Source organism: Lepisosteus platostomus, chromosome 9, assembly GCF_059453375.1.
Source record: "Lepisosteus platostomus isolate fLepPlt1 chromosome 9, fLepPlt1.hap1, whole genome shotgun sequence".
In the NCBI taxonomy this organism is placed as follows: domain Eukaryota; kingdom Metazoa; phylum Chordata; class Actinopteri; order Semionotiformes; family Lepisosteidae; genus Lepisosteus; species Lepisosteus platostomus.
In genome coordinates, this window is record NC_142619.1 from 47,438,175 (window position 1) to 47,582,353 (window position 144,179).

The 144,179-nt window shown below is 36.0% G+C and overlaps 1 long non-coding RNA gene across 2 annotated transcripts; it reads right to left on the bottom strand.

The window, feature by feature from the left end:
• Positions 1-5,198: 5,198 nt before the first annotated feature.
• On the bottom strand, positions 5,199-111,375 carry LOC148655130 (uncharacterized). 2 transcript variants are annotated; one of them, XR_015941192.1, is made up of 4 exons: positions 111,219-111,375; positions 110,136-110,242; positions 105,126-105,188; positions 5,199-5,270 (listed from the first exon to the last, which is right to left on the bottom strand). It is a non-coding gene; the product is annotated as an uncharacterized LOC148655130 (long non-coding RNA). The 2 variants fall into 2 exon arrangements; XR_015941191.1 differs by lacking the exons at positions 5,199-5,270; positions 105,126-105,188 and adding an exon at positions 109,497-109,798.
• Positions 111,376-144,179: the final 32,804 nt, after the last annotated feature.

Consider the following 144,179-nt stretch of genomic DNA (forward strand, 5'->3'; position numbering starts at 1 on the left):
AGGGGGGCGCCAGTGCACCTGTCAGTTCAAGGAGGTAATTGCAGGTGTCTGCTGTGGTTGGCTGTTTAGCAGTCTTACTTCCTTGGGGAAAGAAGCTGTGACGAAACCTGGTGGTCTAGGTCCGTATACTTTGGTATTGTTTTCCGGATGGTAGTAGAGAGAGCAAGTTGTGGTTAGGGTCACTGGGGTCCCTGAGGATAGACCTGGCCTTCTTGAGGCATCCAACAGAGTAGATATCCTCAATGTTCGGTAGATCGCAGCTGGTAGTGTTTTGTGCTCGTTTCACCACCCTCTGGAGTACCTTCCGCTCACAGGCGGAGCAGTTACCATACCAGGTAGTGATGCAGCCGGTTACAATGCTTTCAGTGGTGCACCTGTAGAACTTGGAAAGGATGTGTGAAGGCATGGTGAACTTCTTTAGTCTGTGGAGAAAGAATAGGCGCTGCCGTGCTGTCTTGACTACTAGGTTGGTGTGGTGGGTCCAGGTTAGATCATCTGTGATGTTGACACCTAGGAATTTGAAACTGTTAACTCTCTCTACTGCGGACCTGCTGATGTGAATGGGTTTGTGGTCTGTTCCTTGATGCTTCCTGTAGTCCACAATCAACTCCTTAGTTTTGCTGGTGTTCAGAGAGAGGTTGTTGTCCCGACACCATGCTGTCAGTGTTTCTACCTCCTCCCTGTATGAGGACTCATCACTGTTCGTGATCAAGCTGATGATTGTTGTATCGTCTGCAAACTTGATGATTGAGTTTGTTTTGTTCCTGGCGACGCAGTCGTGGGGGAATAGGGAGTAGAGGAGAGGGCTGAGTACGCAGCCTTGGGGGGTGCCGATGTTCAGAGTTGGGGTGGAGGATGTACTTGTGCCTACTCTCACCACCTGTGGTTGGCCTGTCAGAAAGTCCAGGTTCCAATTGCAGAGAGGGGAGCTTAGTCCTAGGTCCCAGAGCTTGATGATAAGCCTTGAGGGTACGATGGTGTTGAATGCTGAGCTGCAATCACCAAACAGCATTCTCACATACAATAGGTTTCTTTCTTGTCTAGGTGTGAGAAATATATACAATATATACAAAACAAATTCTATGTTAAAACATCTATTTCCATGTTTCAGAGGCAAAATGCAAATATTAGAGCATAGTGGCAGGTAGTCATCTAATGAAAACGTAATTCATAATTCATAAACAGTAGAATATGTGTGAAGAAAATAATGTTTTGAATTATGTTATTTTTAGTACCGCTAATATTAGAATGTGCATTTTGACAACTGTCTTCCTTGCCTTTCATACAATATGTGAGATGTGGCAATCTGCTTTTTTGTTTTTTAAAGCTTCTTAATTGTGTTTTTTATAAATATTTGCCAACTGCATAAAGCAGACAATGAGAGTGCTTCTTTACAACTTCATTTTCTTTATAGGAACTGTCAATAAAGGAAACTGCTGTTTTTGCTACAATGTCAATCGAGCTACTGTCATTAAAGCATCTAATAATGAAAATGAATAAATCATAAGCTGGAACTCTGTGAAAAAAGTGTGGAAGCAATAACAGTGGAATGAGTACAGGCATCACATTTATATACAGACAGCCAGCATGCTTAACAGAAACCTTTCAATCAAGGCTTACCCTGTATGCGCTACTTTCATCTAAATCATTATTGGAGAATGATATTTGTTTTCAGATTGATTAATATATCTGATTTGTTTTGTTATGTGATTGGTGAAAAAGTCCATTAGACACTTTAGGCTCATAAACATTTTGTTGAATTAATTTCCTAGTTACATCTTTGCAAATCATATCTTTGTAATCCTTCTCAGATTCCAAAATCCATACTGATTTCAGTATGCACAGCCCAAACACTTACCCACAGGTATGTTGTGAATTTAAAAAAAAAACATATTGCACTGCACGTTGAGAAATATTGCTTTTTTATTTTTGTTATCATTTTCTGTTATTAATTAATGTGCTTTGCTTGCCAAAACCCCCAGGAGGTAATATTGTGTTCCTGCTGATCAACTATGGGCTTATTTTAATCTTGAGTTGTTCTTTGAGAAGATTTAACTGCACAAATGAGAATACAGAGAAGAACAACTTTGTTACTCCAAAAGATAATGACTAACTCATATATTTGATTCTTGTTAGCGTGGCTGAATTTCTTGATATACTGTACATTACAAAAAGGATTGTAATATTTCATTATGTGTAGCATGGATCCGGTAGCTGATGAAGTCATTGCAGCGTTGTCTTAAAAAAAGATCTTTAAATTTATTCTTTCATGACTGCCATAGGCAGTCCAGCACGTCAAATTAAATGTTATTTGCCTCTGCATCTTTGTCAAATATTTGAATATTTGCAATTCTTTTGCAAAACCTTATTTTTGGAAGTAATATGTTTCAAGGGAAAAAAAAGGTGACCACGAAAAACAGTACAGCAGGATCTAAAGCACAATGTGCATAGGAAAATACAACAAGATGATGAAGCAAACAGATTATAAGAAAGAAAGAAAGAAAGAAAGAAAGAAAGAAAGAAAGAAAGAAAGATTTAATAAATATCTTACTGGAACAATCAGACTTTTCTGTAATGGTCTCTTTTTAATTGCTTCAAATTGTTTACATGATTCTCTATTTTTCACATAAAGAGCTCTGTAAAGCAATAAGAAAATGACAGTTCTCATTCGGTGCGCTATATGTTCCCAAGTAAATCTTTATCTGGTAGATTGAAAGCACAGCACAGCATAGACATTAATAGACTTTGGAGTCACATCTAGTAGCCTTGTTGAATTGCATTTACCTTAAGAACTGCCCCAAAACACAGATTAACTTATTTGACATGACAAGACACTCATGGACTGCAACAAAAAATGTCACCATGCCACTGGCAGACTAGAGTGTAATGAAAGTGACAGCCTGCAGGACATGGTTATAACTTAGACATCAATAAATCAGTTCACCAACATATTCATACAGTAGTTGTAACTCTGTAAGAAGTCTGAGGCTTCAGCAGCCACAGTGGTAATTAAATATTTCAACAATTTTTTTTCTTTAGGTATTGTGAAATTATTGCTTTATTATGATTTAATATGTTTATGACCAAATTGTACTCTATTTCTGGACATGTGGATATACCTCAATGTGTTTAAATAATGAAATTAATGAAAATAATGAAATTAAAGTTGCAAAGTTTTCCATTGGACTACAAGATCTACTGCAACAACATACTGTAAGCGTTGACAGAAAACTAGAGTAATAGATACAGATAATCTCTGTTCACTTCTTGTTTTATTTAAATATTTTTTCAACATCAGTTCTTTAGTTATTATGTGGCTGTGGAAATTAATAATCAACAAGTACTGTTGGGGATGGGGATGTAAAATCCTATTATTTTATTTTTAAGAGTAAAGGCTGATGTTGTCAAGACTGAAAGATGTATTTGTCACGCCCAGTACACCTAGAGGGCGCTCTACTTCAGTCGTGTTCCTAATTCCCTGTGATAATTCATGTCTTTCTGGTGTGTCTTGTTGTGTAGCCTATTTACTTCCTGTTTCTGCTCTGCTCCTCGCTCAGCATTGAGGTTTGGATGTCCTAAGACCAACCTAGCACCAGGTTGCTCCTCCTGTCCGTGGCCTAAGGGCATCGGTTTCTATACGGCATTTCCTGAACACCTGAGTCCGGGCTAACCCCCGTCTTGCCACTACGCATAGGGTCTTTCTCGCTCTCCTGCCATTCCACGGTTCGTCCCTTCCGACATCCGTGACAGTATTTTTTCAATTTAGACATTTTGAACATTTCTTCACCCAATTTAGACGTAAACACTTTCTAGAGAAAGAACAAAGCTTTGATGACTGCAAAGTACAATTAAACTCTTTAAATGGTCAATCTTTGAGAATATTAATAAACTTCCACATCTGGATCAAATATGGAATAATGAAAAGTTGACGGCTGCGTTTGAACAAAATTACTGTATGGTCCAGCCCAATTCTAAACGATTGGATAAATTAATATTTTTGTTTGCAAATCAACATGTTTATGCCTTAACTTCAAGGAAAAAAGTTTTAAGATCCTGGGGACATTTCAATTCTTTTCATTTTTCAATTCATTTTGTGCAAATGCAAAAATGTGTTTCTTGAATGCTTACATTTTTTTGGCATTACAATAATGATTTCAATATAAAAGGGATGAATTGAAAAACTAAAACATGTTACTTTTGTCGAAGAAGATCTATGTTTTAAGAACAAAAAAACAGCCTAATCTTACAATGTTACCAGAATGTGTCTCCATAAAAAGGGCATCAGTAAGGTCTCTGAACATCTGCTGTTAAAACTAAATTATCTTCAAACCACAAATGCCTGTATTCTTTTCCTACTTCCTGATTGGTTCCACACAATGCTTTTTAACAAACAGATATTTAAACTTCGGAACCTTTTCCTAAGTACATCTGTCACTTCATTTTATAGTTAAATTTATTTTTATGGAAGTAAATAACATTGCTCCCACGTGGAATCTGAACCTTAGTTGTGTAATCTGCCGAGATGACCTACTGTACAGTCATACTGTAGTTTCACTGATTCACAGTGCAACTCAGAACATCAAAGTTCTCTAAACACATTTCTTGAACAATTCTCTTGCCACTATTATAACGTTATAAAATCTATTTTAAGGTCTACAAATCATCTTTTACTTTCAGATAATTATAAAAACCAAGTACTGTATAACATAATATTCTTTCTTTTTCAATTTTCACTTTAATTGTATATATTTTCTTTTAAAGATAAAACAGTGTAACACCTTGGAGTGGAGAACAAGACAATCAGTGATTATTTAGTACAGCACTTGATTGAATACCCTTTTACAACACATCAAACTTCAGCCTTCTTTGGCACTAAATTGAAAATACCTTCCCTCTCCCCTTACCCGTGCAAGGGCTTCCGTTAATTTCAACATATTGGTCCTGGACAGTTGGCTCTCAGCAAGCTAATGCTTCCAAACAGGCTTGATCAAGCTCATTCCTATTTTTTTTATACAGTATATCAGAGAAAGGACCTGAATGCTTTGACTTCTGAACTCTACAGAGAAGAGTACATGCCATGAACAGCTTTCAAGTGTTTTGCCAAGCATGTGCCTGAACAGACCTCTTAAAATCCCTCATTTCTTTTGGCCAGAAAGGAATCTCTGCATGCCGTACATCACCACTCGTGTGTACTTACTGTAGGTGCAGGGAGATGATGTTCAGCTGTTCTGAGGTTCACCTCAATTGCATGTGTACGTCAGCAAGACCATCTTGATGGTGAGAAGAGACAACGAGGAGTAAAGACATTTTGCTGTCTTATTGTGAAAATCCAGGCCTCTCCTGCTTGATTTCACAAATTAGAAACATTCTCTTTAGTGTGGTTTATGGTATTGCACTGAGAAGCACAAGAAAAACCAGCTCTGCTGTCACGCTGTTGTTGATTCTGACCACATTCTGCATGACAAATTGGGCACTTTAAATCTCTTTCTCCTTGTTAATACCATATTATATACATTATATGTACTGAACTTACATACTGCAGGGTTTTTGAAGTTAAATCAAATCTTTGGAAAAGGCTTAATTATGGCAATTTACAATATGTACTGTACTGTATATAATATCACCAGGTCGCTTGACATTTTAGAACATTTCAAAACTGTGGTTTTCAAATTCTAAAAATAAAGCTAAAATGCTACTTTTCTTGTCATCTGAAAACACACACACAATTTAAAAATAGAAAAAAACATGCTTTTTTCATCACTGCATCACTGTTCTAAAAAATCTAACATTTATATTTTAAATATGTGCCATTTAATGGCGTGAATGAAAGCTTTTTTATTCCAGCTATCAGGAACCTTTTTTCCCCAATTACTGTATTTTTAGGCACAACATCTCTAACATTCTGTTTCTCAGTTAGGGAGAAATTACTTTCCCATTCATCGGGAAAATTAACTGTCTCTAAGAAAGAATACACATGTATTTAAGACCTCTTATTTATCAGAAAAGAGCTCATGTTTCAGTAATGTCAAATTTCATGCAAGAATCGAGAAGCACTGCTGCATAGCCCTTCCAGTTGTATCACTCTTGAACCTGATGGAGTCCTTATGCTTCATGAGAGACAGGAAAGACAGATGAGGTAACCTATTTTTTTCCAATGATATCTGCTGACTGAGAATCACTGCCTGAGGGCATCTTTTATTTTCATATTTCCTTTTTGTAATTACAATCACATTTGCTCTCAGAAATTTAAAATACCTCTACTTCTTTCTTGTGTTTTGCCCGATTTTGAGGGTGGGAGTTATGGGTCTGTATGGTGTATCAAAAACAAAGTAAAACACAACACAACATATGCAGTACTGTAGTATGCTTTTCAAAAGTTCCCTTAATAATTGATCTATCACAAAACAAATGTGTGTGTTATGTAATGGACATAAATTCAAAATTCAAAGGCAACAGACAAAGATTTTGATGTACAGTAGTCTGGTGTTCATATAGCTTTTATTTCAATGTCATAGCACAACCATTACAGTATCTATGGTTCTCCAGGTCATCTATACTTGAAATACAACTATGTATAATGGACTCCCAGGATAAGCAATGCATTTGGAATAAGATTTGGCAAAAATACAAGATGATTGAAGATTCATTTACTAAATACTCATGAACAAATACATTTAGTGTGTCAGTTTCAATCTTTACAAAGTGTTCCAGAAAATTTGGATTCTACCCTCAACTTGTGAAAGGTCTTATAGTGCAAAATTCCATCATTCCTCACTTAAAGGGAAAGGTCTTTTTGTACCATTGAGTGCCAACTTTTCTTTTAGTTTAGATGGGATGCTTGTATAAGAGTTTGTGACAGCTCTCTGAATCTTGGGTCTGACCACATAGCTTCATTTACAACCCATAAATTAGCATGAAAGGCTTTAGATAGACAAGGGATTTCCACCACTTTACAATTTAGATTTTGCTTTCACACTCAATCACACTAATTTGTGGATTACTTTCAAATTACAGTTTGAGCCTAAAACAGCTCAGCTCTGTCTGAGATCAGAGAATCTAGCTCGTGGGGATCACAACAATACACACAAACTGTCAAAACAACAAATTTTGTTTTGTGATAATGCACCAGTAAACTCTCTTATGTTATCAAAGTTTCCTTATCCTCATTCAATTGTGTTAAATAGAACAGAATTATACTGATTGCCACACTCAAATTCTAATCTTCTTTTCTTGTGTTAAGTAATGGGAAAAAAAAGCTACTGTACACCTGGGGGAAAATGTAATGGCACATCCTGATGCAATCACTTTCCGTTCCATTCACTCAACGATAGAAAGTTCAAGATTCCTGTCCAGTGAATTCAGTCTTGTACAGATTAATAACAACAAACTCTACCAGAAGGAAACGAATTGCAGCTAAACTCGCAATTACTTGTAGGCAGATGAAATTAGATAAAACCCACCAAGCTTCATATAAGCCATTTATTCTTATTAACAGTTCATGAAAACTGTTATGCATCATTTCCATGCAAAGGACTTTGCATTGTTTTTTTGGGTGGTCACATTGAATGTTATTATACAGTCCAGGCTAAAATAAATACTGTATATGTTTAAATTCCTCAGTTATTATTAATACTATTATTATCTGTTTGGTGACAAAAGCTTGGTGGATACCAGTAATTAAATAGCAAAATAACAAATATTTTCCAAATTTACAAGAAAACCAAGTTCTCTCTTCAGTTCTGGTAATCCAACACATAGACATGGCATTTATATAAATGTGGTGTAGATAAAAATCATTTAGTAGTTAATCCTTTTCATAGATTAACAGGATTAAACCCCACATCATCTTTAAAATTTCTACAATGACAGCAGAACAGAACTAGTAAATTCTTACGACAAAAAATAAGCAGAACATAAAGGTTTCCAATGTGTGCATGGCCCAAGGATTATTTTAAAATTCCTTACCAACTGTGCTGGTCTTTCCACACAGTGCATCCACAAATTTTCTATTACCACAGAGCTAGACTGATATTGACCAGTGCAGAAACACCATTTTTCCCCCTGCTGTTTTCTTGTTATATTGGAAATGTTCTGTAACAAGCATAATAGTTGCTTTGTTTGCTGAGAAGAATGTGATATTGCTGGTACCACCACTTTCACTGAACATTTAAAGAGCACATTCAGATCCCACTGGGACTATGACAAAAAAAATATTCTTAGGAGGGCATTGTTTATTCCTGTGTTCTTCAAGTTCTGCTTCATGGAGTTTTATGAAAACCTGATGTAAAATTAAAACAGCATACATTCTAGGTGGTCCATTCTAGTTTTTTTGTGTCTCCGTTAGGAATGCCAGACTGCAAATGGTTCAAAACATTAAGGAAGGACTTTTACCAAATGTGATATATAAGAAACAACTTTCATTGTCTGTGATGTAAAAAGACTGCATAATGTATTGCATTCTGCTGATGCCACTAAATTTCTCAATAAAACATGAGGCCTCAAGCTTACAGATGAAATATTCACACATTATGTAGATAGCAATGATAACCACATTTTGGTACCGAGACAGAACAAACCTGAGGGAATACAGTCTTGCAGTATATCATATATTCACAGAGAGGGTACTTCATTAGATAATGAATGTATTTTCTTCTTTGTTATGTGTTTAATTATTCAGTAGAATTACTGAACCAATTTCAAAGCTAAAATCACCACTTCATCGTGATAACCAAGAATACTGTATAGCTAATCCCCAAATATACAGGAGTAAACCCTCAGAATTTCATGCAATAAAAGTATTTTTACTTTTCAAACAAGCAAAGTATCTATTACTGTATATATCACCTATTTGAAACAACAGCGGTTTTCAAAAAACTTGTCTTGTGTAAATTTAATCTTATTCTGTGCATAGATTTCCCATATAAAAATGCACCATAAGGTATAAACAGAGGGATGATTTACATTATCTAAATAGTAGCAGCAATGGGTATATAATATAATATATGGGTATGGTAAGAACATACAGTAATTTATAAATTATTTATCATCTATCACTACAAATACATGCTTTATTATGTTGCTGTATGTATTTGCATTGGTTATGTACAGTACTTCCTAGCTATATAATGTTGCATGGTTGTCTTAATGTAAGACCTAGTAATTGGCATTTGGTTGAGGCAATTTGGGGGTTATTAAATAATTGATAGTTCACGTTATGCAAGACAGTAAAAGTCATGGCTGATGTCACAGCTACAATTAGGGATGTTTAACATCTAAAAACCGAAAAAACAATAATTATCACCCTTTGTCTTCATGGCTTATTTATATCTCCTATAACGGGACCTTACCATGTGAAGAGGCCTACAGAGGAAAATAGTTCCCTCTAGTTGAATTGCCCTGGTGAGTTGACTTTGAGCGGACCAAGAACCCCCAGAGTATGTGTACTCACCCTCTACCATACTGGGAGGAGCACTGCTTACTGTATGTTAATGAAGTTTATTATACGAATTATATAATTAATTGGGAGAGAATAAAAAAGATAATGTGGTGCCATGTTAACATCCAGCATCGTGTATGCTTTGTATTACTGCATGTGCAAAAGTTTTAGATGTACAGTAGTATACATCTCTGAACATGTTTTAATATTGTCTACAATAGAACAGATGCATTTCAAAAACCTTGAGCTCTTCTACAGAATTTCAGAAACTGCAATCAACAAGACAGTAAAACAAAACAATGATATTGGTATTTGGTGGGGCAGAAGGCATATTTCCAAATGATGCAGGGTTTTTCTAGCAAAACAGATTAATGACAAATTGAAATTCTGTATTTCTTTTAATTTTTTATATGACAAAACACACGTGAACAGAACTAAACAGACAAATCGGAGTTCAGACATAAATCTACCTTTATAATAATTACAAAAAAATAACAATGAGAAGAACCTCTGAAAGGTGAGTGAAACAATGTCATCCAGTCCGCTTATCCCAAAACTCCTTAAAAATGTGATTGTAAAGAGAAATGCTTTTCTGAAAGTAAGTAAAGAGACTTTCTTGTAAAATTTAAGGAGCAAATAGTTTCAAAGTGCTACCCAACTCCACAGAGAAATGTTACTGGTAACCATGACAACTAAACCCTAGGTCACTAACTGCATCCACTGGTGCCTTAGAAAGTACAAGGAAATGCAAGAGGAATTAAATCAAATTTAAGGTCATATTATCATTATTTCCCCCCATTATTACAAGTTTTTTTACTAAAATAAAAGAAATTCACTGATCATGCTCAACGTCTTTTTGTACATTTGAATATACACTGTAAAAGTGAACATTCACGTGACACATACGTACAACATGCATATGGAAATGATAGCAAACTGTAATAACTGTATAATAACAAAATGTCGTTTTGCTAGAGCATTTGCCAAGCTTTTAAAATTTGGAAATAACCAATGCTGTGAAAATAATTAATACACTCATCCCTTGTTAAAGGACAACTTTACTTATGAGCACTTGCTAATATAAGTGGTACATATACAGGACATACCTACTGTATTTTTGTTAGATGAGTGAACTTTCCCCACTAATAGAAGCTCCAAGTGTGTAGCTCTCTTATTTTAATTTTTTGCTCCTCTCTATTGTTGTTGCTTAACTATCTTAAAAAAGTGCAAGGGTATTATACTAGCTATGGTGTAGAATAATATTTTGAATGCATAATTTGTAAAAAAAATGATAAATTATGAAATCATAACATTTCATACAATCATTTTATTTTGATTTACATCATTGCATATTATTTTCGTGCAATATTTATGCACAGTATAGATATCACCAGACAGCTTGATGCTCTATTGTATCTTGCTTTTACAGTTTTGAGTATTATTCTATCTTGGACTACAGAAGCTTTGTTAATTAATAATTTCTAACATATAATTAATATAAATTTTTGTTTATGTTATATTCATTGTTTGCATGTACTATAGAGGCCATGTAAATTTTATTTTTCCACATAACTTCTTCATAATATATTTGAACATACTGTAATAGACTGCATAAAAAATAAGTGTTGGTAAATTCTACTGGTAACACACTGTTACAGTAGTTGGCAATTTACTGTATAGTGCCAAAGTCTGAAAAGTACCTAAATTCAACCGTCCAGTTGTCCATTTGTAAAAATCACATTTTACATGTACAGTATTTCATTTAATGTTGGATTGTGGTCATTTAGTTTCGTTCTATCAGTTTTTGCTGACAAGCTGACATTTTGGAGATAACTGTGTTGTACAGTATATACAGTATGGAGGGATGAGTGTGAAGGGCAGTAACTATACTGTAGGTCCAGCCTAAGTGTTTAGGCCTTAAATGTAGGCAGTGGAGGTCAACTACAGTATCTAGGTTACATGCTGATAAATTAGCACTGATCTGCTAAGGAATCCACAATGGATTTGTCTGTACGACTTTTTCCTTGTGAATTCAAGCATGTGTTTGATTTTCTTTTTTGTACTTTTTTGCCACTACTTGTGGCAACTTGAAAGGAGATTTGCAATTGAAAGTGTATTGCCAGTCTAGAAAATGAATATAATTCATACAGCTAGAATGTGGTTATGGAAAGAGTCTTTAAGGATATTTTGGGATTGACCACTTTGTTTGATGAACAACCATCTGGCCATGTGGATGGTGAAGTGAGATCCCCACCATCTTACTAAACCAAGAGGTTGCTGCATTGATGGTAGAGTTGGACTTGGTGAGGAGTTAGTGTGATGAATGCTGGGAAAGTTGTCTGTATTAATACCCTAGAACTTGAATATCTGTTGTAAACTCAGTTCTATTATGAAGAGATCCTTTCCTCTAGAGTTTTCATATGTCAGTTTCTTTTTTTTTTGCCTTTTTACGTCCTAGTGTGGTCCATGTGGGTTTGTTCTGGTGCTACTGTATGTTCCGCACTTCCTAACTTTGGTTGTTCTCCCTCCCTGTTGGTTCATTTATTCATCCAACTTGCCCTATTACGTCATCAATTAACTCTCGACCAATCAGAACTCAGTATTTGACTTGGAGGTTTTCAGAACGAAGGAGCTTTTCGCTTGACTTCGGGTCTGCTCGGCTCAGCTTCGATTTCGCTTCGCTTTCAGTCGTTTAGCTTATTCACCTTAAAATAAATCCCTTTTACACCAAACTTGTTGTACATGTATTCATGTAGCAACACAAAGAAAAAAAAGTACTCCATCAAACCCAACAGCAGCTATTTCCATAGAACTCTTTATATAGCAGGCCTAAGTTAATTGACACCCTTGTGACAATGTGCCTCTCACCCTCCACCACTTATCTAATTAATTAACTAATTAACCTAATGTGAATCTACAAACATGTGATTGAGGCCTTATGTCTAGTTGCAGGTCAGCTGAACCCAATATAATAATGTGGCTGGCCTGCCACAAACAGTAATCTTTAAAATCATCTCCTGTAATGTGCTCTTTCGATAAACACACACATGCAAAACCCATTTCAGATGAGCTTGGCTGGCCCTGCTGGACTTTCCTGCATTTCTGGACCTACTCAGAAGTAGCTGTGCATCCCTTTATGGTCTGGCCTAGAGGTGAGTGGCAGCTTCTTTCTTTGCACATGTGAACAGACGTTATCTGCAAGCAATATATAAGCTAAAGCATCCTGGGAAAATAAATCGGCACATTACTTTTCACTGTGGTTGGTAGAATGAAAAGGCTTGCATATGTGGAAGTTAGTGGGAATGCATAATCTTCAGCATTGTTTGTGTCAGTGACTTTACATGTGTGAGGCCATTTAGGCATCCTGAGGAATCCATGTTGCAAAGATAAAATTCCATATCTCAAAATCATAGAAAAACAAGAGCTCCACCAAGAGAAAAGTAAAATGGTCACAAAGGATATGAAAATATTTTTCTTTAAGTACATATATGTGATATTACTTGTTTTTTTGCTCTACACTATATGTTAGAGCTTCAACTTATTAAGCCATTGTCTGGCAACAGAAGATGTGTTCCAGAAAGATGAGTCATTACTTCCCTAATTTTGACAAATGCTCCATAAGTGTTGAGTATTGCTGAATCCAGACTGGACAAGTCCAAATTGTGCAGAAATGTGTACTTCAACTATCTAAGATCTCCATAAATATATGAGGTATACAACACAATCTGGTGTTGTTTAAATTGACTATTATATGAGGAGTCAGTGTTTAATTGTTGGCTTTGTAATAATCTGTGTTAATTTTAGAATAATCGGTCAACTGCTTTGTGAGAGGACTTCTAGGAAAATCAGGAAGGAAATCAGACAGCTACAGTGGGCTCAGTAGAGCTGACCAATAGTTTAATCCCAAAGGCAAATCTGTCAGGAACATCTTAGTATCTGTTGAAGCTGACACTGAAATTTGTAATGTAAATTTAGAGTGACTACTTTGTATTTTTCCTAAGTATTATTGAATGATTAAATGAGTTCTGGATTTGCTACAAGGGATATTCAACTGGAAAATAGAAGAAGTTCAACAGATTTCCTGAAATAAAGCTTTGGACTTAAACATTATCTATGAAATAATTCTCAAATAACCTAAATCTTCCAACTTATAGTATTACTTTTTTACTGTGTTTTTTGGTGTGAATTTCATTGATCTGCACACAACATTGAGGAAGCAGAGACAACCTATTGAGGAACTGGGGCTGGCTCAAACATTTGTATACATTTAAGGGGAAGTTGAAATACCTCATTCATTATTTCTGGAAGTCGGACTTTTTAAAATTCCACACCTATAGATATTTCCAAATTTAGCAAGCCTTCCTGTTGTTCCTTATTTTTCTCCTGTAGTGTCAAATGTGTCTTTAGAATGGCTTGATTGTTAGAAATGTACTCATGTTAGGTCTCATTGTTGAGATTTTAAAGACTGAATTTTAAAAGGTTCTGTCTAATATATGAACATGATCATTATGTCCTATGAAATATATATTTGATATGTTTAAAGGCCTCTGTAAATTAGGTATACAGTATATTAGGTAGGTATATATTACTTATGTGAAGTAATTTATCCCTGTATATATAATTCTACTGTAGTCATGGTTTCAATGTACAGTATATCATGCTTTTACATTACAGAATGAACCAAGCTACAGAAGGCCGTTAACAATTTTGTCATGCAATCAGATCTTGCTTATAATGACTCAAATGAGGAAATTACCTGCTCAAGGGATGTGGTCAATTACAGTCCCAATTATGCACACAAACAAGCAATGAATTAAAATCAGAATTATCATCCATTGTAAGATAATCACATCGTAATCAAAATGAATTACTGGTGAATATGTTTAAATGCAAATGCAACTGCCACAATTGCAGTCTGATCTTCATATGCATGAACTTCATTCTTATATCTCTGGCTTCTCAACAGAGACATTATCATTTTGCCAAATTGCCTGAAACGGTGAACCTCAGTGTTCCAATCTTATTGTCTTTTTTATTGCATTGTCTGTTTTGAAAATGTTTCCTTTTTGTTTTACTTCAGGTCTATTTCCAAAGCTTTTAAAGCTGTACCTGAATAAATCCTTCCGAAATGAGACTGCTTTTCTAGAGAACTTTCAAATGCTGAAAATAATGCTAACTCCTCAGGAGTGTTTCATCTGTTACAGCAGCTGGTTACATTTCATGATCTGTTTAGCTTCGAAAGACATCAAACTGCAGCATTTTTGTTCATGCTCAGTCACATTTAAATGTTTTATGTTCTCAGTCTTGTTTCTCTGTGAACATTATGGGATGAATATAAAAATCAAGACAATTATTTCACTGTCCAAAATGTGCTTTTGGGGGATGGCCACTGATGTCTGTGCAGCTTACTTTTAATTCTTAATATATGCAGCATAAACTGTAGAGATGCTGGTCTAGATATACAGAGTAGTATACTAATTTTGCTTCATATTTCTATTTTATGTTGCAGATTTCTAAAGGTTATTTACCTTGCTTCAACCCCTTTTCTGGGGTTTGCTTTGCTGTCTTTTGGTTTTGATTTTCTGCACACAGGGGTCATGTCCCTGAGAACATAATCTGTACCGTGGTCCATATGAACATAATGAATATTAATATAAACGTCTGTAAGGCAAAATTGCCACTCAATTTTCCTTAAGCTCAAGATCTCTTTAATCAACCCTTGTTTCCAATTGATCAAACAGACATGAGGTGTGGCACATCAGATAGATCTCATTTCTGCCCTCTGACTTAACTCTGTCCTGGTAAATGTGCATCACACTTACCAATGAAACAGTTTAGCATGTAGAATAATATTAGACAGTGTATATCGGGTATAGTTCACTATCCCATATGTGTACAAAAGTAACTGCAACAGTGCTTATTATGCTGTTGATGTTAAAAAATATATTTTTAGAACATAAAGCACACTTTTAGAAAATGTGAAACTAGAGGAAATTAATCATATAAAGCTATAAGGCTACTTCTTGTAAAACAAACTACAACTATTATGGTACATTGATTTCAAATTTTACTTTAAAAATGTTCTTTTATCTACATATGTTTAAGAATTACAGATTGCTAATAGTAAACCTAACACTATGTACTGTACAGTTTATATAAAAGGTACAGTATATGATGAGCAGAATAACTACTGTCCAATATATTATCCCTTAATAATAAAGAACAATTATGGCCAATCAATATATAGTATCTGGTTTAAAACATAAATCTTTACCATCTGCAATACACTATTATTTAACATCAGAATAACACACAAATATCATCTCAAATAATAAAACAATTATAGCATGAATAATTGTATGAATAATATATTAAATCAACAACAAAGAAGAAATATACTGTATATTATCTCCCCACCAACCCCATGTTTTACATACAGCACTTATTTGCTAAAAAGTCTAATTCCATGTTTCAACTTATGTGAAGTTCTCTTACCAGGACCTAAAGCCTTTACTACGTAAAATTCTACAGTGGAATCTGTGCCTATAAAGTACCTGCTGTAGGTCCCCATGTGGCACCGAATTCATTAAATCTCTGCCTCACAGCCAATGACATTGCAACATGTTAACATGCTAGTGTTACCGTATGGAAGTTACTATGCATTTTCGTTGCATTCATTCATTCATGGTTCGAGAACCACGGTCCAAACAACCAGAAAAAGAAAACAAAAATATGCCACGTGTCTTGCATTTGCCTCACGCATTATTTGTTTACAAGAAAACAATGCTCCAAATAACAAAGAAGAAAAAGAAAAGATGGAACAAAAGAGAAAGATATGCTACTTATATCCAGCTTCTCGCAAACCTTTTTTAAAAGAAGGCACTGATGCACAAGCTCTTTTCCCCCCACATATCTCTGAAGTTTATAATAAGCAAACATCTGTCATCTGGCATACTTCTGCATCTGGCGATGACACCCCCTCTCATGCAACAAGATGCCAACTTACCAAAAGACCCCTGGGCCATTACTAATACCAACATCGCTTCTACATTGTCCCTGTGTGTTCGGTTTCATTTTTCAACGTTTTTCCTTCTCAGTCTATCTCTGTTTTTCCGAATCTTTCTTTCATTACGGTTTCTTCCGATTTCCTCATTTTCCTGTTCAAACAACTCTGTCCTCAGCATTTCAAGCCTCATGCCGTCTTCCTTCCTTCATGTTTTTTAAATTGAGCCTTGACTTTTTCTTCTGCACTGTCTTCCAACTCAGCTCCGAGTTATTCCCTCTTGACCCCTGCTGCTCCCGATGCCATTTGCTCAGCCTTGGGTCTGTCTGGCTAAGCCTACACTATGACTTAATCCCCAAACAACTGTATCAATTTCAGTTATTTTTGGTGAAAAAGTAAAAGAAGGGGTTACATTTTTGGGGGGTCTGGAACAGATTGTAATTTTTCACCCTGAGAAATAATGCAAATAGGGTTTTCTTTCTATAAGTTTTCACAACATGAAAGGGTTTCTGGGATCGAATTACGCTCATAAAAAGAAGTACTGGTGTGTGCCTGTGCCACTTTCTAGAATATTGCAACCTGTGTCCAGGGTCTGACAACTACATTTTGATAAAATTACATTGCTGACTGAATGTTTAAATACACTATTTCTGAGTCCTTTCCTGGTGATCAACTATCTCTACTTAGCCTTCGCTTGTCTGATGATTTTCACTACAGTAAAAACTAGGATGTTCCTCATCTTATATGCGTTTGTGAAATGCAATGATATTTGCCTAAGACCTTCATACAATATGAAGGGAACTTTTCCAAGATGACAAATAATGCAGAGTCCATTATTTCTATATATATTCTATTTATTAAGAATATGTGCTTGAATGCCCATTGGCAGCGAGAGTGAAATGTCGAGAAATTTCCCTTTTGGTGCAATTAATTTTTACATGTGCAAATAATTTGTCACCATATTTAAATTTTTTTGAATCTTTAAAATACTGTAGATTTTGTAATGCCACACAGGGCGGCAACCACTTAAGTGCATGATCCTGACAGGTCCACGACAACTGACACACACCCTATCACTTTTTGCATGTGCTTTGCTAACAGGAGTAGTAATTTCCCAACCCCTCTTTGGACTAACTATTACTCAAAGTGTGCTTTGCTCAGATGAGAAAACCTCTGTATCATTTTCTTCTGCTTGCTCTGTCTTGCCTCTAACCTCACCAAGGCACTCTGATCCCTTCACTTGTGGTGTCCCAGACTCCGAGATATGTACAGTACTTCAAATACACCACCCTCTGTGGCAGCACATAAGTCGTAATCCTCTCACGTTTCAGTCCTTCCCTCCTCCATTGTCAAGCTTGAGGTCTTACTAAACGGTGCTGAGCCCTTTGCTTCCTATAACCCAGGCTCATGAACTATACACTCCTCATTCTTCCCAAAGACACTTTTGGGTAGTAGCTTTGGAATATCTCCATGTTGACTGAGGCTGCTACACTTACTTCGTGCTTGGTCAGCCTGTCTTCACACTCAACTCTGAAATATTAGCTTAGCTCATGTCCCACCAGTCTGTGTTCCACACTCACAACTCAAAGGAGGTAACACTCTTTTCACATCCTCTATAGGGCAGGGCTACATCGCTTAGAATCAAGCCAGAGGACTGTAGCTAGACAGAACCCTTTCACCAGCCTGTACTTCATGTGTAGAGTGAGGGTCTCTCTGGCCACATTCCTGCACTCTAGACGTCTCTCACTAAGACATCATTCATTACATTTAACTCGTATGTAAACCATTTACTTACAGTACATAGACTTCCATTCACTTGGGGATGACAGACAGCTTAGTAAGCCCTGATCTGAATTGTTATTAAATGCTTATGGATGGATCCTCTCCAGGTTCCTAGATTTTACTTACTCTCCTTTTGGGAAAAGCTGCAGCCTGCTTTACTTGCTGGTTCCCGTTCAATACAGCCACATAGGGGCTAACCTTTTTGCTGAAAAAGTGGCTGTTACACAAACCAATCCCACTTACTCATAACATATAGCCATCTGCTCCTATATGCTGCAGACTGGCAAGCTTGCATTACTATACAGACAACTACAGCAACCGTCAACCTCCTGCTGAAAGTGCAGCTGCTGCACATAGTCCATAGAGAGACTCAAAAGCTGCTGCCACACTCAGACCAACACAGACTTACTCTTTTTCTGTCTTTCTGTCAGCTTTGGCCCAGCCAGCCTCACACTCACACTAGCACTAGCACTAGCACTACCCTATTTTTGGCTAGATCTTTTGTCTTGTCCTGCTTGTGGGAGACTACATAAAGCACTACTATATGACTTGGGAGACATGCTTTTGCATGGAGTCTGGATGGAGATGATTCCCTGTCACACTCTCTCTTACTGCAGGGAAATATAAGACCACCCACAGCTGCAGCTCATTATATCACATGCTTCCTACAGCTGTGGTCACTCAGACACACTTAGGGAGAAGCTCCACTCCTTAGGTTTTAATCTATGAGTGTTGAAATGTCTCAATGTAAACTGGTATTTTCTTCTGAACGTATAATTAAATGTTTGGTATGATAAAATCTGGAGGCATTATTAAGGTTGATTGTGAAAATATTTCCAAACAGTGATTCTTAGATTATGCATTTCAATTCAAAGAGCTGTGTGCTTGTTTCCAGGTGTATCTCTCCTTGGATGTTTAGGAGCCTAGCACGAAAATAATATTTGCCATCAACAAGAACTGGAGGGGACTTTTTGTTAATTAAACACATTAGTTGATATCATCACAAAAGAAAATGTAAGAAATATTTATCACTGAATCTAGCTCACTTCTGCTGCTGGCAAAGTATCGGTCTGATCTGTCAGTTACAGCTGAAAGATATTATGATTGATCTGAATATGTCAGATTTAAAAGTGTAATGTGAAGCAAGGAGGAAATACCTCCTTTCTTTAAGGAGGTATTTAAATATTCAACTTTCATTAATTCAAATATGGTAAAACCCCAACACTATAATATTCAATTTAAAATATATGGTATGTTGGTCAGGGAAACAACTTAAAGGAAATTATATGAAAGCAGCTGCTTTGCCATAACTATATCACATACACACTTCATATACATTATATAAGCATATATACACACATAGACAGACCATATTTTACAGCCAGGATGAGCATGCAAAGAATATCAAAGCCTTTATCAAAATATATTAGAGACAGCCTAGAAAGATGAAAGAACTTTAAAATCTGAATCAGAAGCACAGCATTCTCTTGCATATTGATACACATTTTAATAATCCATTCCAGATGGAACAAAACATCACATCACATACATTTTTAAAAGAAACATAAAAATGCAGTTGTTCCTTACAGATAAGATTTATTTTATACCTTTTCATTGTAGTACACACAAAAAAAGTCTTGAATATCTAGTTATAGAAAATACTGTATTTGTCCTGAGAAGCATGCTATAAAATAATTGGAGATGGGAAATTTCCTCTTTGGAATGGTTTTAAAAATGCAATTTTAAAATATATTAACCATTAACCTTTTGGTATTAAACTGGGCTTCATTCCATCCTTGGGAAATTATTTTTCAACACTTGAAAAATATTTTGGAGCTTCTGATTTGCTTTTCTACTCCCAAGACCTCTACTCTGTGTACACTATGTAAATGAGACATATTTACCTCAGTCATTAGTTTAATGGTTTCATTAGAAAATCGCTTCTAGGAATTTAAGAGATATAAAAGACTAATAAACATCTTACTTAAGTGCTTCCAGCCTGTGCCCAGGGAATATACTCGTACAGTCAGGGTCCCTATTCATGATTCAGCTGATGATAAACAATTTAAAAGATTCATTTCCAAGAATATGTTTATAAACGTTCAAACGGATCATTCATTATTACTTTTGTGGGATGCTGGGTTCCCGGATACAGATATGATAATGAAAGTGTATATTTATATTAATTATTTTGTTTAAATTGATTTGTGAAACTTAGCTGCATCTTCACAGTAGAATGACAAAATGTCTGTCTCTGGCAATTTTTTCCCAATATTTAATAAGATGAATTATTGAAAGCAGTGTATTTATAGAAATAATCAAGTTTGGTCCTTGAGAAAGAAAAAATGTTAGTACTGCACAGTGAAATGAAGCCTCTTTATCAAATGATGTTAAGAAAATATGTATATCTTAATAATAATATATTGCACAAGTTTGTGTTGTAAAAATTACTTGGAAAAATAATAACAATAATAATACTAATAATTCATTACACTTGTATAGAGCTTTTCCGGACACTCCATTCAACCATTACATTGCCGGTTCATATTTGTAATGCAAGAAATTGTATATGGTGAATAAAGTGATCTTATCTTATATTAGTTATAGTGCGCAAGTACGCTCACATCAGTTATCATTGGGGAGGAGAAAAGAATTATTATTTTTTGGTGAGGTATTTATCCAAAGTGATTCCAAGGTGTTACAACATCGACATACCTGGGACTTGAACCTACAATCAGTCAGGAATTAATAGCATTTACCACTATCTAAAAAAACAACCTGATATTGCCTTTCACTTACATGATGATTTCTGATCCTTTCACCCTGTATTGGTCTACAATTTTGTCTAGTAGTTTTTGTTTATCTGTATATCTGACAAACCTACTTGGGAACTCAGGATCACATAAAGAAAAAAAGTGCTCACACCTGGCTCCTTAATTCCTTACAAAAGGAAAAAGAAAATATGTAGACATTATCATGTTCTTTGACTTTATCTGTCCATAGCTCCATATAATTCTTCTACACATATGTCTTTTGTCTATTCTCTTTCAAAATGCTCCTGCAAAACTCATAGTTTCATTCTACCAGATCAGACATCTACCTAGTACAGTATTTTTATTGTCTAATGATGGTCTTGCTTGGTCTTTCTTTATGACTGCCTCAATGTAATTTTAGTATAATAATTCTAATAATAATGTCACATAATCTTGTTTGCACACTAACATACTGCTTTCTTTCTTTCAGTATTCGATATATTGTGCTGCTTCTGGGGAAAAGGACATCAGACGGACACCAATATAGGTGGGGCCTGACAAACAGACATACCAGTTTATCTGAGTGACTTAAAATCCCTGATCTAAATCCAAAAATCTGCCACTGTTATGTTCCTCTTTCACACTTTATCAAAGCAGAACAAAAAAAAAAAACTTTCTCCAATTTCACATTCTGTATGTCCTTGCCAGGTTTATATTGTATTCAGTGTCCTCCTCATGTCCTTCTCATGTCCTTGGTCTCAAAGTTTTATTTCTCACAGGTCTCTTCTTTCATCCAGGTCTTCCAGTTATATTATTTTCCAACCTTAGGTCTAGTCATGGTTATTTTCATTCTCTTTTAGCCTTAGATCTTTCCCCTGTACATTTACTTCTATCAGACACCATACTGTATATCTAAATACAGTAATCCACAAACTGAACAATGCCTAGGGTAAAGCACGCCCCTTAGGGATGATGCACCTAGTGGCATCACAATATATATTCTAGGCATACAGTATATCTTTCCATCTTCAGGTGTCTTCCCCTTTTAATGAATTGTATAGCTTGTTTCACTTCCGCCTGGAGAATGTCAGGTATTTCTTCCATGATCAGTTGTATTTGAAATTTCTTTGTTTACATCATCTTTGCTGGAACTATCTTATTGTATACTTTCCTATAAAAATCATCTCGGTAGATACTGGTTTCTGGCTGTGATCCTAGGCTTTTGCTTGATCGCCGAATAAGTTCTATCCTGATCATTAATCATTGTTTGGCTTTCATCATGGGCTGCTTGTCTTCATTTGTCTCTCTTCCTAAATAACATTTGAATGATCTGAGGTCCTCAGTGATACTCTTCTTTTTAGAATTCCATGTATTGGGTGTCTCATTTGGATTTTGCTTTTTTTCTGTTCTAAATGAGTGTTTTGGTACAGTATCTGTTGAGATTTTATTTGCATGAAGAGGGAAAATTCAAAGTATTGGAATTTGTTGTACTTGATGCTATGTGTTCCTGTGCCATGCATTGTGTTTATACCTGGTATTTCTTCTGTATTTGTACCCAATTGTTTCTAAAGTCTTGTTGCTTTGTAAAATGAAAAAAGTCAATATATTTAAACTTTTTTATGACCATGTTGTTCTGCATATCATTGTATTCACATGGAACCTGGCAGCTCTGTGGTCACTTCATGCGTTGAAGCTGTTGAGTACTGAGATACAGAATTATGTTTCTTGTTGGTGGATTTAGTTAATTTTGATCTTTGTCTTGGGCCCTCTCCAGGTATACTTCCTGTTTAAGTTTGTTCTTTAAAAAGGAATTCATGAAATGCATGTTTATGTTCTCTGCAAATTACACTACCTATCTCATTCCAGACACCTGGACCAAATTTACCAAATGGGATCTCAATCATGTGATATGATCTGATTTTGGGATTTTTATCCTATTATTGAATTTTCTACTCATTCCTTTGAGCAGCCTTTTGGTTTACTGTCTTTGAACAATCTGGAGGTCAAACGTCTTTGTGAGTTTAGTAATCAATTTGGCCATCATGTCTGAGGCTCTTCCTGTTTCTACCATATTACTCTTCAATGTCTTATGAATGGTGAAACAGACAACTCTTCAATTTAAGGAGCAGCACACTACAACAAATCCCTCAACTTCTCAATTAATTCTTCTAATTTTTTAAGTGTTCTGTGAAGTAGAACAAAGATGTAGAGTTGCATGTAACTAGGCCCCATGTCCTCTGGCAATCTAGTTCTTTTACCCTGGTATACTTAGTTTTGACTGTGAGAGGAAGAGAGGAGAGGACGGGTCACATTTGTTCTTCCATAATTGCTTCTTGAGGGAACTGTCCATGACTCACACCACTGGCCAGATGTGTGGTTGAGTGATCTCTTCCTTTGTAGTTGGATATCACAATGAAGGGAGGGATGACAACAACCAAGTTCAATCTGACTAGCAATCGCTCCTAAGGATAATTTCCTCTCCTAAACCACTATAAATACTGTATGTGATCCCTTTCTCTCCTTCGCATATGTCATTTTGCATCCGACTTCCACCCCTTCTCCAACTTTGCAGCTGCCCCTTGGTCACTCCTCTCTGTGCATGGGGGGTCCCAACCTGCTCTTCCTATGGACACTAAACATAATCCTTTCAGTACACTTAATTCTTTTGGGTTGGTATTCCCAGTGAAATGTTTCTGACAACACATTATAAGATGTTACTTGGGGTTTCATGTGTGCATGATGAAATGCCCTGGACATTTGACTTTTTTGCCTTTGGGTGTTGGCTGGCAGCTGAAAGGTCTTTGAGCAGATCCACCCATTAATGAGCATAAGATTTGTCTGCTGACATGCAGCTCCAGGTCACAGAAATATGAAATGAAATATATGCTATGGGAACAGTTCTGGCAATGTTCGAGATGCAATGTTTTTTTTTAAACAGCTGAACACACTCCACTGAAGTAGAGTAGAAAACACCATGCTTGTGAATTTTCAGTACTTAACTTGAATATCTAAGAGCATGACCTGCACCCTATAAGCAGTATCTGTATTTTGTATTTCTGTACATTCAGAAGAGATAGTTATTTAATTATAGTGGTGTTTTCAAATGGTGTTAAAAATATTAAAACTTACATAGTAGATACTGTAGTACTGTAGTATGAAGAGTTATTAAATGCACACGTGTTATCTCATAAATGGTTTTAGCATTAGTTCCATAAAAAAAAACATCAAAGGCAAAATGCCAGTATTAATTATATTCACATTTTATTTTATTTCATTTGGAAAACAAGTCTTAAATACAGCATGCCATGGGACCCCGATGTCAAGAAACAATTTGCAGCTGTAGTTAACTGTGGTTAACTTTTCTGCGACCTCTCTCTGCACATGTTGATATGTCATAGCAAGTATTACATCATCTTCAGTGTGTCGCAATCTTTTCTTCTGTAAGTTAACTCTCAGTAGTTCAAGCTTCAGTGTATCATACAAAAGCTGTTTTTTTTGTGTAGAATATACCATAATACCAACCAAAACAAAATATAATATTTACAGATTATTGTTGTTGAAATAATTAATATATTTAGGATATCCACATCCTTAATTTACTGTTATGACCACTTAGGGCACATCAGGGCATGATTATTGGTGATGTTTTGTGCCTTTTCTCAATCAGTGCTACTCTTTAAAAAAAAAAATCTTAAATGCTGAAATGTTTGCTGAAATGCTGAAAGATTGATTCAGGAGGTTGATAAGGCCTAAGTGAGAAGTTTACAATATAATATGATTTCTTACGTTTACATGCAACACACCAAAATGCCCATTTCTTATCAACTATAACTTATTAATCCACAGTCGAAAAAGTAATTGGTTCCATGCTTCAGGAAAAAATAAATACACTCACTACTAAGCTACGTTAATTCAGCATTATGTTCAAAGTACCTACAAAAAACCATACACTGATACCAATAAAGAATTTTTAATAGTCTAATGGATCATTGTTTATCCAAATTATTAAAAGTATTAGAAATGTTTCTTATATTATAGTGTATTTAATGCCTTGCATTTTCTTTGCTTTACAATGATTTCCCATTGCTTGTTTATATGCTTTACAATATACAACATCTGAGGTTTTTTGAGCTTTTGCCACCACTTATCTGTTCTTTACTGTATGTTACTGTATTTATGACCATACATTCACTAAGGTATTTTACAGTTACAGTACAAGAAGCATACTTCTTAAACTAGAAAAAGGCTTAACACTTTGAGGTTAAACATTGATTTGTTTGCATTTGAAATCTTATTAACAAAATTGTTTTGCCTATATTCCTTTTCTGACAAAATGCTAAATCCATTAAGGTATTAAGGTAAGGTATATACGAATTTGTCTGTTCCACTGGAAGATTAGGTGACACCAAACCTACTGTGATAAATTATTAACCAAAACAAAGAAAGCATTTTAATCAAACAAGAACACATACCTCAGATGGTGCTTGCTCTACAGTTACCATTGTTTGGGTGGTAAGCCATTTTCTCTTGATACTGAACAACTTTATACAAGAGCTCCAAAACAATGAAGAAACTGCCAAAGCAGGTGGTGAATGTAATTGCTTCTGGATTGTAATGAATGAGATGCTTGGTGAAACAGAATAAGTAATCACCTCTATCTTCCTCCAGAACTTTTATTCCATACTCATAAGGCCTTTCTGCAGGACTTCACATATAATGTATTTGAGAGCGAGAACTGTATTGAAAAATCTGTCTGGAAAGTTTCATCTAGGTTTGGTTTTTTTGTTTTATCTGTTCTCTCTGGGGTTGTATTCACTTGTATTTATTATTACCATTGTCTTTTAACCACCCTTTTCTGATCTAATTTGTAGTTATTTTATGTCCTAAGAATTGTGTCTTTTAAGAATTTAATGAGTTGACATAGTGCTAGAATTTCAGTTTCATTTTTGTGTAATGTCTTTTATAATGAGTGGATTTTTAGCCTTATGAATATTGTATTGTTCTGAAATTGTAATACTTTGAATACTTCTTCAATTGTTTTATCTTTCACATTTACAGTATATCAGTCTGTGCAAAGAACCTGATGTTTGCCATTGAAATAAAACAAAAATTAATTCATTGTTTTTTTTAATGATATAATTCATTATATCATTTACTTTCCTACATTTGCCAGTCTGTCAATAAAAAATTCTTACATGAAGAGAAGGATAACCATAGTAAGGATATCATAATAGCAGAAGATTTAATTGATATACAATATTTATCGTAAGCTAAATTTGATCAAATGCTATCTTAGATGTTACTTTCAAAGATAATAGTTAAAAACTTTCTATGATAAATCCATTCTGAATGCAGTATAACCTTACTTTGGAAAGACCAAGATCAATATTAGTCAATTACAAATTAAACAGAATATTCGTTGCTTTTTCATACATTCAAACACCCTTTATCATAAGTACTGTATGGTGCAGTTCAGCCTGTTCTTCATTCATTAATATTTGTATTAAGATATGAATGGTTGCAGACTGAAGACATATCACTAGATACAGCTTAAACAATAATTAGAAGGAAGCTTGCAAACAGCAACTGAAATTTTAAATGAATATCGATGCATTTTGTAGGGAATCCCGAAGAAATATTATCTGTGATATTGCCACTTTTAACTTTTTTAATTTCTAAGGAGCACACATTCCCATTATTTTATTTTCATGATTACAGTAAAAGCAGTGATCCAGAATGGAATTAATTGATGATTGGTTTTAAACACCAGATCGTTGCACATTATGATAGCATTCCATACTTAGTCTGTTGCTTCAGGCAAAGCAATGAAAAACTTACTGAAGACAGAATGAGGAGATAAAATCCATAGGGCAGAATTAACCAGCAATAAAGCTCCAGGCCATTGAGCACCACTGATATCTATCCGCTCTTCATGAATAATCTTTCACCACTAAAATACACAAAATACTGAATACTGTATGTTCAGATTGCTTTCTGATGAGGCTAAGCCTACACTGTATTATTTACAAAAGCAAGTACTGCAGGAAGTACTGTACTTGTTACCTGGTGAGGCAATAACTGACAGCTTTCAGCATTCTTGGAACTGTACTGCACAGCATGCACAACACAATTGGTATGTTATGCATAAGAAAATTATATTTTTAGTAGAAACCTTGATACTCCTTTTCTATTGGTGACCCTGAGCCATGCAGGGGCTGTACAAGGTCAGCCTTAAGCCACCCTGTAGAGATACACTTTATGCTACAGTACATTTCCACTGAAGAGTTACCTGTAGATTTGAACAACTGGTGACAAATGTATTGTAATGCTACACAAACACTAAATCAATTACATGAAGATACTATTTTCAGATCCATTTATGTATTATTACAGTAGTCTTTAAGTCTCTTACTTTACCATTTCCGTTACATATTTTCATAGGGGTTTCTTAGGGACCGTAGGTACAATTATCAATTCTCCAATATATCAGATTTGTGCAAATTCTGACATAGTTCTGAACCTATAATACAGTGCTTTGCAAAATTATCCACCCCTTCTAATGATGTCCTATTTTGCTGACATACAAATTACATATATGCAATCAACGTATTTTAGTTTTTGTTTTTCATTTGCATATTTGCTGACGTTTAACCTTTTCAAACATTAAAAGTGTTCACTTAAAGCAAGTTTTGATTTAAAATCTTCACTTTAACAATATGCATAGATCATTGGTATCTTAACAAAATAAACATAAATGAAGCGTGTGGATACTTTGCAACACACTGTAAATATATATACAGTATATCTGAATTTAAACTGACACATGGGTTTTATTCATTATAATAACTATGGCTTACTTTTAAAATGCTGTTAAACACCTATGTTCAAAGAAACACTCACATTTTGTAGAAGAAACTTTCATAAAATGAATACTGTGAGGTAGTTAAAACATTGTATTTCCTGCAGTGGTAGGACCAAACATGTTCTAGACCTACTGTATTCTGGAACAAAAGCTGTGGGGATCACCTTTTTTTAAGCCAACATTAGTGGGATATTTAGAAAGGACATTTAAAGGAATGTTTAACAGGAAGCTATAAATTATCAATGACAGATATGTAAATTTCCCCCTGACTGATAAAACGTGAATATTATTTGATTGAAATGACATTATAGAAACGGCAGTGTGACCGCTGACTTATAAATGCAAGAATTCTTTTGTTATCAAGTCCTCTTAATTATTTATATTGCAGTGACAGCAGCAGCCACTTTTATTGTCCAGCAATCTCCCCCCTGTCAAAGGAAAAAGGCATGAAATAAACAAGGCTTTAGAATTTTCTACAGCACTGGAGATAGTGCCACTTTGCCCATTGAAACAGAATGTGAAGTGATGTTTCCAAAGGCAAGATAGCCTTTCCATGAGGATAGGAGTAAATCCGCTTAACAACACCTCCTCAGCCTGCAAAAAAATGAGAGCAGGATTTTTTTTAATGTCCTCAAATTTTGTCTTTGAATTAAAAACTGAAGTAAATTCTAAAGCATACAGATTTGTGCGATCATTCTACTTCTGTTAAACTTGACTGATGCATTTGAATATTGTAGGGGTTGAAATCCTGCTGTTATATAAAATGTTTTGAATCTAAACTTAAATACCAAACATTATGCATTTTAGAATGCTACAATGTTCACAAATGAAAACTTCAGTCTACACCCAATTAAAAGAAATGTTTAATTACTTGAAGCTAATTATTTAGAGGTACTGTACCTTAATTTAGTAAATACAAAAGGAATAGATGCTTAGATAGATCTTCTACTATTATTTTGAAAATAAAAAAATCCTATAGAAAGCAAAATGCACATATTGTATTTATTTTTATATATTTATATAATATATGTATATATTATTTAGATTTTCTACAAAGATTTTAAGTCTGAACAGATTTTTCCCCAAGAGAGTTACTTTGTGGTAGATGCTTGTGATGTGACAAGAGCTCTGTTAAAAATGAATTACTCTGCCAGAGTTTAGGTACATACAGTGCTTTGCAAAAGTATCTATTTCCCTTTAACAATGTCTCATTTTGTTGAATTACAAATGATGTATGCGTACTTTTTAAAAGTGATTTTTTTTTCAGAACTTGAATGTTCAAACTGAATAGTTTTATGCGTGAAATTAAATATCAGAAAAAAGCAACAAAAAAAAGGCAAATAAAAATTGAAACTAAAATATATTGATTGTATAGTTATCCACTCCTTTTGCTGTGGCTAAACTAAACTAATCCAGTTCCACTAAATACTATCACAAATCTGTGTACAATAATACTGGATCAAATGATTTCAGAATAAATACTGTAACTGTCTCTGTAAGGTCCCTCAGTCAGGTAGTACAGTACATTTCAAGCAAAGATTTGACCACAAAGATCAAAGAGCTTTCAAAAACAACTTGGGGATAAATTTGAAGGAAGGCACAGGTCAGGAGAAGGGTGGGTTAAAAGATGCAGAATACCTGTATCTCTTTGAGCTCAGTAAAGCTGATCATTAAAAAGTGGAAGGTGTACTATACCACCCAAATGGTACTTGGAACAAGCTCTCCCTACAAACTGAGCAGCTGAGCAAGGAGAACACTAAGGTAGTTAAGGATACCACAGTAAGGCCATCAGTGACTTTGAAGGACCTACAGAGTTCAATTTTTGAAATAGGAAAAAATGTCTACTTGCCAACAATATCTCAATTACTGCATAGTTCTGGCCAAAACAGCAGAGTTGCAAGAAAGCACCACATGTAAAAAACAAAACAAAACAAACCATTTAAGTAATACTGTAAACATGAGTCAAAATGTTTTGTGGTGAGACAAGACAAACGTGGAACTTTCTGGTCTAAGTGCCAATAATTGTGCATGGTGCAAGCCCGACAGTGCAGTCAACACCATTGTTGACTTAATTGGCTTAAGAAGGACAATTAAAGTTCCAATTTGTAAGCTTTACAAAATCTGTGCAAGGTTTGAAAATCGATGTAAATCAATTTTTGTACATCGCCAACCAGTGTAATAGAACCTGAGCAAATATGAAAAGAAGAATGGATGTGAATTGTATCATCCTGATGTGCAATGTTGGTAGAGCCTTATGCATACGACTCTAAAATGACTTCTTAGGCTCAGGTGTTTGATTAAAGTTTAATGAAAAATAGCTTTTTAACCAAGTGAAATGGCGTGAGCAGCTAAAACAGTTTTAATATTGACTTTTGAAACCATCGATTCATCCATTTTCTAACTGCTTCATCCAATTCAGGGTCATAGGGATCTGGAGCCTATTCTGACAAGCAACAGGTGAAAGATAGTATGCATCTTGGACAGGACACCAGTTCACTGCAGGGCACACACAGACAAAAACAGACATGTACAGTACTGACTCATGCCATCTGTAAATTTTCCCATGAGCAAATGAACATACAGTAAAAGTAGGTTTCTGGACTGTTTGAAGAAACCAGAGGACCTGGAGGAAGCCCATGCAAACATGGGGAGAACATTCAAACTCCAAGCAGATAGTACCCAATTGAATTGGGTATTGGGAATTGAATCCACAGCCTCAGCACTATGAGGCAGCAATGCAAGTCACTGTGCCACCGTGCTACCACCACAAGCTGATTAACCAAAAAAGGTAAATACAAATAGATATATAATATCCAGGTGGATTAAGGCAAGGTGAAATGCCTTATTGTGTTTGCTTGTTTTTTTTTGTACTAGACATTGATTCTTTATATTGATTTTGATGCAGTATTTTATGTACATTGAAATATTTTTTTCCCCCAATGTCAAATGGCTTGTAGCTACAGCTCAGTTCAACCTTGTTTCATACTTCCCTTTAATAGCATTCTGAACAAAATATTCTGTACACTCATATAAGACTGAAATTCAGTTCAATGCTATGATGTACAAAAGGGTTATTAGTTTTACAATAGCTGTAAAATGGATGGTGGTGTGGTGACAACATACCTTTATTCCAAGATAGTGAAGAAAGGTTACAAAACATTAATGGAGAAAGAGAACCAGTATAAACTCTCATTTCCAGGAAATAGAGTTAAAAATCAAAGTCAAAGGCCTTGATCTTTCCAACGGGACCTCCTCTTTAGATTCAGTGGAGACATACAGATAATAAAAAGAAACCTTCAGAAAAAATATGAAATTACATAAGCTAGTAAACATTTTTCTACTCAATCGCCAGGAGTCCATTTTGATTTCTAATGAATGGTTTTAAATGATTGACTTAAAGGAATAGTCAGAGTGCCTAAGTATGCGTTCACAGATTAAAGATCCTGGAGGCATATCTTCAATATTTAAATGTCATTAGTTTTATCTATATTTCCTAGTTTGATTTCAGGTTCTGAGTTCCCGCTTACAATTCACATTTATTTATTATAATAATAAAGTGGTATCTTGAAGATTACCTGATGAGACAGATGCTGATACATAATTATAACTCTTTGGAAAGTGAGCCTTGGGATGCAGAAGTGTGTGCAAGAACACAATGTGAAATTAATCCTGTAAAATCAGGTGTAACAAATGATATCCCTGTTTTTTTAGGTAACTAACATGTTGAAGACTTGCATACAGTATTCTGTTTATGCAGCACCTTTTTAAAAATATGAAATTGAATTAAAATATTTTGAAGCAAAATCTGTTGGTCAAATGATCATTGTTCTTGAAATGTTTTTGTATTTTTCCTTTTTATCATCAATAAACACATGTGGCTTATAACTGAAGAACAGCTCATGAGTTTGGTGTACTGTATGCCATATGCCACAGTGTTAAGATGAGGTTTTGAAGGCAGCTTCATACAGTACATTTTTTGTAAAATATTAATTATGAAGTGTATCGTGGTAAACCACAAAAAACATAACACCACAGATTTATATACTGTAAAACAAAAATGCATTTATATCCAAGAATTATAAATTCATTATGGTGTGGAAATTTTATTTTGTGAGCCCACAAGATGTAACAGAGAAAGCTTATTGTATCCTAAAATACTGTACATCACTTCTTACAGACTTCTAGAAGTGATTATACATTGCAAAATACTGGCAGCCTCATCAACTCATGTTAATTGTAATTTAGACAAAATTATACAATTAATAATTAATACATAGTGAAAAGAAAAATCACATAGATATACAGTACAAACCAATTTTATGAATGTGAAACAGCAAGGCATATTATACTAAGAATTTAGGGTTATTACAGATGACTTCTTTTACCTTGACCAGACAACAACCCTATCAGATTATTACATTCCTATGTAAAGCACCAGAAATGCAGCTACAGTATAAGGGGTTAACAATAAGTGGAATATCCTGAGTCAATGTTTTTTTTCTATTTTAGATAATTGTCCAACATGGGTGTCTCATAGTCTATTAAACTAAGAGAGAGCATCTGGACTAAAACCCTGGATCTGAGGTTAAGCTAAAAAATCCGAAAGATGACCCACCAATGAGAAACCTGTAGGGCAGAGAAAGACACTACCTGATGACATCACAACCAAACACCAGCCTTAATTATTGGACTTTTAATGATATGTTAAACCTACAAACTTTGCTCATTTCTCTCAGGACAGTGTCTGTAATTAGGAAATTTGAACATTAGCTTAAATTGCCAGCCACAAAAAATGTACATAAAAAGAATTCTGTCCAAGATTCTCACCACACAGTGGAAATTCTGAGATTAGCTGGCCAAATTTCAAGTTAGTCTGGTCAACTGAATTATGCCAACAGCCTGAATATCAAAAGTATATTAGTAACAGCATTTCAACTTGGGACAAACTGAGTTCTCCTCACCCGTCTCACTCTGGCGAGTCTGTGCACAGGCTGTTTGAAAGCAAGGTTCAACACAATGCTAACCCTTCCTTGGAGATGATAGCATTGCTAAGAAATATCAGCCAAAGACTTTCCTCTCTCCATACACCACTGGATATCCTTGGCACAGAGTCCACTGCAGGAGATTGGATACAGCTGTAATTAACCCAGCCCAGCTCCAGCTCTCAGTTGGATCCATAAACTCTCCTTAAGACCAGCCTTGCCAGCATGTGGATTGAAAGTGTACAATGTCACTGTTCACTTTGTTGATCTTGAGACTTAATACACATTTAATAAAGTACAGTTCACAACAGTAAGTACATTTACTTGTCTTTGAAGGTATGCATGTTGATTAGCTGTGTGAGACTGATGTATGAAGTAGACAATAATGAATGTTACAGTCAATTCATTAAACCCTTATGTTTGTAATTTCTTTGTAATCCCTGAATGATCAGAAATGTATATCGTGGCAGTTTGATATATTATTTCTCTTGTGGCTATACATATTTTGATATTGTGTTAATAAATTGTATGTAGTAAACTTCATAAATGTTTTTTTTTTTCCAATTGATGCCTAATAAGCATATACAGCTCACAAATTTACTATTTCAGGTGGGTAGCTGCGTCAGCATGCGTAGGCTGCAAAGGAACAAGTTATAGGTTTATTCCATGCTGAAAAAAAGAAGAAAGAGAACACAACGTTTCGGCCGTGGAGCCTTCTTCAGGTGTCAAGTTCTTCTTCAGTAAACAAATTTACTATTACAGTTTCTAATTCTGCCAACTAATTCAACCATCACATCAATACAAATGAATACATTACAGTACATTAATATGATTGATAGTTGATTGAATGTTTCAAATACAGTGCAAAGATATTTCCTTGGCCTTGCAAAAATCTTAAAAATGGATTCTTTGCCAAAGGCCCCTCCTAGGGGTTAAATCATATAAAAGTGGAAGAAGTACAGAAATGACTGGACCACATCAGTAGTGGTTCTCCATTTTCTGTTCTATGGGCCCAATAATTTGTGTGCTAAAACAGTTCCTACAATTAATGTCAAGAAAGGCCAAGATCTAATGAAGCCAAAGAGCGTAATGTGAAGGTTTCCAACTTTTGTAAGTGCCCACATCTTTTTATCCACAGCAAGGACAGCCAACAAGATGCATAACATAGCATAACATAACATGACATCACTTTATAAGCCCTATACAATTTATTGCATTAGGAATTCGTCTTTTCGCATACCCCAGCTTGCTCTCCATGAGACACAGACACACGGACAGGGAGAGAGAAGCTTGGGGTCAGAATGCAGGGTCAGCCATTGTACAGCGCCCCTGGAGCAGTTGGGGTTAAGGGCCTTGCTCAGGGGCCCAACGGAGTAGGAATCCTCTGCTGGCTGCGAGATGCATTTCATCATTTAAGAAGAAATGCAGACGTAACTAAGGAATGTTCTTGTCTAAAACAGAGAACATAAAAGAACCATGGACAGAGTAGCACATTGAATAGAATAATGGACATACAGTAGAAGTCTCTGTCAAATTCAAAAAGGTACTGTACCTAAAAAAGTACATGTAAAGTACAGGCAAATACAGAGCCCCATGGAAAGAGCAAACACAATTAACTAGTGACAAACTTATAACATTTAATAGGGGTCACATGTATTCTGTAAAAGAAACATTTTTTTTTTGGGGGGGGGGGGTTCTGGAATTATATTGTCCTAGAAATATTCCCAGAAAACAGATCTTCATATATAATACACATTTTCCTATTCCACACAGTACCTACTGCTAATGGTTTGTTTGAAGACACTGGAAAACACATAAAGAGAGAAAGCTATTTCTCTTTGTTCTGCCTGTAAAACCTAGTAGATTATATACTTTGTATGTAGACAGTTTTTCCCCCAGGGGAAGCCATGGGCACACATTGCAGGAGAGATGAAAATAATAAAAGTGAAAGAAGAACCGCTGGTAAATTATATTCAGATTGAGACCTGCAATCAGTGAAGACCATCCTCACTAAAAACAACTGCTAGAATTTGTATCACATTGTACTGCATGTTTACAGACACAGCAAGTTTAATCACTTGTATCATTCTTTTTGAAAGAAGCACAATTGTTTTTGTGACATTTTAACCTTATGTACAGTATGTATATTTTACAACATTGGAAAAATATATATTCTTTAGCTATTATGCACATTTTATTTCTCATCAAATCATTTGCATTGTTAATCTTTAAGATATTTTAATTTCTGGAAATGTATCTCAACAATGACATCAATGTTTTTGTTATTTTATCATTTAATAATATGTAATGAACTTTTATTTAAAAAAATAAACCACATTTCTGTATTTAGTTTCCTTAAGCTTCCTAAGTCCTCTCTATTTAGTTTCCTTAGTTTCTAGAAATGATGTGTTTGCTCACTTTTCTAAAATGTAATTTTGCTCAAATCCAATATTTTTTCTTGTTATTTTTATTGGAAAGTGTATCTTTAATATTTTAATGAAATGGTTCCCAAACTTGGGCCTAAAAGACTGTGAATCTTCTGATTTATGTGCCAGCTAGATTCTTAATCACAGGTTTGATTTCAGTTTTCTATCTGAGGCCTACTGTATTTGCCGTTTGCTTTCCGTTCTTAAAACGATGGATGGTATTTGTAGTTGGTATCAACCTTGTGCCAGTTTCCGAATTTCAGAAAGGTGTGTTACTAGAAATCTAACCAGCTGGACCTGTGCTGAAAAAAATGCTGTACCTGGGAATATCTGATACATTTTAATTTTCACCTTTGTTGATTCATTCATTAGTTTATCACCTATTAATAGCTGTTTCGCGACAACAGTAAGTGGAGTGGTGTAGAAACTGTTAAAGTTGCATATGCTGGAGTTGTTGGAAACAATAGAAGATGTTTGTGAAATGTATGTGTAATTATTAGGTCTATTTTTGTATGGCAATTGTCAAGTGTACTGACATTTCAACTAGTTCCATTGGTTTTCTTTCTAAGACAGGTCTAGAATCTGCTAGAGCTATAGTCTTCTGCAATTAGTGTTTTGGCGACACTGTTTTGATTTACCCCATTTGAACATTGCTGCCTGGCACACTGAATTCATTAGGGTGGCCAAAACAAGATGATGTGAGGACACAGAGAGACAGGTACGGGAGTGAGATTTTTGTACAAGCTAATGTAGACCTGAGAGCAAGCGTTTCATTTTTTTAATCTTCGATCTTTCTCCCCTGGAAAAAGTTATGTTTGCTAAATAGACTTCATTTGAGTAGGGTTGGGAGATAAACAGAAAAAAGACATTCTTGATTACTAGTCTGGGCTACATGGGTTAATCCAGTTCCTGTGTTGTGTATCTGTTGGGATTGTTAATGTACCATAACTTACCATGGAACAAGTAAAGGTTTATTCCATGTTGAAAAGAAGGAAAAAAAAATAAACATAACGTTTAGGCTGTGGAACTGTTACGAAGTGTCTTTCAGGACCCTATGCAGACGACACAATCCGGGAGGAGACGAGGAACCGGGGGCGTGACGAAGGTCCAGAGCCGGGTGATAAATCCAAGACGAACAAAAGGGGTCAGGGGGAAGAAAGGGGGAACGGAACCAGGCGCTCCAGGTCCCGGGCTCTGCTGGTTCAGGACACCTAGGAGGGGAATGCCACCTGAGCCGCAGACGTAGGGCAACCCGGTGATAGGCTAGCCTCCGTTTTCTGTCAGTAGATTACTTAATTGATCAATGCAACAATCATTTACCATTCTGCAAAGCTCTTTATTATGATGCACAATAAGTAAGCCTGTCTTCCTTTCATATGCATGCTTTGTCTTTTTCTGTATCTGTAAGTTGATCAGTGTATAGTTATTGTCATAACTGGTTATATACAGATATAGTGAATTATTTATTTTAAGTTAAAGGGTATTGTAGCACATAGTTTTATTAATCAAGAGATTTTGGTTCTATGAATGTATATCATGCATGTGGCGTTTTTTTGGTTTGCAAAAAGCTTTGTAGGCACCTTCTACTATTAAAAATTAGTCTTGTGGGTTGGAATGCTTTGTTCCTCTTCTATATTCAACACTATGGTTACTCAAATTGAGAGTTGTGTTCCTGGGAACCCCAAACTACAATATTAGGAGATCCTTGTTCTCTAATACTAGGTGGCATAGTTGATATTTTAATTAAATATGTAGTTTGTCTATAATGAATCTGCCATATTTTAAAATAAATCCCCTGAATACCGATTAAGCATGTTCTGAAAAGTGTACTCACTTATTTCTAATATATAAAATATTGAGTGATTTTCACAATCAATTTTCTCTTGATTGAGTGATTCGCAATACCACATCCTATAACTGTTTTTCATGAAAAATGAAGTATTCACAGTTTATCTTATAAAATGTCATTACAGTATATGTTTACAGAATAAAGCTAATGTGAGAAGAAAATCTATAGGAATTAGAGGATTCAAAACTCCAAAACTCAAGTGTTTAAAAATTCCATCTGCTTTCAGATAGTTAATGCTCTTCTGGTAAATTGTGAAGAGATTTGTTGACTATAAACCTGCATGACTTTTCCAAAATATACTTAGCATCAAAAGAAACATATCACTTTATGCATGTAATGTTCTTAGTGACTCCACTAAATTAGCTCATTATGAGAGAGTTGATTGGGCACAGGTAATTAGGTAATTTAATCTGTTGAATGTCAAGCCTTATGAAACTTAAGAGAGAAAAACAGATCATTTTTTATCTATGATAGGCCACAATATAGGTGACAAAGGTCAAAATACCTCACTATGATTGACATACCAACTAACTCCATCTTCGTGATTGTTTTTGCATTACCAGTTCCATTACATCAGAATCATCTGCAGGTAATAGAATCCCAGCTGCATATTGCTACATTGGTCAAGTCCTCTGACATCTCTTGTTGCCCTTCCTGCAGGCTATTCTGGAAGTAATAATATTCAAGCAGGACAACCCATAACTTCATGCTTGTGTAACAACATTTTTCTTGTGAGAATGGAATGTGAGAGTTTTACCTCTCACAAGAAGCCTTAATTTACAAGCCTGAACCCCACTGAAAATTTGTGTAATTAGGTTGGACAACATGTTGCATCTAGGACTCAGACACCAGCAATCAGGAATGGGATGGAACCCCAGAAGACAGCAATCACAACCTAGTGCAAAGCATAAGATGGACATCTATCATTACTTTGGTGGCCACACCCTACTAGCCTTTGACTTTCACAGTTGGGACCCTGTTGATCAATCCTGTTAATAACAAATACGCTCATGAATATTAGAATGTTGGTGTTAAATATTTATTGCCAGTTTCTCTATTTAGGTATTTGGAAGTGAGTGATCCTGGCTGACTAAGTGGAGGTAGACTCTCGTAATCAGGTGTGGCAGCGAGAAACATGGTCACGGGAGGAGGCTCTAAAAGTCGACTCAGAGGAGTCAGTCCCTTGCTTGTATGGGTTGTGGCGAGTAATCAAAAGGTGAAAGATCTAAACCCTGGTAGGGGCGGAGAGCAGTAACTCTGGAGTGGATTGACAATTGATTGGCAATTGATGAATTGTTCTGAGTGTGTGAGAGAAAACGGGGATGTCTAAGCTGTGTAACTTGTGTGGGGGTGCCAAAGGGCGTAGCAGACGGTTTTTGTATTGGTATGCCGGTAAACAGGAAGACAGGAAAAGAGCGTGACCAGACAAAAGAATACAACCGTGATGATGTGCTTGTCACTGCAACTGACACGGAAAAGGAGGCAGACCTACAAGGTAAAGTGCTGTGTTCAACATTGTGGAAGTTGAATTGATCTGTAAACGTAAGTCTGCTCCAGTAAGTTAGTGTGTTTGTTATGAGAAATGGCTTAAATCCCTTCATAAACACAGTATTTATTGGAAAAACCAACCTCAAGAAAACATTTAAAGGAAAGGAGTGTGTCTGTATAATCCTTTACAACTGTGCTGTGCTCATGATTATGCAGTATGTAGTTTATTAAGATCTTCCCATGATTGCTTATTTCCGCTACACAGAATTTAATGTGGTGTACAGTACATGATTGTTTATTGATGCTTTGCCGAGTACAGTAAATCTCATTTCATCTCTCAGATTGCCTTTTTAAAGATGGAATAATATTCTGAGCAGACTTTCTTCAGTTATAGTGCAAATGCAAAGTGTGCCCGTTTATGAAGTCACTTCTGTCTTTAGGCAGAACCTTGCCCATTTTATATTTGCATGAGGTGTTGATCAGCTAAAAATATTCTCTCACGCAGCTGAAATTTTAGATGTTTGTTGGAAAACATATATAGTATTTCAACTCTGTTGATAGGACACTTTGCTGTAACCATAAAAAAATTATCTTTTTGTGGGGGCAATGTTACTATGACTTATAGATGTCTAACTTTGTCCCTTTGTAAATAAAACACATTCTTATTCCTAATCAAGTCATTTTTAGATCAAGAAATTGGCCTGTATGTATAGGCCACAAAACTCTTGGAGTGTGTACTGCTCTGAATCAATTAATTTAATCTATGAAAGTTTTTATGTTGACTTGGTGTGTCATTAAAAATAGACCTATGGTAAACTGCGTGATTAGGGAATCATTTCTCTAATTCAATTCAAAGGACTCTATTATGACTCAGTAACAGTAAGGATTGCTCCTTTGTGAAATCAGTCCATCACATTCTGTACTATCATATCCACTTGCTTAAACAGGGAAGCAATGGAGTAATTTACAAACTCCACTCTATCATCTTGATCCAAATTGGTTTCTTCAGAATTAATTAATTTGACAAGAAACATACTGGAATATGACTGTGCTAGTACAGTCCACCTCTTCTATACATGCATGTATTTGAGCTCCCTCCTTGCCTTCACACATGGAAATTCATAGCTTCATCATGTATTTTTTAGCATAGCAAAAATAGCACAGTATAAATATTTTTGTGTATACCCATGCTTTTTCTACAAAACTCATTCAACATTAATCTCATCAGTTCAGAAGTGTTAACACGACTCACTCAATTATTAACAATATTATTATGCAAAAATATTAAGTATAACACAAATGACACTAATAATATAAATGCTTAAAAGTGCTTATACTTACATCAAAATTATGATGAGACAATATATTGTAACAGTTTTCTGAAGCTTATTTTTATGCCTTTGTGCAATGGAAATTACACATGTACAGTATTTCAATTTTTTAAGCAAATCTGGGATGACAACATGCATTAGTTTGTAGTGTTTTGCCTGGGTCAGAGTGCTCATCTTCTCCATGTTAATCATTGTGTATTGGTGTTCTGGGAAGTGTTATGCAGTACACAAGACGTCAGCATTATCTTGACATACTTGAGAGGTGAATATTGTAGGGAACCTCAACATTAGTGAAGAGCCCTAAAAAGCATTTTCTGAGTTTCTCTGCACTGAGCAGTTTCTTGTCTGTTTTCTGCATGGGTAGTGCATTCTTCTCTGCCTTTGAAGCTGGTGTATATATGGCTCTTAGAAGGTATGGAGAGGATATATGAGCTCTCTGCCAACAACCAGCTAGCGTGTAAGTTTCCCCCTTCTCTGACTGTTTAAATGTCAGAGTTCACCCAAATATCTGTATTATATGTTGAGTCTGTCCACTTTGCCAAAACATTAGCAATGTGTAGCCTGTCCACTTATATGATTTTCATTTTTAATGAGCTGTATACTTTGAGATACACATACTGCAAAAGTATTTAGTATTTAGAAAACAAGCATCGGCACTTGTTTCCCTTATTTGAGTATGTGTGCTACTGATCAGGTGATCCCATAATGTTGAGAATAACACTTATTGTAAAATTCGTCTTTGGTTGTTGTAGTTTTTGGTCATTTGATCACATCCTGTGTTGTGAAACATGGTTTTTCCACATAGTACAGTAGGTATAGACTGCTCTATTACTTATTGCCAGTGTGTGACCCAACACGTTTTGAAATAAGAACCTCTGGCAAGGAAACTTGGCAATACCTTAGTAAATAGGGTCATGATGTTTCTTTGTGTGCCTATCCACAAACGAATTACATATTTCGAAGAGCTGATGCTCATTCTCCCTCTTCAAGTGGTTATTCCTGTAATCTGAAAGCATGTCAGAGATGTAACACATTGGTTGTGTCTTTTGTTTTTAGCAATTGCTGTATTGGTTAGCTACTGTATGAAAGGATGTTGTTTATAAGTTTTCACCTATTGCAAACGTGATGACACGTGATGACAATGAATCCACAGGACAATCGCTAGTCAGTCGTGCTGTGCAAATGCAATATGCTACCAGAACTACTCTAGCCCTTTGTTGAATTAAGAGGTAAAGTAAAAGACATGTATCACATCTTTTTTTATACATAACAGCATGTTTCTTCTCTTGTAATATCTTTGGGCCATTGCCCTCTGTCTCTACAATTGTCTCTTGCCTATGTCATAAATGCACGTGCTGCATTGTAGTAGACAGTTCCACTAGAGATTAGCAGAGAAAGAGGTACAGTACTTAAGTGCCACAAAAATCATATATATATAAAGGTTGATGAAATGTGGCAGATAACACAATCTGTTCACATGAGCAAGTTTACATGGAAATGCATCCCTTATATTAAGATCAGCTGTCAAAGTCATAATAGACTGTTGTTATATGCTATTGCTATATTGAAGTGAGCATGTTTTATTGCTGCTTTGATATTGATACCTGCGGGTAAACGGATTGATAGAATCCATAGTTTTGTAAAACAAAATTTGAATCTGTGCATGGCTATGCATTACAAAATAACACAAAATGATCATTTACTGGCCATCCCTAAGATCGGTATATGATTTGATTTCTGTCATTTTGTGGAGGTGTGGTCTTAACTATTTCTCGTTGGCAGTTATCCCAATACCCCTTTTTTAAAATTAAGTTGTTAACTCTTTTTTTATCATACCATTATATAACCTCTGCTTTATCCAAACAGTCATGCTTTTATACCCATAACATTATAAGGGGCTTGCATGGTTTTGACTGACAAGTGAACTAAAAGTGTGAAAACAGAAATCACTTTGTTCTTCTTCTTATTTTTCATCAACACTACAGTGTGTAAAAAGGAATCCCTGTCTCATCTGTAAAAAAACTGAAAGAATCTATAAATATTATTGACATATGGGACTTATAGACTATAAATATTACAGTCATATTATAGTAACATTGCACATAAAACATTACTGCCCTACATTAACACGGTGGTTTATAACTTCTCCTGGGTCATTTGATTAATTATAAAATATCGTACCACCTTGAAAACTTTGTCCACAGAATGGACAAAATGAGTGGCACAGTCCATGACTTTAAACTCCCACAGTTAATGTAAATATGTAACTAGGTTTATGCATGCCCTTGCCTTGTTTGCACTCAGCATATTGATACATTTTAGTGGTCCTCTGTTTCTCCCTGAAAGTTTGTTGGAGAGTGGAGAGGGAAGCAGCCAGTACAACAGGTTGCAAGGCCACAGGGGTTTATTGCCTTTAATCTTTAACAGGTGTGTGCTAATCACTATGAGGGAGAGATAGCATTGCATTGGCCAACACCCCATGAGGTGAAAATCAGTAAGACGTCTACCTTCCCCCCCTTACATGGAGTGGAGGGGAAACTGAGCCTGTGTGGGGGATAAGGGGGAAAGGTCAAGGGCAACACTGGAGAGGGAGGGGTCAGAATGTTCCAAAATTTCATATCCCTTAATTTACCCACGTAACACAAATATCTGGAAATGCAAATTCTTGGAATCAGTTATGACATTATTTTCCCAAGTCTGAGCAGTTGTGTTCATTCTCTTTTGGCATCACTCCTATCGCACAGGCCTGCACGATCTGTATTTGTTTTTCCTGTAATGCATTAGAAAATCTTATATATTGGCACTCCTGTGAATTTCAAAAAATATTTTACATTTAGAATGCTTAATCACTTTTGGAGATTTACTGTGTGCCACTTCCCTTTCAAACATGGAAAACCCTAATGCATTATGAGATCTTTTGGTGCATTCCAACATTTAAGCATGTGAATGTAGAAGTTCATTTTTAATTTAAATTAGTTACATACTTCTTATCTAGGATTTGTCTAAAATGTGGCATTTTGCATTGTTGAGTAAAAGATTAACTATGTGGTAGTGACTGGCAGCAGATTGTTTCTGCCTCCTGTTTGGTGGTAAGAAACTGTAGGTCCTACAGTATGTGAGTCTTTTTCAAGTCAAGTTAGTTGTTTAATATTTGTTGTGTCAGTTTAAGAATTAGTGAAAATTGAGCTACTTTTTACTACTTTTAGCGAATCTCTTAAATGATACACAGAGTCTACCTTAACTATATCCTCCACATTGTGTGGAATAAGATTAGTAATCCTCTGAGTAAGATTGAATACTCAAGGGAATTCCCGTTACAATTTTTTTGTGACATATTTCTGCAGAAAGCTATTGCAGTGAACAACATGACAATAAACGACTGTACTGTAGGTCTCCTGGTCTTTACTGAAAGTTGTCTCACAGACTCAGATTTGGACTTGGACCTGACCAAGGCTGGGCAAAGGTAGCACAGTAACAAGAAAACAATGGGAAGAGGTGTTTGTATGTTATATTATGTATGTTATATAATAATAATAATAATAATAATTGCTTACACTTATATAGCGCTTTTCTGGACACTCCACTCAAAGCGCTTTACAGGTAATGGGGACTCCCCTCCACCACCACCAATGTGTAGCATCCACCTGGATGATGCGACGGCAGCCATAGTGCGCCAGAACGCTCACCACACATCAGCTATCAGTGGGGAGGAGAGCAGAGTAATGTAGCTAATTCATAGAGGGGGAGTATTAGGAGGCCATGATTGGTAAGGGCCAATTGGAAATTTGGCCAGGACACCGGGGTTACACCCCTACTCTTTTCGAGAAGCGCCCTGGGATTTTTAATGACCACAGAGAGTCAGGACCTCGGTTTTACGTCTCATCCGAAGGACGGCACCTGTTTACAGTATAGTGTCCCCATCACTATACTGGGGCATTAGGACCCACATGGACCACAGGGTGAGCGCCCCCTGCTGGCCCCACTAACACCTCTTCCAGCAGCAACCTAGTTTTATATGTATATATAAAATATAAAACCTAGTTTTATATTTATAAATATATACATATGTTATATATTTATGTCATATTTTGCTTTGCAAAAGATGGTACAGCAATGTTGAGGTGCAAGAGAGAATTCCTACAGATATGTTATGTACAGTACATTCATCCAAAAGAAAAACAAATATGGTTAATAGCATTTGTAATGTCATTTACTCTCTGCAATCTCTATCCCCCAGTACACCAACTTTGTTCCCCAGGTGATTTTAACTAATGCAACCTAAGAAAGTCTATGAACAATTTTGGTCAATATATCAATAACTGCCCAACCTGTCACAATAAAATCCCTAATTTCATGCTACTTCTCAGAGAGGTGTAAATGCTCACTGTGAAACCTCTGCCTGGCTCATCCAAACATAATACTGTGCTCTTAATGCCAACCTATAGGAGGGAGAAAGACCAAATGAAACAAGTCATGGACAGCACACCTTCTCTGCAGGGCTGTTTTGATTGCACAGGTCTGTCTTTTTACAATCTTGTGGCAATTTAGATGAACTCACAGATGTGGTTTGTAGTTATAGGTCTTACTGCAAAGAAAAGGTGATTCCTACAAAAAACTTTTAACAAATTGCTGAAGAGTCTGCTGTGCAGCAAGTACATTGCTTCACAAAAGGGTAATTAGCCTGTTAAGAGGGAAATCATATCTGAAGGTAGAGCAGAAATTAGAAAACAAAAGTCAGGAAAAGTCTTGGACCTTATAACATCAGTGGGTAGGTACTGAGGTCATTTACTGAGCAGCTAAGTACTACTGTATTTCTTTATCTTTTCAAAATACTTCTGAATCAGAAGAAAGTACAAAAAGTAGGCAACAACATGCCTATTGCAAAACCCCCAAGACATTAAATGATTTTAGGCCAGTTGCATTGACCTCTTCAGTAATGAATTCATTTGAGAAAATTGTTAAAAGGCATGTGCTCCACGAGGAAGAACAGCTACTTGGTCTCATGCACTTTGCCTTCAAGGCTAAAAGCAAAAAAATGCTACCCTCACATTACTGAGACTTTTATATTTACATCCAGAAAGTCCCAAGATACATGCCAGACTTTTACTTATAGATTTCTCGCCAGCTTTTAACGACATTCAACCTCACTTGTTAGTGGAGAGATTACTGTACACTTACATTTTAATCAAGGCTTTAATATTGTAGGTTGGATCTTAGTCTTTTTGACCAACAGGTCACTAAGAGTGAGGGTAAATGGCTTATATCAGAGCAGCTTTGTTCTTCCACTGGTCTTCTCAGGGCTGTGTGCTATACTCCATCCTGTAAATTCTTATACAGACAGCTGTAGAAGCCCTTTTGAGGACAGACACATCTTTAGGTTTGCTGATAACTAATAGTCTCCTGTAAGATGTAGACATTAATCATGGACCTGTGGTGGATTATTTTGTTGAATGGTGTAACATCTTATTCTTTCAACTTAGATATAATCATTGGTTATAGAAACAACTATATGCAGCTCATTATAGAAATTGTACTAGATTGTTCAATAGAGATATGGTCATTGTGATATGGCACAGCAGGTTACTGCTGAGTGGGTATGATGCGTTAGATCCCAAGATCAAGTGACCAGAGAGTTGGCAGATCACTCTAGGAGACCTGGCTGACTGAACCCCAGCGGGAAAGGGGGCCACACAGGTCTGGGAAGCAGTCCTCCAAGTAGCCAGCATTGCAGGCCAGCAAACCCACAGGCTGATGCAAAGAACAGAAAAGAAGTCTTCTCAGGGTGCAGCTGCGCTTGCCCCCACTGGCTTTACTGAGGGGAGGGGTTTCGCTGAGCAGGCGAGGCAGGAAACCCTCACACAGTGGTCCGGTCAGAGGGCTTGGAAGCCGGTGATTCAAGGCGCACACCCTAATGGGGGATCTCCTCTGAGATCAGGCCAGGTGTGCGCTGATAGCACTGTCTCCTAGGTTCACTCTCTGATGGAGTCACTTGGGTACAAATGGATCAGATACCCAGGCGTCCTCTGGCCCTAGTTGGGGAGACATCTGCGATGGAGAGGAGGCAAGGACCCATCCTAAAGTCCCTCTCAGCTCTCAGTGCCCTGAGATAACACAGCTGCCGAGAGCGGTCCCAGTCAGAGCCCAGGAACAAGAATCCTCAGGGAGACCAGTGTCTCCAGACAGAGGGGAAACAGGATGCCTGGCTCCCCAGGACAGAACAGAAGGCTCTTCTGGGACACTCGGAGGGGACTGGGAAAACAAGGAGAAAAGGACAGAACAGATCCGCTCAAGAAACAGCAATGTGAGGAAAATAAAAGACCAATAAACCAAGATAGAAAACTGCCCCCTGAGAGAAGCCAGAAGGGTGGCAAGGAAGAGGACAGAGAACAGAAAAGATGAAAAAGGAAAGGGCAAAGAGGAACAGAACTGGGCTGTGGGCAAGGAGGTGATGGGACTGCACAGTAATCAGGAACAGGGTGTGAGCAGAGTGAAGTAATCAGGAACAGGGTGTGAGCAGAGTGTAGTTATCAGGAATAGGCTGCCTCAGCAGCGAGAGGTGGGTGGTCAGCATAATCTCTACCCTGGTGGAACAGCCAGTCAACAGATTTGGGCAGCCTCGGCTACGGAGCGGCATCCTGAGCTGAGCTCACAGGGCAGATCAGGAGATCCCACTTCAGAATGGTATCCTTGCATCGAAGACCAGAGATCAGGACTGCAGATGGGCTTCAGATGAGCACCAAGAGAGTCTGCTGAGGCATCTGCCCGGGGAACCGGAGAGCACAACAGAACAGGCCGGACGGGGAAAAAATTTAAGTGAAACAAAGAAAAAGGTGCAGACGGGAAACAGGTTGGGAATGAAAAGACAATGACAGATCCCCATTGAAGCGGGGCTCTGACTTTAAATAGATAATGGAATAATTACTGATTAAATGCAGATGACCTGAAGGGGATTTAAATTACACAGCAAGCCCTGGAAAACCATTAGCCCCTGTGAAAATAAGACGGTTTCCCAGGGCAACTGCTAGGCAAGAGATGCGTTCAGGATGCAATCGTAACACATTGATTATAGAAAGTAACCAACAGTTGCAGGGAGTGCAACTTGAGGAGTAAGAATTTAAAATTGTCAATTTACAAATATCTTGGCGCTATTGTTGAAAACAAGCTAACCTTTGTGGCATGGATACCAAGTAAGAAGAGCCGACAGTGACTGTTCTTCCTGAGAAAACTCTGACCTTTTAATGTGTGTAGCACAACAACTTTATTCTACAAATCTTTTATTGAATCTGCCCTAACATTCACTGTGGTAGCCTGGATTGGTAACCTTAATACATGCAATAAAAACAGACTGAGCAGGATAGTGATGAGAGCCAGTAAAATTATTGGTGCACAACAACTACAGCTGTCAGACACCTACGTTGAACAAATAGTGCGGAAGGCCAATATAATCTGTCATGACCATTGACTGTCATGGCCATCACTTGCACATTGAATCTGATCTCATTCCATCCGGGTGTGGATCTAGATTACCCAGATTTAAGAGCAATATAACTAATTTATCCTTTATTTCCATGGCTATTAATCTGCTTAATTTGGGCAACTCATTGTATATTTGACTTTATTTACAGTATATAATTTTTCTTTCTCATTATACATGTACTGTACAGTACATTTCTTATTTGTTAATGGATTCATGTTGTGTCAAACATGTTATATATTTTGTTATGTCCCATCTGGGACAATATAGTACGTTATCCAAAAATAGCATGGCAATAACATTTTGCAGTAGTTTACTTAAAAATGATTGCTCATTCTACCTCTGTTTAACCTTAAATGCAAAAAATGACCTCAATGTCCCCAATAAATCTCAGTTCTATCTAAATTAACAAATATAAATTCTACCTCGAATCTAACATAAAATTGCATAGCCTTAGATCTTCATTTTCTAATTTAAATATATAAAGGGCTAATTCTAATCTACAGTAGGTGGTTTCATAGGCTATGATTGTGCATTACCATTGCACTTGAAAATTTAACTTAGATGTAGCCCATCTCAGGATTTTTGTATGTCTTATATCATCTTAAATTGGATGCTCTTTACCATTTTTTCTTCCTTTTAAGTGCTTTTAGAGAGCAGCCCCTGGCACGTGTTGGTTTCATTTTTCATTCAGAATCTGATACAACATCTGTCTGCAGTTCTGTAGGTGTATAATAAATCATCTGGACAAAAAGTCTCCAAAGTCTCTCTGTCATCTGTACGTTCTAGGTTTTAGAATATATCTGTACACACTCACCCTGAATTGTCTGGGGATTTGTGTGCAGCTCTGTTAAGTTTTGCCAAATACTCTTGACCGACCCTTTTGAAGCTTGTAATAGCTTTTGATATGGATTAATAACTGTGGTACTGTACATCTATAAATATATTCTCATTTGTATCTCACCAAGTATATTTACATTACAATAGCTTTGAAAAAAACAACCAATTTTTCTTTGACTAACTACTTAAAAAAACTGGTCTATAGTACTACATGTTAATGTTTTTGCCTCTTATTATATTCATGCTGTATTAAATGGAGTTGAATAGGGCTCTGGACTCCTGAATGAGATTGAGTGGTGGCTTGCCTAGGTGGGGACTGTTGATGTACTGTTGAGCAAGGCAGTTTACACAGACTGCTCCAGCAAACCCTGGCATATAATAGGTATGTAAAGTATGGTTAATTGTAATAATTCTGCCGAGCATTCTAAGACGCCCAGCTAAACATTTTGCTATGAGATAATCACATTTTTCATCTGAACAATATGAACATTCAGGAATGATGTTTAAAAATAAAAATTTTAAGATCTTAAAGTGTTGGTAGATGGTACCTGCCATACTCAAAATTCACTAATATGATTGGATGCCCATCATTTGATATGTATTGTAACTACTTTTCACTTAACAGATGTTTCAGAAGCCTTGATAAGCACCTTTTTTTGCTAAGTGAGACCGGGACTATTACTAATCTGTAACACTAGTCATTGAAGCTTCCGACAAAGTGTTCTTATGAAGAAAGAAAACAACATGTAAAAAGGAACAAAAGAATGAGTCAGATCTTTATGATGTAAAGTGTTCCTTCCAAGGTGTGTGTTAGAAGTATAGTGTTATGTTTTTAAAACTGTATTTGCCAATCCCAAAATTTAATTTGGTAACATTTTTTATGCGAGATATACATCCAACAGCTACAGAACAATAGATACTCTTTATCTTATTTATGCAGCTGTGGGGAATATTTCATCCATATTTTTTAATTACAGATTTTCCCACAGCTGATTAAATACTTTTCAAAACAAAACAAAAAACTGTCACTGTCCTCTCAAAAAATTTTATTTACATGTGCTGTAGGAAGATTTCATTTAGGAAACATTTTATTCTGAATACATTAACATACTGTACTGTCATTTTACTGTAAATCTGTTTACTGGCTATACAGTATATTAGAGAACTAGTGTTTTTATTTCCTTTTCTTTCTTGATTAAATTCTACTATGATCATATGTGAAAAATAAATACTGTACAGTAGCCTTTAAAGTTACACTCCAATTTTACTTCTACTTTGAAAGTTCAGGTTGAGGTTTTTAAATGAAGGTCAGGAGTACAGTACATCTTTACCTAATTACTAATTTATATAAATTATGTGTTATGGTATCCTCGGGAGTGAAGTACTTTGTAAAGTTAATTTTATTTGCAAGGCTGAAGTACAAGAACTTTATTCAAGCTTCTACCAGCTCTTGACAACATCACACAAACCTTTAGGAGCAGATGTGCAAATTCATTGGGCTGTCTGGCATAGTAAAAAATCTGGAAGACCTCCTACATCTTGTCTCCTTTGGAGGATTAAAGTCTGACAGCTTAGTTACTGTCGGTGTTAGCCTTGATTGTTGCTTACCTTAGATAATTTAAAATTGCAAATCGTAATATTCTGCCAATATAGTATTGTGAGATGGTATGCAGCCCAGTGTACCATACATAAAGAATGAACACACATACAGACGATACATACAACAAACCTGTCAGAGCCAACGGTCATTTTAAAAACACTGCAAGCTCCACAGTAACTTAACCAGAGAATTAATTCTAATTTCTAAAATGTCTAAAACAGAAATGCAACTCCCAGTAACAACATTGAAAGCTCAGAGGGGGCCATCAAGACTAATATTTTGTGCAGCAAGTCGAGGATATTTTAACCAACTCTGACCCATCCAAACCTAGCAGTTCATATACTGGAAAAACGAAAACACTATTGGCAAGGCTCAAATTAAGAATATCTGGACTATAATGCTTCCTTCACTGTTAGGAAGTGCCGTAATTTATTGATTTTGTCACTTTTGAACGAGTGTGGTAAGTGAAAAGCATGTTATATGCTTATTCTGTTCCTATGGCTTAACAAATTTAGATACTGTAATGAATTAGGGTGCGTTTACAATTGATTCTGGGTTGTACATTTCATTGTAGATTTTAAGGGATTAAAATAGTATAAAACAATACATGGAGATGAGATCTATTTTTTCACAAATTTCCTAAAAAGCTAACACCCTATATACAGTATATATTGCATTCTAAAAGAATGTGATTTTTAGGATTCCTACTTAATCCTAGTAACCACTTGGAAGACAAGCATTAATGGGCAGAAAGAGATAGAGAAAATGTGTCTGTGTTACAGTGACAGGAGCTTTATTTTTGCAAGCAGTAATAACCTTTTTGTGAATCCAAGTGCAGCCTTTCAGATGTTTTCATTCTCTACTTGTCACCCATTCATACTATATTACTAATGATAGTATACAGTATTCTGCTGGGGCTCAAGGCCACTCTTTACAAACAATGCAATCAAAATGCTTGCTCTTGTTTTCAGATCCATAATGAATAGTGGTCTCCTCAGATATGGACATGCCTCCATTCCTAATCCCCACAACTAGTAGTGACTGTGTTTTAATATGGCTTCACAAAGAGGCATTTAACAGCCTGAATTATTCGTTCTGATTTCTAAGAACAAAATATTTAAAATTTACTAGTCTTTGTTTATCATTTGAATAATACAGAGTAAACCTGCTCTGCTAACATGGTGAAGAAAATGACAATGGCAAAATGACAAATGACAAAACAAAATGACATATACAAACAAACCATCATAGAAAATTACGTCTTCTCTAATACTGCAGATTTAAAAGAATCTTTTGGTTTTTAAGTTTGTGTGTGCAATGCTGACTTCAAAAGCACTATTTCTTAAAATGAACTATTAAACTATCCAACACCTAGACTTTTTGAAGAGTTCCAAGAAGAAGCTTGCATTTTATTTTTAAATATTTTAAAAGTAATATTTCTCTTGCAAACTGTAAGTTGATCTTTAGCTAGTTCAGAGAGTTGCATCTTGTCTCCTTGGCACCAGGATAAATAGAAGTGGTATCTCATGACACTCATGAACAATGGGTGAACTGGATATTAGAAAAATCTCATTTATCTTCTGCTTTATTTCTTGATAGAGGTCCTTGTCACTATGGCTGGTATGTGACCAGCATTGCAAAGGGCATCTCATTAGTTTTCCTTATCAAGATAGCAGGGTTCTCTTTAGAACAGCCTTACACTCACATTTTAAATTCAATTAAAGGAGTAAATTGCCAAGGATAATTCTTATTCTGTCATCTTCCCTTTGAGGTTAATATTGGACTAATCCACTTCCTGAATTCAACTTTAATATTGCATAGTTTGATGTCTCTGAAAAATTTTCTTCAACATCACACTAGCTTGGAATAATGCACATTGTTATATATTATTGTTATTATGTGATAGCCATGAAAATCACAAAAATACACACAAACACAAGCCATGCAGTGTAAAAAAAGCAGGATTTTTAAAGCATAGTGTCATGACATTGTATACAATAGTTCAAGATACTTTATTAAGGCATAATAAAAAGTGAGAAATAACTGGGTATGGATTTAAAAGAATATCATATAGTCATTTATTTAATATTTAACAGAAATTTAAACAATTTTATAATGTTTTCTTGAAAGCGATCTTTAGTACTGTTTAATGACAATTACACATAAAATATACTGATTTAAACAATTTTTAATTTTTTCTCAGCAAATAGATTTAAGGATGATAGATTCAACCAGATACAAATATAGAATGAAGCAAACCTTAAACAATACACCATTCAAACATTGCTTTATGATACCTCCCGTGTTTTGCACATTCTTTTATTAAGGATGAATAAAAAGGACCTCTGATATTTTCAAACAATGATTTGGATTGAAAACTGACTCTGCCTGGATTCACTGTGGAAGTACACATAGAATTTGATTTTTTTCCCCTCTACATTTTTTGACAAATACTTATGAAAATGCTTTAAAGGGAGTACTTTGGGTAAACACAAGATATTGCACTATGATTAATGGATGAGGATGAGATTTGTAGGAAGGTTGAGATAATTAGAATTCTCTCACAAGAGGAAAGGCTCTAGAAAGATATATTTTAAGGTCTTTAGAAAGAACCTATAGAATAATACCAATAATTGAAAGTGTTCCTATATAAAAATGGCTATATTATAATGTGCAGATTCAGGCAAAAATCCCCACAACTGTACTAACATTATCCCGGGAGATTTACAATGTAGAACCAAAATTATAATTTGGAAAGGAAACAGTCAATATGACAAGTTCCTAAATAGTGGATATTATCTGACATTTTAATAGCATGACACCTCTGTCTAGAGACTAACTTACTGCTGTACATAAGACCATACTATATGAACAAAAGACAGGTTTCAAAAAGATCTCATTCAGCCCGTCCTCTTAATTTTATTGTGAAAAGGTTATCAGGCTCAAGATCTCATCCAGACATTTTTGAGAAAATTAGGGAATAACTTTTCAAAACACAGCTGAATAGCTTTTTCCATACATTAGTGACTCTACAGTATGTCTACAGTATACTGTATGGCTTCAGGTGACCAAGGTGTGGATTATATCTTATTGTACTTGAGATTTTTTTTGGTGAAATAATTGTATATTTGATATTAATATGCAAGGCTTCTCATTCTCCTGGGATTTCTGATTTTTTTCCTGAAAGACATACATACAGTACCATGAAAATTGGGAAGGTCGTAATGTTTAAATTGACTCAGTTGGATTCTATTCCTGGTTACCCTGAATGTCTCCAAAAAACCTCTTGTGTAGACTATTGTTAAACAAGAGATAATACATGAATCATCAAGGTTGATGGAATTGGTTAATTAAACTCTCTCAAATGAACTGTACCTTTATTAAATGCTTTATGGAGAATTTTTGCTTGCACTTCTTTGAATTTTTTAATGAGGGGTTTGTTCTACTTTTCCCACTCCAAATGCTTTAACCCCACACTTGTATTTTAAAATCTACAAATAAAGCTTATTTTTTTCAAGACTGATTTTCAATAAATTGCATTAAAATTACAAAGAAGATATACACCAATCAATCTTACTTCTATTATGTTTAAGTAATTAGAGATAAACAGAGGAAGAGGAATTTCTGTATGGAAAAAAAGCTTATTGTTCCAGCAGAGTTCTTACTCACTAATTGATTTTTGTTTTCTATTTCAGTCGTGTTTTTAAGTTCTTCAAAAGTTAAACTGGATCTTAATTGTTATCAGCCTGATATTTGAAATAATAAATTTCTGAGTTTAAGAACATCCCTTTTTCAGGTCTGTGATTTGAAAAGTAACCTGGAAGTCTGCAGAAATGAAATGATTGTGGGAATGTTTTATACAATTTATACACATTCCTGTCTGTTCATCATTAACCAATCACCCTGCACAAGCTGTTGACATAGAAATACGGCATAGAAAGACATTGAGTGAGCTTTTAATAAAAATTTGAGGAGAGATTGCATAACTTTCTGTGCATTGAAGTTGTTGGAACAATACAGTTGAAGTCAGGTATTTTTGAAACCTAGGACTGAGTGCAGAAACAGGTTAGAAACAAAATATGAACAGCCAAGTAGATCAAGAAAACACATCAGATAGCTCCAGCGATTACCAGATCAGCTGGAAGTAAAACCAACAGACACAGAGGTTACTCAGCACCAGTGTTTGTAATCTAGAGCAGTGGTTTTCAGTCCTTGTTCTCAGAGACGCCTGTATCTGTTGTTTCTCTTTGAAAAGGAAAAAAGGAGCAAACCGGGGCATTCCCAGACTTATAGAAATGTCAGACTCTGACAGAATAAAATAATTAAATCTTTTTCTTTTACTTTCAAACAGAAAGATGAGGGGACCTATTCAGTATCTTTAATAGCAGAATCAACGGTTCAGCAAAATACTGAAGACACAGAAGCTAAGGGTAAGAAAATTTAAAACAGAACAGGAAGAACTTATTTTCCAAAGGGTAGTGAGAGTATTGAACAAGCTATTCAACCTTTTCTTCCAAAGTCAATAACATTAATTCCTTCATTCTGATATTAATACAATCAATGGCAGCCAAAACCAATGTGGCTGGATGGGATGCTTGGAACAATTAGGTAAGAAGAGAAAAAAGTCACATCTGCAAACTTCTTATGTTTACAATGTACACAACATTCAGCAAAAAGTGAAAATGAGCAACGTGGTGGTCATTTCAGGTCACTGGAGTAAGATTTAAAGAAATTAAAACTAAAATGTTATGCATTTCAGGTTACCCCCATTTAAATGAATAGTGTACTTAGGAACTGTATTTTAGTACCTACTGTACTGTATACATACTGTACCTGTAGCTTTAGTGAAGACAAAAAAACAAAGTGTGTTATCGGCACTTGAACGCGTTTATTAACATTTTCATGCAAAATCAGTTTAAGTAATCAGTAAATTTGTATTTTGTATGGGCTTCTGTGTATGGACTTCCCTGTGTCTCACTTGAAAATGTGAAATTCCAGTAAAAACACTGATTTGTTTTACCAGAGTTTTGAAGGACTCAATTTGTGCAGTTTTCCTACAGCACTGTTCTTTCATTGAAGGTAGTTAAGATGAAATCTTTTGCCTTTGGAGAATTGTTGAGGTGGCACCTGGGGGACATCTGGATATTTTGGTGGAGAGGGAAGTGTAGGTTTGTTGTTTTCCAATTATTGTTGCTCCTCTCTGACAAATAGTGGTGTGGTGTGTATGAGGATAGGTACAGTAGGTACTGTACAGCTGTGATAAATCTTAAAGCAGTGATCAATATACAGTAACATTGATCAAGATCTTTAATAATAATAATAATAATAATAATAATAATGTTTCTTTATTAGCCCTATACAATTTCTTGCATTAGGAATGCGTCTTTTCGCATACCCCAGCTTTTTCTCCAGGGAGACACAGACACAGAGACAGGGAGAGAAGTTTGGGGTCAGAGCGCAGGGTCTGCCATTGTACGGCGCCCCTGGAGCAGTTGAGTGCATATTTAGTTCCCGTAAAACAATGTAATTTACTGAAATGTCAAAAACAATATTCCTGAAGATGTACCTACAACTACATTATAGTTAAGTGAAGGTTCATATAAGTCAATGACATACCTGGCCAGTAGGGGAGCCTCAATGTAGTTTTGTCATGGATGAAAAGAAATGGTGATATTAACTTTCCTAGAATTCCCACAATTAGCTGTGGACAAAGATACGTGGGAAAAAAATCACCATACTCAAATTATCAGACTTTTTCTAATTGCATTTATATCCTGAAATAAACTGTCCATGCGAACTGTGTCATCGATTTGTACTTGCTATTAGCTGAAATTCCTTTTTTATCCAATTTTTTTACATTTTATGTAACTGCTACTACATATTAAGTATGAATTTCAGTATATATAAATCGTGTATCAATTTGTTAATATATTTTGCAAATGCATAACTAGAACACATACATACTATCATTACGTTTTGAGAAATAAGGCACACCAGTATCCATACAAATGAATCTTCATATTGCTTTCAGTTTTTCCCAAATAATCCAAGCCAGGCAGTATGGTACAGTACATTATATAAAAGCATAGCTAATATCTATATGTAAATTAGGTATTAATTAAGTAGATGTTGAACAGGTAAGAGAATTTTCTGGTTTAAAAAAGTCTTGTACATAATTGCTACATTTGAAGTTTTCAGTGCAAAGCAATTATATTGTTATTTTTAGTCCCATGATAAGCAATAGATCAAGACATGAGTAGAAAAACAATATCAATGAAAAAGAAGGAGTGCACATTAACGATGCACATAGTTACAATCTCTTTCTGTCAGAATCTTATTTCACATGATGAATTGTAACACATTTTCAGTGTTACTGAATTAAAATTGTACTTTAATTTGTGGTTTACTGGAGTCATTTTGTAATACAGATATCCCATGAAACCATGCTATAGTTTTTTTCAGGAATTTCTAATTACAGTACTTCATGTTTTGTATGGCATAGAATACATTTCATAACAATTTTAATGTAACTACAATGCACATTCATTAGGAATGGGATATCTGACAACAAAACTGCTTAGTTTTTGGATTAGATATTAATATTCCTCCTACCAATATTGTAAAAACATCATATAGATAAAATATTTGATTAAACTGAAATAGAATAGTAGTTACAGACCATTATCCTCTTAAGAAAAATATCACTTTACTCTGTTGTTGTCTCAAATTGATTGTATTTTTTTCCAATGGGAAGCTATGTTTTTCTGATGCCTTTTAATGTGCTTTTTTGTGTGGAAGGCTGATCCCAATAGAGATGGATAAGTGAATTTAGGGAATTCAGAAATTACTTTACACTTACAGTAGCTAGGCTATGAAGGCTATCTAAAATAGCCTGGATTTTTTAAAGAGCAGATGCAATCACAATCCATTTGAAGTAATATGCAAAGCTATGCAAATAATTCAATTTTCTGTAACCAAAGAAGAACAAATGCAAACCCTTAGTTTTAAATTCATTGTCAAACAGCAGCAGTTTTATACAGGATTCTGTATCCTATTGGGATACAAAATTCGGCACAATACTGTCCCTGGATATGACTGTGCACGTTATTGAAATGGAAGCATGCCAATGCAGAAATAGAGCAGTTGAAATGAACCCTAAAGAAGTAATGCCATGTGTGACTGCCTCAATTTAAAAAGACATGTATTAAGACAGTTGTTCTCGATCTTCATCCTAGGATATCCCTGTGTTCTCTGTTTTTTGCTCCAGCCAAGCTCTTAATACCAGGCTAATTGTGATCAATTGTCAATTTGAAACCTATTTTTAAAATTGCTTTCAGCCCGTAAAACATTGGATTTGTAATGTTTATGAACTGTGTACTAATTAGTAAGTTTTGAAACTACCTTCATTCATGTGTGCCCAAAATAAAACTCCTCAGTCAGGGTGGGAATGTCTGATACATTGTTATTCCCATCTGTGTTTATTTATGAATGTACAGTATATTAGAGCTTTTAGTAAAAAAATTAAAAAAGCTAATTTTTAATTAATCATCTGAGGAAAGACTGGAAAGAGAGATTCTGTGTTTTTTAGATACGTTTTGCCACCAAGGCCTGAATTGAGAAAATGCAAGCAGATCACTCGCAGGCACCATTGAGCACCAGTGATTAAAAGACAAGTTAGAAAAGAAGGCATGGGAACCACCTTTTCTAAAAAAACAATATTACTCACCGATCTTGCTCAGCTCCCAGAATGTGTTTTTAAATTATAAAACATATTTTCACTTTTCAGTTTGCAAATAAACATTTACTGTAAATTGAATTTATAACACTCTCAGCAATAAATATTACTATTATCTATTATCTATTATTAATCTAATCTGTCTAGAGTGGGAGTTAAGAGCAGCAGCTGAATATGATTGATGAGTATACATATTAATTAGCTCTTCATCCAGTCACTAGAACACAGAATATACAACTTCCTGTTCTGTCTTCATTGCACATATCTATTATTTTGTGCATAGATGTATGTTGGTGATGCCCTATGCCACAGCGAATTGCCATTAACACATCAAACTACGAACCTGACTCAGGGCTCTTGCATATTATTTTTAGTCACTTGGAAGAAATGTTAATATATGCAGCAGAAGGCAATTTAAATAAATATCTGTCATGTAGAGTTAAAACTGTGTCTCTCTAGTGTTAATTATGGAGCTATCAGTAAGGCAAAGGGAGGGAAAAAAATCTCACAGGCCCAGGGAGCCAAGTGACAGCTCTGTAACTTTTCCAAAAAAGCAGTTTGATATCACAAGCTCTCACTTCCTCTTTGCCTAGATTTGCATTGGAATTAACAAAGAAGGCTTTGGTTAGAAGGTTTTTATTGAAAATGAAATTCTATTTATCTATGTACACTTTCAAAGGTGTATTTTTAAACAGCAGGTGTTTGTAACTAAAATTAGTTTGCATATTGGCATGGTGTGCCTTTGGAAAGTAAGATTTTAAATTCTTTTTATATTATGTGGAACATACAGTATGAAAGAAATAAAACGGTTAACTTAGAACTGCTACATTTGTTCTCTTTTAGTTGATGTAATTTCCGAGAAATCTCACATAAACAGTATCTGAGTAATTCATTTTGTAGCAGTGAAGCTGGCAGTCACTCATAAATTAAACCCATATTAGTTTAGAGTTAATTAACAACACCATCATATTTCTTCTCTGTATTTCTCTGGCCTCATAATTGGAAGATCTGTGCATTTTATTTTGTATTCTCAAAGACTACATGGTAAAAATAACCTTTAATTAAAACAAATCCTGTCTGAGTCTGTGTACAAGTAAAAACAGTAGTACATACAGTATAGACCACTTTAGTCATTTGCAAAATCTATGATTAAACTGAAAAAAAAACCCCAAACATTGTATATACAAAGTATGCTTGTGTACTGCATTGCATGATAAAAGAATAAAAAAAATGTTTTGTGATGATTTGTCCAACGTGTCCTTTCATCTAAATTTCTAGCCAGAGGTGGTACAAGCAAAATAAACCATTTACCACTTAAAGAAAACACCTTATCAGAAAGAAGAGCTGCATGCTGTTGCCAAATTAGATTCAGCAGCACACCAGTTACATTAAATGGGGCTGAAGGAATGTTGGCAGAAGTTACAAGGAAGACTAAAAATGCAAAAACACATAGTTGTATATTCTCAGCCCCTCAAGATCAGAGATCTGCAATGTAGCACAGTTCTCGTGACCATTCAGAAGCCTGCTGGTAAGTGAAGCAACAACAGAGCTTGGAAGAGCGTTTGTTAAGCAGTGCACTGCTGAACACAAAATGAAAACCTTAAATTCAGAAATAAAGGAGTAATGCTGAAAGTAATTTCAGTTCTGTACAATACCTTTGCCATGTTTATTATATGTTAACTTATTAATATCATTAAAATTTCAGTACAACTGAAATAAATAAGTAAAAGCCTTAAAATTTACACATTCAAATGTTTTAGCAATTTTTGCGGAAGCTTAATGAAGCATAGAAACTAATAAAGTAATCACGCTTTTTGATTACTAAAGAAAACTTTGATTTTTGGAAGAGTATCATTCTAAATAACAATGATTGATTTGCTTTTAGAATATCAGTTATATTTGATCATTTCCTTAAAGCTCTCTATGTATCTTAATAGTAGTATTTGTTTTCAATACTATACAAACCTTATAAAAGTGCAACCTTGCAAAATTGATGGATGATGAATTGATAACAAAAACATTTTTATGTTCTCTCTCTAGATAAAAAACAACATTTTATTACAACAACAACATTACAAAGGCTTTGTAAAAGACAAAAAATAATTTCATATGATGCATAAAGAAATTCACTTCTTCTTGCAAGTCTTGTTTGGCCTATTATTTGGATGACACATTTCCATTAGACTCAAAGCTTTTATTTAACATTTAAATAACATTTTAGGTTTAATGTTTTAATATTTTACCAAGATACTAACTGAATGCTTTTTATGTGGTGTTTTCTATTTTGAGAAGACAACACATAGAAAGGTGGAGGACTGACAAAAAAAAAATAGAATACCAATTTGTTGCTACAGAGCACTTAAGTGCTTTTTATTTTTAAAGTTCAACATCTAGAGTTTGTAAAAAAATGGTGATATAATGAATTCAATGTTAAAGTTTTATTGATTTGGCCTTTTGTGAACTAATCACTTTTAAATTTCACTGATTTAAACACTGCAACACCAAATGAATAAAAACGAAAAGGTTGGGAAAGACAATCTTTTAAACATTTTTGGTTTTTTAAAGATCCAAGTAAACCAAAGTAAGACTAAACAATTGTGACAAAAATATAGTTGAATCAGATTTGTTTTTCATATTTCAGATTGCCGTTTTAATAAAGTCAGAGCTGTGAGGGTCTGAATTTTGGTTTTATTTTTGTATATCTCTGTTACCATGACTACCAGTAAAGTACAGGCTTAATCTTAAAAATAGGGCACTTCTGTACCAAATCACAATTGAATCTATTCTGGTCATGTCGAAACGCAAAGCCACTGGAAAACTGCATTCATTTAGGAATAGGAAACAATTCAGTTGGAGATAGCTAAACAAGTACGTGAACAAAGGGTCATGTCTGATGGTAGCTATGGAAACCTTACAACATTTCAAGATTTTAGCTTTTTTCTGAAGTAAAAATAAATAAAGAGAAAACATTATACAACACTTTTTTTCCATTGTAGTAATGACTTGAAAGACACCCCCAAAGCTTCCATATATGTCTTCTTTACTTATTTAAAAATAACATACATATTTTTAGGTATGAAAGATCTTCTTTCTTCTTTAAGTTATAAGGAATATTATTCACTACTGTAAATTGTTGTGTTTACAGAACAAACAGAACTAAATATTAACTCTAAGCCTGAAACTTGCATTTCATTTTCCCAATGAGTGATATCATATCATAAAAGGAAGGATCAATACATCTTTTTATGAGCTATATTGTATACACAAATACAATATGAATAGTTTCTTATCCATAGCTTTGCTAAGAAAAATGTTAGGAGGCTAGCATTTTTGGAAACAATGATAGAGATAACCAACACTAAAACTAAGTGAAGTATCATTATTTTATACAGTTAACATAAAGCATACTTGTGTGACAGATAAGTAGAAAGTAGATAAGGGGATGAAATGCTGACTGAAATGCATGAAGAAAGTTGTTTATGCACTGATCCAGGTATATCTCCAGAAGAATCAGTGGTGTGAGAAACACTTGAACACTTGAATAGCCATGGTAGGAAAATACAGCTGCTTATGTTATCTATTTTAGGAAAAACCTGTGTTCTAGTTGACTGTGACCTTGGGAATTACTTTGGCTAGATCTTCAGGGATTAATTAATGACCCATCGCACAACTACATATTGTATTGCAAAGGGTTAGAAATCAATAATAAAAAATCAATACTGTATAGAAATACTCAGATATTGATGTACAAAAAGAAATATATATAGTGTATAATATAAGATACTGTCAGGGAAAGCAAAGAGCCCTGTTTTCAGCTTGTGAGAAAAGCATCGAGACTACTGAGGGGCAATGAAAAACATACTGCCTCAACATGAGGAAAGAAACAGGCAAGTCGCAATTCAGCAATGGGTGCATAGCATCAGGTGTGACCCTGCTCCATTCAAGTCAACCTAAACCACTTTCAGGGAAGATCATTAATTAGGGGTAACCAAAATCTTGACTAGTCGGCCATTGTGCATAAAGATTAACAATGTTTACTGCAGAAAGTCTTACCTCCTGTTAACAACTAAGTGTTTTCATTCTTCTAAATGCTATGAAAGAGTAAGCAAATAGCCCATACTGTACATACAGGTTTATGTAGGGGTGACCATTGTAGGAGTTTTGTGAATTTACAGGGACAATTTATGAATTGTAATACTAAATTATGAGGTGGTTCTTTATGGCTTTATGGCTTTATCAGGGAATCAATTGTCAGAACAATCAGCAATACACACACAAGTTCAAATACACGAAACACATGTATTAATACATACAATTGTGAATATAAAAGCATACAACAGTCTGCCTGGATACAGATGGCAGATCTTATTGTGAGGGTTACAAAGATACAGCATATGTATATATAATCACGAAGAGATACAAAACAAGGAATATGCATGTAGTATTCCATTCGGCTACACTATCTCGTTAATCAGTCTCATTAATACAGATTCTAGATTAGATACTCAAAAGTAAATACATTACTTATATGAATTAAATTGATATAAAGCTGTTTAGATATAATTGAATTATCGATCAGCAATGTAGAACACTGGATTTACTGATCTAGTATGGAGCACCGAGTCGTGGGGGAGAAGGAGGACCTCTCTAGTTAGCTCCTGGGCTGAACTAGGGAATCTCTCTGTGCACAAAGGGGTGACTGCGTGGTCCAGGGCAAGTCACTCTTTTCGGGAAGGAAACTTGGTTTGCTCCCAGTGTAGCGGCTACTTCTGAATAAAGTATCCAGATGTCGACAAAGTTCCGACCGTATGCTCCGTTGATCAGGCGGGCGTCCACGGTTGCGGCTAGCGGTTCAAGAGGTCTGTGCTGCAGGCTTGACCCCGGGCAGAATTCTGTCTGTCCGCACGGGTTTCATCTGGCACAAAGTTGCAAATCCCACACTCAGACAGCAGAGCTGGCAGTCACGTGATTAAGACAGAGAGAGTGGACAGCGGAGCACAATTATGAGTTCTGTGCATCGCCTTTTAACTGCACAACAACGCAGTTGGTGATTGGTCAAAAGTTTGCCGGACACGTGGGGTTTCCATGCCTTGCAGGTTCCTGAATGGTTGGTCAACTTGAGGAATGACTGACCATGACCTCTGACTCTAGGACCATAACGCAAATGTGCTTTGAGTCTCACTAGACAACCTAGAACCTAGACTCACTAGATGGACAATGGCCGTCCATCATGACTAGTTGGGGCGCATCCGCATCCTTGGAACTGTTCCTTATCAGGAAGGCAAACATTCCTGAAACAGTACACAGCATTAATGGCTGAGAGAGAGAGATGGGGCCTCACTAGGAAAAGCACCTAACACTTAATTATGCCTTATTAATAAGCATTGCTGCTACACCATAATAACTTACTTCTTTATGTTTAATCAAGCCTTTAGAGGCCACATAAAAAAATTTGGAAACGAGATGGTTTATTTTTTGTGGACTCTTTCAAAAAGTTACAAATTTAACATTACCAGTATACATTTGAATTTAAAACTGCAAAGATTTATATGAAGATCTACTGTATTTACACATTTAGATTTACATAAACATGATACACATATGAGAAACTTACTTGATTTCACAGCTGCTCAAAAAGTGCATGAGGGCTACCAGTATTGTAGGCTCACTGACAATTGGCATTCAAGGTGTCACTGTGCTCAGATGTCTGGCCTGGATTTTATCTCAATCTCTATTATATGAAACTTAATGGATTTCTTCTGTCCGTGTATCTCTATGGTATTCTTCACTTATCTAATCCATGACACTATCACATGACTTCAGCTCGAGTGAGTGAGATCAGCTTAGAGGTTAACTGAAACAGAACATTCAAAATGGACTGAATTAGATGCCATACTGGCCAACAAAAGATGAAGAAAATGTTCTCCAGCAGGGAAAATCTTCAAGACTAACATTTTAACAGCAGGCAACTTCATTTCTTCCATCCAATTCATTCACCAGCTTGGTGGAAACCCCAGTGAGACCACAGGGGTCTGACTGAAAATACCATATCTTATTTGCTTTTTAGACATGGATCAAACTAACATATACTGTATACAGTACAGAGAGGGTTTAGTCCAATTTTGCTTAAGAAGGAAAGGAGTCCATGGTGTCCAATTTACTGAAATTGGAATAATGTGATAGCCTCATGTGAGTGATTTGTTCACTTTGCAATAAAATAGGAAGGTTATCTCTGTTTCTGTGAAAGGGTTTTAGATGCTCAGTTCATGGGTCTAACAGTGATTGCACTAATGCGGGTCACTGTGAATTCAGAAGGTGAATTAGAATGACCATACTAACCTAAAAATTAAATACAAAAACCTCAAGAACCTCAAGATGACAATCTATTTTTCAGAATTAAATTAATCTTAAGAGTGATTGAGGAATTTTCTAATTTTACAATATCACACAAAAAGGTGACATTTGGACATTGTACAAATAACACATTTAAAGACAAAATTTAAATGAAGACTTACTGTTTCAGGAACAATACATGTACATATGGGAAATGGCAACTATTACTTTAAACAAATCACACAAAGTCTGAACACTGATGAGAATAAATCACTTTGGCAAAGTGCAAATAACCTTTAGATACCTTTACAGAAAGGATATGATATAATGGCAGTCAACACCCCAAAACAATATAATATTGTCTCTTTTAAAAGAGAGGAAAATGGAAACCATGAAGACCATAAAACAATAATATCAGCCTTGAAAGATGTGTCTATGCTTACAAAAACAACTATAGGTAACCAAAAGGTTAGGCTAAATACATTGCTTAGAAGAATGGTATTCGGTACTGGTTCTGAAGGGCCAAATAAAGTTCTAAAAATAAATACATTCTAAAAATTTAGAATCCAGAGTGGAATAAAAACCAAAAGGAATGGAGCAAATATCAGTGTCTTTGATTATCAGTGTTAATGGGGGACCTTCCCTTTACCATATGAAGCATGCATCCAAATGGAAGGTTACAAACGTACTGTTTAGGGTCTTTTGGCTCATCTTGATTGCTATGCTGCCTGCAAGTGTATCTGTCTTGACTCTAGCACTGATCTGATTTCCACTAAAAGAATATATTCCTGCAGACAAGAATACGATTTCAATAATAAAAAACAATCAGCTATATTGATTACAGTAAACATGGAAATAACTCTTCCTTTTATTACAGCTGTATCAAAGTCATACAGCATAATTAAACAGACAGATCACAAAAGTGGAGAACTTTTGCAGATCCAAATAACAAACAGGATAACTTCTCCAGTGAAAATAAAAGCTTCATTTCTTCTAACACAAAACAACTCTCCACTTACAGTAACTGACCAAAGGTAAATGAAAGTAAAATAATTATTTCTACTTGTATTGTCTGTTGTGATCTGTCTATTTAATTATCAGACATGGACTTGGAGAGTGGCGACGTGTTGCGTGTTACTCCTCGTCTGTATATCTTTGTTTCGTATTGTGGGTTTTTTGTATCCATTCTGTCTTTTCAGCAATTATTTATGACTGACAAGTGGTGTGGACATTTGATTGAGAATCGCTGAATTAAACACATACTGTATATCCTATGTTGATCCAAATCAACTATCTTGGGTGCCTCTGCATATGGACCCCCCACCTGACTCAGAACAGAGCTGGCGAACGCAACTTCAAGTAAAAGTGAAGTGCCACTTCTACTGGACCCCACTCCCAAGTATCCTCCTGGCCAATGTGCAATCCGTGGAGAACAAGATGGATGAGCTAAGGGGAAGGATAAGCCATCAGCGGGACATGAAGGATTGCTCTATTCTCTGTCTAACCGAAACCTGTAGATCCCCAATACACATGACTCAGCTGTTCAGCTTGATGGATTCTCCACCTATAGCATGGATCGGGTTTGGGTGGTAAGAAAAAAGGCAGTGGTGACATAAAAATTCTGAAGGGATTCTGCTCTCTGGACCTGGAATATCTTACAGTAAAATGCCATCCTTTCTACCTACAGTACCTAGAGAATTTTCATCCGTTATTATGTCTGCGGTGTATATTCCACCCCGGTCGGACTTGAAAACAGCACTCAGTGAATTATATGCCACCATTAACAGCTATGAAACTACTTACCCTAATGCTGTATCTGTTGTTGCAGGGCACTTTGATCAGGTCAACCTCTGGAAAGTTCTTCCAAAATATTACCAGCATGTTTCCTGCCCAGCAAGGGGTGCGAACGCACTTGATAACTGCTACACCGATATCAAAGATGCCTACCGCTCCATCACTCGCCCGCATTTCAGACAGTCAGATCATCTGTCAGTGCTTCTCCCGCCAGCTTATAAGCAGAAGACGAAGCAAGAGGATGTGTCCACAAGAACAGTACAATACTGGAAGGTGGACGCAGATGAAGTGCTGCAGGACTGCTTTGAATCTGTGGACTGGGCCACGTTTAAAACTTCATCAGCAAAGCTGCACGAGTACACTACAGTCAACACCGATTTTATTAAGAAATTTGTAGATGACTGTGTGCCCACAATGACAGTTCGCTTTTTCTCCAATGGGAAACCATAGTTTAACATTAATATCCGAAATAAGCTGTGGGCACAATAGAAGGCCCTTAAATCTGGTAATATGGACTGGTAATATAAGAAGGTAAGCTGTGGAGAGCTATCAGGGACACTAAAAGGCAATACCGTAACAAGATAGAAGTACAAGCTGCCTCTGCCGATGTACGCCACATGTGGCGGGGTATTCAGACAATAACATACCATAAAGCCAAAATAAGCAGTGTTACATCCACTAAAATCAATTTCTCTCTCCCTGATGAGCAGAATGCCTTTTACGCTTGTTTTAAGAAGGGAATCATGGAATCGCCGGTTCCGGTGCTCCCGGCCTCTGATGATACAGCCATGTCTGTCACAGAGGCTGAAGTCAGGGCAACTTTCAAATGGGTGAACACACAGAAGGTGACTGGCCCAGATAGCATTCCTGGACCTGTCCTTAAGTCCTATGCAGACCAGCTGGCCACAATTTTCACAGGTATTTTTAATCTTTCACTTTTACAATATGCCGTTCCTGAGTGTTTTAAGAATTTGGAGTAACTATTCGAGTGCCAAAGAAAAATACTGCGACCTGGATGATAAAAACACATACGTCAAAATGCTATTCATTGACTACAGCTCCACATTTAACATAATATTTCCTTCCAGAAATATTGTGCCAGGAAGCCAGGAAGCTTAATGACTTGGGCATCAACACCTCTCTATGCAGGTGGATTATGGATTTGCTGACTGGCAGACCACAGACTGTGAGGGTCGATGGAAAGCTTTCTTCCACGCTGACCATCAATATACAGTGGGTGCCCCTCAGGGCTGTGTGCTTAGCCCCTTGCTGTTTTCCTTGTTAACCCATGATTGTGTGGCCAGACACAACTCCAATTCCATGTACAAATAGGCTGATGGCACTACCATCACTGGCTGAATCAGCAACCTGGTGGAGTGGTGCATTGACAATAATATTTCCCACAATGTCAGCAAAACCAAAAAGCTGGTCATCGATTTTAGAAAGCAGGGTGGGGACCACACCCCTATTCACATCAATATGGTGGCTGTTGAGTTGGTAGGCAGCTTCAATTTCCTGGGTACCTTCATCGCTAATGATTTAATGTGGTCCCAACATGGAGCTACAAAGAATGCACAACAGTGCCTTTACTTCCTCAGACAATTTAAAAACATTGGTCTATCTTCAACTGTCCTTACCACATTTTACAGGTGCACTATTGAGAGTGGTTCACATGTGGAATTACAGCGTGGTTTGGCAGTAGATCATTGTCTGACCAGAAGGCGTTACAGGGGGTGATCAGGTCAGCCCAGTCCATCACTGAAGTAGAGCTCCCCTCTATTTCAGACATTTTTACAACTCGCTGTCTCATGAAGGCTGGAAGTATCACTAAGGATACCAGTCATCCTGGTTTCTCATTTTTCTCTCCCCTTCCCTCTGGTAAGCGTTATGGGAGCATAAAGGCACGAACGTCCAGATTCAGTTTTTTTCCACAAGCTCTACTGAACTCTACCCTTACTCTTTTTTTCTATGATGTATTTTATTTAACCTGTTGTTGCTGCTTCTGTTCAGTTTTCACGTGTTTGGTGTTTTGTTAACGTTTTTGTATTGGAGCATACATGCAAATAAGCATTTCATTGCACTTGTGAATATGACAATAAACTGAATTGAACTGAACTGATCTTGATGCAGTTGTATTTTTAATTTCAGACATTATTTCAGTAGTACTACATAATGGTTGATTAAGTTAATATGGTCAACTACAAGTTTCATACTAAAGAGTCTGATTGATTTTCATTTCTTGACATAAACTAATCAACCGGGGAATTTAATACTGTGGTTGACCAGACTTTAACTACTTTAACTAGTTTATATGAACACAGGAAATCCATGATGAATTCATGCTAGAAGAAAATGGCCTAGTATCAAGAGCCAATGTTCTACAAGCATTATGCCTTAGACCTCAAAGAAGCAAAGAAGTCAAGCGCTTATGTGCATTTGATATTTATAAATCATCCAAATCTGAGTTTGAGGAGTTTTAAAATAATCTCTGTATTATTGCCATATAGACGATCCTCTATTTTAGTTCTAATAATTCTTTCCATAACCTTACATGTAATAGAAGTAAGACTTCTTGTTCTAGAATTAGTTGGCTCAGTTGTCTCGAACAGGAGTTTTGCCTCAATGGTTTCTGAATAAACACCTCTTGTTTCTTTGAGTACAGTTGGCAAGATACCCTCAGGCCCTGGAGAGTTATTAATCTGGAATGCCTCTAGAACCCAAAACACTTCTGCCTCTTCTGCAGCCTTAAGTATATTCTTCAGTTCTTCCATAGTGAACAATTGAGTGAAACACCTGTTAAGTACTGTAGCCTTTTCCCTTACAATAGAAGCAGTGCTACTCACCAAGCCACCATGCTACCTGTGAACCAAATTTAAGTAATTAAGATTAACAAGTAATGTACATTACAAGTAACAAGTAATTACTTAGATTATTAGGCAGGCCACATACAGTATTGAACACACACTGAAGTTACAAAAAAAACCCATTAAAAATCATATTTTGCAGAATGAAGGTGTTAAACGATTATCATCTTAAAGTGCTTAATTTAAAGAGTTTGAATAGGGTTTAATGGAAAATGGTTTTATTTATAGTCAACTGCAGAATGTAAAACCTCCAATCTATCCACCCATTTTTTGTTTTTTCTAAGGCTGCTTAGCTTTTGGTTTGTTGTAAAAAGTCTAGAAATCATTATCTGACTTTCAATCAGCTGTGTACACAGTAGGGTAACTTTCTTTATCTTAATAGTGTGATAACAGCAGGCAGGACAGTAACATTGCAAGATAGGGCCAGATTCATATCCCTGCCTGTCAGCTGTCCAAGTTTCTCTGTTCTTTTTCATTCCTGGACATCGATCAAATCAATACCTCCTCACAAGAAAAAAGAACCTGCTCATGAGGATGAATTGGATGGAAATTAACACTATAAAGAAGCAATAAAAGCTTTAATTTCAAGGCCAGTTCTATATTATTCTGTTATACTTGTTTACAATAAATGGGTTTGGAATGAGATTCAATTTCTCATCAAACCAATCTTTCGTTTAGATGGAAGTAAGCATTCGGCTCTTGGTTATGGATCATTTATAATACATTATTTAATGTGTGTGTTTGTTGAATGAGATTTTAAATGCATTTTGGTCATTATATTTCACTAAATAATGTGTACGCTGATAGTTTACAGACTCTCATGAATCTTTGAAGGCATATGTGAACTGATAAGAATCATTCTACATTATTAGGATGTTAACATGTAATGGTCTTGGCTGAGATATAATAGCTTTTATACTAATTCGGTATTATTGTCAGTTGTGTGTTTCATCATTATGTGTAGCACTTTAAGCAGTTAAGTTGTGACATTATCTGATAACATTTTTCTGGTTTGCTATATTAGCATCCTGTGCCACAATCAGTGAATATATGCAGAATCCTAATGACTGTGGTTAATACAGTAGAAAAAAAAAATGCTTTGGGCATTTCAAAATTATGAATACAGAATTTAAAGCACAGTGGTGTGGTGCTTAATGCCATTGCCCCACAGGCCTCAGGTCCTGGGTTTGATTCCATCCAGCAGTGTCTTTTCTGTAGGGTCTGCATGGGGGTGTTCTGTGGTGGTGCACTCATTTCCTTCATCATCCAAAGACATGCCAGCTAGGATAATTGGTGTCTACAAATTCTCTCTGTGAGTGCACCCTGCAATGGACTTGGGTCCTTTGTATCTGGGATGAGATCTGCGTTGCTGCAACCTTTTCCAGGAGTAAGTGGCTTGCTTATTAATGGATGAATGGAAATGTAAGCATTCCCTACACTGCTAATATTACAATGACCTAAAAAAGAGCAATCAAATGATTTTTATGGAAAACCGTCCATTCATTATTCACAGTGCTTTATGAATACGCCACATTTTGCAGCTGAGAATAAATCGTATGACAAATGAAGAAAGACACTTACAACAGATCAACACTTCCAGTCAGACCTGGTTAATCAAGACAAATGGCAAAGTGGAATTTTTCATCAGATTAGAAATTACCAGATCAGACACAGTAAAATCTTGGTGGGCTGAAATCATTTATAACTCTCTACTAACTGCCATTGTGAATGAATTATTTCTAAAATATTAATTATAGAAAAAATCATGAAGAAAATTGAACAAAATATCATTAACAGTTATTATTGAGTTGTCTCTGGAGGCTCACACATACTCAATTGCCTGAGAAATCCCCAAATCATTTTTGTAGTCAGTGCTCGGAGGATCAGGGTTAAAGGACAGGAGTGCCTATGACATTATGCTTTGATGTTCTAGATGAATTATTTTCTGAATCAAATACCCATATTCATCAATGAGACCACAGTCTGTGAATTCACAGAAGTCAATTACATCTAATTGCAAGTTTTTTAAGTTGAAAGTTAATCGGCTACAAATTTGGATTATTTTTCTTTTTTAAATATCAGTAGGAGTATAACAACCATTTATAATGAGTTTCGGGTCAATTAAAATCCTTTTAAAAGGCATAGCTAATTCAAAAATATAAACTACTGTAGGTTGCAAAAGTCCATCATTTTTGTATCTAATTGCACATGAAACAGTATTTTAATGAGCCAATTTCCAATTTAATACAGTATGTACAAGGTTGGACCTGCTTATTTTCTGAACAGGGCTGCTACCACAGAAATTATAATTATCTGAACAGGATGCAGATATCTGTGTATTTATCAGGTTCCAGATTGTACACTTTTGTGTACACTTTTCATTTTACTATTTTTCCCTTCTGGCAAAGGGAAGGAATACAGGCAAGGTCTGTACTGTACAGTATATGACTGATATATTTCCCTAATATACCGACATTTATTTTTTACAGTAAAACATGTAGCATTTTCTTAATTACATAATACAAATCAGGTTAATGAGAAATCATTTTTGAAAATGTTCTTTTAATGTATTATGTACATAAGAGTTTTATTACTATTTTCCCTATACATTCAAGCTTTCTTCATGATAAATATAAAGTGTTTTGCATCCAGCCTAGTATCTCATCATGATCTATTTTAGAATCAACGATTTTGTAAATAAAATCTTAATTATTAGGGTAATAATCACTTTGTTTGTTCAACAAAAACATTTTAATGGCTTTCATTTCTTCTATTTAATTATTGCTTAGTCAAAGAGTGGGGGATGTGAAAATGGTACTTATCCAACTGTTGAAGTTAATGAGATCCACTTGTTTTATGTTCTGATAAATAGATTGATGCTATTTGCTGTGACTGTCTACATGTCTAAGAGAGGTTAATGAAAAAATGTTCCCCAGTTGAATCATAATGAAACATGACAGTTTTTTTTCACAACAACAGATACTATTCACAATACACACAATTCAATGCAAACTTATAGTCCATCTAAAGTATTGGTACACTACATTAACCCAAAGCTAAGGAAATTACTTAAAATACAAATAATCTTTATAATGAGTTTTTCGTCATCATTTATATCAAGGAATATAAACTGCACATTAATATATAGACTAGACGTAAGTAAATACCAATCTGCCCTTAGAAACATTTCAAATTGATTCAGGAATTAAACATAGAAAATGTAAACATAATGGGGATTAATACATTGTTGTGTTGGTTTTGCCTTGCCTTACACATATATGGTTTGGACAAAAACAATGAGCCTTGTCTGTGGAAATGCAGCCCATACCTAGCAAAAAAATGTTTGAGGGTGTCCAGAGAATTTTATTTACTAGAACTCTTTTTGAGGGATCAGTTAAAATAATTGGGCTCATGTCTGGTGACTGACCAAGTCATGCCTGAATTCAGATCTAAATTTTCAGAAGGAAAGTTTTATTTTAACTTCCTTCAATGTGGCTCTCTTCATATATTTTGTCGGAAGACACAAATGCCAGGTCTGCTGGTAATGAGGTTAGCACTGTTTAATTACAGGCTGGTGGTCATGACAAACTACCTGATTGTGTTGTCATGGGGAACAGGCAGATTGGACAATTGTTTGGGAGATTGACTGCCGGCCATGGTGTTGTGGGAGCTGGAAACACCATTTACCTAAATCAGAACATTACAAACTAGATTATATTTTACTAGTGCATAAGTGACAGCATAGTCAGATACTTTTTACTGTCTTCATGACTTAATTATTTAATTATTCAACTTGTTTTTGTAGACTCCCTGCTCCTTTGTGTTTTTTACACTTTGTTTGTTGTTTTGCTTTGTGCTAAAAAAATCAAATATAAATACTGTACTTTACGTCATCTATTGCAGAGCATGTTGCCACCTAAAATGAACGGTTTGAAATGACTAAAAAATGTCGTTAGTTGTGAAACAATTATTTCCATAATTATAGCATTTGTAAAACAATTCAGTAAACTCTTCTCTAACACTGCTTTGTACCATACATATTTGATTATTCATGGAAAAATCAATGGCGAGAAATATCTGTCGCATGTGCAGTTCACAAAAAGCAGAAGCAATGGTAATGCAAGCCATCAGCCATGAGATCACTTTATTGGCCATATACAATTTCTTGTATTAGGAATTTGTCTTTTTGCATACCCCAACTTGCTCTCCATGAGACACACAGACAGGGAGAGAAGCTTAGGGTCAGAGTGCAGGGTCAGCCCTTTATATGGTGCCCCTCGAGCAGTTGGGGTTAAGGGCCTTAGTCAGACAGAAATACTTAATCAACAGAGTAGGATTCCTCCGATACGAGCCAGCAACCTTTCAGCCATGGGCACAGATTCTTAGCCACAGAGCCAACGCACCGCCCTAGTAATTGAGTAGATCTACAGTAGTAATCTCTCTAACACTCCTGCAACAATCGCTCACAACACCATACATCATCCTGTCTCTCATGTACTGTACATACAACAGTGTCACATACACTGAAGAAGAAGTTCAGTGATGTGTTTTTTTGACCATGTATAATTGTCTTGGTTAATACCCTCACAAAGCAGTATGGCTTAAAAAGACAAGGCACATATATTTCATCTAGAAAGTCTAGAGAAAAAAAAATAACTTTCTGACATTAGTGAGAAAAGTAAAGATTCTGGATATGATGCATGGAGGTGTGATTGTAGTATTAGTCATGAGTACTACTTGCACGAATCTACCATCTGCACTATGCAAAAGAATGAAGAAAAGATCTGAGCCAGAATTAAGGTTTTGACTCCTACAAGTGTTAAGGATCACAGGTACAGTACATAGCAGAAATACTTCTGTAAATTGAAGAAAAAAAAAACAAAATTACTACATGTATGGATAAGTGAACAAGAAAGTTGTTGATGGTGTCCCTCTAGAAGAGAAAGCCCATAGTTTGTATGAACGTCTGTTCACCACCAGTTAGGCATAGTGGCTACATGATTTGAGGCAGAATACTCTGAATTATTAAGGAACAAAGATGTCTCATTGAACAGGTGTTAAGTGTGGATGAAGCAGGACCCTTTTATAAGAAATTTGGCAAATAAGACATACATAGAGTATCAAAAGCAGAAGGAAGAACCTGGATTTCTGGCATTTAAGGAATGCAGCTGGTGATTTTAAATTCAAGTCTTTGTTAGTATAATGTGCTGAGAACATGTGTGCATTAAAAGGTGAAAATAAACAACAATTAATGGTTGTTTGGAGATTCAATAAGAAGGCTTATGCTACAAGGATATTGATAAATGACTGGTTACACAACAGTTTTGTGCCAAATAAAAAAAAGATCAAAGAATATACAGGTATAATAAACAAGAAATATGAGTTCAAAATTTTATTGATTTTAGATAACGTTCCCAGCCGCTACCCAGAAATACTGCAATTTAGGCATCCTAATATTGAGGTAATATTTTTGCCATGTAATGCCACTTAAATCCCACAACTTATGGACCAAAGAGTTCTAAAACCTTTCAAGTCTTACTAGACTTGTAATATCCACAGGTGTGCACTTTAAGCCATTGATTTGGTGGTCAAGGTTTAAGGAACTTTTGGAAAAGATACAATCTCAAGGACTGCATTTACTAAACTGCCATTTGATGAGGTGAAACCATTTACCACGAATGCATGCTGGCATCGTATTTGGGAGGAAGTACAGTAGTTTAAAACTTAAGTTCAAAAGGGAAACTGCAGAAATCATTAAGCCTACAAAAGAAATTTGAGGGGAGGGGTTTGAGGATCTGAAAGACAAGGAGGTGAATGAGTAGACTCCCCCCACTAGTTCCCACTAGTAATTTGGTACCTGCTTTTGAAATAATTACTTTGGACTCAGTTGAACATAAGATTTGGCCAGAAAACATGTCTTATCTAATCAGTCTTATCTAGTTGATTCTAGATACATATAATGGTATTTTCGTGAGAGGAAGCTTGCACTATCTACTACATCAGGTGGCTTTATCAGGTATGAAAGTCCAGTTTTCCAATGAACCACTCTTCCAGATTTTGCCAATTTGTTCTATAATAAGCCCTTAGTTTAAGTGCAGCACTACTAAGCTGAAGACAGGATCCAATTGCAGGTAAGTAGCAAGCTGCAGTGTAGAGCCATCAGGCTGATAAAGCCCAATCCAAGAGTAGTAAACAGGCAGGGGTCAAGTTAATAAAACACAAAGAAAGCCACCAAAGGACATTCAAGGACAAAAACAGGGACATGGGGGAAAATCCAAAACACCAGAAAACCTCAAGTGAGGAGCAAAAGGGGAAATGCAAAAGGCAAAATAAAGTACAGGCAAAAATCCAAGGACCCAACAACACAAAAAAAAAGCCAAAAATAGATAGTAGCACACAAAGACTGACTGCCATAAAATCACAAAGGCAGGCCTTTAAATAGCTAAGTACCGAATGCCTTCATGTGGGATCTATTTCCTCCCATATCTTGTCATCACAGCAGCTGCTTGATTGGCAGGTCTGTCAATGGTTATGGTGTTATGAGGTTAACTATTTAACTACTTGCACTTACTTTTGATAGCTATTATGATATACAGTACAAAACTCACACACTGAGTGTTCTGTACCGTATGTAGCATTTTTGGGGAAGAAATCATTGATTTTTGGCATTTTTTACCCACTTTTGCTATTACAAAATGTTCCTATTTGTAACAGTGTATGGTGTATATTTGACATCCCATGTTTCAGCTTGAAGCAATGTAATTCACATTTAAAACTAGAAAATGAGAGTTACAGTTGATGCCTAAAAAAACATCTGAGAGTGCAATGGACTAAAAATGGATATTTTGAAAGTCATGATCAACATTTTTTGGGATTGGTAAAAACGTGTGTGCAGTTTGAAGATACAGATGTCAACTCAGAATAAGAGGAAATAGTCAGTTTATAGCACCCACGAAAAAAGTCAGACCATGGGCTACACCTAAGGGAAATCCTGATTATAACTTGATTTAAGGCTGGGATTGGGTTATGGTTGTATTCAATTTGGAAAATGGTTAAAGAGAGAATAGATGTTTACATTTGGGTACATACAGTAGTGCAATAATTAAGTTAAGATGAGTCTTGGCTAGTTTCCTTAGCTTCACTTCATTAAACATGAGTTTATTGAATTGTGTCTTCAATATAGATTCAAACAAGTATGGATAATAATAGTGTTATTGATATTGTAATGTCTATGTGCATATACTGTATATCTGTTTGTGTGGTGGGGGTAGGGAGTTCTCAAAGTAATTAAGTAAATATTAGGGTGTGAATTCAAGCTGAAAAGCGATGATGTAAGTACCTAAAGCAAAATCATTTATCTTCCTACCTTATCCCAAATCTTAATATGTGCCTGAAGCTACCTCAAAGCTCAATTCTCAGGCTATAACAGTAAACACAACTGGACTTGAGCTTTAAAGGTATTTCAGAATTTAACTAAAGCCTTTTGAACAAATCTCTTTCCAATTATATAATGTAAGTTGCATACTATTTAGACTTTCACTAATTTTAAACTGTGTATTACAGTATGTAAAATATTAAATTGATTAACGAGTTGCTCTATTTTCATACTCAGTGTATATATACAAATAATTTATTATTATACTATAGCTTGTTGTAAGCATGATGTGCTTCTTTCAGGTTTATATCCACACTGAGAAAATATGTCAATATTTTTCCTTAGATGGATCAAAATAATATCATTAATCCCATTTTGAACAGTGTCTCTTAACAGTGACAAGAAACTACCTGCTGTACAAGAATCTACATTATCACTGGCTACAGTCCATCTAAAACTGTGAAATTGTCCACTGAGAACAAATTTTATAGATTATAAAATTTTATAGATTGTATCTATTTTATAGATTATTTTGATTAATGTATTGATTGTTTATAGAATACAAAAAAATCATAATTTATATAATAATATAATCACATGTATTGCATCAGTCCCTTGACCTAGCCATTCCATAAAATATCATCTTTCTCTGCTGTTTTAACCATTTTTCAGTGATAATCACATATTGAAATCATGTTCTGCACTGGCTGTAGGTTGGACAATTTAGCTTTTAAACTTACTCTAGAAAATGGGATCAGTCCAACACAGGCTTTGTGAGAATGATTCCCATTAAACCACTAATATCATCCTTAAGTACAGTTCATTCCACCTGTAACCCCTATAAAACATTTGACTTTTAATATAATGGCTAACTAAAATTCAATACAAAACCTGCATAGAACCTAATCTGAGTAGTGTTGAGATTGGGTTACTGGAAATAAGAAGTAAAACAGGATCCTTGGATCTTTGTGATTTTACATTTCATTTAAGTAGGTACCATAATGTACAGTACCTTTTCTGATACAGTTATAGCACTTCTACATTTCTTGTACTTTCTCTTTTACAGTATGTCGTACCATACAGACACAAACCTGGTCTTCTAGGTCCAGAGCAAAATTGGTTTCTAATATAATGGAAACAATTTTATAAACTTGAAGCTTGAAATCTAGAAAGAGAAAATGCAGGTACAGAAAAGTGAAATTATATTAGGATCTCTGTGGAACAGCCATTGAATTTTATCTGAAAATGAGAACAATGAAACACATCTTATACTGGAACCAAATTCATATTTTGAAAGATGTGGTTACTGAAAAAAAAAAATGTTTGTACTTTGCAGCTGTAGAGGAATGCTCAGAGGATCATAGGAGGAAAGAAAAGCCCTCCTGAAAGGAGGAGAGGCATGAAGGTAAAGTTAGAGAGAGAGTTCATCAGATTTAAACTGAGAGTGTGCTTTGATATACAGTACTTGTTTATGCAGGACATAGCAAAACAGCAATGCAAACATGAAGAGATTGCTGCAGCTGCCTCTGTGCAAGCAAATGTATTTGTTATCGATAAACAGAAAAAATATTTTAATTACTGTTGGCCAGAAAATGTGAAAATTTACAGAATAAAGTAAAACATACAAAAAACGACTGGTTTTAATTGTCTTTAAAGGACAAGGTTAATGATCCATGGAGAGCCAAGAAGCAGCTTGTTTTATGACTTTGACTCAAAATGTGGACAGCCATGTTGGTTGACTGAGATGTGTGTGAGTTACTAGCCACAATTTGAACATCACTATCTGTAGACCTTTGTGCACGTTTGTAAACTATTATCTTGTTTTTGAAAAATTGTTTTGTTTGGAATTTAAAACTTCCAGTTTGCCACTGTTTATATGACAATTGCATAAATAGCATTGTGTGTTACTGTAATTACATTAAGATTACATAACCTGACAGTTCTAGATATTTCTGTATGATAGTTTGCAATGTTGTTGTGCTGTACCAAAAAAATAAATATCTTATTTTATCCCTAACAAAAGAAAGAAAAATGCTGGAAGTCAAAATATTGCAAATGTATAGTACACATTTTTTTTCTGTCTGAGTTTGAGGATCATTTTTACACTTTGTTTAAATCATCATGAAGTAAAACATACAAAAAATGATGACTTTGTTTAAGTCATCATGAAGTGCTTCGAGAGGCTGGTCATGAAGCACACTAAGGACACCATCCCAAACACAGTGGACCCGTACCAGTTTGCCTACCGGTCCAACAGATCCACAGATGACGCAATCTCCATTGCCACACACACAGCCCCATCGCATCTGGACAAAAAGAACACATACACAAGACTACTATTCATCGACTTCAGCTCAGCTTTTAACACTATCATCCCAGAGAAACTAGTCAAGAAACTCAGCGCACTGGGTCTCAACACCACCCTCTGCAACTGGATTCGGGACTTTCTGACAGGCAGACCTCAGGCTGTCAGGCTTGGAAACCACACCTCCAGCACACTAACTCTGAAAACTGGGGTCCCACAGGGGTATGTGCTTAGTCCATTGCTCTACTCCCTCTATACCCACGACTGTAAGGCCAAACACAACACCAACTCCATCATCAAGTTTGCCGATGACACCACAGTTGTAGGTCTGATCACAGACAATGATGAGAAGACCTACAGGGAGGAGGTCAATCTCCTTACAACATGGTGTGATGACAACAACCTCACCCTCAACGTCAGCAAAACCAAGGAGCTAATCGTTGGTTTCAAGAAACTGCAAACAGGACATGCCCCTATCCACATCAACGGGACTGAAGTGGAAAGGGTCAGTAACTCTAAATTCCTTGGTGTCAATATCACTGAGGACCTCACATGGTCTCTGAACACCACCTGTCTGATCAAGAAAGCGCAACAGCGCCTGTACTTCCTAAGACGGTTGAAGAAGGCCAAGATATGTCCCCAGATCCTCATTAACTTTTACAGATGCACTACAGAAAGCACGCTGACAGGCTGCATCACAGTGTGGTATGGCAACTGCAGTGCTGCTGACCGCAAAGCCCTACAGCGGGTGGTGAAAACTGCCCAGTCCATCACTGGGGTTGCCCTCCCATCTATCCAGGACATTTATGACAGACGGTGCTTGAGGAAAGCTCTAAGCATAATCAAAGACCCCACACACCCCAGCTACAGACTTTATGATCTGCTACCATCTGGAAAACGGTACCGGAGCATTCGGGCCCGGACTACCAGACTCAGAGACAGTTTTTACCCCCGCACTATCAAACTGTTAAATTCCCAGCCTATCTCACTCTCACTCTCACCTCACCTCTCACCTATGATCTGAACCTCACAGTGCCTTCTTCCTTTCTTTCTTACCAAAAACCCAAACACACATTGAAAATCTACCTATACCATACATGTCAAAAGCTCACTCCCCATAATTTCTATCCCTTTATTTATTCTGTTGATGCATATTTTTGCACATAACCTGTTACCTTCTTGTTGTTTTGCACATTGCCTGTTGTTGTTTTTTGCACATTGGCTTTTGTTGTTTTTTTGCACATCGTCTGTTGTTGTTTTTTGCACACTGCCTGTTGTCTCTGTCTTTCTTTTGCTACACAATTGTATTGTTGTTGTTGTTTTTTTTATTTTCTCTTTGTACTACTTATGTTCGAGAGCTAGCTAAATAGCATTTCGTTATACCATATACCATGTATATGAGTGTAATAACAATAAACTTGAACTTGAACTTGAACTTGAAATCCATGTACTGTAGTGTTTGAAAGTAGTCTATGTCCATTGATTATTTGTGTTACTTTTATGCCGTGCTTGGCAGAAGCTAAACGAAAACTAATTTTAGGACTTATGACTTTTCAATTTCCATAGAGCAAGTGTTTAAGATCTCAAAAGACACTGGTTGGCAACTGGGACCACATATTTTTTAGTAAACAACAGAGAGTTCCTGCTCAGGAGCACTTTAATAGAAAAAAAAAACTGCTTCCAAAGTGCTCAGCAAAGCACAAAATAGTTTCATGGACATGATAAGATTAGTTCCAGTATTGTTTTGAAGTGTGCGCTCAGAAGCACAATCCATTCGTGGTAACGTGTTCAACGACCATATCTTGCTCTCAAACACATCTGTGCTCAATGTCAATGGACTAATCACCATTATGTACTGAAGTAACATTAGTGGACTAATGTATTTTCTTCAGATGAATGAAGATTTAATTTCCATCCAAACCCATCTTTTGCATGTTTGATTGTGTTCATAGTCTTTGAAACCAACCTCAAGCCCTTACAGAGTTTGAGCAGGACCTCATCTGAGTATCATCATGATCATCATCATTATAGTAATAAGGTATCATGATAATAAACATAATAATGATTATTTTACAAAGTGCATTCATATAAAACATCCAAAGGTGCCTTTTACATAAAACAGAAACAACACAAAAAGAGGTGAATAGAGTAAACAATTAATTCAATTTAAAAAAACAAACACAATTTTTAAGATCAAAAGTATGTAAAATATGTTTAGGGCGTTTGTTCTATAATCAAAGACAGTAGACACAGAATGCCCTGTTGTGCATGTTCTGCAGTCTGGTTTTTGTAACAGACAAAAGACCAGCACCAGTATATCAAAGATTGAAGGCTGGTATTTAACTAGACAATAGATCAGGAATATAAGTTGGTGTGATGAGGCATTTGATGCCTCGCTAGTTATAAATGACATTATAATATTAATTTATACTCACCTGGAAACTAGTGCAGAGCTTCACGGGTAAGATTAATATGAACATAAGACTATGCTTTAGTTAACATTTATTGAAAGTTATTACCCAGAATCATGTAATGATACAACAGCCTCTGTGGCAAGATGTGGACATTTAATTTGGGATCCTACGTTATGAAAAGAGATATGTAAATGCAAAAAAACATTACTGTTTAGTACAGTTGTTAGTGTAAGTCCTGATTTAACACATAGCAGAGGTGTAAATTTGAATACTTTTAAAAGTATTCTTTTAGTGGAATAACCTAGAATGAAGAGGATTTAGTGTCAACATTGCATCACTTTCAAAGTGTGGCTCCATGTAGATCCCCCAGAAAGAAGCAAAACAGATGACAAAATGGAGAATCAAGAAGTGGATTTAAGCATGTTTCATGAAGACAAGGAGCAAACCATTTCTTCCTTAGGAAGGTATGCAGGACACTGGAGGGGGGTTTGGGGACTACATCCACACAATACTGGACAAAAGCAAATGAAGGAAGGGAGGGGGGACTATCACAGCATCTGCCTGGGATGCTCAAAGAGGGATGGTGAGGGCTTCAAGAGAGACTTACTGTAGTTGCTTATTCTGGCTACATGGGGTATGGAGCCAGACAGCATCACATTCCAGGAGAAGGAAAGGAGACAAAACACAGAGGATTATGCTGAGACATAAAGTGGGGGTAGGACGCCTGATCATGAAAGAGAATGAGAAAAGAAATAAAAAGAAGAGAGTAGGCCCAGACAGGGACCATGAGATGGCTGAAAGAAAGCGAGCGGATGTGTATAGAGGACACGGTGGAAGGTGGCTACAAGTACTCAGTTGTACCAGAGCTCTGTGGAAGCAAGGCATCATCAGGGCAGGTCGTGGAAGAAGCCGAGGCAGCACAGTGACTCTGGCAAGCAGGCTGTTTCCAAGTTGTGTGAGGGTTGTGAATGGAGTGGTGTGGTTGGATAGGGAGGACGTCAATGTGTTACTGTACGTGTCTGTAGAAGATTTTGGTTTAATAATAATAAAAAAAATGATAATAATTGCGTACACTTCTATAGCATTTTTCTGGACACTTTACAGGTAATAGGGACTCCCCTCCACCACCACCAAAGTGCAGCATCCACCTGGATGATGCTACGGCTGCCATAGTGCGCCAGAACGCTCACCACACATCAGCTATTAGTGGGGAGGAGAACAGAGTAATGAAGCCAATTCATACATGGGGACTATTAGGAGGCCATGATTGGTAAGGGCCAATGCGAAATTTGGCCAGGACTCCGTTACACCCCTACTCTTTTCGAGAAACGACCTGGAATTTTTAATGACCACAGAGAGTCAGGACCTCGGTTTTACGTCTCATCCAAAGGAAGGTGCTTTTTAACAGTATAGTGTCCCGTTCACTATACTGGGGCATTAGGACCCACACACAGCACAGGGTGAGCACCCCCTGCTGGCCCCACTAACATCTCTTCCAGCAGCACCCTAAGTTTTTCCCAGGAGGTCTCCCATCGAGGTACTGACCTGGCTTACACCTGCTAAGCTTCAGTGGGTTACCAGTTGTGAGTTGCAGGGTAATACGGCTGCTGGCAATTTAAATTTAGTTTATCCAAGCATATGGAAGAAGACCGATGCCATGGAGAAAGGCATGATGAAGTCTGCCTCATGTGAAAGAGAACTTCGAATGACATCACGTGAATCCAAACCCTCCAGTAAGTTTCAATTGTGACATGTCTACCTAAGTAGGTTAAAGTGTGCAAGATTAGGGTTTGAGCTCTGACTTTTTAAAATTATTATTATCAATTTAGGACTTTTTTGCCTTCTGTTGTCACAAGCTTTAATTTGAAATGAAATGTGAATTAAATTCCCTGTATATAATTTAGGTGTAGTAAAATAAAGTATCAGGGTTATTTAAAAATAAATAAATCATGAAACATTTAACAAATATAAAATATAATGTATATAATATATTTACACTCTAGTTTGGTAAGAAACTTTAAAATAAGTAAAATGACATTGATCAATAAAAACAAATAGCATTGAACACAAACCTATAGTCTTTAGCTAAACAAAACCATGAATCCCTCCTTTATGACAAGTAGATGCCTGCACTTTCTTTTCCCAGCTTCTTCCCTGAGATGCGGATGCTGGTTAGAGGGTATGTGGGCAGGGGCATGGCAGAGCCTCACTCACTAGTTAGATCTCATGATCCAAGTCTGTTGTGTGGCTAACTTGAAAGTCATGCTTAACAACCTTCCACTAGATTTCATCCAGCTCTGCTCTTCTTCATCCAAGAACCCGTCTTCCAGGTCGAATCACGAATCAGCAAATTTGCACATTTGTTGAGACCCTACAGTATTCTGATAATAGGTTTTATTTTTTTTTCATGAAGTCAAATGTTTTTATTTACAAATTCAATGAACAGTTGTAGAGAATAACTTAGCATCAGCTAAGAAAGGGTTGCTTCTGACTTACATAAAATTTGGGGTTAGATAATGTCTTGCAGAACAGGAAATTGGTGTAATTGGCATGTAATAGTTTAGTAAGCTGTAGTTTTGGAACATTTTCTGTTCATTGTAGCTTAGGGATGGAGCTAGAAGGAAAAACAACATTAATGATCACTTTGAACAAAAGCATAGGGGGTAATTTCAATTCTAACTTGAATTCTTGATGAAGGGAAGGTGGCTGCTGCGATTGTTTCCTGTACTAAGCCAATTTCCTAAATAGCTTTCTGCAGCTAAGCAGAGAGGATTTAAAAAAATAGACAATAGGTAAGTAAGGCCTTTTAAACTATGCTTCTTCTCTTGTAAACCCAGTAAAGTTGCAATTTATGATACTACTATGTATCATATGACTATCCGCAAAAGTTCACAAACATAAAAACTTCAGTATAAATAAAAAATATCCAGTAAACAAAAGTTTTAATTTGTTGAAAAACAAGAGCTTTTGCTTATCTTTCAATATTCCCTCTTCATTGCCTCAATGAAGCATATATAATCGCTCAGCATGCTGAAAAAGCTTCTCCATCTAAAAGTAAGTGTTAACCATCTTTGGCAAGCAAAATGCCAGCAGCTGAGATGAGTGGTGTAGGTGGTGTGTAGCAATATATGCTTAAAAAGCCACATATGGTTTGCAGTAGTGCAAGTTGTACTTCTAAGTGCTGTATTTTGTCTCCTGTGAACACCTTTTTTTTTTTTGCCCGCAGAGGATGCAAAGAACAGTATTTGTATAACTGGCAAACAATAATGAACTGCAGTTTGGGGGAAAATGCACCATCTGTGCTCACTAACCTTTGGAAATAATTAATTTTCACACCTGTCTTATACTGTCTTCATACCCCAGTGACAGCAACTAAACATGATCTACCATGCACAGGTCTGTGGCAGCAAATGGAAAAAGCTTCAGGGAGAGCCGCAGACATGTGGAACAATTATTTAGTACCTTGGGGGTCAAACCAAGAGTTTCAAATATTGAAATTGTGTATTATATGCGTATTATTGTAAATCATTGCTCCAAAATTATTTGAATAGTTTGTGCTTAAGTAAGTTGGAATCACATTGGTTTTGCAGTGTTATATATAGTCTGAACATTACTATTTAGCTTGTTCAAATCTATATAATTGTGTGAGATGTTTCTTGTAAGGAGTATCTTTTAGTTCAGACTGAGGTAATGGACTGAGAGACATTTCTGTAAGTGGACTGAGAGAAATTTCTGTAAGCTTTAAGTACAGAACTCTGCATTAACAAAAGATAATTAGAAAATTGTTACCTCTCACTCTTTCCACTATAAAACACACCATATCTTTTCATGGTGATAGCCTGAGATAGAATTTGTTACATATATTCTCCTTACAATAAAAGCACTATATTACTTCCTATGGTACAGTACAGTATGTAACTCCACATTTGCTAGCAATTAAGGTGCATTAATACTGTTACAGTACATGCATTCCATGACTGTTAGCATACAGTTTAAACTATAAAAATGAAGCATTTTTACAGCTGAAAAAATGCATTCTTAAGGAGAGCGAGTTTATAAAACACCATGTCTCAAACTAACAAAAAACAAAACCATTCTAGTTGTGAATAATATGAAATCATTAGAGCAGGCATGAAGGTCATGATCTCTGACAATGGCACAAGAAAAATAAGGTATGGAACATAAGGACAAATAAGGATGTGCTTCGGTACGGAAAGCAATTTGAGAAAATAAGCTCCTCTTAACAAGGAGTGAAGCTGTTGTCACATGGTAAAGCCATTAGTTCAAGCTCCAATGAGCATGTTGTCCAAAAGCTGAAGGCCACTAAATTTGTACAGAATGGTATTTTGAATTTAAGGCAAACTATACACATCATTAGTACTACAGTATATACAGTACATGTTAAGGAATGTGAAAAAGAGGACCCGAGGTCAACGAATATTAATTGATTCTCCTTGGTTAAGTGCTATGACTCTATGTGCTATATGTATTGTTAAAAAAATACCAAAAGCAGTACTTAATATAGGTGGCCATATTGGGTAATCTTTAAGGTCCTACATTTTCAGTGTTTTTAATCACAATATATCCTGGAAAACTTATCTTAGTCCTATTTTAATTCACCAAAACTGCTAATTATGAAAGAAGGCCAGTTTTCACTTAACATCACCCCCTCTGAGCATATCCCCCCCCCCATTGGTCCCTTGAGCAGAGTTTACAGGTCCTGCTGAACACTGACCCCAGAGCCAATTTAACCTGCATTTTCCAAATCTTGTATAGAGTCTTTTTTTATGATTGCATATTTATTTTCACCAGCAGTTAAATGAGACATCCAGGCAAATAAACAGAGGAGATGTGTTTAGTGTAGAATAACCACAAAACAATGTTTAATATCATTACACATAGAATTAAAGAATTGTCTCATATTTAGAGGGCAAAGAATAGTTTTTATCAAATTGGTACAGTATCTTGTGAAGACTTCCTGACTGCTAATTACCATTTAACGCAAGGTAGGCAGCTGGAAAATAAGCAGCAAAATTAACAGCCTTATAAATCTTACACAGTTACAATGTCATGACAAAAAATGTATTTCTTGTCTAGACCAATGTAATTTCATTAAATGGAGGAGAAACACTCCTCTATATGTTGTAGATCAGTTAAAATTGAAGTTATTATAATATTAACTAATGTGGTGACAAGCTGATGGAATATCAGACTATATTTAAAAAGCAAATACATCATTTTACAAAATAACTCCAATACCAATATCTATTATTAGTTTACTGTAATATTATCACAAATAATGACAGATCACTTATAAACAAAAGAGCAACACCATTCTTATAACACCGGTATTAATTCATATTATAGATCCATCTTACTTATATTATAAAACAGTAAAATAATTTGTAGATGATCCCTGTGGAGACCAGACATAGCCTTAACCACACACAAATGTTCAATAAAGTTGAACTTATGACCATATTATAACAATAAATAATTACGTACAGTAAGTACATACTGAATACTCTACAGTACATGTTAACGTCTTTTTATCAACAAAAATTATTACAATTATTAAATTATTTTAAAAGCATATGCATATCATTCATTTTATTTTTTCTAAAAGAAAACAATTTATGATAATTAAGTAAAAGAGTACTTTTACTTAACACTAGAACCAAAAAAAGTACCGATTAGAAAAAAAATCATGAAGCCTTCATTAATAATGTGTGGGTGTGAACATTGCATTTTTAAAAACAAAATCACTTTTAAGTCCTCTTAAATAACACAAAATCCACCGGGAAATACTGGTAAGTCTAACATGGCCAAAATTCAATATTCAGTATTGTGGTTCTGTCAGCATCAATGTTATGATATTGATTATCACAGCTGTCCAACATGAGTCAAAGTGCTTCTACACTAGCAAGTCCCTTGAGGTATGTGGTAAACGCGAAAGTACCTCTGAACTAATAATAAATGACATAAATCTATAAAGTTATTGCCTGAGGAGATTTGTAGAAGACATACAATAAACTTGCTCATCTTTTATTTATGACTTTCACATTTTCATGTATCAATCATCATGATACTTCAGGGGCTGTGCATACAGAATAAAAATATGCATGGTGCAAACAAAATACAATTGCAGTTTATATTACAGGGCAGTTTCTTTTCTTTTTCATTCTTTTTTTCAGGAAACTTCAGGGTTCTCAGGGCCAAAGCGCTGATATTTTTTTATTTTTATAAGAAGGTTTTATTTCATAGTAAATTAAACTTGTACAGTTCAAAATTACTCAACAGTAAGGATACTGTAGCCTGAAGCTTTAAAAAAAAAGAAGTGTCTATTCTGTTGTACAAAAGTCATGGATTCCAGGCTTGATTTCTCTTAGGGACAGATAGGCTACTTTCCCAAAAGGGAACAACTGGCCCCTTGTCTCACACTCATGTCATAAAAATGTGCAAGGTACATATAAATTAAAAAAAAAACATTTTCATATTTACTTAATCCAACAAAAATCTAATCTTTTCATCTTTTGAATTTAAAAGTTAAGCAGCAGAGCATATATTAAAAACTTACTGTAGATTTGTAATAGTTGCTCAGTTTGGCAGTTGTAGTAAAGTGTTGTGTCAAGCCTCAAGCAATTCAAATAAACAAACTAAAACCTCTAGAGAGAAAGAAGTCAATTTACTTCCTTATTAAAAAATAGACATTCCACTCTAGAAGAAATGGCACAGAAAGATTGTTTTTGGAGAAAAAAAATCTTGCCTCGCACAATAAGATCAAGAATGTCTGTTCTTGGAAGCGTTTTGCAATTTCACTTCTGTGCTTGCATCATTTTGTTCTTCCATAGTCCCACTGAGAGTACAGCTAACATGCACATGCACTGAAAATTAAGTGTTAAAGGAATACTCACAATTTGTCTTCATGCAGTATCTTCATTTAAAATGAAGATTGGTCTATAACTCTCAAAAAATAAATAAAGTGTGCCAGGAGAATTGTGTTCTTAGAAAACATACAGGACACTCCTACCACAGAATAAAAATATTCTTTTCACACTGTACCTTGTTAAGATGTTTTACTATGAGGTCACCCTGAATGGTTACCCGTTCCAGTAAGTTTGAATAGTCTGTTAGATGTTGGCCTACTACATAAAATTGAAATCAAACAAGCTGGTGAAGGAATCTTCTGATAGCTTGTGGTGCCACAAATTATTAACCAGTCCCTCATGGTGAAGCTGAGCATTACTAGCCAACACCTTAAAAGAGGTGAATAACACAGCACCTTTGTACATAAATCTGAACATGTCTGGCCTCTTAATACTTAGAAAAGCCTCTGTTTCATGTCATATACAGTATCTTTGCGAATGATGTACCTCCATGTTATCAATTGTTCGCCACATCACAGAGAATGGAGAAGCGTCTTTACTTAACATACAGAATTATTTATGACCTCTTGCATCTTTAGATGGAATTTGTTTAAGCTGAATCCTCAGTTCAAAAATTATTATTGACATCCTTTAATTGAGTGCATCAGACACAGATGGAATCCTTATTTTTTATGATGTGTGTTTTGTTGTGTCGTATTCTTATCAGAATAATTGCGTTTTTTTATATTAATGATTGTTCCCATACATGATATCACAGTTGAATTTAAGCTCTGTCCTTCTGTCCATTTTCTAACTGCTTCAGTTCAGTTAGAAACTGAAACTGACCATGCCCCTCATTTAGCATTCTACATAATGGTAACATTGCATTTTATAGAACTTTACTTATAGGAGCAGACCCATTTTATCTTCCACTGAAACGCAACACCCATCTAGGTGACACACAGCTTGCATAATGCACCAGCGGTCCCACGACAAAGCTGATCGGGTGAAAAAGTAAAAAACTGCTTCCCCAGCAACCCATATCTAAATTACAACACTAGTTCTTGGTTTTAGCTTCCTAAGCCAATATTGCCATCTGCACTGTTTTTTTTAGGAAGGGGGGTGTGAACTCTGAAAGTGCTAAAAAACTTTGAGCATAAAATGTCTTAAACTGAAGCCAAATTTCCTGTTGCACATACTGTAGGTTAAAATCTTTGGCTTGCTCTTTATTTTCCAAATTTATATAGTACTGTATAGCTGACACCAACTGTAAGGGCTTCTTATCTCAGATCATTAATTTTGTATTGTCCTATTTGTTCCACAATAAATGTACTTAAAATTGCTTGAATTAGATGTGGGCATAACCAGATATAATGATCACCAGAATTCTGTCTCATCTCTATTTCATTCTTCTTGTTGTGCCTGACAGGGCCATACACTCATGCGCTTTCCTTCCTTTTGGATCGACATGCAATATACAGTATGTTGGAAGCAGGCTACATGAGCCTCTCATTTTGTATCCACTTGATCTTGACTGATAGAGTTCCATTTCTCTAAATGGAATACAGAAAAAGTAAAGTATTTTAGAAGTCATTTCAGACACATTGTGAAAGTACAATTGCAGAACACTTGGGGCTGAAGAGGCTTATGTCACGCCCTCTGCAGCCAGAGGGCGCTCCTTCTCTGTCCTGTCCCTAGTTTCCGGTCTGCTGTCCTTCCTGTCCCTCTCTTTCCCTTGGGCTATATATTTCCGGGTCTTGCACTCTGTCCTCGCTCAGCATTGACGTTCGGATGTCCTGAGACCCGCCTAGCACCAGGGCGCCCCACGTCCGCTCCCTGAGGGCATAGGTTTCTATACGGCATTCCTGAACTCTTTGCACTATGAGCCCGGGCCTTTTTCCCGTCTCGCCGCTACGCTTATGGGTCTTTTTCCGCTCTCCTGCTCCCCACGGTTAGTCCCTTTGGACGTCCGTGACAGCTTACCCTCCTACTCCTCCTATTCAATGGATATATTTCAAACTTTTAATTTTCTGCAGTGTGTTTACTTGAGTTCCACTTAAAACTCCTTATTTAAATTCAATGCATCCACAATTTTCAAAAATCATTGACCTTGTTATCACACCTTCATTAATAGTTTTAATCTCCGATATGTATCCACATTCAGTGCATTCACATGGAAAAAAAGAAAAGTTTGGTGTCAATATTTCCCAGAATAGATTGACTTACTGTGAGTGAATTAAAAAAAAAAGTTCTCTTGTTCGGAGAGGACAGAGTTTGAATCACAATTGCATCAAATATTGGAGAGGTCAACACATAAGAATTTGGCACAAAGTTATGGAAGCAGAATTTTATTTCTCAATTTTTTTAAAGAAACTAACCATTAATTTAATGTACTCACAATGTGAAAGTAACTATACTTTCCTAAAAGAATTAAATATGACATGTTATAGACTGTATATATAATGTTTTATAACTTAAAACCTCTACTTTCTTAGACTACTGTCCATTTCTTCTACTTTTGAAATAAACACATGTAATTTATGTACTGTTACTAATAGTAACAGCCAAATGGCTGCTTAATTTCTAAAATATGTGAATAATATTTTAGATGTGGGGCGTCAAACTCAAATCCTTGAGGGTCTAGTATCTTTTGGTTTTAGTTCCTAACAGAGTCGTCAATTAATCAACTAAGCTAATCATTTTCTTTTTTAGACACATATAAGATTTCTTAAGGTCCTTTACAGTTGATTTCTTAAAACCTTCACTTTATTGAAAGTACAGTTACATTTTACATCCAGTTTATTAATATTTCAATTATAAAAATACAATTCATTATTTAATTAACAGCCCAGGTAAAAGAAAAACAGTAAATCACTAGGCTCTCCAGGAGTTTGACACCCTTGCTATAGATTACATATCGATTGTTCAGATAATTCACCCCCTGAAGGTTTCTGGATTTCATTCCACCTAAGCTCTTAATTACCTAATTGAAGTCAATATTGTCTTAATTGGACAAGTTTTCTTTACTGCAAGTCAGCCATTCATGAACACTTATCTCACTGCTCTAGCCATAATTTGTTTTGATAGACCTTGATTACATAAATATGAAATGTGAAAATAATAAACAATTGCAGTATTAAATATCTGTGACACTAACACAATTATAACTTTATTTTAAAGTGCCTCATTGATCTGATGATGTCAGATTCCTGGGTGAAATTCTGATTTGAACTGCTACAGTGTGTGAAGCCTCCCAGTCCCTAAAGTCATAAAGACAAAATTAGCTTGACATTTCCAGAAGTACATTTATTCAGTCCTCGAAACATTTACATCATCCAGCACCACTGAGAAAAGGTTATTAACCAAACATTAATGTTTGCTTATCTGCTTTATTCTTATTTCTTTTGTTATCTGCTAGCCCCATTTTCCTGCATGTTCTCATAAATATTTAATTACATGGAGTAGTGTGTTTAATTTTTCCTAAATTAAAAAAGATTGAAGTATTACCAGAATAATGTCTAAGGTGTAATTTCTATGCAAATACTAATCAGCTGTACTAACGAATATGTTATATGCTATTATTTTTGCTGTAAGAGTTTAAGACTTCCTAGAGCAGAAACAATAGATCTGACCTCCAGTAGAATGTGACTTACACAGCTGAATTGTCTAGAAGCAGTACATACATGTACATGTATGATTACAGGTAAATAAATTAAGTTGTCTAAACTGTTCTTAAATCTGTACATCAGTGGTGATTAATTGAACATTAAGTTTCTTTCTGTTTCCCTTTTACATAATGTTTTTTTTTTTACTCTTTCTGCTTGCAAACTAAGCGTTAAAACAAAATAATGCATTTTGGGAAAAATCAATTCAACAGGCTGGGCTCACTGTGGTCTCTCAGCTCTCAGTTGTATGGAGGTACCATAAGGCTGCCTTCTTTGCTGGTTGATGTTCACACTCTCTGTATGTCAAATCTAACTGTTTTTTATGTGAAGGAATGCTTGCATTGCTCTTGCAGCTTGTGGTAGCTTTATTTTTCATCTGTAATATGCACACGAGTCTTATTGCAAATTTCGTTTCAAGTCACCCTGAATAAGGGTGTCTGCTTAATAAATAACATTAGGTAAAATAATAGTTTTAATTAATGCAGTACTTCTCATGCCAGGTACTGTACTATGGCAATACAGACAAAAGTAAAGTACAGTAAGATAAGTCTTTAGCTTGCATCATGTTTGTATATAATGCATATAACAATTAAAAATGAATACACCTTATAAATTAAAATGGAAGAAATGGGCTATCTTGGTGCTCTTTATTACACACTGCTACAAAATATACTGTAAGACTAACAGAAATTATGATGACATACTGATGTTGGAACTGCAAATACATTTCCAAATAAACTGCAAACCAAACTTCAGAATTCTTTTGAGACTTATACTGTATAGAAAGGCAACACTTTATGCTGTTAAATTCATAAGAAATGTATGCAACAACATTTTCTGAAGTTCCTAGGATACACAGAGACAACTTAATCTCTCTTTACAGCTTGCAGTCCTAGTGGCTGTAAAGATTAGTTTACCATTGGAATTGGAATCAAGACAGCTATGTCCTTATTTTGAGTTATGTATCTCATTATATTGAGATCTGTACCCAGTTTAAACTTTCTGCTATTAGTACACTTTCTTTATGAAAAAGATAAACCAAAAACAGGATTGAAGGATGATAATGTGACAATAAAGCAGACAATTAATCTGCCAGTGTGTTTTGGGGAGATATAGGGAAACCAGAGGACCTGCTGAAATCCCACCCAAATATTAAATATTGAAATACTTGAAGACTCTACACCAAAAGGCATGCCAGCCCACCATCAAGCCCAGAACCCTAGAACTGCAAGGCAGTGATCTTAACTGTGCTTTTAATGATGGCTTTTAATTAAGTGAGCTGTAACTTAATGGGTGCTTTTTTATCCATAAGGTGTTAGAAAACCATGTATTACTGGTAAGGCATAAGGCAACCTTGAGTTTTCTGTGAAAAGGCCATAAAGTGGGATGATACACAGAATGGCAGTTTAGAGAAACACAGTCCAGAACTGCACCCAGGACTCCAGCAGCAGTGAGGCAGCTGCACTAGGGAATTCCTCTACCTTTTAGGTCTTTTTGCACAAACTACTGATTATGTATTTAGACTTACTTTTAAGGTCCCATTTCAGCATCTCCAAATATGTTAATGGATGTTGTGTGTTAGCAGCAGTTTGTTAAGAGTTTCCCATGTTAGGAGAGCAAGCACTTGGAGATTTATGAGAAGCAGCACTTTACCAGCTCATTATGTGTCTCGTTGTCAATCAAATCCCAGAGAGGTACTAAGCAAAACAAATAAAGTGTTAATGCCATATAGAACAGCCAGTGTCTTTTTTTGTGTGCCTTATATGATTCTTAGAAAAAAAATATGTTGAAACATAAAAACAACAGCAAAATGAGGCACCATCTTGGAAGTCAGTTTTTTTCAAATAAATGTATATTTGTAAATGTAATTCGTTCGTTGATAGGTCATTTTATTGTTTTATAAGGCAATGCTCCATTATACCAAAAATCTATTTATGTATATTGAATTTTGATTTTCAACAACCACAGTCCATAGTTACAGTACATTAAAATACAAATCTGTAAAGATGTGCAATGGGGCTATAAGGTATATTGTGCAAATAATTCACATATTCACTTTACCTATTGATTTAATCTCATACAGTACATTGCAGGAAACATTTAACTGCAAAGCACAGGAAGAAGTGAAATTATGTAAATAAATACCACCACAGGAAATGTGTCAGAGTCAGAGTATCACTGTAAATTATCATATAGAAAATTTTAAAAACACCACTTTGTAAATGATATTGCACTGTACAGTATGTCTCACATGTCTTCTAAAGTAAAAAATATTTTGCATTAAATGTAATTACATTCCACTGATGCTATGAAACTATACAGGCTTAAAATGAATGAGCAGACCTTTTAACATGTCTGTTGTGCAACTCCATTATAATTTTCAAAAATCAGTTATCCTACAAGAATACTCAAAAATACTTGGAGACTCATCTCACTTTCATTAAATCATGGCTTGAAACTAATATTAACAAGGTGTAGCAGAGACTGAACTAAGAGCTCTATCTCTGCTCTTCCCCTCATCTGCAATAGGGCAGCCTTTGTGTAAACTTAGATCTACAACTGTAAGTGACATGCAAAGGTCAAACTATTTATCACTGAACAAGACAGCTATGATAATATCAGGCTGTTGCTTGAAGTATTACTAAGTACTACTGTCAACCCACAAAAAAAGATAGCTACAGTATATTGAATGAATACCCATGTCCCAGCCTGTTTTCTTTATGTTTTTTTAACTTAATCTTATCAAATGAAGTAAATGTACTTTATATCTAGTTTTTGTTTCTTTATATGTATAATACATTTCAGGATGACTGAATTTGATCAGTTTAACACGTGGAATTAGCTGGAGAACCAAAACGTACAGTAATTAAGAAAGCTTTAAACAATATTCAAGACTGAGCAAAGCAATGTTATGTTAAAATTGGACAATGAACTAGGAAGACCGCATTGAGACTGTTGTGTACAAGTTTGGTCACCATCATGCAAAACGATATTGTTGGTTTGTATGCAGAGATAAGGAGTCAAGTACAGTTTTTTCCATTTTTTTTCCTGAGCTTAAATGAACAGCTCACACTGACAGACTAAAATAGCAGGATGTTATTAGTCTTGGACAGAGAAAACTATGAGGGGACCTGCCTCAAGTTCTCAAAATCCTCAATGGCATTGACAGAGCTAACCATTTGGACTCCTACAGAATTAATAGCAAAACAGAAATATACCTCCCAGGAATGTAAATGTATTATGTCCATTTAAAACTGTCACAGTAGGCATCACTTTACATGGAGAGTTGGGAGGGCTTGGAACATTACTGTATATCCAGCCATGTCGTCAAAGCCTATACCCTCTCTTTTTTCCAAAATGGTTGGATGAGATCATCAGCTTAATTAAATGATAAAAACTTTTGCTTGTTTTCAAATGTTCTTTTGTTGTTACGATACAGTATATGCATGTTATGCTGAACTAGAGAAGGTACCTCATGACAAAAGCCAAACTATTTTTGTTGAGTTATCAACGTCTTCGATGTTTTGTACACAAATCTACATTTAAACCAAAGAAGACAACAATAAAATCGTTATGGGATTTCATTCAGATTAAATGTGTTTAGTAATGCTGTTGAAATGCCAAAAAAAAAATGTACATGAATGATTACAAAGAAAAAGTGACTGGAATAATTCTACATGGACATCAAATACAATGGCTTCCTTTGTAACTCAAATTCTGATCTTATTAGCATTATTTTTACTGTCTGTATTTTGAAATAGGATAAAGAAGGTCATTATATAGTAAATTTCTTACTGTCTACAAATTCCAATCCTCATTTTTTTTTATTTCTGACAGCTCAATGTTTATCCACAGCGAATTTGAATGGTCTGTAAATGAGAGCTTATTCCAATGGCAAGCAACAACTCCACTGCAGGTTTAACTGGATTTTTGTTTTTCATATCTGCATCGTTAAAAAATATTTCTTCACGACTTCTTTCCAAATTTGAATACTTCATGTTGGTGTTCAAAAGACTCTGATGAGGACATATCTGTGTCAAAATGCCTTTTGATCTAGTTGACTTTCTTAAGGTTTTCTATCAAAATCTATTTTTTAGAGATCAAAGATGACAGAAAACTACAAAAACTATCAAAGATTAATTTTCAAAACTGAAGGAAACTGACAGTACCGGCCTCCAAATAAAAACACTGATTAAAGAGATGAGCTGTACAATGATGTGGTTTACAGTTCTGAGTTTTTAAAGTTGAAAACGTAAACACTTGTTGCATCTGCAGTAAAATGATATACTATCCTTATTTACTAAAATAAATTTTGAAATAATTTGTAGTAAAACCCTTGTAGTCATCTGCAAGTTATTTGCAGTCAAATATGTTTAAAAAATACACGATGTTTGCATATCATTTATGTAGTGGAAAAGAAGTTTAGTTTAGCTCCACCAACCATTTTTATCCTACTTAGAAAAATATAATCACTCTGCTATGTATTGTACACTGTATACACTATGTGCACATACTTAGTAAGAAGGACAATTCTTGTCCTAAGATTCCTGTTTTTACATACCATGTTAATTATCCTGCCTACCAAAGCTCTGGTATATCCGTTTTCCCTACTAGCTAGTCAGAGCTGCTGTTAAATAGAGAGAAACTCAGCTCCAGACAATTCTGAGCCCCATGTAGCCAATATTTGTAATCATTGAGCTCACTATTGATCATGGGTCAGAATCATTAAAAAATAGATCCATACAGCTCATGATCATCCAGGAATTGTGTCTTCCACATCTGCAGAGCTGGATTCATACCAACATCATTAGCACTTTATAATGTAAGCCCTTTCCAGTTCTCAGATATTTCCATTTTTATTTTCCAGCTCTCAGATATTACCATTTTTATTTGAATTAAATTGCATAACAGGATCCCATAATTTATCCTGATTTAAGCATGAATCAAGATTTTAAACCAGGGTGCAGTTTATGACAGTTATTGTTTGATTTACTGGGAAACTACATGGCATGGACTGTATTTGTTTACTGAATTGCTTGCTTTGCCACAAAAATGAAAATGAGCTAAATAGCAGATGAGAGAAGGCTATTGTATATCCACTAATTTTGTCTCAGCTTGTCTGATAAGACATTCTCCAGACAATTGTAATTACAAGTAATTTGTAAATATAATAAGAGTTGCTTTTTTATTACAAGCAATAAAAATCAATTCTTCATTCAATTATCTTTCCTGGCTATGAGATGATAGCTACCCCCGGGTGAGCACAGAAGACAAAATAGCCAAGTTAAACAGGGAGGATAATTCTCTGTGCAGGAAATCACAATAATAATTGGGCTAGCGTTTTTCAAATTTTACGCGTTCAATGATTAAGTCAATGAAATAAATAATGATTGAAATCGTTACATTAACATGACTCTTATTCTCATTCTTGTTGTGCTTATGTCCTATAGTTACCGTAACAACCGTGGGGCTTCAGAATTCCCACATTGAAAGGGAATTGCTTGCCAGTGATTGGATAAGAGCAGAAACAGTTTCCTTTCCTATACACATTAGCTTACTAAAGCCTGAATTATACACCAAGGCTTTCTGTCATTGCCATGCAGTTACCTTCTTCTGACAAACTGGCTTTAGTTACCATCATTTCCAATTCTAAAGAGAGCTCTATAAAGAATGTTTTTCAGAGTCTACTTCAGCAGTTTTAATTCACTGATAAAGCATTGTTGGTAAAATACTGTTTTGTTCTGTTGCTTACCATTTTGAAATCTTCGAACTGTAGCTTGAAAATGTTAAAACATCTTTGCTTCCCATGGGGATTTAAGTGGCTAACTATTGGAAATATACTGTAAGACTCTTAGTTTTTAAGGTTTTTATGCAAAAAGTTAGCAAATTTTCACTCCGAGGGGCAAATTTGAAAAGGTTGAAATTTGAAAAGAAACAAAAAAGGTTTTCTTTTCTGTTTTTCAAATTATCATATTGTACAATAAATATCACACATGTACAGTAAACTGACATACAGTATAGTAAAATAAATACATCTAGTGTCTTGAGATACTAAAGTTTGTTACAAAACAAAAATAACAAAAAGTTTTAAAAGATTATTTGGAAGTATCTGTAAGATTAAATTTTGCTATGCAGCTCTACCCAATCTCAATTAAATAGGAACTTTGGATTTTTTATAAAACAAAAGTAATTATTTTCTATTATATGCCAAGCAGTTTCATTTAGTAAAAAGTGCTACAATGCTCCAGAATTATATTAGACATTACAAAAATTAAAGAAAAACTTAAGGGTATAGTCCCAAGCCTTGTTTAAAGTAATAAAACAACTTAATACATTCAAGCCTCCTAGGTTGTATTTGCATTTATTTGATTTACGGAAAGTAGTTAAAATTACTGCTTTGCTGTAACATTCATGTATAAAATTATCTTAAAATGGGCTCATCGTGTTGGTAAAGGGATTGTTATAAATATGAATATGAATATATATTTGCAGTCTTCTTATGTCCAGTATAATTTTTCTTATTTTCCATCAAAATAATATGGTATTTATTAAACAGTTTTGTAAATGAAGACACAACCAAAAATGCAGATCATGTACTGTGTATAGGGAACTCAATGAGTAATTTCAGTGTTTTGGTAAGGCACAGTGGGCCCAAAGTCATTAAAAATAATGGTGCAAACAGGACAGTAAGGCATATTTAATTCTTGAAAAACAGTATAGAACCTGAATAGCCTGCGTTTTTATGTCCCTCAAAACTTTGTGCAGAAGACTAATCAGAACTGTAGAAAACATTTAACCAGCTCTGGCAAAAAAATTACATTATTCATTAGCTGTTAAGAAAAGACGTTTGCCTTTAAGAAGGACTACTTGCTCTTTCAGGTAATACAGTAAAAAGATTATTGTATTGAACACTTTCCAAAGAAAATTTTAAGTTATATGTGCATTATTGATTATTTGCATTATTAATCATTGAAGATTAAAAAGTCCTGAAACTAAATGTTTGTGGAAAAACAAATGTAGAGAAGTAGTACAAATCCAGTAATCACTGCCAATTAATGTTATGAAACATCCCAAAAGTACATGAATTTTTAATTATATTTTTTGAGTTATTATACATATTATCATGTTACACAATACTGTGTTTGTGCAGAGAACAATCTTTTCTGCTCTACAAATTGTGTGCAAATGTCAGCCCATGACTGTATAACAGTGTACAGCTACTGTATATGCAGGTGGAAGCACACATGCACATGCACACAAGCAGTTAAGAAAGATAGCTTAATAGGCTTATGTGTGGCTCTAAATTTTTTCGGAATTTCGGAAGAGTGTGTATTTTAATGTACAATAATGAGGACTACACAAGAGAAAAAAGTTTTCTTGATGTGCAAAAAAAGAAATTCAAAGTTTAAGAGCTTCAAAAATAATGTTACATTCTGTACCAGGCAGGTACAAAAAAGAAAAAAAAAGTTTTTTATGCATATCTGAAGTAGGGCTTTTTTCCAAAACACTTGATAACAATTTAGCCTCTTTGTGTACATCAAATGTTGTATTCTCAGTTTTGGTTTGCACATTTTTATGTTGGTAATGATAAGCAAGCCTCATTCTAAATTGCAATAAATGTGCCATGAAATGTAGATGTAACCCATTGAGTCTCTGTCTTTGATGCCTACAGATAACACTATGTTCAGTTCTCCTAGAACAGTGACATTATGTGCCCAATCTTATACAGTACCAAAAAAAAACATCTGTGAGCAGCTTTTATCTGCTAAGCTACCATGGCATTCTACTGAGAATTTAATTGCTACTCACTCACCCAGGGATCAGAAACTGATGACTGACTGAGTAGAAAATAAAAAAGCCCTACCTTTTATTGAGCACAGTATATATATTTTTTTCATTGAATATCCAAACCTTATAGTATAGTTATGTAACAAGTTACACCACGTTTTAAACCCTCTTTGGGTCATTAGTAAATTAAGACTAATTCTGCTCTTTAAGCAGAACATTGGTTAAATAAATATGAATATGGGATAAAGGTATTAAACTAGCCCTTCAAAATATACCAGAATCTATTCTGAAGAATCTTTCAGTAGCCATTGAGTAGTATATTTGCATTTTCTGTGCTGAACTCTGAAGTGCTCTGAAGCTGTTAGAATGTTAATCTCATCATGATGGTATGCCTAGACATTAATCATTTTCTTCATGCTCTAGGAAGTCACAATTTAAATACATATGCTGGTAGTGCATAACTCACTTGGAAACATAAAATCACTGTTAGAATTCTTTTTGATATTATGTTGCTAGACAAATGTCTGTGATAATTTCTTCAATAATATTTGTTGTATTTTAACTAAATAAGCATTGTAATTGCTCTAGCTGTACTGCCAGGTTCCTGGCAAATCAGATTTTTTTGAATTACAATTGCATCACTTGAGCAGAACTTCTGATCTTCTATTTCCTTTAGTTCAAAACAATTAAACACTACACTACATAGCCTAAGGCAATGATGCAAGCAAAGGATATATTTAAAACACTTTTTTTTTGCATGGAGACAGTTGTTAATTTGTGCCACTTTATTCTTTTGGTGAATCAATGACTGAAAAACAAAATGTAGAAATTATTGAAGGTAGGGCAATGACAGAAGTGAGAAATAGTGTTACAAAAATATAAATTGAATAATATGCAAAGTAGTATCTAAATGAAAGAAAGAAAGAAAGAAAGCAACAATTAACAACATTTTTTTTAATTCTGCACATTTTACCTAAAGGGAAATTGTTTTTAAAACAGTTTACAGTGATGTGTATTCAGCATCAGAGCCATCACCATTCCATCTCATCACGTTATCTAACCAGCTGTTTTAAGGCAGCAGGTTTCTCCTTGACATTGGACAGCAACAGAATCAAGGCAGGCTCAATAGTCAGGTCCATCCAAACAACATATGCAAAGAGTTTGAGCTGCCAGGCCCAGATAAGCTCAGAAACAGGCAGCTGTTTTATGATTTTTCAGGCTTTCAGTCTTTTACCATTAGATTCTCTCATTGAAACTGCAGACACTGTCTGGAAGATGTTAGAATAAGGGAATGACAGCATGCCAATTAGTCTTTGCAGCATGCTCTGTGTGTTTAGTTGTTTTCCTCAGCATTTCTCTGTCTGCATTGTAAAAAGCCTGCTTCAGGTCTCACTAAGTTATGTACAAGAGCCTGCTGAACTTCCTTCACTTTTCTGTTAAGAGTCTTAGTGTCAGTATGCAGCCACCTATTAACCTCCTTTGGATGACACTGCTATGACGAAGATATTGCTTTTTTATGAGCCATGAGCCATGTTGTACACTGGAACTTTGGAGCACACTCATGCTATCACAGGGTGTGCATAATGACAAGATGGTCTATTTATCTGCAACAATGATTATGCTGCAGATATATTAAAATGAAGTAGTGAGGCAAAGGAGAGCCACATGGACGTTGTTCAGAAGAAAATGGTTGTATTTCAATGTCAATATGGTTTAGAAAATGTACTGTAGGTCTTGCATAACTAACTTGTTAAGTTTTTTTAACAAAAAAAATGGCAGTAATGGATACAGAGAATGTGATATGATATGTTGGAATTTCTACAAGGCTTTTGATAAAGTTCCTTATAAGATTAGATTAATTCTCAAATTACAGATGGAAGGCTTTCAAAGAAATGCCTGTTATTCGAATTCAGAAAACAAAGAGTACATGTACAGGGTTCAAGATTTTGACATAATTATTAAGCTACTTAAATTCTCAAATGACCCGAATTTGGAGGATTAGAAACACTTTAGAAGCTGCAAAGGCAGTTCAAAAAGAGAGCACATAATGCACTATGGGAATGTGCATTTAGAATAGAGAACAGGAAGCACTACTTTACACAACTGGCTGTGCAATTTTGGAAGAAGCTAAGGCGCACTCATGTGCTGTGCGAGAGATGAACCAAGGAAGCTGCAGGCAGCACAGTGAGCTAGCATGCAGGCATATAGGATGTGGTAGCAGACTAGGGAATCAGGCAGTAAACTCAGTCTGAGTTCACAGTTCAGCAGACAGGGGTCAAAGTGAGGCATAAAGGTGAATCCCTGAAAGTGGTGTGGGTCAGAGAAAAGAGGGTCAGATTCAGGAAGCACGGTAGCAAAGCACAAGAGAGAATGCAAAGGTGGTGTCATAATAAACAGGCAGGGTCCAAGCTAAGTGACACCGAGGATGTAACAAGCCAAGGGATGATCCAGGAACAAGGTTGAAACAAGGCAAGGTCAGAATCTAAACAAAGCATAAACTAGGGAACAAAGCCAGGGAACAGTGGGACAGAAGACTCGAGAGGCACAGAGAGGAAAGTCTATAACAGAGCCCAAAGCATTTTCATCAGAGTTAAATATCCTGAACCACCTGAATCAGGCGTGGTTGTAAATTGTCTCCAAGTGATCCAGGTTTCCTATTAGATTGGTTTCCATAATAGTAGAGATACATCAAGAAACATATTTTTTTATAAAACTATTTTGTGTGAGCTTTAAATAACATTGTGACTTGAAACTATTCTGAAACTATTTTGATTTCTGTAACAGACTTTTCTGTAACAGTTTTCCTTATGTTATGCATTGACCCATGCTAAGCATGGACAATTAATTGTAACTAGGTGATTGTAATTAAGTAAGTATTGTCACATGTTTTTATCTACTGAAGAATGAAGTCATAATGTCAAAAAGTTGGTTTAATCAACTTTAAGTTTTTAGACTGTGTTACTTGTGTTTTAGTAGCCACAATCCCTTTGCACTTTTGTCTGTCTTTTGAATTCAACTTTTCAGTTTTTCATATTGAGATAAGTAAACATAAGTAAGATTAATACCTGCAGTGAAGCCAAGCAATCACATTCACACTTGGACATCATCCTGTCACTGAGGCAACTTGGCAGTGAGGCTTACAGTTCTGAACACAGCTGCACTTTCAGCCAACACACAGCTGCTATAACTATTTGTGTGACTTGCAAAATTCAGCATTCGGACTTAGTGTTCCACTAGTATTATTTTACTAGTGTCTTTTTAAAATCCCAGATAAGCTGATGTGATAGACTTAATCATTTGGAAAATTAGAGCTAAGTAGTTACCAGGAACTAAAAGTTTTTCATCATTAAAAATGTTTTGCTATCTTAAAAAATGGTGTGTAAGAAATGTATCTTTGAATTGTTTGATGTGTTGTTTTATTGGAAGAAAAAATGAGAAAATATCCTAAATACATACTACAAGATTTTAACTGAAACATCCAGTTTTACTCTCATCTACTCCTTTTTCTTAATTAAAAATTGAGTAGAGTCTAATTTAATATAATGGAACATTATTTAACATAAAGCAAAATCTGTAAATACTAGGGTTCAAAGGTAATTCTACCAAAGTCATAAAGAAACCATATTAGTGGCAGTAACCAGTATTATGACATTGCACATACTGTAGATACACTGTGTTAAGGCTGGCAAAAAAAAACATTTTTCTGAGACATCGCTAGGACACAGTCTGCATTCCTGGATACTGTATGTTTCTTATTTAAAACATACAATGTGCATACTTTTTAACTTGGATCTTTTTTATTTAACAAGGCAACTTCATATGTATTTACTTATTTTTTCTGAGCTTTTCTGTTCAAAATCAGATGGAACATTCTAGTATCATGTACTGTAAAAAATCCTAAGTATCATTAACTAATACAAAAAATAGAATTTGCCTAATAGCCCTTCAAGTGATACAATAAGTCAAAAGGATTACAGAGCACAGAATATGGTGGCAACTAACTTGGGGCAATCATTTTAACAAACTAAGGAATTAACAGTGGGCTTAGAAGTTGGTTTACCTGAAGCCTAAAATTGAGGAACAGACAATGCAAAAAGGCACGCAGAAGATAGTAAAAGAATCAGCATGGGCCATCAGATAAATCTTCAAGAAACAGAGGCGAGCTTTATTTGCATATGCAAATGATGCTTATAAATTACGCAGCTCATAATGATGAACACTGGGACAATGTAGCAGTTTATAATGCCAGCTTCCTACTATTAAATATTACAGGTTTATTAGTATTTATGTTATATAATTTAATAATACTATTTATATTGCCACTGTTTTTAGTTTTCTGGAGGTGGAGTACACATGTGAAACCAATAATAAATCACTTTAAACAAAGAAATTAGTTTAATGGAGAGAATTGATAGATCCTGTAGACAGATTCTTAGGAAGCAGCTCTTAAACAATTGCAGGCTTATGTTCGAGGAGAAACACACATGCACTGCAAAAACCAGCAGCGAACACTGATTACAGATAAGCAGCCATTTTCAAAATGTTGGATTTCTTTACTGCATTATATTCCAGCTCTATATTTCTCTGGTCTGATATTCCTGCACATAATACGTTTACTGTAATTTCCAAAAAAGTATTAACAAGGGCAATGGCCTACAGTACATGCAAATATCCATAATTATTTCTCCCTATGGAATATGCAGCTGCAATGCATATCCCATTGAATATTCCAGGAGATTCTGCTGAGTGAATGGATAGCATTTTCCTGAGGTAATAGCAAAGGTACAGTACTGTAAGTGTCCCAGGGAGGCTGGTCTCCTTTACTCCAGGTATCTTTCAGATCAGTGACGTGGTTTCTCATATTCTGGCACACAGTAAGTATCATTTCAAAAATGTATTAACAGGGGCAAAGGAGTACACTGCTGCTCATTCTCTTTCCTGTCCCTCTCTAAGTACTTTATCAAGTGGATCACTGGTAATTGTCCATGGCCTCAACTTTTCTTAAAATGTACTTTGGGGAAAGAATACCTGCTGTAAGGGGGCATGGTTCCCTTCCCACAGGTGATGTAATTCAATCCATAAAATCAATTAGCTATTACTGTATGCCTTCTCCATCAGCAGAACATGTCTGAATAAAAATTTCCCCAAGGGTACTCAAGTGAAATTCTTGTATTCCAAATATGAAGACTGCATTTACATTAAAGAATATGCTCAGTGGTGATTTTTATAGTCCTACTGTACTACCCACTTGTCTGTTTGTGTACCAATGTGTATATAGGTAATTTCCCTCTTATTTTAGCAAATAAAGTGGTTTTATTTTTTATTTGGCAAAAATCCATATTTGTTTTTGGTCTTAGTGATTCTTTTTAAACAGCATTTTCCAGGTTTTAATGATAACTGCGCTGTAAAAGAAAATAACAAATAATAAGATCCCTGGGTCAGGAATCAATATCAAGAACAGCAGTTTCAGCTTACTCATTAGTGCAAGAGAATGCCCTAAGAAACCAAAATCATTTATTGTATCTAAAAATCTACAGCAGAGTTTTTGAGGTCAAAGAAACTGCAACTTGTACAGTATGTGCATTGCTCTTTGAATGTCACCACAGATGGCACAGACAATAATACTATTCAGGAGTAAATCAGAAATAACACAATTACAAACATCTCAGGAAAACCTTTCTTTTAAGGTGCAATACTTTTCTGACTTTTAAGTAGAAGTCAAACTTCCTGAATCCAATTAAAAAAGTTCCCCAATAGCGCTAACTGCATAGTTTCCAGGTGATGGAATGAAGTTTGTCATAGCAGCCTGTCTAAATTCTAGCACTTTACAGATACAATGTGACTTGTAATAAAGTGTTTCTGTCAAGTTCTCATACTGAGTACCATCTGATACCATGGCCTGAAATGTTAAAAACACCTTGTCATAGTGCAACAATCACTGCTCTGGTTCCACTAGAGCAAACAGTTAATTCAGAGAGAGAGAGTGAGCTTCATCTGGGTTGATATCAATGCCACTATTACCCATTACAACTGAGAAATAAGGGTCTCATATGAAGCAATTATACTTTTATGTTGCGCGCAAATCCTCACAGTGGGGAAACTGTATTACTTATACAAATCAAGCGTCTGAAATTTAAAAAAAAAAAGAAAAGAAAATTACCTTACGAGGAATGCTTCTTTCCTGGCCTGCTTGAAGGAAAGCTTCTTGTTTAATTATCCCAGTCTGAAAGAAGGAAGCGGAGATTGTTAAATTAGCAGACTGGAATCTTTGCAGTTGTCAGATAAAGGTATAAAAGTACTGTATATTAAAAAAGGCTCTCTAATTTGAATATTCTGTCAGCTGAACCTCGATCTGCATTGTCATGTCCCACCCCTCTTCCCACTGGGTTCCACTACCTACAGGGCGAAACTGACAGCTACTGTGAAAACAAAAAATGGGAAAAAGCATGCTGGGACCTCAGTGTGCCCTGCTGACAGGGTTCTGCTATCACAAATGCCTGAAGATGAGCACAAAAAGTTCTATTCTGTTCTGTAATAATCATTTTACATGGACCAGGTTTTGCATGTGGAGTTATGTGGAGTGGTGAAACGAGATCAGCTTAAAGAAACATTAGTCCATTTCTTAACCAATTCTCCAATCCAGGGTTAGTACCTGTTCAAAAAATGAATCCTGACAGCAAGTCATGGCTTCAGAATACCTTGTTTCCTGTCCTTTGAAGCTCAGCTTTTTTCTTTTTTCTTTCTAATTCCTTGCTCTCAGGCAGAATTTTCTTGCCTTTTTGACAGTTTGGCTTAAAAGAATGTATGAATAAACAGTGACATGATAAATAATACAGTGCTTATTCCTTGAATTTTAAAATTGACTAGAGCTGAAGAAATCAAGCCTTTCATCAAGACAGAGGGACACTAGCAGAGAAGAAGAATAGTATGGTGGGACAATTTTGAATAATAAGCAGACAAAAGAATATTTAATAATGTTCCCAAAGAAGCTTGACTTCTATCTTAATTAAAAACTTGCAGAATTACAGTGCACTGCAAGTATTTTGATATATCAGTAAGTACAGTATTCAAATTAAGCTGGATACTGGTGAATTTACTTTCCGTAAGCAATTTTATTGCCAGCTGTGAGAGCCCCTGTGTTGCTCCACAGGTGTAAAATGTTGGATGTAGAGAACAATATTTACCAGTATATGCGCAGGGTGGTGCATTTTGACAAGGAACTGCAGCTAAAGTTAATTACTGTACATAAAGCAGTTAATATTAAAGCAAGAATTTAAGTATGTTTACCACAGAAAACTTCAAAACGTCAATGACTGTTTACTTGTGGAGCCAGTATATACTGTACTGTAGCTTATTACTAGGGCCAGTGTGTACAAGAGATTAAAAATGAATGAATTCTGGAAATTAAATCCCACCTAATTAAGAAATGACATTAATAGACATGGTGTGCAGGCCTACATAGATTTGTTTTTAAATATTACTATTCATTATATTAATATGTGAATAACAGGATGTGCATTCAACATTTTCATATGCGGTACAAGTGCATCCAGAATCTTATGGACAACTTTTAGATGGGTGGACATGGAAGGCAACTTGCCTGGACAGCGTTCCTGGACGGGTCCTTAAGTTCTGTACAGACCATGTGGCTGTGCTTTGTACTGTACATACAGTATATTTTTAATATTTCACTTTTACAATTTTCTGTTCTTGTTTGTTTTAAAACCACCATACCAGTGCCGAACAAAAATATTTTGACCTCCTTTAATGATTAAAGACCAGTAATGCTCACATCTACTGTAATGAAATGGTTTGAAAGGTTGGTCATGAGGAACATTAACACTATAGTACCTGAGTGCTTAGACCCTCTGCAGTTTGCATACTGGCATAACAATATGCAACTGTTTCCCTGGCACTTCTCTCTGCCTTGGCTTATTTGGATGATAAATATACTTTAAATTTAACTATGTTGCCTTCAACACCATAGTTCCATCCAGACTAGACACCGTGTTTAATCATCTGGTATCAGCATCTGTCTTTGGAGTTGGATTCTGGATTTCCTGACTGGTAGATCACAGACTGTGAGTATTGCTGGAAAGTTTTCTTCACACCATACCAGCATGTGTTAAATCTACAGTAGAAAATAATGTGCTTTTCTTGTTCAAGGATCTTTTATGATAAGATAACTCTCCATTTATACCCTCCCTGGATCGTCACAATCCAGCAGGTTTTTTAGGATAATCTTATTTATTCAAGCTATAGAAACTGAAACAATTTAATTTTGACTACTTAAACAGGATTTTTCTTCAGTTAAGTAGTTTAGGAGTCATTTGAAACAAAAAATACCATTGCCCAGTAGGTGTCAAGGACCACAGTTGGCCATTCCTGATCTAATTAAACCAATAAATTTACCAGATAGTTCAAAACTCACATATGCTCCAAGTCTTTACAAATTGATTATTTAAGCTTGACCCAGAAGACTTGGTGGATCGTGGTTCTCCAATACCAGGGTTACCCAACATAAAATATTAAAACAAGAACTCCTAATCAAAAAATCCTCAAAAGTATTGTCAGAGCAAATGTCAGTGCTGTGTACGTGTAGATTTTACACACTACTAGACTCAAGGTGAAAAGGTTCTCTTATTTCCTGGGGAATTCCAGGGGTCTGCAGACCAGAAATTGAGAACTACTGATCTAGAAAGAAGTAGATATGGTATACATCAGGTGAAGATTTATTTTATTTATGAACTTGAAAACTGTGATGATACCAATAGATGAAAAATAGTTGCAACTGTAACATTTTTCTCTGTGATGTGAAACTTTGCTAAGGTTTTGGCAATACATTCATTTAAAGGAAATGTGAAAAAACAGTGGATTCATATTTGACCAACGTTTTGCTTTCGCTGCAGCTCTGTTGTGAACTGTTGAGTAAATATGGTAGGAATATAATCAAAGGTATGCAATAAAAGAGTTTCTTTGCTGCTTTGCATCACTGGGGCCTTGTGTTCAATTCTGGACCTGGTCATTCTCTGCGTGGAGTATATGTTCCTCCCATGGTCCAAAGACATAGTGGTAAATTAATTGGCTTCTGGAAAAATTGGCTCTGGTGTGAGTGTGTGCATGTTTGTGTTTGTGTGTGTTGTTTGAGATGGACTGGCATCCCATCCAGTGTGTATCCTGCCTTGCACACATTACTTGCCAAGATAGGCTCCCCCATGACCCTGTATTGAATAAAGTGGTTTGAAAATGGAAGGATGAATGGATATAATACAAAGAGTTACATGTTGAATAATGTTTGTTGCTTTAAACAGATCTAAAAATCTTATAATGCAATTATATTAGCTTAATAAAGAGCAAAGAGATATTTGTAATAAAAAAAAACGAATTCTAGAAAAAGCACAGGTCATGTTAACTATTTTTACATATAGTACTGTATGTTGCCATACTTTTCAGTAGTCCTTTAAATACAATCCAACAAAAACAAATCTAAAATAGCATTCTGCTCCTTGATAGTGCACAGGACGCAAAATAAATTATACAGAAACACCTCAAGGATTCCTCAAGAAATCTAAAAACAATGAGTAGAATGTGAGGTATTTGCACAGCTACAGAACAGGTTGATCAAAGGAATCTTGTAAATTACTCTGCTTAAACATAACGAGGAAGAAAACATTCCACACACACAACACACCATAAAACGACAATGAGATGAAGAAAAGACGGGGGTTCAAAAAGATAGAAGAAACATCACCTGTCTCTTGTGCCAGGTTTGTGCCATTTGAGTGGACCTTGTTCTGATCAGTCATGGAGACCAGACTCTGGCTAAGTGATCTGAACCTTGTTTAAGACAGCATGTTTTCTTTTCATTTAAGGATATTATGGTTTTCTTTATTGTGGAGTCCCAAGGCTAAGAACCTGATCTTGTGATGCATCTTCAGAATTGGGAGATAGATTCCAATTCACTTTTGAGCATGCAGGTCATAGGAAAGATTTGATGCTTAATGGCATTCTTTTATTTAGGATGCAGGTTTTATACTGTATCTTGTTTGCCTTTCAAGATATCATATAGGATTTGAAGTTATAGGGCTAGAATCCTGGGTTTTCTGGGTCTGTAGAACATAGGCCTCTCAGATGCCCTGTTTGTAAACATTGTAGCAACTACATGTGATTTTGGTTAGTGGTGTGTGTCTGTAAAGGTTTTGTGACATTTAGCTTTGTGTTATTGTGATTGTTAATAAATATTTGTTCACATTTGCTCCTGATTTATTCAGTAGTCCCAAAATTATAGAGTACCTACCACTTGTTTTTTTTTGTTTTGATTAGTTTTTTACTTATTTTATTTCCTACTCTTTTTTTTCTTAATGCCCCCCCAAGATTGTAACAATACAATATGATTAGCTCTGTATCCATTACTGCTGTTACTTGTTCACAGAACACGTTATTTAAGCAACATAACATAGTAAATCTATGTTGATTATCCCTTATAATATTATTGCCATAAAGATGATACACTAATTTAGTTTTAATTATTGTTTCCATAACCTTACATGTAATTGGAGTAAGACTTTTTGGTTTATACTTGATTTAGTTTTGTCACCCTTTTAATAGATTTGCACTACATTAACAATATTCCATACAGTGGGTATTGTCCCCATCTCAAGAGATTGCCGAAAACGTTTTAATGAAGACCTATGCATAACATCTTGTTTTGAATTGTACAACTGGTAGAATACCATTGGGTCCTGGAGATTTGTCTAAGTGCATGTATTAGACTTCTGTCTAATATGCTCATATTATTTAATTGATATGGAGCTTTCCTTCCTGGTTGAACCCCTGAAACAGTGAAAGTGAAACAGGTATTTAATACAGCAGCCAATTCATTGACATTGTCTACAGTACATCTTTACAACTGAATCACCTTTATTCAACTTTCATTGTTCTTTGGCTCTTGCAATAGTGAAAAAATATTTATTTCTCTTACTTGGCCTAATATCCTTTTTAGCCTCTCCTGGAGGCTCACTTTACTTGTTTTCTTAATTTGAGCATGTTTTTATTAGAGCTTTGTAAAGTGATTATTTTTTCTTTGGCATTTTTGTCAAATTCTAATAAGAAGAAATGACAAATATAAGAGATATTATATGTCATATTTTAGTCTTTGGTGCTACCTCACCTGGCTGAGGAAATGAGAACACTGGCCATAAGGTCAACACTGCCAACAATTCCTATACTTGCAAGGAATGAACTAGGAAGGTGCTGCAACGGTGAAGATGAGAGGTGCTTTAAAACATAAACGCAAAGAGGGCAAAACAGATTAGTAATTTTACATAAGAGAGCAGACATGCAAGATTACAATTTGACCTCTTGAATGTCTTTTTAACAATTCTTTTTGAATGATTTATTTAACCATTTTTTCTACGTTTTGATTTACTCATGGGATAAATCTAGTCTGTGGTTCAAGGAGAATCTCTTTTAAATGTTTCCATTGATTCTTCACTGATTTCATATCTGTTCTGTCCTATTCTATTTATCTCAATCTCTGTCTTATTTCTTCACAATCCTTTCCTTAACTGTTAACTTTTCACTTGTAGTCTCCCTAAGTATAGAGTTCCAGACTATACTTCAAAATGTACATTTTTATCGTTGTTGATCCCTAATTGTTCTCTCATCTATGTTTCCCTAACTCTCTCTTGATTGTTTGAAACTAGTTATTTTCAGAGACACAGAGATAGCTTTGAGAAACATGAATGAAGGCTTAAAAATGTGTTCATATGGGGCAATCTTTGAAACTGAATAGAATGAACAGATATCAGAAAGACTAGTCATAGGTGCAAGTCAAAAATAATTAAAGTGACGAGAAAGTATTTAAATTTTTCTGTTACAAGAAATAACAGTACAATATGTGAGTAGAAAAACATGAGATTGTAAGAATGTCAGACATTATGTTATTGTAAAAGCTTTTTATACCACTGTAGACACAGGAGATTTTAGAAGTTACCTTTGTAAAGGCACAATATTATTCTGTTCAATGGAATATCTACAGATATGTAATTTATGTCATGAAGGGGTCACTTTTCAATATGATAGCAACCGTAAATTACAGCTACATCTAACCAAAATTGCATAAATCAGGAAAACCATGTCTTTTATTTTAAAACACGGTGTTTTAAAACACTGTAGATGCACTGAGCTTCTAAACTGACCTTAAATTGAGCCTCAGTAATAAGATCTGTTAAGAAAAAGTTAAAAGAATTACCTTTTCTGTTTCTGTTGAGATGCTCAAGGTATTGTACATAGTAGTTACTCAGCTTCTCTCACCACATGCTCCTTTTATGTCACTGTTTTAATTGCATAGGCACTGATCCTGGGATGGAAGATGGGGAACAGTTCTTCTGTATCTTAAGAATTGTTTGTGTAGGAGGACTATATATAGTCTATATGTACTAGTTCTCCTCTACCAGGTGCCCAACTATTCACAGGCATGATTGCCATGGCAACCTCCCACTTCACAATCACCACCCGTAATACATGAGTTCCTTCCTACACATGGCATTTTCGCTGATCTGCTTCAGGAATTTTCTTCCATGGTTCTGGAGTTTCGCTGCACCGGAAGACTGTATCATAAGGCCTTCTGTGTCAAAGGCTTAGAGCAGGGTTTTCCTTTTCTGTGTTGTGAGATAGTGAAAATGGCAAACACATCCCCAGTTACTTATAGCCTATATGTATATTTTTGTATAAGGGTATGTAGGCTACTGAGCTCCTGTAATTGAAATATCAGTGTAGAAATTACTCTATAGCTTCAAATAATAACAAAAAAAAACTTTATGCAGACTACATCACCCAGTAACTATCTTCTAATAGAAATGTGTTACAATAACATAGAGATTGATAACAATACACTAGAGTTACAATATTAAGGTACCCCAGTAATAGTTAATAGACACAATACTAATACTAATACTTTATTACTATTACTATTCTGAGAGTGCTCCCTGGCTATTAGACTGACACATCACAAGAATCCCTTCCTTCCTCCTCTTACTGTATATACAGAAAATTCTACTCCAGTCTCTTCTCTCCCTCACACTTATTTAAGTAAAATTTCTGATAATACATAAATTAATTAAAAAAAACTATTCTCAGTCATGGAAGTAATTTTTTCCAAGGCATTTTTAGTCATCTCAGATGCAAAATAATGTTAGAAAGATCAAAAAAGTAATGTAATGGTCCCTGTCTGCTTGCAATCTAACCCTTTTCACTTGACAATGAATTTCAAGCCACAACTCACATAGTGCTATGGGAAATCAAACATGAAAACAAAGAACATTTTAAAAACAGCAATGATGTTATGGAAGCACCTTACATCTGCCTACAAAATATCGGGATAGCAAAGTCAAAACTGATTTTTTTGTTTTACAGTCAATCTGTGATATGTGATAAGTAATATGAATTTTAAGTTTAATATGTTTTATATATTGGAAATAAGCAAACTTTGTGTTCTACCAAATTAATTTAAATTTCCATGAATTAGAACACTTTCACTTAAATCTCAGAGGGCAAAAGGTTGCATATCCCTTTGAGGCAATGACTACATAAAGTCTGTGACTCGTTGAGCTCAACAAACGTTTTTTGTAATCATTTGAGATGTTTTGCTGCAGCCACTTTGAGTTGATGCCTATCCTTGGGGTGTCCTGATGATTTTTTTTTCAGCAAGTAAAGTGCACGCTCAGTTGGATTTTAACAAGGAGATTAATTTGACCAGTGTAAGATTTACTACTTTTTTACTCCTGATGAGCACCTTGGTTGGCAGTGTACAGCAGTGTTTCAGAAGATTAGAGTTACTTTACAATGTTTGAGAATGAGATTGCAGACGGGATGAATGATTTCACATTTTAGGTCTTTTTTTTTACCATTGACAATCAACCGGTAGAGCCCGACCACAAATTACAGTTAGATTTGAGGGTTGTTGCCTTTTTCCTAACATCAATGAACAGTTCCTTTCATTTTCTAACTTATAAAATCAATGAAAACTCTTTACATCATGTATTAAAATTATTTAGAATGGAGCCATAATTGTTTTCTAGGTCCGTTAATAAGCTGTCCATGGCTGTGTCATCACCAGACTTAATGAGATGTGTGTGTGTGTTTGCTCTTACAATTGTTAGTGTACAAAACACGTGAAACAATACAACCTTGTACTGATCCAGTAGAAGTCTAGAATATATCAGATAATCATTTCTCCACTTAAACAAGTCTAGAACCTACTGTATTTCATCAGGTAGGAGAACTCTTTGAAAGTTTCTGTGCTAGCATCGTTGATTGCTTTACTGTATATTGAAAGCAGAGGAAAAATCAACAACTAAGATTCTTACAAATGTCAATGCCTGGTCAAGATGTTGATAGACCATGTTTAATAAAGTACAGCAGTGTCTACTCCCCTGTTTTTTTGTATGAAAACCACATCAGGTCAATAAGGTTCTGTGTGTTCTTTGTAATGTGTTGCTTCAGTATTCTCTTCAGACTTTCATTGAGAGACAAGTGAAAGCAACTGGTCTGTAACTCAGTTGGCCTCACATTTTTGTAATAGGAATAATAATAGATTTCTTCCACAGAAATGGAATGATTTTTATTTAAGGACATCTGAAAAAGCATTTGAAAAATGCTACCTAGCTGACCTGCAAAAGATTGCAGAACTCTTCAACGCATATTATCCAGTTGTATACTTTTTCTTATATTCATTCTCAAATGTACCCTTAACAAGCTGATTTTAATAAACTCTTTAGGTACTGAGAAATCAGCAATATTAACTGAGGTAGTTGTGGGTTTTAATTCAAAATGCATACAGTATAAAGCACATTTAAATCATTTATAGTTTAACACCAGTACAGTATAGCCCCCACCTTTCAGAAAGATATTGGCCATTTAATGACCTGGAATGCCATCCTGACTCATTCTTATATTTAGTTATTGTATTTTTTCTCTGTTCTGATTCTAAGCTTTTCTGCTCTCCCTTTTTACCTTCACCTTTTTCTGTGTTACTCTCCTGAGCTTTGTGTTTCTTGAGAGAAAGCAAGTTTCTTTTTAAGAAGTACAGTACAGTATGTATTTGAGACTCTTGGTTACCCAAGGTTGGTTAATGGGAAAAACACTTGAAGCTTTTGGTAGGACTAATGGCGTCTACACAGAAAGGAATAAAACTCAATACTACAGTATAACAACATGTTCTTGAATATTCTTCAATCTGTCTTTGAACACATTCCATTGTCTGCAATTGAAACAACCCTGCAGATGTTACAGAAGGTACTTTCTAGGTCCCAGACTTTTATTCTTCTCAATTCCATTTTTGTTCCAACAGCAGCTGATAGATTGTCCTGATAAGTAGTGTTGCAACCAGAGTTGCCTAGTGGAGGACTGGAAAGTTAAGAGTAGACATCAGTAATTGTCCCGAAGCAACAATTGATAATTTTGTTCAACCGCATGGAAAGGCCACATGTACTAATATGTACAAAGACTCTTTTTCTGCGTCTGTGATAAACTCCCAAAATGAATTAAGAAGCACCTGGGGATGATCATCCAATTTCTTAGTACTGTAACATAAAAAATTAGCCATTATAACCATTATAAAAAGCTGTGGAAATGTTCAAGTAAGATAGAATAGACACTTTACAGATCAAGTTCAGTCATACACTCTCACAGATGATAACTGTGTGGCACAAAAGGTTATTTACAATCAGACCATCCCTTCCACCATGCTGGTTGTGACTGTTACTGTCCAGTTGGTGTAGTGATAATCCCTCTGGCATAGCATCGTAAGATTGGTCTGGTCTCAACATCATAAACCTGGTCTTTATGGTCTTGTCTAGCCACATCTCTGTTAATGCAAGCATGCAGGCATCTCGAAAATTGTACATGAATTGGTCATTAGCATGAGGTTCATTCTTCTCTGCCAAAGCTCAATCTCCCCCTCCTGCAACCCTTTCACATTCTTTTGTGATTAACATTTGTATTCTAAGTAGAACAGAGAATTTTTGCACAAAGTATGGCAAACTGTGAATCCAAGGTTAGAAATGATTAAACCTTTAGGTTAAGACGAAGTCTTTATTTCAAATCATGTAGCACATTCCAGCCATTAACAGTAAGACCCAGGTAGTCCACAGAAAACAGTTACACCAAAACCAGTACCTTAATGAGCCTCAGCAAATCATTACTGACCATGCTGCTCCTGTATATCCTGAAATTGTACGAATATCAAATAATGAAGCTGTACATGAGTAATAAAATTACAAAAGAAAACAGAAAAAAACAAAACATCAAGTAAACAGGCACGGACAAGATACCCTGCTGGTTGCTATAAAGCAGTGCCCACTAAAACTCACGTGCTCAGATAACTAAACCTGAAATGCATGAACCTACTGTATATCTCCAGTTTTAGCTTTTTTGCATTGGCTCCATGTGGATTTCAGAACAAAAGTCCATTTTTTTTCCTTTTAAAGGCTTGAAAGCTTGGATTCCTGACTACAGTAAATCAGTGAACTTTTGGCACTCTATCCACCTACACACGTTTTGCACTGTTTCGGCTCAGGCCTTCTTTCAGTTCCCCAATGTTCTGAATACTGGGAGAAAGCGCTTTCAGTTCTGTTGCTCCAAGGCTCTAGAATGTTCTCTGAGCCTATTTTTGATCTTTCAAGTTGGTCAGGTCCTGTCTTTAAAACTCACATTTATATACTAGTTTTTAATTTTGTTGATTTAACTATATGTATTTGTCCACATCTACTTTGATTATTTTGCCATTGTTTTACTTAATGGTAAAACTTAACAGCAGGTATCATGAAAAGTGATATTCAAAGTAAACAATATTATTACATTTTGACATTATGATGTGTTTGTTTTTGTTTCACTGTGAGCACCTCCTGCTCTGATGCAAAGTTTAATTTAGGCAATTCCTGTAATAACCATTTGTTTTGCCCTCTTAGCCTGACCTGTTATGACAGAATGCCTGAGGTCTGTGTGGCTGTGATTGCTATTTTGATTAGAAAAGTACTAAAAGTTTCAAAACAATCAATGAGTAACATTCTTTTACAATGAGAAAAGTGATTAAGTAGTCTATGTACAATTGTGGCATCCAAACGTTTTAGCGTAATTTCTCCTCTCTGACGCTCCATAGGGGTTATGAAACTGGATTTGACATAAACTTTATAATATTGAAATTTAAAATGATGCAAATATTATCACCAGTCAATATCATTTGGACAGTATTTGACAATTATATCAAGAATTCACACTCTGTCATAAAGTATGAAAATTTCAGTATGTTTTATTCTTTCACAGCTATCATGAGCAGTTTATTAATAATTCTGGGCTGCAAATTTCACTCTTCTGTTTATACTGATGCTGCTTCTCAGTTGAATAACCATAAAATCTAATTGTTTCAAAACAATTCCAATATCCAGAGTAAATATAATGAAAACTTCAAAAATGGGCAATTTTGCTTTTGTGTCAGAATTAAATCCCACTTGCCATTTACAGTATTGATGATATTTATTGTATCATTCATCTGTCCTAATTTAACATAATGGATTAAAAAAGCACTGCAAGTAAAACTGAAATATAACTCAATGTACTCTGAAGTATGGTTTGAAAATAAGTCAAGCTAATCTGAAGTGTCATGTTTAAAAGTGCAGTCTGTTTTAAGGTATATGATGCAAACATTAACAAATTGTCAGTTCAGTTGTAAGCAAATGCAGGGAAATTATTTGCCACCATATTCTTTTTGGATTCACTTCAACAATCTGGATCCAAAGGTATACTGTATGTTAGCATTGAATATACTGCCCTAAAGAGGCATTACAAAATGTAGATTTCCACAGAAATATGAACTGATTAAATCTGAGATTTTATGAGAATCAGTGCAAGTAATATTTTGGGAGATTTAATTTAAAATTAACATTAGGCAATAAGCATGACAGTAATACTTTCAGGTTTTGCACAGTCAAAAAATATATAAAAAAATATTTGTACGATCAGCTTACTTGACTTATTTGACAGCTTAATTAATAAAGTGTCTGTTGTTTTGTCTCTCCGTAACTGAAGCTGACTGATTATAATCAAACAGCTCTTTTTTATTGTATGTACCAGCCAGCAATTCACCACATGGAGTAGACACTGTCAGTTTATAAGATAGGAAGGAAACCTAAAGATCAGGGAAGTTCTATACTAGTCAACCCAGTGTCTTTGCGTTTATGGTTGTGCTTTTCTTTGTTTGGACTATAGCCTTTTCTTTAATATTGTAATTATAGTATACTGTCTGTTTGCTTGGTATCCTTTCACATTGAAATATAACTTTATTTTAATTTGACATCAATCTCTAGTGCCATATCTTTGGACTACATCATCCTGTTACAGGAAGATAATGAACTACTCATGGCACCACTGCTAAAATTAAGTACAACTTTTAGTCATTTTTAACCTGAGACTGTGTTGCAAAATGAAGCACACAGTAGTTAGACGACGTGCAAAGGTCCTCAGTTTCCTAGGCCAAGTGTGCATTAAAGGTATACTAAAATTAAGAAGAAATTAAGGAAGTTAAAATGTTCAATAATTCAATCTTTAACAAATTTATGGTATCAATGGAGTGGTTGCTACAGGCTACAGACATACAATACAAAATTCTGAATAAGAATGTCAGGAACTAAACTGATCTTCAGTCATGTATTGATCCTAATTACTTAGATATTTTTCTTGGCATAAAACATTTCGGTTCTGGTCAGGAATACTGGTAAATCATGTAATCTAAAATAATTTTGAATTTCCCAGAGGCCCACTACAGGTATGGAAAAGTGGGCCTACTATCTGAGCCCAGAAAAAGAAGAAAAAATTCACATACTCACTGTATTGTGGCTGGAAAGCCAATGATGTGAGGTCTCAGTAAAAGAACTGAGTTATGCACAATAGGGGGAGTTCTGCAAATCTAGCTGCCTTTGGTCATAAAATATGCTTATAATGAAAGCATTGGCCCTAGTAATGAATTCTTTGAAAGAAAACTGGAAAAATAAACCTAATGAGCTACAGTAGATTGGCCATTCTTATAGAACATTTGTTTTCCATAATGGTTATTTTTCCATACTCTTTTCAGAGTGGAAAGTGATTAAACAGTTCAACTGGTGTAAGGACACTCATTTTGTAACATTTCCACATTTGAAAGTTATTACAATGCGACAATATCCTAAAATACAGGAATTCTGTTTTTCAGTACATCATTGTTTATGAAACTCGTCTTCTCTTACAGCCCAGCTTTTTTCACCACAATACAGCTAAACCTAATTCTGCCTCTCATTCTTAATATCAGTCAAACCAAAGTAAATGAATAATTGTGAAATTAAATTTTGTGCACAGAAAATCTGCTTTTAGAAAATATTTCACATAGAAGCTGTCAATCAAATGCTTGAAATAAGGTGGGTGACTCCCCAAGCATTACTGTTCCTTTTGACTTTTTTTTAAATTTCCTAACGCCTGCTGCTACAGTAGCTCCTTAACCATCACTGTGTAAAGGAGAAACATGTTGGGAGAAATCAGACATAACTTTGGACTATTAATGACAAAGCTGGTTCTTCACTTGCATCACTGGCTGTATGACTCCCAGACTGACAAAGGAATGATGCTATTGATTCACTGTGTGAAGAAACGTCTCCCTGAACAGAGTCCACTTTGCTATTGTTTTCTTATGTAGAGAATCTCACAACCTGAATCTTGCCAGATTACTACAGCATACAGGTCTAATTCTCATAATGCAACTTTGTTTCAGTTGTGTCTTAAAATTAAATTGTATAACTTTATATTCTCATTTTTGTACATTCTCCATCTGGGGCATGACAAGTGTTGATACATTTAATGGGAAAGGAACAGACCTCTGCATCTGTTTATTACTCAACACGTAAATAAGAACTATTGCACTGTATAAGCACAGTTAAACTAATAAGAATCTGTTTGTAATATAAGCAACTAGGCCATTTTTACTCAAAATATTCAGGAAATCTGACACATCAACACTGAGATTCTCTGCTTTTTTGCAATTCTTTATGCTCATATCACCTTGTGATCCTAAAACAAATACCAGATTTTATGAGTGCTATCAGACTAGTATTTCTAAAAGTTTAGAATTCATCATAATTGTATACACTGCATGTATAATATTACACTCTATAGCAATTAAAGCAGATAAGGATTAAAAATTGACCCAAACCATTTTTAAAATTTAAATTTCAAAATGACCAAAACATTTAAAATACGAATACATATTTTCAAAGGCTATTGATACTGTAGCTGTGAGTGTAATGGCTATACACCAGACCTATTAAAATCCAACCCAAATTACTGTATCTTACACCCCTTTCCATTTTTATTTGATTAAAATCATTCCACTACCTGCAGTGACAGGAGTGAAACAAGCAAGCATGGCTCTCTCTGAAGCTGTAAAAATAATACCTGTTGCCTCTTTTGCGCTGAGAAGGAATTAAAGAAGCGGTTTAACAGAACTGACAATTTTGTGCCTCCACCACCCTGTTGTGTGTAACAACCTAATCCTCCTGCTATTTGCATTAGTTCTGATATTGTGTTTTTTTTCCCTGAAAACAGAGAGAATTGTTGAAAAAGGTAAAAAAAAGCATTTGAAATGACATCTTATAAAGAATACATTTTAAAGCTGAAATATTTTAGTATGATTTAAGTTACTAGAGATTACAGTATATTGCATATCACACTCTATAACAATTAAAACAAGTAAGAGTTAAGGATTTCTATGAACCTTAACAGTAAACACAAACTGCTGGAGGATTAAATATCAAATCACGATGCATGAGATCTGATCTTCTGTAGTGGGTAGGGTGAAATAGCTATAATTTCAGTACACTGCAGGTAATAAATACTTGTCTTCACACTTTCACAGTTATTGATTTTCTTTAAAATGAGACTTCCATCCATCCATTTTCACCCTGCTTGTCCTAGTGAAGGTAAGCTGAAGCAGTTTTAAATGAAAATTATAATGAACTCTTAATCAGTCTGTGGCTTAATCTATGGTTGTGGAAATACAGTAGGTGCCGACACAGTGGCCATGAGAATCTGTGTTTCAAGGACTCCTCTTTATACCATTAAGTGCATCTGCAGTGTTCTTTACTCTCAAGCAAAAAGCCTTCATTTTATAGAGGTAAAAATAGTTATATCAAGACGAAACATACAAGCACTAGTTATATTCAAGAGAGAACAGCAATTTATTTAAAGAAAAAGCTATTATATTAGACCATGGAGATATTTACAAATTGTTTTGTGAATTATTTGGCTTGTCAGTCCCAGTTAGATACTGTTAAACATGTTATTTCTGTTGCCTTCTAGACATTTTATTTTCTTTGCAGATAATGAGAAAAAAATGTAAATACTATAATACAACAAATGCTGTCCAGAGAGATGAATAGAGTGCAAAACAGATGGGAAATGGAGCTCTGGTTGGATACTAAGATGCCATCAAGAATTAGGGAAGCTGGCAATTTTGGTTGTATGTTCAACATATGATATTTGTATCAATATGTATAACCTAACGGACAGAAGAAAAAAAATCTTTATGTTCTGAAGTACTTTGGAATTGTGGTACATGCTTTACACATAATCATTAATTATTATATAAGTGTTGTACTCTTATTAACTACTACTGTACATTTGCTTATGTCTGCTATATAGAAAATGTCACTTTGTGGCAGCCTTTTAAGTTCTCATAATAACTTGTTGATAGTATGTATTCAGATGATCCTACAATGGTGACTCTAACAAGCCATTAGTAGATTATGCATCAGCATGGATAAGCACCTTCTGGATACTTGCAAAAAACTGTTTTTGATGACTCCAAGTTCTGTTTCATTTGGCAATGACAGAATAAATGTACAGTATATGAAAAAAACAGAACATTCACTGAGGTCTTTTTTGATTTTGATTGACAAAATCACGTACTGTACTACCACATAACATTCCTGACTTTGGTGAAAGCTTTAAATAAAAGATGGCAGAATGTTCTATTGAGGTACATGAGTTAAGTGTATTATTCAACCCACACTGAACATGTCTTGATGCTTGCTCACCTGAAACTCGTTTTCAAATGCCAATCAGCAAACAGAATAGCAAGATAGGTTTAATGGCCTTCCCTCATTTGTACCCTTCTTTGTTACTATGTTCTAATGAGAATATTGTAAATCACTCATGAATCACATGGGCACAGTATAATATTGTAGAGTGAGTATAGAATCAGTATATTATAGTTTGATTTGTATGAAAAGCCAACTACTCTCGAGCATCATAACCTCAGTATGTATGGACATAATTTTAGGCATAGTTACAATTTGTTAAAAACAGACCTGGAAAAAAATGCAGTTATTTATTGTGGTTCAGTGCAATGTATGTATAGTTACACAGTGAACATTAGGGTAATACATTATCTCTCAAAGGTCTCTTAAGAACAGAGTTAAAATAAATGTACTTGGAAATTAAAACACCATTGGAGCAGCATTGGACTTTGTAGAACTTCTCAAAGAAGCAACCTGGACTGCAGCAATGATAAATTGATGGTGAATTAATAAAGAACTTAAAACTGCCAAACAACAAGGCTTTGGGCAATGCAAAAAATTGTTTTCCATTAAACACAAAGAAATACTGTAGTTCCAGAAGAGGTGTCGTAATAATACAGATAGGGCCTAGATACTTAAATAATTTATGGGACCAGAGGGAGAAAGACTGCATTGTTAAAGATAATGGATATTTGGTTGTTGTTCTTTCAATTGCTAATGAGCTACAGGATGTTACAAACTAAAGGCCATACTCACAATTTTGATTGCTTATCTTTGGTGTTAGCATCTCAGTTTTTCTCCAGCAGGAAATAAAAGTGAGTGTGAATGTTAAACATCATAACAATAAATGAGAAACTTTTTTAGGAAAAAGTATTTACTGATGGTGCAGAGGGATGTTTCTCTACATATATTTAACTTCATGCAACCTTTGGAAGAGTGTGTTTTCTTCAAATACTGTAAGTCTTAAGGGATAATCATAACATCTGCAATTTTAGTTTATGCATTTCACATTCAACAGAGCCACAGTATAAAAGCTGAGCATGTGAGAGAAATTTCCAAACTGGGAAAATGATTTTGTAGTTTGCTTAATTTTAATGGTAAGATACTGTATGAATTATTATTCAGAGACAGCAGTAGATGCTGAGATTCTTTAAGATTCTCTGACATTCCTGCTGCTACTGTATGTTGCAGTTATGAGAGCTCTGAATTGCAAAGGATAGTGTCAAAACTTCAAAAAAAATGCAAAAGATAACAATGTAATTAAAATGAAGGGCATTTAAATTTATTTGAACAGAAAATAATTTTAAGTAGGACATTTAATTCACAAAGCAGCTGTTTTGGGGTAAAATCACACTCCCTAAGACATCAAACAGAAGGAATGAATCACTTCCCATTTCAAGTTTATACAATGATATCCCATCAGACATGCTGAGACATCTTGAAAAAGGATTTTAGAATCCTGAAAGTACTGTCACACATACTGCATCTACTGTAGCTGAACAGTGTCAATAATTTATGGGTTATTAATGGACGAAAACTACAACTGAATAAAGTTCAGCTAAAAATGACTTTACTAGATGCAATAAGTATATAAATGGCAAAAATGTAATAAATATTCATAAATAATATTTTATGTCATGTAATAAATACAGTCACTTGCAGCTCCTTAGCAGAGAAACGACAGAGACATGCAGTGTAACTCATCCAGGAAGAGGCAGAGGCAATGTAAAGTTTTCTTAATCTGGAAAATACCAGTCAAATTGTGTCTGTCTAGTCAGATAGTGTACAGAACATATACTTCACCAAGCCCTGTCTTTTTGATTGTGATATATATATATGAAATGATAGATATAACATAACTGTTATTTTCCTTTTAATTATGGAAAATTATGGACAATTATGGGTTGTTATGGACTTGCCAAAATGTTTCTTAAGCAAAGCCCTTAGTATGAAAGTGTAAGGATATACAGGGGGTGGACAAAATAACGGAAAAACCACATGAAAAAAAGAGTAAATTTGAAATAACTAAATCACAATTACAAATGCAGCTGCAAAGGAGAGTCATATTAGGTTGATTGCCAGTTAGCAGTATCTGTCAGCTATAAAAGAGGTCTGACAGTAAGCACTTTGATATGTGAGTTTTCATAGCAACATGAGGCAACTAACAGAGTTCCAAAGTGCCCAAAACGTTGGTGCCCGATTTGCAGGTGCATCGGTCACAAAAACTGCAAAATTAATGTTTAATGTGTCAAGGGGAACGTTCTCGAAAATAATGACAGCATATGACAAACATGGACAAACTGCATTGGCAAAGAGCAACAGTGGTCGCAAGTTGAAGCTCACCGACAGGGATAGACGGACACTTCACAGGATAGTTGCTAAATGCCACAAAAGTACAGTTTAGCCTCAAAAATTACCACAGAATTGAATCAGTACCTCTGTGACCCAGTCTCAGCAAAAACTGGTAATATGGTCTGAGGAGTCATCCGGACGGGTTTACGTTTGGAGAAAGCCAAAGGATGCCTTCAACCCACAGTCTGTTGCCAACTGTTAAACATGTTGGGGGATCTGTAATGGTATGGGCAGCCATCTCTTGGGAGTCATTAGGTCTGATGATTGCTCTGCATGGTCGTATAACAGCCAAGGGATATGAGGTCATTTTACAGGACCAGGAGCACCCTATGGTGCAAAAACAGGCTTTTCTTCTTGAAGAATGGTGCAATATCCCACTACACACAGTTCAGGACTTGTATGACAGCATTCCAAGAAGGATTGAAGCTTTTATGAAGGTAAAGGGTGGCCCTACTCCTTATTAGGTCCTTGATATTAATATATTGTTATATATTCCAATGTTCTGTTATTTTGTCCACCCCCTGTACATCACCAATAGAATCAAACACAGGTCTGAAAGTACAATGAATAACTAATAATGTGTATAAGATTCTACTTAAGGTACATTTTCACATAATGATTTCTACAATGCAATGAATCACATTGAAAACCCAGAATTTATTCATATCCTACAGTATGTATACACTGACTTTGTTTTTTAGAATACTATAAATAAAGAAAAATAGAGCAATAGGTCTCAAGGGATATGGTGACATCATAGTTGTGGGTTATATCCTGCTGATTTTTTCTGATCAAAGAAAAAATAGGTCTAAGATAAAATATAAGTTCAAAAGAAATGGGGGCAATTTAAGATTTCTATTCATAGCAGTTGGAGAAGTACCAAGGGAAGAAATGTCTTATTTATGTCAAGGTTTTAAAGGATTTTTTGTCAGTACTTTCCAGCTAATTTGATGTTAAATATGGCAAGTATTAAAAACTGTGGAAGGTTGCATTACAAACAGGGGGAAAAAAATCAAATTATTTCCCAACAGCATGACAGTGTATCCATGTGTGTCTCTGTGGAGTAGGCTTAATTAATAAATGACAGATTGTAAAAATAAATAGTGACATGATATTTAACTATATGATATCAACGGCTTCATTTAATTATAGTTATTTCCAAAAGATGCAGGAAATACTATATTTTAAAACAGAGAAGCATTTTATTTTATTCAACCAAGTAGAAAGTAGCACAAGTGGATAATAGCCATTTATAAGGATGATTAAGCTAATAGTTTAGGCTCTTTGCACAGTGGCGTCATAGTTCCCTTCTGAGGCACAATACAGATCAGTAGGAACTAAAACTAGAGTTAAAGAGATGATAAACAGAGAAAGATGTTTTTATTTTCTGAACAGGCGTTCAGAGATACATTTGCCAATGAACAATGTAATGGAGAAAAGAATCATTAAATGCCTAAATAAAAATAAAAACCTAATTAATAATTCATAACATTTATAAATAGCTCTTCAAACCAAATGGATACCAATACTACCATACCACACTTGACATACTTCCCCCACTGCTGGAGTGCAAAACCCAATTTCCATAGTCTGCGGGCCCCACTACACAGTAGATGAAGTAAGGAAACAAATCAAGAAATTTCTTCATCAGCTGTATTAAGGGGACCCTTAGGTAGGTCAGGGAGTGCAAGATCAGAGTTTTATATAGGCAGGACTCTAAAATCCGTACTACCCCAAGCATTGCCATGGGAACTTTAAAGCCTAAGCAGTCAAACGTTTGATTTGACGTTCTTCCACTGGGGCATTGGTTTTTCGAAATTGTGGATCAGCAAGCTACACCTACTGGTCCGCCATCACTACTTAAGCAGCAGCCTGTTTTCCCTGAAGATTTTCTTGCTTCACTAATGACCACACCCTTGCTAAGCTTCTGAGATCTGACAAGATCAGGCTTTAATGTGGTAATGCTGCTGTCATGGATGAAATAACATACTATTGTCGAGTCTCATTGAGGACAGCATAGTAGCGCAGTGGTTAGCATTGCTGCCTAGCAGGACTGGGGCACTGGATCTGATTCCTGAAGTGCTGTCTGTGTAGAGTTTGTATGTTCTCCCTGTGTTTGTGTGGAATTCCTTGGGGTGTTCCGGTTGCCTCCCACAGTCCAAAGACATACCGGTGGGTTAATTGGAAACTGGGAAAACTGGTCCTGGTGTAAGCATGTGTGTGTTTGTGTCTGTGCGTGCCCTGCAAAGGAGTGACATCCATGGTTTATCCTGCCTTGTGGTCTATCTTGCCAGGACAGGCTCTGGTTCCCCCTCTGAATCTGTATTGGATGGATGGATTTCTGATTTGTGTTGTCTGGTTGATTCTGCACATTTTTCTGTCATAATTATTACAAAAAATAAAGAAAATAGTAGTCTTTTTAGGCATTGTGGAGACAAAAAAGAAACAGAAATAAAGGAAAAATAAGGAACAATGACAAAAAACAAATATTACAAATCTTCATAAAATTATTTGGATGGTATATTTTGTAGTATATTTAATGACTAAATATAAATTAAACAGAGAAAGATGTACAGCAGTTGCTATGGAGAAGAATGGATGTAACAGTGCAGGTAATGGCAGCATCAAAATAGCAGAGCTTTGCTTGCAGGGTTTTATGGCACAAAGCAAAACCTGAAGACTGAAATCATCTCAATTTATGTAAATAAGCACGTTTCAAAAAGAACCCTATAATTTCTTACATCTAAGCAGTAAAATAATTAACATGGTTCCAGGGAAGAACGTCTGTTAAGCATTTCCCTCCTGCGCTGCATATTTGCATAATCATTTTTTGTTTCTTATTATTTTGTATGATTATTGTTAAACCTTTATGTCACAGAACGGAGAGGAACGGGATTGGATCACAATTTACTGGAGGGTTTTTTAAGATGTTTTTAAAATGTTTATTCTATGATAACAGCTCATGATGTGATGTGATAACAACCCATTCCATATTAATGTAATGCATGTTTTTTTCTCTCATTGAAAAAGATGCCCCTGATAATTTCACAACTGACAGCTGCATGTCTCTGTACGTCTGGGCTGCAATGCTTCTAGATGAATACATTTTTCATGTGTGCCTAGCCATCCCCTAGGTATGTCTTCCTGTCTCTCTGCAATCAAACGGGTCTGCTGAAAAATCTCCTAGGAATTTGAAGCTTTGATAAATTAATCCAGCTTTGCAAATTAGCCTTTCAAATGGTTTACATTCAGTATATGAAATTATTCACAATAATGAGAAAGAGAATAGATGATGCAATTAATACGAGATGGATATCTACATTTGAGTACTTTTCAAAGTAGGGCTTTATGAACACTGTCAATAAAATAAGAAACCAATTATTTTTATTATTAATTTAATAAAAAAACAGATTTGCAAATGATTGTTTTAGAGGTATTTTATTGTTTTCATTTATTTATTATTATGACTGGCATTCACTGATGGGGAAGTTCTTTTTTTTCATTATCTAGGTGTGTCAGATGTTTTACCAATCCATATACAGCAAAAAATAGTTTTCTAGAAATTCCACGTTGTGTCTGAATTATTTATGTTTTTCAATTTCCACCTCAGAAAGTGTTTTGTACCAAATGGTGCAGTATAAATTAAAAATGAAAGAACCTCAACAGAATGCTTCACACTGAGAGATTTGCTGAGGTGAATTGGCTAATTAAAAAATAGCAGTTCAAAAAAATTAAAGAAATATGTTTTGTGGTCTCCAGCTAATTGTCAAGAAAAAACAAATATTATTTCTTAAAAACGCAACCAAAAGCAGGAAGTATTTTGTAGAGAACTACAAGAGAAATTGAGTATAAGCACAAACAGTTGTGGAAAAAATAGATACAGTATGTGCTGGGTGTATTTTTAATCTAGATAGTATGGCTATGTGATTGATAATGCCATCACACTTCACAGGCCCTGGACTTGTGAGTAAATCAATAAATAAAGGCTCTCACGTGGATCAGAGGTTTAGCTCTATGGTTGAATGTCACAGGTTTGAGCCTGGGTCACGTCACTGCTGGCCTGGAATTTCCCAGGAAATGTCATAGAAGTGGTACTAGGATAGAATGGACAACTCCTGCAGGCTTTAGGTTTCTCCAATTTGCAGTAGCTCTCCTATAAGTCATTGTAGGTCTTGCCATGTGTCAAATGTTCTAAGGTTCTGCCTATGTCAGAGGCAGTCCCCTTTCTCCTTGTGCAATAAAGAATAATAGCCTAAATCCAAGTCTTAAATAATCCATGTTTCCTTTTTTAAATATTAAAGAAAAACATCCTGATTATTGCTGAATGTACTTTACAACTAAATTACATTTCACTTGGGAGCAAAGTCCCATGGGTTTCTGCAGGGTGAATTTATTATATGAATTTTTTAGATGAAAGGTATTGGTGATTACTTCAGAACAAATACAAACATACTGTAGTAAACATATACCAAACTTTTTTCTCATAAAATAGGCTTCCTAAAGCTCTGAGGGGCCAACAAAGCCTAAATTATCAGAGATTCCCAGCCTAAGAAATGGTTTATGTTCCTTAATTTGAGGTCAGGCATGATCTTTTATTGTAAACTAGACCCTTCCTTTCTCTTGTTAGACACCCAGGTAGTCCACACCTGAGCCTCCTCCTCATTGTCTTTAAATAATAAAAAAGGTAAAACAACACAAAATGATAATTTAATAATTTACTGTATCCTTTTAAATATAGCCCTTTAAACAGCACAATTTCCAATAAGCAATACAACAAGAGTGCACACTTGTACTACTCCACATGAATGAATCACTCTGTTTCATTTGCAATAAATTATACTGTATCCTCTAATTTTACAGGACACCTTAATTAACAATGAATTAATGTACATTGGCATTGTTGATTTGTCTGTAACAAAAAACAGTAAAAAAAAATATTTCAAATCTTACAGAAGGTCCTACAGATGACCAGTGAAGTTCTCTCAGGTCCAAATTTCACCTGTGTAACAATTGTGAAACCACCCATCAGGTGGATTCCTACAAAGTGAGCTTAAAATAACTGTCATCTACTACCATTTGCTGGATGCCTACAACCTACTTCCTGAAAATATAATTCCTGTATCTTATTTTCATGGACACAATAGAACACAATGCTTTGGAGGAACTTGTTGCTAACACAACATGTTTATAAAACACTTTTTTTTAAAGAAAAGCACTCAACATTTTCAACTGGTCAATCTTCACTCATGAATAAGTTTTTAAGGAAAGTTTACCCTTTTGTATTACAGAGTGTAGGAACCGTGTGAATTTACTGGCACAATTTATTAATTGAAAGAGTAAATAGTTTGAACTTTTCCTGGCTATGAGGAATCGATCGACAGAATAACAAGCACTCTGCACGTAGATTCAGAATACATCATTAAAGTACATTTTTAAACACGAACAATGTGCATATATATACATCAAAGTGATTACATGGAACAATCTGCATAGATACAGAATGGCAGATCATTTACAGTACCTGAGGGTTACCAAGATGCAATAGATATCAGGATTAGGAAGAGATACAAATACTGTACAAGAATCACACATTTAGTGTAACATTGGTTAGAATGAGTCTGTTAATCAGTCTCACATAAATATGCAACTTAGACAATTATATACCTTTATATACAATCATGCATTTAGGTTAGCATTTCAATTCTTGAGATTGATAATGTTTAATACTGAATCAAACTTATCCAACAACAGTACTGTAGGTACGTCACGCTCACACAGAAGGAGAAGGAGACAGCTGATGGTTTGTTGAAGCATTGTCCAAGCCGTGGCTCGGTGCCAAACAAGTCCCAGTGTGGTGTCAGAATATTAGGCAGAGAGAAATAAAGGTTGTAGTCTGCATTGACAGTCAAATTTTAATCAACCCTTTTAAGAGGCAATTAAGACCCAAGTAATCCAGAAAACAATAAACCAGTCATGGATCCACTTAAAGCAAAAAAATAGCTAAATAGGAACATTGTCTATATGACAATAGTACTATCAGAGAAAATACACATTTTAGATAGGACAGATCTTGTATAAGTCTTATTCTTAATTTATTTGAAGATGAAACAATACAAAAAGATAAAACTAAAGCCGACAAAGTCGAATTAGATATCCTGAAAATGGGTTGATAAGATTCTGCATAAAAGATGAATTCTTAAATTGAAAGCTGTGGCAATACAGGGTAACTTATGTCTGTTGAATAGTAATGAAGATAAGACAGAGCATCAATACAGAGAACTCAGATTTAGTTGAGGCAATGTGCGAAGTACATGTTGCAGAGGAATGGTGGTTGCCAATGGTTCTCCATGGTTCAAGGTTTTGATTCCTGCCTTGGATGCCATTCTGTAAGGATTTTGTGTTCTACTCATATTCACATAGTATGTTTTTCTACATACTCAGGTGACAGGGAAGGGCAGCGACGTCACCGCTCTGGTAAACCGGCTCTTACACAGTACCTGTCAGCCATATGAGCTACACTCTCCCCCGCTTAACTCGCCGTCCCCGGCGAAGGGCTATCCCACCCCACTTCTGACACCAATGTACCTGGATGGGAGACCTCCTGGGAAAAACTAAGAGGTGCTGGAAGAGGTGTTAGTGGGGCCAGCAGGGGGCGCTCACCCTGCAGCTCATGTGGGTCCTAATGCCCCAGTATAGTGACGGGGACACTATACTGTAAACAGGCGTCATCCTTCGGATGAGACGTAAAACCGAGGTCCTGACTCTCTGTGGTCATTAAAAATCCCAGGGTGTTTCTCGAAAAGAGTAGGGGTGTACCCCGGCGTCCTGGCCAAATTTCCTATCGGCCTTTATCAATCATGGCCTCCTAACAATCCCCCTCTATAAATTGGCTTCATTCTCTGCTCTCCTCCCCACTGATCGCGAATGTGTGGTGAGCGTTCTGGCACACTATGGCTGCGGTCGCATCATCCAGCTGGATGCCGCACATTGGTGGTAGTGGAGGGGAGTCCCCTTTATCTGTAAAGCGCTTTGAGTGGAGTGTCCAGAAAAGAACTATATACTGTAAGTGTAAGCAATTATTATTTTTATTATTATTATTATTATTACCTCTTACCTCCAAAGACATTCACGACAGGTGTGATTGGTTACTTTTAACCAGGGTTCATTCCTTGGTCCCTATTAAGGAGAGAATGGCACTCCAATACTGTATATTACTCTGTCCTGTCAAGACTGTGTTTGGTGCTTCTCTGCCATGTGCTTGAAATCCAGCCTGAGATGAAGAGTTGGTATTAGGGGGGCACCTCAGCTTTTCCATTTGTTGTAGTCCCATTGCTCTTTCCTATAGTATATGATTGGGATAAAAGGACTCATATTTACAGAAAATGCAACAATAGGGGGAATAGCAAAGACTAAAAAACTGCATAAGAAGCAAAGCTGTTACAAAAAGAATTAGTTAGCATTCAGACCTTGGCAGATACCTGACAAATGAAAGTTAATGTAGACTGAGTGTTACTGTACTGTACATGCAGGAAGCAAAGACATGCGGTTTAAGTACAAGATGAGAGGCAGGGTTTCAAAGATCAATATGAGCAACTCATGAGAAAAATGTGCTTACTTGTACGGTCTTGTCATTTTCTGTGTACAGATATTGTATTTAAAAGATTATAAATGTCAACAAGACATTACCATATATTGCAAGAGGACAGGGTATAAATCAAGAGATGTTTTGTTAAGATCACGGGGGACAGTAGGCTGGATGCCAAGGTGGAGAACCTGTAATCATTATGCATGACAGATACATTTGCACATTGTAGTTTTTGTCACAACTAAATTAAGAAAAAACAAACAAAATCACCACTCCACTTTAAATAAATCATTCTTAATATTCTCAGGTCAAACATGGAAAAATAATTCCAAAAGCCATTATACAATAAGAGAAAATAAGCACAAAATTAAGGCATTCTTGTACTCCTCATACTTTTTCTTCCTTCACGACTTTTATTAATCTTTATTATGTTTCATTTCAAAACCCACGTCTGTATAACAGGCACTGGCACTCTGACATTTGTACAAGACATTTATGCTGTAAAAGTGTGCATCTACCTGCTAACGAAATCCTAAACCTGTTCAAACCTTAGAACTTCAGATTTATTCGACAATGACTTATCACAACATTCCTGGCCACAAACATTATTATTAGAGGGATGAGCAGTAAAAAGTACAGATTAACACAAAGTAAAATTTACCCCAAAAATGTGTATGGTATTTTTAAAAATCATATAAATAACTGTCAGTCTAGTTAGATGAATCTTTTTAGTAATGTCTCTTATTTTTACTCTAAACCCTGTTAAAATATATTTGATCATTTCCAATGGGTGTACTCTTTATACCACAATACCGTATGTGTAGTCTACATACAGTACTCACCACCCAAGAAGTATAGTTGATAGTAATCAAGTATGGTTGAGTAATATTTGTATTAATTCATTCCAAAAAAGTTATGTTTATCAAAACAATTTGTTAAAATGAAAAAAGTAAAAAGATCTTAGTCAATATATGTGGAAATATTAGAACCATATGACACGTTACAAGAAACAGTTGTGGTAAACATTTTAACAGGTTCTACCCTATTGTTTCTTGTAATGTGGTATCTGTTTCTGGCCATTCAAAAAAGGCCAAGACATCTTTCTTTTTTTATGCATCTGACTGAATAATTTGTAACAGTAGACAATAATTTGCAAAAATTCACCACACCATTACACACAATAGTTCACAATGAGTTATCAGTCAATTAAGCAGAATTTTTGTGCCATTCTGCTACCTACTGTATAGTAAGTGGTTCTGGAATTGCCCTAAAGCATCTGAAATTTCAAAACCAACTAGACTTTAGAAAAGTAATAAGGGATTAAAGCTTGACTATTTTGTCACAATAAATATGTCAATTTTTTTATGCAAAGACTTGTATATAATTTACAGTGTCTATAGAAAGACTGCAGACACTGTGGGACTTTGAAAGGAGATCAGAGTATCCAGAGGAAATCCACACAAATACAGGGAGGTCTTACATACAGTACTCCACACAGATACAGTAGAACCACATGTCTAGAACTGAAGCCCAGACTCCAGTGCTGCAAGGCAGTGATGCTAACCACAGTGCCACCATGGTGCCCAGTGTTCAAGAACCTGAAATTTGTCTAAAAAGAAAACCCCAGAAATATGGGTTGGACAAGTGTACAAACTCGTGAGTTAGTGCTTGGTGGAATCATGTTTAGTTTGAATTGCAGGCAGAATTATTTTTAGAAAGGTCTGTACTAATGTAGAACCCCTAGATTAGGCAATGTTTGCCCACTTCTGAACTGTTCAAGTCTAATTGCCAGGGTACCACTGATGGACTGACACCTTCAAGTCATTCTACAGGTTTTCAATTGGATTAAGGTCAGGGCTCTAACTGACCACACAGGGACTTTTACCTTGTTGTTAAGCAACCCCGCTGTGGCTTTGGTTGTGTGCCTTGGGTCGTTGTCATGCTGGAGGGTGAAATTCCATCTCAATTTCAGCTTTCTTGCAGAAAGCAGTAGGATTTCCTCATGGACTTTTCTGTTTTCTTCTATCCCCTTCTATCCTGACAAGTGCCCCAGTCCCTGCCGATGAGAAACATCTCACTAATATGTTGCTTCCACTGTCATTCTTCACAGCAGGGACAGTGCTCTCTGGCCTGGTATGGAACTTTGAAGTATTGCATCAAAAACATTTAGAGTATCTTCAACTATTGAACTATATATTTTTGTATTGATTAGAATACAAAACCACGGAAACCTGGTTGCAGTAATCTTTCCCATTTTTAAAAATTAGCATAAACAGGACCCAATGATTCTTGCATTTCCGTAGTCTGTGAGTCTGCTGCTAATGATTCATCATCCATTGTCAAATGCTGGTTAGTCAATACAGGGTCAGGATAAGCAAGATACAGCCCGGACATTGCCAGTCCATTGGAGGACACTCTCACAGACAAGCTTAATAGCGACAAAATTAGGACATTTTGATCAAAATTCAGAGTAGGTACAGTAATTTCAGTATGTACAAATATGATGTTTTAAAATAGATTTTTCTAGTTTTACATGTATATTCTGTAATAGTGATCCTTTCTCATCCTACCTTTTGAAAAATGTGTTAGTTCCCCAACTTTAACCAGAAGGTTTTATACGAAAATACTGTTACTTTATTAAGATGTATATATTTTTCAATATTTTTCTATAGAATTGAGATATACTGTATAAGATTTATAGATTAGATAACTTTGATGACTGCCTTGAAATTTGGCCTTTTTCCTAACAGAGCAAAGGGATTTGAAAATACTGTAAGTGTCCAGAGTCTGGCACCTGTAGTCAAAAAGACATATAAGCCAACAATAATTGCCAGTCTGCCCATCAAGCCACTGTGACAGAAGGAAAATTCATTCCGCAGATGGGAGATTAAAAAAAGAATTAGACAGAGGGATAGTCACTGAGTATTGATGTCAAGAAGACAGACATACTGTTAACTGAGATTTTGTAGGAAAAGACAGCATCACTGTGTCACATACTGTATGACTTGTACTTGAAGGTAGGTATATGACAACTATATTGCTCCAAAAATGACAGGTTCACAAAAGCATTTTATTGTAAATGAAAATACTTTTTGGACAGAGTGATTATTTTCACACTCACAGAGAATGTATTCTCTTGTTTATAGCATAATGAACAAAAATTAAGAGAAAGAAGCAAACCTAACAGTAAAATACATTTTCACCAAATCTTACTTTATTTTTTTTCTTATATTATGTTCACAGATGAAAATAATAACAAAGCAGTGCAGCAAAATGACATCCTCAGCCATTAGTGGTGCCCACCTCCAATTACCTAACCACAGGACCCATAAGAATGACTGAGACAGCTTCCGTAAAATAAATTACAATGAGAAATTGACCACAACAGCTAAAGCACTCCATACTATTCCCCTCCCTCCATCGTCACCATGTTGTCACGCCCTCTGCAGCAGAGGTTGCTCCTATTCTGTCCTGTCCCTAGTTTCCTGTGTTTTGCTGTCCTTCTGGTGTCTCTCTCTTTGATGCTATATATTTCCGGGTCTCTGATTCTCCTTCGCTCAGCATTTACGTTCGGATGTCCTGAGACCTGCATAGCATCCAGGTCGCCCCACATCCGCTGCCTGAGGGCATTGGTTTCTATACGACTCCTGAACTGCTGAGCCCGGGCTAATCCCCCGTTCCGCCGCTACGCATATGGGTCTTTTTCCGCTCTCCTGCCTCTCCACGGTTTGTCCCTTCTGACATCCGTGACACATGTACCTGAGGATTAGAAAGCACTGTATAGATGACATGGTGGCATAGTGGTTAACAATGCTGTCTTGTAGTGCTGGGGTCCTGGGTACAATTCATGGGGCACTAGTATATCTGTTTGGAGTTTACATATTTTCCTCATGTTCACATGGGTTTGCTCTGGGTGCTCCGTTTGCCTCTCACAGTCCAAAGACATGCTGGTAGGTTAAGTGGCTTCTGTAAAACTGTCCCTGGTGTAGCTCTGTGTGTGTGTGTTTGTATTTGTATGTGCCCTGTGATGGACTGGTGTCCCATCCGGGGTGCATTCTACCTTGCATCCAGTGCCTTCTGGGATTTGCTCTGGGGCACCTTGATCCTGAATGGAATAAGTGGTTATTGAAAGTGATGTGATAAATGACTAAGTTAGGGCCAGATCTAATTACATTTCTTGCTTCAATACATTGCTTTTCCCTTACGAACTCATAATCTATAGTATGCACAGATCTGTTTCTCTCACCATACAAATAACCAAAATTGTTTAGAATTGTGCTTTTAGAGCAATACACAGATACATTTACCATGCAAGTAGCTATTATAAATTTACATACACCTTTACCATTAAGATATACTTCAATTAATAAATTCTGCTGTTTGACAAAAATATACATACTGTATATACAGTACATTCTGATTGTCAACAAGGTGACAGCAGTCTGCTTTGATTATTCCTTCTCTTAACGCAAGGGTATGTATTTTCAGAGGTATTTGCATTATGATCCAAAAATAACCTGTTTATATATAACAGATTATGATTATAACATTTTTTAAATGAAGAATGACATCTAAGATTCAAAAGCACTTTTATCTAAGTTATAAGGCTTGTAATACATGCAATTCCAGTATACCCATCTATCCATTTTCTAATCACTTTATTCAATTCAGAGTTGTAGGAGCCCTTCCCACCAAGCAATGAGTGCAAGGGAAGGTATAACCAGGACACCAGTCCATCACAGGGAAGACACACAGACAAGCACACACTCACACCAGGGCCAATTTTCCCAGAGGTCCAATAACTACCAAATTATGTCTTTGGATTGTGGGAGGAAACCAGAGCACCAGGTGGAAACCCACGCAAACATGGGAAGAACATACAAGATCCATGAAGATAACACCGATGTCCAGAATTAAACCAATGGCCCCAGCCCAGCAAGGGTTGAATGTTGTGCTACACCTTTCAGTGTTCACCTTTAATCACATTTCTATTTCCACCACTCTGCCTACTTTCCACCAGTTTAATAAGTGCCCAACCAGAGAAAATAAAACACTGGACATACTATATGCTAATGATAAGGATGCATATAGCTCCACTGTCCTTCCCCTCTTGGCAGATCAGACTACAACCTTGTCCTGCTTACTCCACTATACAAGCTTATTGTCCAGCGCCAACCTGTGACCATGAGGACTGTGAGGAGATGGTCTCAGGAGGCTATGGAGGATCCACGTGGTGCTCTGGAAGTTACCGACTGGGATCTGCTGTGTGAGCCACATGGGGACGACATAGACAACATGGTGGACTGTGTAACTGATTACATTAACTTCTGTGTGGACAACACCATTCTCAACAAAGAAGCACACTGCTTTCCCAATAACAAACCCTGGATCACCAGTGAGCTGAAGGCTCTTCTGAATGACAAAAAAAGCCTTTAGGAGGGAGGACAGGGAGGAGGTTAAGCGTGTACAAAGGGAACTAAAGTGGAAGTTAAGGGAGAGCAAGGACACCTACAGGAGGAAGGTAGAGGACAAGCTGCAAAGGAATAAGGTGAGGGACATATTGAATGGAGCATTATGAGAGAGATCATTGGCTTCAAACAGACTGGGTGGGGACAGGAGGTAACTGAGGGTAACCTGGAGATGGCATGAGCTGAACCAGTTCTTTAATAGGTTTGATTCAGGGCCCTCTGTGGCTCACCACCCATCCCCCCACAGCCACATGCTCCCTATGCCTTCACAGCTGAGACTGCCCAACACCTCCTCCATCCCCCCATAACCATGGCCGCCTACTGCTACAACCCCCAACAGCTACTCACTCCCCTATCCCCTGCAGCTGCCACTTTCCAACATCGCCCCCATTAGCACCAGCAGCGTTGACAGCGCTATCAGCACCATCCCCCAGGCCATTCTGACCATCACGACCGACCTGGTGAAAAAGGAGTTGAAGAGGCTTCACCAGGGTAAGGTGAGCCTGAGCTTGGAGTTGGAGTTGAAGTTGGAGCTGAGCAGAGTGCTCCAGTGCCTTTTCAACCTGAGCCTGAGCTTGGAGAGAGTCCCTGTGCTCTGGGAAACATCATGCCTGGTCCCAGTACCAAAGAAAGGGCACCCCACCTTCCTCAATGACTATAGACCAGTAGCGCTGACTTCTCACGTCATGAAGACACTGGAGAGGCTGATCTTGGCCCACCTGAGACCCACTGAGGCCACCTACATCAAGGGCCAGAGCCAACTTTACTTCTTGAGGAGGCTCAGGTCCTTCAATGTGTGTAGTAAGATGCTTCATATGTTCTATCAGTTGGTTGTAGCAAGTGCCATTTTCTACACGGTGGTGTGCTAGGGCTCTGGGATTAGAGCAGGGGATGCTCACAGGCTGAACAAGCTCATCAAAGAGCAAGTTTTGTCATTGGGTCTGATCTGGACCCCTTGGAAGTAGTGGCTGAGAGGAGAATGGTGTCCAAATTAATGGCTATCATGGACAATGTCTCCCATCCCCTCTATGACATGCTTGTGAAAATGAAGAGCACATTCAGCAATAGGCTGATCCAACCATGGTGCAACAGGGAGCGCTACAGAAGGTCATTCTTCCCTTCTGCCATAAGACTTTACAACTCATCCACTGTGTGTCTGGGCAGGGGCAACATTGACCTGTTTTTGGACTAAACATGAATTCTCTGTTTACAACTGATTTTTGTGCACTATATGCTGGGGATGTGAGCAATAAATTTATAATGTGCAATACATATTTTTGTGTACTGTACATTCTGATTTGTTTTGTATCTTCTGTACTGTGAACAATTCTGTATACTTCATTTTTTAAACTTTTTAATGCACTTCTCACTGATTGTACTTACTGTATTGTATTGTTGTATTATTGTATCATTTCATTACACTGTGCTGTGTTGACTGTGCCAGGCTGCTGTTGCACTGCAATTTCCTCCACGGGATTAATAAAGAATCCATCCATCCATCCATCCTTAACCTTAAAGGTAGGTTTCACAGGGTGCTAATCCTTGAGTATAGGTTTGATAGTTGTAAACAATTTTAGACCACAGTCAGCTTACATAACATATTGTATAATACACAAAATCATAATTTTAATAATCTATTTTGTATTGCCTTACATTATTCTTTGAGAAAGAAATAAGTATTTTTAAGAGGATGATGCTCAGACCTTTTCTTTCTTTCCAATCTTATGCATGAAAGGTATCTGTGGCTACCAACAGTAATTGTTACAATTAATTTTTTCATGGATTCATTTACACCATATTGTATTAAAACACAACCCTCAAAAACATAACCCTGTTTAAAATCAGGTGAGAGGTATGCCTGGAATTAGAATCAGATTGGTCTAATATTTCTTTCCCTTTTTTGTAAAGAGTTCAGTTCTCCTGAACTGGCTAAGATGACCACTCTGCAGAAGAAGTCGATGGATTAGGATGTACTGTGCAATTTGTGAAAATTAAGAATCCGAAACCTGGCAAAGTAAGACTTCATTGTATAGTATACAGGATATATAGAGACTGCTTTTCCTGGGTGTTCATCTTCATACTTCTCCAGCATGCTAATAGATCTCTGACATATGTAATATTTTGAAATTGTGCATCTGATCTACAGTACTGTAGGTGTGGCAGATACTGTATACGGTGAGTAACTTAGCCAAATAATTTATATACAGACATAAATCATACTTCAGAAAAGGCTATAATACCACTTCCCAAGCTCTTTGTTCTGTGCTTCACAGGGAGATACTTCCCATGTCACTATTGCATCTCTGTGCCAATTTCCACAAATATGTTTTAACTGATAAATTATTTTGTGTCCCTTGCTGGCATTTAAATATCACACTGGCACAAAATCAAGCTTTTCAGACACAGTTTCCATCTAAACATGAGTAATTTATTGATTCTAACCAGGGCTCTGTCCACAATCCTCAAATTCTATGCAACACAGTCAAAGGCATCATTAAATATAATTGTAATATTTTTACCTCAGCATAAATATTGTGTTAATATTTACTTAATTAAAAATCAAGTTGGCTTTTCTAAAACATGCTCAACAACATACTTTTTCTAAGGATACTGCATTGGAAATCACCCTTGTTGAGAAAACATGCTCAGATGCTAGGCCAAATATTTTTAAATGTAAATCTGGGCATAATTATTCTAATAAGAATAGGAGTAATAGGAGTCAACCCAAACATTTACAATACCCTTTGCAGATATTCCTACCATTAGATTGGCACAGGGAGTATGATTTTGCATTCAGGCCAGATATTACTTGAAATTATGCACATCAGATATAAACGTTTATCAGGGGAAATGTATAATGTTTTTCCACCCTTTTTATTTGCTTATCCTTCCTTTTCAAAAATGTTTTGGGAACACTTATTTTATCAGGTACAGCACGGAAGTACAACAGTTCAATGATATGCTGACATATTTGTACATTTTTCCATGTTATATCACATTATAACATGAAATGAAAAATGAAGCTCCCGGGGAATAAAAGCAATATATAGTTAACTGTCTAAGGTAAGCCACCACACCACCACACAGCAGTCCCAGTCAGGCTATAATGCTATCTATGAATGAAGAGACGCCCTAGAGAGATTTTGCACCTTTTTCTTCACTTTTTTATTTTACTCTTATCTTTATTTAGTATCATGCAGCAAGGGTAAGTTTCTATCCATCTATTATCAGAAAACTGTTAATCAGGATGAGGACAAGGCAGGCTGGAGCCCATCCCAGAAGCATAACATGGGAGGCAGAAATAAGCACACTAGACAGCTCTCATCATAACCAGGATGCCTATTCTTGCTCAGAAGAGTATAAGTGCTACTGAATTCCATTCTGGGCTAGAACAATCTGACCTGCTTTAAGTTTCTCCCTTAATTCAACTGAAAAATTATTACCTCTCCACCTAATTGGCAGTTTATTGGGGATGCATAATGGCTACTACAGTATGTGTAGTGATGTGAGGGTTCTAATTTACTGTGACAATTAGAAATTGAACAATAAAATGCAAGAGTACTTTGATTAAGTTTAGGAATCAATCAAACATAATAATAATAGTCTCACACATGTATTCTAAATATACAAAATACAGTACATGTAGTGATATACAGCAGCACCAAAAACATACAGAAGAAGCAACAAACGCAATAGAATATATTAGTGAAACAATCTGCTGTGAGACAAAAGGCTGATCATTCACTCAGGGATTAAAAGGAGTTAATAACTTCGGGTAAAACATATCATATGTATTATGGTCTAACTCATAGGTTTTATCAGTCTCAAATAATTACATTACATTCACATTCTCAGATACAAATAACTATTCATTTAATATTATGGACTAACAATCAAATGTGTTTAGAATGTTTAATGTTTAGAATTAGTAGAATAATTAAACTCCCCATAATTATACTATGAATAAACAAGTTTTATACTCAAAGTCCCATTAGTCACAAGTCCTTGATGAGTTAAAAATTCTCAGTGAGAAGCAGCTGCTTACTCTCTGCAGGGAGAGTCGTGGTGCAGGGAGAAGAGAGCATTGGGTACAGTTGTCTTTTTGGGTGTGGCTCAAAAGACAGGTGGGGGAACTCAATTTGTCCCAGCTGTAACTCTATGCTGAATATGCCCGGATATTCAGGATATCAACAAAAAGAAAGAGCCCAGGATCAGCCATTTCTACAGTACCCCTGGAGCAGTTGGGGTAAAGGGCCTTGCTCAGGGGCCTAACGGAGTAGGATTCTTCTGCCAGCCGGAATATTTGAACCGGAAACCTTCCAGCCACAGGCGCAGATCCTTAGTCACAGTGCCACCACTCCATTTAGTTGGAGAGAGAGAAGAGGTGCCAGTGAGTTAACGAATGCAAAATGAGTTGACTGCTAGCTTTTAAGGTACAAAATAACAAATGGTTATTGGTTGAGGATGGTATCAGGTATAGTCTTGGTACTCACCATGATGATCTCTTATTTGTGGATCTTTCTTTATTGGAGTGGATGGCAGTTACCTTGGACCAGTTATCTTGGGGAGAAACTGACTACAGACTCACTGGAACCCATCTTTGTATATACTGTATATATCATTAGCTGATTCAGCTAATTACATACATTCGCTGATTCAGCACTGGATGCAGCTTATGTCTCTTATCAGAGGGACCCCCTTACCCACATTCCTCTGCATTTCTAGATATAGATAGGCCCAAGCTACCTTGTCATTACAACACAAAGATTATTAGAAATGTTTAATGCTTAATTCTAAGTGTAATAATATACCTAGCTGCTACACACTCAGCTCATTTCTGCAGTTTAGTAGCAGATTAAATTATTATTATTGTTGTTGTTGCAATCAATCAATCAAGATTCAATCAAAGTTTATTTATCAATGCATGAACAGTACAGTATACAGCGGTGTTGTTGGCAATGAAATGCTTTATCTGGGAGCTCGTTAAGAAGGATAGAAGAGTAGAAGGACAGAAGTTTTGAGGGATTTGGTTAAGATTACAATACAATAAATTATGCAATTGCTATTTACAAGCTATTTATAGTTACAGATGGTGCAAACGTAACACAAGGATAGGAAGTATTTAGCGTTGTTCATATGTGCCCTGAGAGTGCAAGGTGATAAGAGGGCACTGGTGCACCGTATCAGTTCAAGTAGGTTGCCTATTCGCCAGCGGCCATTTGGGTAATTGCAGGTGTCTGCTGCGGTTGGCTGTTTAGCAGTCTTACTGCCTGGTGGAAGAAGCTTACGAAACCAGGTGGTCTTGGTCAGTATACTTCGGTATCATTTTCTGGATGGTAGTAGTAGAGCTTGTGGTTAGGGTGACTGGGGTCCCTGAGGATAGACCTGGCCTTCTTGAGGTATCTAACAGAGTATTTATCCTCGATGTTTGGTAACACGCAGCTGGTAGTGTTTTGAGTCAGCTTCACCACCGTCTGGAGTACCTTGCGCTCTCAGGTGGAGCAATTACCTACCAGGCAGTTGTAGGCATCCTCTCACGAGGCACCAATTAAGGTAGGGGTTTTGTGCATTTACTGGGACAATTATTAATTGTACTAGTAAGTCACAAAATGATTCTTTGATGGCTATTAGAAAACCGACCCAGTGGGATACTCAGCAACACACACACACGGATACTAATACACGACAATACATTTATTAATACATAAAATGCGCATATAAACATAACAGATCTTATCATGAGGGTTAGCAGAATACAAAAGGTATATATTAAATCACGAAGAGTTACAAACCAAGAGGGACATACATTCAGTATACCATTCATTTAGACCGTTTCATAAATGAACTTGGATTACAACCTCTACACTAGATACTCAAAAGCGAGAACATCACTCATAGGAATTAAATTGATATCAACTGGGGTTGAGGTAACAATTGAATTCTCGAGCTGTAATGCAGAATGTTGAATACTCATTCGATCTGTGTGGATTCAGATCTCCCGCAGACACAAAGGAACAGTGGCAGGCTGTTGCTGTGTCCAATCGGCGTTCTCTGGCCTGGTGCCAAACAGTGAGTGAGAGAAGTGGGAGAGATCCCTGCTGCGATGCTCTGGTAGTAGGCTCTCTGAAGACCGGCTAGTTAGTTCTGGCTTTACTAGCAGAGTTTGTGCACAGGAGAAAAGTGATTGCGGGTCCAAGCAGATCACACTCTTTAGACAGGAAGAAGACCGGTTCGTTCCTGATGTAGCGCTAGTCCTGAATCCTGAGATTCAGCTGTCCACAGTTCCGACAGTAGTTCACTTGTTGATCAGGTGAGCATTCGCGGTGGGTTCACGAGGCTTGCTCCTGGGGTAACCTCGGGTGGATCCTTTGGTTACGTGTGGCGACCTCCGTTCTCAATTCTAGTTGAGTCCTGGCAGTTGGACACACTGGCCTTTACGTGGTTGTCCGAGCTGAGTCAGAGAATGTTCAGGAGGAGCCCGGAGGAGCCCTGTGCTGCCTGTTTTACCTGGAAGAACTACGGACGTTCATTGGTTGAAAGTTCCGTGGGCATTTGAGACCCACGAGGGGTTACCCTACCCTACCAGTTCCTGATTGGCTGAGGATGAGTAACAATGCACTCTGACCTTAGGGCTGTAAACAACTTGGGATGACACTCTCCCTTGGAATCTCCCAGACAGTAAGGCGCCAGAGATGACCATTTATTAGGGTGGCTGAGGTGTCTCAGCCTTGGGAGTTATTATTTATCAGAAAGCTCTATCAGCTAGAAAAACACCTTAAATGTGAACCAAATGGAATGGTCTCTCTGTATCAAGCACCATTTGAGATGAGGGAGAGACTGGCAAGGGAGCAGCAAACTTAATTCCTGAATTTTAATAAGCCTTGCCGCTACACAGTGATGCAACCGGTTAGGATGCTTTCAGTTGTGCACATGTAGAACTTGGAAAGGATGTGTGAAGGCATGCAGAACTTCTTTACTCTGTGGAGAAAGAATAAGTGCTGCCGTGCTGTCTTGGCTACGAGGTTGGTGTGTTGGGTCCAGGTTAGATCATCTATGATGTTGACACCTAGGAATTTGAAACTGTTGACTCTCTCCACTGCGGATCTGCTGATGTGAATGGGTGCGTGGTCTGTTCCTCAAGGCTTCCTGTAGTCCACGATCAACTCCTTAGTTTTTCTGGTGTTCAGAGAAAGGTTGTTGTCCCGACACCATGCTGTTTGGCTTTTTTTACGGCTTTTCTGAGATTGAATCTGGATTTTCTGTACTTGTTCTTGCCTCCAGAGTTGAAGGTGGATGTTCTAGCTCTGAGTTTACCGCGTACTTCGCAATTTACCCACGGTTTTTGGATTTTGGTATGTGCAACCAATAATGCCGGGGGCAACATCTTCTATGCATTTACTGATGTAGCCGGTAGCATAGTCCGCATATAGGTTAATGTTGTTCCTGGCAGCTTCGTGAAAAATCTGCCAGTCAGTGGTGGCAAAGCAGTGACTTAGTCCGATTCCTCTGACCAGCGCTGAATGGTCCTTGTAGGCTTCTCCTGCTTGAGTTTCTGCCTATAGGGACAGAGTAACAGGATGGAGGTGTGATTGAATATGCCGAAAGGTGGTCGGGGGAGGGCTTTGTAGCCATCCCGGAAGGGAGTGTAAACATTGTCCAACATGTTTTTCCACTGTTTGGCATGATTTTCTTTAGGTTAGGGCCATTGA